We start from the raw sequence: 143,738 nt of genomic DNA on the forward strand, positions 1-143,738 counted from the left end.
TTTACTGCAGGCCAGGACCTCGGCTAAATGCCTTAGAAGCAGGTTCTCGTGTGACCCTCAGGGCAACCACGTGAGGCACGTACTGGTGTATTCCCATTTCCCTGATAGAGCAGATGCTGTCAGGGCTCCACCTGTATACCTTCATAGCCCTTCTCCATTTTTACCCATGCAATCTCACCATGTGCTTTCACTCCTGTCAGCCTGCATCTATTCTCTCTGACCAAGGACTGCCCGCAGATTTCCAGAACTCTCTCAGCTTGAGCACATGAAGCGCCTAAAGTTCTTGGGAGTTTATTACACGGCCTGTCCCCTCTCTTCCATGCCCCATCCCGAATCCAGCTCTTAACCAATAACTCATGATATTGGAGTATAAATACTCTGGCTCCTTCCCTGGTTGGGGATAACTCTGGGGTCACACAGTCCCACCTGCTATGGGTCATGTGCTAGGAAGGGTGCTGCAAAGGTGGGAAAGGACTTCCACATCCCCAGGAAGCTTTCCCTTCTCCTGCCCACCTCCCCCAGATCTCCAGGGTGACGGCAGTGGTCAGGAGGCCAATCCTAGATCCCGCAGACACCTGGGCAACGTGATGATTTATAGAGATGCCGACCCAACGAGAGCCAGGAAGAAAAGTTACAGGTCTGTAATGTTTAAAAAGACCCTGAGGTGCCTGGGTGGCTCAGACAGTGAAGCATCTGACTCTTGGTTTCTGCTCAGGTCATGATCTCACGGTTTCATGAGTTCAAGCCCCGCATCAGGCTCCGTGCTGACAGTGTGGAGCCTGCTTGGGATTCTCTGTCTCCTTCTCTCTCTGCCCCTCGTCTACTTGCTCTCTCTCTCTCTCTCTCTCTCTCTCAAGAATAAACTTTAAAAAAATTTTAATTAAAAAGACCCCAAACACATGTGCTTTACATCAAATTACAAACCTCTCCTTCTTCAGACCCCTTCCTTTCCTCCACCCAGTTCCCACCCTTAACCTCCTTTGGACAAGTTTTAATGTGCTCATGTTTTCTTTGCCCTGGGACTAAATGAGGGCCAAACTTCTGGTTCCTTTCATCATTGCATCCTCATGCTTCAGGGGTGGGATTCATTGTACTAAATTGGTTTGGGTCCTCCATGTCTTTTCTTGGTGAAAACCATCATTTCAATGTTAACTTTTTCTCTTAAGTTTGTGCAAATTATTTTATGTTTTATGCAGTAATGAAAACTATGAGAGACAGAAATTATGTTGAGTGAAAGAAACCAGACACTGTATGAATTCATTTACGTGAAGGATAAGAACAGGAAAAAGAATCAAAGTTAAAATAACAATTCCCTCTGGTAAGGTAGGGATGGGTATTAATGGGCAAGTGAGGCGAGGGAACCTTCTGGGATGCTGGGCATGTTCTGTATCTTGAGGGAACCTTCTGGGATGCTCAGTATGTTCTGTATCTTGAGCTGAGCAGCAGTTACAGAAGGGTATATATTTGCCAACATTCATTGAACTGTACACTTAAGATATGTGCTCTTTATACATTTATACCTTAATTTAAAAAAAATACATGATGGCTAGTCTCTAATGCAAGTTAGTATAAGACTTCTCATTTTCTCTGTCTTTTGTCCTATTGGCTTTGTTTTACTGGCAGAAAAGTGTTCTTTACTTCTGTCAACTAATTTTCACGGAACACTAAGTTACTTTTATGGTTTGCCCTCCCCCATCATGATATGACTTCCCATAAGAATTCAAGATCCTGATGGGAAGCTAACTCATAAGACTCATACTCAAGTAATAGTAATGGAGAATTTCAGTGGGAATTAGGGGGTGGGGGTGGTGAGAATTTGTAAGAATGAATGTAAGAGTGCAAATAATGTTCTTAGCACAATCAGTCCAATCTAGCTGCCACAGAAGAACAACAAACCGGGATTCCACAGGCTGAAGTCAGACATGGAGGCCTTGGATACTAAACTATAGCTTGTTTTACTAGACAATGAGGATCCGCTGGGGTTTTTGAGCAGAAGAGGACCATGATCAATACCATGCTTCCTGAAGAGAAATATGGCAGTGTGACCAAGATGAGGCAAAGCCTCAAGGCTGAGAAACCACTCAAGAGGATACTGCAATAGTCCAGGCTACAAGTAATAGGGCTTAAGATAGTAGAGAAATTAGGTGATAGGTGCCAAAAATAATATGATCAATGGGTGTAGAGGTCAAGGAGGAGAGAGGAGTTGATGAAAAGGAGGAAACAAAGGTATGGCAGCTGAGAACATGGGCTCTGGAGTGAGACTGCCTGGCCTTGAACCCAAACTCTCCCCACATACTAGCTGTTGATTTTAAGCAAATCTCTTAACTTCACAAAGCTTTCCATCTTCTTATCTTTGGATTGATGAGAATAAGAGTACCTATTGCATAAGATTAAATCAGATGAGGCCCAGCAGGCACTATCATAATGTCTGGGACTCATTAGGTCTTCAGTAAATGAGATTTAGTATAATTCTTTTCATTATCATTGTAATTACTCAGGATAATATTAACAATGGCTGAAAGACAGCCAATGGAGGGAAGGTGAAAGGTTGGGGAGATGATGAGTTCACATTTCTTTTCACCAGAAGCTTTGAGAGCAAACATGGTTCACCATGTTTTTTTCCTCTTCTGCCACAAGCCCAGTGATGTCTCAGATAGAGGCCACTCCATTGGCCTGGACCCCAACAAGAAGACATGGAACATGCCCGTGATCAACATATAGCATGAGTGAGAAATAAACCTGTGTTGTTGTAACCCATGAAGACTTAAGAGATGTTTGTTACTGCAGCATATCCAGTCTCCCCTGTTACAGAGGGCTGATGAATTGCCAATGACCCCGTGCTGTGATAGCCACAAAGTTACAACAGAAAACTCCCACAAGTTCCTCCAGAAAGGCTTACAAGTAAGAAATGGCTCCAATCTTTTCCATCACAACAGCTATCATAGCATCAGACTGTTAGCACACGCCAAGGGGGATAATTTGGGTGGAGTGGGAAGATGCTCTGTACCCAGTATTTTACTGTTAAGGGCAAATTTGCAGAGATTTGGAAAATTGGGTGGTGTGTGGAGTAAACATACTGAACAAGTTTTCAGCTACAACACAGCTGAGCTCAAGGGAATGGGGTTTGATAGTTAGTGTCAGCATAATGAATTAAAAAAAAAAAAACCCACTCCAGAATGTCTATGAAACACTGTCAAGTTAAAAATTGTGCCTGCAGGGTTTTTTTTTTTTTTTAAAGCAATTTCCCTAACCACTATGGCTAATAATATCTCATTTTGTTAACTCTGAAAGATCTTTCTAAAAACACTGTGACATATCATTTCCCAGCTTAAACTCAGTGACTTTCTATGGCCTTGAAGATCAAGTTGAAACTCTTCAGATGGCCTGCAAGGAATCTTCATGACTGGGCCCTGCTTTCCTATCCAGTTTCACACCTGGTGCTCTTCCCTCCCATGCTATGATCCCACCACTCAAGGACTGAAAAGTTCCTGTAAAAGCCATGCCCACTCTGCCTCTGAGCCTTTGAACTGACTCTTCCCTCTGGAATATTCTTCTGATCACTGTGAAAAGATTCAGTTCACGCATAGGGCACCAGCAAAGCAGATGCTCCAAGTGTTTGAAATAATTGAAATGTTTATCTTTTGCTGAAAAAGTATTGAACACAGAGGAAATCACATTTTTTAGAGTTCCCTTGTACTAATTTTGCTGTGTAGTATTATTTCTCTTTTGAGCCCTACATAGGGCTCCATCAGGTAAAGGTCTTGACCTGACCTGGTTTTTGGCTCTGTCTCTGGCTAGTTCTCTTTATTCTTCAGGTTTTAGAGTAAATGCAACCTTCCTGGGGAAACCTCCTGGGACTACGCCCTGCCCCCCATGAAGGTTAGTAACTTTCCTCTAGGTCATCAGAGCTCCTGATGCCTCCTCTAAGGCCAAAATGATCATGCAGTAATTTTTATCTAGCACATAAATTCCAGGAGGGCAGACATGGTGTGAGTGACCTCATTTCTACCAACTGGCTCAGTGCTTGGCACATCGTGGGTGTTCAATAAAGATTGCTTTGAATGGGGAGACTGCAACATGCAATTGTACCCCATTCCATCCCTGGCCAGGGTTCTAGGGCCTGATTTGGAAGTAAGTTAATGTGCTGATTGCGTTTGGTAATCAGGGCCGATTTGGTCACTGAACAGGATGTGAAATCCAAAGAGGATATGTGAGTTATTTGAAGCAGGCATTCAGGAATCAGAATTCACCCCTACTCCATTTTTTTTTTAATTTCATTGTGGTAAAATATATGTAACATGAAATCTGCCATTTTAGCCATTTTTAAGTGGATACACTTTAGTGGTATTAAGTACATTCACAATGTTATGAAACCGTCACCACTATCAATTTCCAAAACTTTTTCGTCACCTTAAATAAAAACCCTGTGCCCATTATGCAATAATTTCTCCCTTCCCCTCCCCCCAGCCCCTGATAGCCTCTAATTTACTGTCTCTATGGGTTTGCCTCTTCCGCACATTTCATGTAAGTGTAATCATACAGCATGTGGTTTTTTTTGTGTCTACTTTCACCCAGCATCATGTTTTCAAGGTTTATCCACATTGTTGCAAGTGTTAGTGCTTCCTTCCTCTTTATGACTGAAGATTATTCCATTGTCTAGATATGCCACGTTTTGTTTATCCATCCAACACTTTACGGACATTTGATTGTTTCTACCCTTTGGCTATAGAGAATAATGCTGCAGCGAACACTGGCATACAAGTATCTGCTTGAGTCTCTGTCTGCAGTTCTTTGGGGTATATATCTAAGAATTTCAGATCATCCAGGAATTTTAGGTTCCTATCTCCCTATTTTCAAGTGACAATAGCATTGTCTGTAGAGATCTGGCTCTGTGCTCGCACAAAGGGACCTTTACCTGCCATCAACTCATAGGAGCCTTTGGCAGCTTTCTGCTGTATATATACATATTATCCCCATTTTCCAGGTGGGGAAACTGAGGCCTAGCTAGGTTCTGCAACTTGCCCCGAATTTCACACCCAGTAAGTAGTAGAGCACGAGTTTAAACTCCAGAGTCTATGTTCTTAACCATGACACGCAGCCTTCCTCCCAAATCACATGGTGTGATGGGGGGAAGGGAGATGGGAGGCAAGTGGGGGAGACCCTCTTTCTGAGAGTGCTGTTCACCCAGTGATTGTTAGGAGCAAGTGAGAACCCTTGCTTGGTAGTCCCAGAACTTAAACTCATCTGAAGGTTTAATACTCTTTTAATAGAAACATCACCATTTGATGATTTTTTTTAATGCTTATTTATTTTTGAGAGAGAGAGAGAAAGTGAGTGAGGGGCAGAGAGAGGCAGAAAGAGGATCTGAAGCCGGCTATGTGCTGACAGAAAACCCAAAGTGGGTCTTGAACTCACGAACCGTGAGATCATGACTTGAGCTGAAGTCAGACACTTAACCGACTGAGCCACCCAGATGCCCCTTGACTATTTTATATAAGAGAGGAGAAGGCTGGTACTTTCTAACAGTGAGAGCAATATTCATTACCAAAAATCGAAATGAAAACGAAGCAAGCAAGCAAGAAAACATTAGAAACAACAAAAACCACAGTTGCACCTACTCAGAAGCTATTAGTATTCACACCTTGGTGCTAATGATTCTTCCAAATGCTCTTCAGTGCATATGCAAGCATATGGTGATTTTCTCTTTTAATGAGATCATACAGAGTATATCATTTCTTAACATTTTCTCATTTAATATTATCACGACTATATTCCACATTAACAGGTTCCTCTTTCCAGCAGAAATTTATGGTTACCTAATATTTCATTCATTCCCTCATAAAGTATTTACCACGTGCCTAAAACCGTGTCTCAGAAGGCATTTAGCTGAACCTCTATTATTGTAAACAGGTTCTTCCCGACTTCTTAGTAGGATAAAAAGCATTGCCCTAAATATCCTCATAGCTAAATCTTTGCACATATACCCTGGCCCCTTCTGGAAATAATTTCCTATGAAATTGCTTGGTCCAAATACAACACTTTTCAAGCTCCCTTAACCAGCCATATTTTGTTGTGAGGAACAGACACCTGCTTTAACTAGCTCAAGTTCAGCGTGGGTTATGAAAAGGACATGTGTCTCAGGCACAGGGGAGAGCAGAGCCTTTAGAGGCTTTCAGCACCCAAAGTGGCCATTCAGTCTAGTGCTCCCACTGACGTGGACCCCCCCCCACCGCCAACTCAGTCTTCATTTCAACTTTGTCCAAATTCTTTTTTTTTTTAAGTTTATTTATTTATTTATTTTGAGAGAGAGAGCACAAATGAAGGAGGGGCAGAGAGAGAGAGAGAGAGAGAGAGAGAGAGAGAGAGAGAATCCCAAGCAGGCTCCACACTGTCAGTGCAGCCCTGATCCGGGGCTCAAACTCATGAACTGTGAGATCATGACTTGAGCCAAAGTCAGATGCTTAACCAACTGAGCCACCCAGGTGCCCCAACTTTATCCAAATTCTTAAGAAAGGGGGAATCTGATTGGTGTAGCCTCAGCCTAAGGAACTGGCTCCCCTGAGTCGGGAGCTTCATGATTGAGCTAGAGCCTACCTGGAATCAGGTAGGTGCAGGGAGACCTATATGGAACCAATACCTTCCTAACACATGAAGTAGATCTTAATAATAGCTTGGGACTAGAAACGTGTCAGTAGAAGGGAAAAAACAAACCAAAACCAAAATCAAAAAACAGCCTCCTTTTCCTTTGTAGATAGATCTCCATTCTCAGAGCATAGATTAGCCAGAAGTCTTTTGGTTGTAATTCACAGAAACCCAATGTAAACAGGCCTAAGTATGAGGATTTGGAAGAGGGTTTGGAACAATCAGCAGCACCAAGGTGTTAATAATGATGGCTTCATGAGACTGGGAAGTTGAAGGCTAGCTCTGTCATCAAATACAGCTGGACCCAAGAGGTGACAGGTGTCACCAAGTCTCTTTCTGTCCCTGTCTTTCCCTGCTCTGCCTTCTTCTTGCAGTGGGGTCATCTTCAGACTGCCTTTATCCAGGATAAGGTATGATGGCCACCTGCAGTTCCTGCCTTATATCCCACCACCTTGGCAACCCCAACAGGAAGAGAGCACTTCTTCCCACGGGTTCCAGCCAAAGTCCCAAAGTTTACTTCTATCGGGGCAATGTGATTAAACTGGTCACCAAGGCCAAGGGAAAAGAATATTCCCATTGTTCAGGCTCACGTCCTGGGCCTTCCATATGGGTCAGCTCCACCTGTACCCAAGAGTGTATACAAGAGTGGGTGAATAGCAGAGAGGAGAGGGGTGTCTCCATCCCATCAAAAATGAGGTCGCTCTTGCCAGAAGAAGGGGAATAGTGCTAGACAGGAGGCACTGACAAGAGTCACTACAGAAATGTAGCAGGGTCTTGTCTTTTTCCAGTAGAGGAGATGGCTCATCTTGAGTCATCCTCATTCTCTTCTTATTGCTTCCAGATGACAAATAGGTTTTGTGAGCTCACTAAAAGAAGCAGTGCTGTCCAATAGAGCTTTCCGCAATGATGGGGATATTCTCTCTCTGTGCTTGTCTGGTACAGGAGCCACCAGCCACAATGCTGCTATTGAGCACTTGAAAGCAAAGTTTAAATTTTAATCAATTTTAATTTAAACAGCCACATGGGGCCAGTGGCTACCATAATTGGAGAACACAGAATAAAAAGCCTGCTCAGTTTTTCTGCTGGCATTATATAGAAATGTGAGGTCTTCAATGCTTCCTGACTTCAGGAAAAGAAACTCTTGCCCTTGTCTGCTGGCAGGGAAACTTTCTGAGTCTCAGGGAGTTTTTCCAGGAGAGCAATGGGAGGTCGGCACTGCGTCCATGGGGCCGGTAGTGAATGAGGCGTCTTGTAATGAAATAACTAAAACGTCATTGTGACTGTAGAATCAAGGGTCTTCCCTCCTTATCTCCAAAGTGCCCGTGTTTTACATGAAAAAGCGTTTCTAATTAATAGGCCAGCCCCTCTTGAGTTTGATAAAAACAGAGGAGAAAAGGATTTGATTAACCCACAATCTTTTCAATTTGGCGTGCTCCGCATGAGTGAAGTGTGTTTTCTGCAACGGAGCCAAGCCCGGCCCGTCCTGGTTTACCGTGATAACATTCTTCCCATTGTGTGGCCCTGCTTCACCCCCAGCCTGCCAGGAGACGTTGGTATGAAGAGATTCTCAGAGGTAATCGCCAGCACAGCCTGCAAGAGTAATCTGGATTCCCATACAGATGGTGGCCCACCCGAGGCAGGGAAACATGACAAAGGCTTCCATTGTTCCCCAGTAAGAGAGTTTGTTCTGTCTGGAGACCCAGGGCTAGGGCGGGAGGTTTGGGCGGAACGGTGACGGGAGGAACCATACGGAAGGGTGGGTGGTACACTCAAAGTCAAAAGGTCAGGGACTGAGATGGGGCAGAAGCGGGGAGGGTCGGGGGGAATCAGCTGTAGCCACGTCCAGTGCTGCGACCTGCTGTCTCCCGGCTCCTCCCTGCCCGAGTCAAAGCAAGTCACAGAGCAATGTGTTTACTGAGTAAGCACCCAGTTTCATTCTTCTCTTTGCAGAGATAAGAAACGTCTCCCTCCTCTTTTTCTCCTGAAAGAAACAGGCTAGGTGGCAGATAACTCTAGATTGGTGGTGGTTTTAAAATGTGACCTCGAGGGGCGCCTGGGTGGCTCAGTTGGTTGGGTGTCGACTTGGGCTCAGGTCATGATCTCACCGCTCGTGAGCCCAAGCCCTGTGTCGCCCTCTGTGCTGACAGCTCGGAGCCTAAGCCTGCGTCTGATTCCGTGTCTCCCTCTCTCTCTGCTCCTCTCACGCTCTTTCTCTCAAAAATAAATAGACATTAAAAATGTGGTTTTTTTTTTAACGTGACCTCAAATTCCTAGTTCTCCCATTAAGACGGGGTGTTCCTCTGTTCTCTCCACTTAAATCTGGATGGGCTTGTGATTGCTCTGCCCAAAGGAGTCTGGAGCAGTGACACTCTGACTACTGAGGCTGAGTCATTAAAAAATCACCTTATTCCCTGGAACCCTCGTGCTTGGAGGCCTGAGCCACCATGTAAGAACTGCCCCAGTTTGTAGTACTTTGTGACAGCAGCCCTAACAAATGCAGCACCCTTCATCAATCTTACTTCAGTGTTGGCAGAGGGTTTTTTCTGGTCTTTTCTTCCCGATATTTTATTATGAAAAATTCCAAACATACATAAAAGTAGGAGTTGTGAACACCCATGTATCCGCCTCCCACATTCTACAATTAACATTATGTTACATTTATTCCACTACATGGCTATCAACTTCTCTATCCTTCTATCCATCTAATCATTCATCCTTCTCTCTCCCTCTCTTCAAAATAAGTTGGAGGCATTGTACAGTTCATTCTTAAACACTCCAACTTGTGTGTCATTAACCAGAAATTGAATATTTGTTTTCCCTTTTTCAGGTGAACTTGAAGTATAGTGAAATGCACAAATATTTTGTATGTCATTTTGTGAGTTTTGGTAAATGTCTAAACCGTGTAAGCCTAAGGTACAGATCATCACCAAGCCCAGAAAGTTCCCTCCTGTTCTTCCCAGTCAATACCCACACCTGCTCGACCAAGAGGACACGGCTGTTCTGATTTTTTTCATTATGGGTTAGCCTAGCCTGTTCTAGAACTTCAGATATAATGGAATCATACCATATATTCTCTTTTGTATAAAGCTTCTTTCACCCAATATAATACTTTTGATTGATTTTTATTTTAAGAAAGTCATAAAACTTGATTCAAAGTGTTTTAGCACCTTGCTGAGAAAGATGAATAATAAATAACAAATACACGAAACAATGAATAGTAATATGTGTTCTACCTGCTGGATACCAGGCAATGTGCTAGGTGCTTGGGATACAATATTGAGTAAAACACAGCCCTGCCCTCAAGAAGTCCAGGGGTGCCTGGGTGGCTCAGTCGGTTGGGCATCCGACTTCGGCTCAGGTCATGATCTCACAGTCCATGAGTTCGAGCCCCGCGTCGGGCTCTGTGCTGACAGCTCAGAGCCTGGAGCCTGCTTCGGATTCTGTGTCTCCCTCTCTCTCTGACCCTCCCCTGTTCATGCTCTGTCTCTGTCTCAAAAATAAATAAAACATTAAAAAAAAAAAAAAAGAAGTCCACAGGTACCAGAGGCTGAAAGAAAAGAATCTAAACAAAGTATAACTCTGATAATAAAGGTAAGTACAGAGGAATGGAGCAAAGGGAGTGGGGGTATCTCAGACTTGGTTCCAGCAGTATTATTGTTCATTTGGTGTTTGTATTTAAACCTACTCCTTTTGTTTCACTAAGCTATATCTGAAGTTGCAGTCCCTGTACCAATTTTGTCAGGAAAGCAATATGCCCAGTTAAAAATGCCTTCTCAGACTCCCATGTAGCTAGGAGTGGCCAGAGAACTCAGTTCTAGCCAATGAAATGTAGGCAGACATCTGTTGGGTGGAGTTCCTAGAAAACTCTTTGTTTTCCTAATTAAAAAATTAATGATGACGATGATGGTGGTGGTGGTAGACAGACTCAGCTGGTACAGCCTTTTCCTTCCCCCTCTTTCTCTTCCTGCCTGGAATGAGGGTGCAATGCCTGGAGAAGAGCAACCATCTTGAGGCCATGAGGATAAAAGCCTCATGCCAAGAATGAAAGCAGGAAATTAGAAGGAGCCTGGATCATTCACAACATCCTTGGATAGCTACACTAGCCTTGGACTGCTGATGTCCAAAAATCCTAGTAACTGAAAAAAAATTACCCCCTTACTTGTTTAAGCTGCTGTTGGTTGAGTTTTCGCTTACTGAAAGCCAAATGCATCCACAATGAACACACTTGAGTTTGATGGGCTGCTCATGTTTTTTTTTTTTTTTCCAGTTTAATTCAAGTAAATATGAAATAATTCAAATAAAATTGCTTTTGCGTATTATCTGAAATGGACTGATATAAACCAGAGGCCAGTCACCCTTTTAGAAATCCTGACCTAGTAGGGTCATTACTTTGAGGATTTCAGAATTTACTACGATTCCTCCATGACCCTTTAATTTAATCTTCACTGCATCTCCATGAAGCAGATGAGACGGATATTACTACTGTCCACTTGCTACAAATGAGGGAATGGATGGGGCTGGGAGGTGTTAAGTGATCTGCTAAATATCTCATAGCTAGTGAGTGGGGAAACCAGAGGAATTTCACAGTGTTAATGTCACAAAGGTTTATTAAACACCTACTAGGTGCCAGGCACTGTGGAAGCAATGGAGAAGAAGACAGTCTCTGCTCCAAGGAGTAACAAAGGCAACAGACATTTAAACAAGTGTTGGGAACCAAATATGAACAGTAGTATGACAGAGGAAATCTAGAAGTCTGGAGAAGCATGAAAGAGGGTCTCTGTCTTAATTTCCGTTCCCCAAAAGCAGATCCTGAGGCAAGAATCTGAGAGCAAACAGACTTGAGGGAGGTGATTCCAGGAAGTGCAGGTAGAGAGGCTCACTTTCCCTCTCCACTGGGGGGGGGGGGGGGGGGGCTGGAGAACCGTGCAGAACACAGCTCAGAGTTGCCTTACTGGGGTGAGATGCTGAATATTTATTCACCACCTCTCCTCCCCTGTTGGTTGAGAGCAGCGTCTAGGGGCATTACCTCCCTGACACTCTGGCCTGTCCTACTCATGGGCTAAGCATCTGGCATTGAAAATAAAGTCCCCAGACAACAAACCCTTGTCCTGCACCAAATCCATGTGCAGATGACCCCAGCGTGGGCAGAGGAGTTATGCCTACCAGCAATGACTGCCCCAGGTACCCCATCTAGTGAAGAAGGGTTCAGGAGCCTTCCCAGGGAGGTAATGCAAAACGAGCACCTCATTTTGCTACATAATGCTGCAACCCGACAACGGGAGACAGTGTGCACTGCAAGGTTGACTTAATGTTACAAAACGCCTACCCAGCTTGACATTTGACCTGCTGGCTCATCCACAAGGCCAATCCAGGTTGAACCAAAAATCCCATAGTGAGGCCCAGGATTGAGACAAGATCAAAACATACCTCCTTCCAGAAAGCTCCTCAGGAGCCTGGCCTCCTGTGAAGGACCAGGGAACCAGCAGCCGGTTTCCAACTTTGCCTGGGCTTCCTGTGGTGCGTGCTTCTGTCCTCACTGACACGCCGAATGTTCTCCCCCAAATTATTTCTGAGTTCTCCTGGCAGCGGCTCTGCCTCCCCCGCCTCCCCTCCCCACTCCCTTTGGCAGATCTGTGTTATAAAATAAGAGGCTCGGGATTATGTCTGTCTGACAACTGAAGAATGAGCAACGGAGCAGATGCAGAGTCTTACAAATCCCGTGAATTATACATGGCCATCTGCAGCCTCGAGCCGTCCAGGATTTCCACCCCACACCACGGCGTTCCATATGGAGTCATATGTTTTTAGTATCGGAGCCATGCTGTCAACGTCCAGCAATCCGTCATGTGGCACATGTGTGATGCAAGCGCCCAAATAAATGTTATCTCAGGCCCGGGAGTGCTGAGCAGAGGAGCGCGGTGGCTCCCGCAGCCTTGTCTTCTCCGAAGGGCGGTTGCTTGTCGAGTTTTTTGAGATCTCGACAACGTTCTCAAATCTCTTTTCTCTCACTAGGAAGGCAAACCTCACACCCGCCACCTCACAAATGCCCTAAGAAAGGCTCGCTTTGAACATAAAATGGGAAAAGCCACTAAATTTGAGCTTCAGGCTGGAGGATTTTAATGGATTCTTTCTGGGATGGGTTTCCCGTTCCCACCACCTAGTTTAAGACACCTGGCCTCCCCTCTGGCAACTGGGCCTGAGATCACGTGACACTACCCTGGCTGGAGCTGATTGGCTCAGGCTGGCCTCCCTCACCGTGATTGGACCAATCAGATTCTCTTATCCAAACACCAGCATTCAGGGGCACTACTCTGGCTGTGCACGCAAGTTCTTAAAAAGAGGAAACTTAGGGCAGTGGGGAAACCTCGTTGGGCCATGTGCACGGGGAGAGAGAGAACCCAGGCTGCAGAGGATAGTGAGAGATTGAGAGGGAGAAAAGAAAGACGGAGGTAGATAGAAGAGGGGGAGGGGGAGGATCACCATCTCTTTGCCAATCCCTTGTTCTTAGCCTCTTTCCATCCTGAGCTACCCCTCTGACCTCCAAATGCTCCTTCTTGCCCCAAGGCTGTTTATTGGCGGAAGGTTTGTGGTGAGAGGGGAAAAACCTGTTCAAGATCTCTTGGTTAATCAGTTAAAGGGTGGTGTACTTACCTAGACAGAATCTCCTCGCCTCTCAGTTGGGAGAGGCAAAGGATAGAGAGGATGGAGGCCAATGCTTTCCAGGCACCAGGAAGAGGGGCTGAAGTCGCTGTTGCCAGGCCCTGTTTCCTTCAGAAACACTGTGGGAAGCCAACAAACTAGGGGTGATTCAGCTCTTTGTTGTTCCAGTAATAGGAATATCTGGGCCTTCCTGCTGTCTTGCAAATACCAACTTTATGTCCATAGAGGTTATCTGTTGTCTGCCCTCCTGGACATCTCCTTGCCCTCTTCTGGTAAAAAGCACCTTGATTCTCCTCTGGGAGACCACCCCCTCCCACTCTTAGTGCTTGTGGTTCAGTTGGATTGATGATCGTCTCATCTTAACCCAGGCCTAGCCAATTAGAGTTACAGTAATCCTTTCCAGGAGGGGCCTTTGAATGAACGGGCCACTGAGATTTGGCCTGGGACTTTTGCTAGAGCTATTAGGGGGGAAAAGTGCTCTTTCTAAAGGAGTCATTGAGCTGATAAATTGTAAGCATGGAGCTAATGATGGCCACTTTTGCCATAGCAAGAGGAGAATAAGCCAATACAGAAGAAAAGAGGGAGGAGAGCTGTGAAGCAGGTGGAGAGAGGAGTAAATGACAGCAGGAGAGAGACAGATTGAGTCCAGATGACAAAGTACAAAGCCTGGATCCAGCTATGCCTGAAGTCCTTCACACCAGGGCCTCTCAGTTACACGAGTCAATAAATCCTCTTATTTATGTAAGCCACTGAGTATTAGGGTTCTGTCACTTGCAATCAAAGGAGTCATGAGTGATGCCACATTCTATACATTCCAAATGAGTACCACCTCCTTGAAGGTACAGAAGAAGAGGAGGCTTTTGGAATAATCAGAGGATAGAGGGTTCCCTGGAGAGACTAGTGCAATTGGTGGCTAGGGGGAATGGGTGGAGAACCAGGCTGGGTCATGTAATGTGAGACTGAACCTTTAAGTCTCTCCCGTATTATCAGGAATCTGTCTCAGTGACCTCTGCCTCTTACATGTGTGGATAAATGCCAAAGGGTATAAAAGTAGGTTCCTTGGCTCTGAGGAAGTTCAGTTCCTATGACAGTGACAGCCAAGAAAACAGAAACAGACTCATGTAGGCATCTCAAGAAGCAGGACTGGGCCTCAGACCCCAACCCTTATGGTTGAGACAGACCTGGATTGGAATCTCAATCCCATGACTTCCCAGCCCTCTTTCCTAGATAAGTGCCTAACCCCTGTGAGCCTCAATTCTACCTCTGTAGAATGGGGGTGATGATGGAACCCACCCTATAGAGACATAGTGAGGTATAAAGGAGATAAAGTCCTACCCTGGCCATATACATGTTTGGCAGGTATTAGAAGCAATTGTAAGTTGGATAGACATTGGCAGTGTTTTTAAATTTTTTTTAATGTTTATTTATTTATTTATTTATTTATTTTTACGTTTATTTATTTTTGAGACAGAGAGAGACAGAGCATGAACGGGGGAGGGGCAGAGAGAGAGGGAGACACAGAATCGGAAGCAGGCTCCAGGCTCTGAGCCATCAGCCCAGAGCCCGACGCGGGACTCGAACTCACGGACCGCGAGATCGTGACCTGAGCTGAAGTCGGACGCTCAACCGACTGAGCCACCCAGGCGCCCCAAATGTTTATTTATTTTTGAGAGAGAGAGAGAGAGACAGAGCATGAGCCGAGGAAGGGCAGAGAGAGAAGATACAGAATCCAAAGCAGGCTCCAGGCTCCGGGTTGTCAGCACAAAGCCGGATGCGGGGCTCGAATGCACCAGCACCAGCCGTGAGATCATGACCTGAGCCGAAGTTGGACGCTTAACAGACTGAGAGACCCAGGCACCCCAGCAGTTTTTATTTTAAAAGTTGTTTTTATTTTTGAGGTTACTGTCTGCTTTTGGCAACTGATACTCGTTTTCCTTTGATGGCAGTGATCTAAAGTTCCTTTTCAAATAAAATTTATTGAAATAAAAAAGGGGTCCAATTTAAAGAAAATGCTAAGTCAAAACTAGGGAAGATGGAACTTTTAAAAACTATGAAGGGGAACTTCAATGACTGTAGTTGGAGAAACACCAGGATAATGCCTGATGGCTTGCACATAGTAGGTGCTCACGAAAAGTGGACAGATTGAGATGAGATGGCTTTTGGCCCTGGCTCCAGGCAGCAGGGCCTTAACTGGATGGAAACACATGACAGGGAAGGTGCCAGAGGTACAAGACTTTGTGGGGTAGGTGCTCTGATGCCTGACAAAGTGCATCACTAGGTACTCAGGAGGTGACCCAAGTGGTTCCTAAAGGGAAGCATGAGGCTCAAAGAAAATGATTACAAGAGAAATCAGCCCCAAAGCAAGCCCCAAAGCTTGCAGCGGCAAATTCTAATCCCCTCTTTGGGTCTGGAAAACTTCTCATCTCCAACGTCTGACCTCTCTTGACAAATGTCATCACACCCAGCATGCAGGAGGAAAAGGGAGCTGAGGGCAGTCCCACAAGATGTGTGTGTTAGCGGCTACAAGAGGCCATAGGGACTGGTTGAGGCCAGGTCTTCTCTCCCCTGGAACTTGGAGACAGAATCTAACCTAGAGTGGGGAGTCAAAGGGATTCCCAAACTTAGATGGCTTTTTTAGGGGGCCAGACAGGGAAGTAAATGAATAAAGTTGGCAAGCGTGAAACAAGAATCCTGGGAGTGGTGCCTCACTGGAGGGGACACGTGCCCCACCTAAGGTAACGAATTCACTGGCTTGCTTTGCAGACCACATGAGATCCTGTATGTAAATGCTTGGCACAGTGCCTGGGACCCAGACAGTTCTCAGCAAAGGGTAGGTATGATTATTGGTGTTGTTCATCCATCTAAAGGAGAGTTCTGGGGTGTCTGGCTGGCTCAGTCAGTAGAGCATGTGACTCTTGATATCAGGGTCAAGAGTTCAAGCCCCACGTTGGGCGTGGAGCCCACTTAAAAAGAATACACACAATAAATAAATAAATACATAAAGGGGAGTCCTGAACTGAAGACTGTCAAGTCCCAAGGAAGCCCAATGCCCTGTCGATTTCCTGACCTCAGCCACAAAGGAACCTTTGGAGAAGACACAGGTGTTGGAAAGAAAGGACTGTCTAGCGGTTAGAGATGAGTCCAGTTTCTTTTCCTTGTCTAATGAATTCTATGAGTCATGCTTCAGCAGCAAAATAGAGATTACAAAATAAAAAACCCTGCTACCTTCTGGCTGAGGGAGGATTAAAAGCACAATGGAGTAGTGCTCGGAGCTGAAAAATAACTGATGAGTTATTTGAAGTGCTTGATTGTATTCAGAGATTTATACCAACAGTAGAGTCTGTGGTAAGTTATTGATAAGAACACAAAAAGACAACCCTCCCACCAAGAAAAAAGATAAAAAGAAAAGAGAGGCAATTATTAAATCTAGGGAAAACAAAATGCCGAGTTTTAGTACATAAGGACTGGTTGTGAACAATATAAGCAATCATCATAATGTAAACATTGAATATTACTTTGATATTTTAATAAGACTTCTTTTTTAGAAAAGTCTTAGCTTTAAGGAAAATTGATAGCATAGATAGTTTAGAGAATTCCCTTATATCCCATAGTCACTTTCCCCTATGGCTAACATCTTATATAAGTCTGGCAAATTTGTTACAATTAATAGACTAATACTGATACATTATTATTAACTAAAGTCTATAGTTCATTCAGATTTCCTTAGTTTTACCTAATGTCTTTCTCTGTTCTAGGAAATCTACATGGCATTAGGTTGTTGTGTCTCCTCAGCCTCCTCCTGAAGGCGACAATTTCTCAGACTATCTTTGTTCTCGATGACTTGGACAGTTTCGAGCAGTACCGATCAAGTATCTACTAGAATGTCTCTCAGCTGGGGTTTGTCTGATATTTCCCTCATGATTAGACTGGGTTATAGTCTTTGGGAGGAATACCACAGGGGTAAAGTGCCATTTTCATTACATCATGTCAAGAGTACAAACTATCATCATGATCTTATCACAGACCCTGATCGTCTGACTAAATGTCTTGATGTTTGTCGATTCAGTATTTTGAAAATATGAAATATAAAATAAAAATAAAATAGCATTTCAAAAATACAGTAGTGTTGTAACTATACTCAGAATATGAAGTAGGGGGTGGGTGTGCCTGGGTGACTCAGTTGGTTAAGTGCCCGACTCCTGGTTCTGGCTCCAGTCATGATCTCATGGTTAGTGAGTTCAAGTCCTGCATATGGCTCTGCGCTGAAGGTGTGGAACCTGCTTGGGATCCTGTCTCCCTCTCTCTGCCCCTCCCCCACTTGCTCTCTCTCTCTCTCTCAAAAATATATAAATAAACGTTAAAAAAAACAGAATATGAAGTGGAGAAGTCTATATGTATCTGTGGCATGTGGAGTAGGTGGGGATAGGGCTGAAGAAAACCTTTACCTTCTATAGTTGAGAGACAATAGGTTTCTGGAAAAAAGCCAAGAAATAATAGAATAAATGTTGTATTTTGGAAAATGCAGGTAATACACCTGAAGAAGGAAGAAGAGACCATTAGAAGAGTTGAAAACAATTGCTTCAGGGAAACAAGAGTGCAGGGTGAGGAGTGGTACAGGGACTATGGCAGAAGACACTGAGGGTTGACCCGCTCAACACCCATCCCAACCTTCTTCTCCTTGCCTTTTTGTTCCATAGAAGCTAAAAAACTAAAGAAGGCACCTCCCAGACTCCTTTGCAGCTAGGAGTAATCAAAATACATGGTTTTGGCCAATGACATAATCAGAGACCTGCTGGGGATTTCCGGGAAAGACTTTGCTACCTTCCTTCTGCCTGGAATACAGAACAGACATGACTGATGACTTGAGGAGCTGCCACAGCCATTTTGTGGTCATGAGGGAAAGGCCAAGAAATGAAAGAAACATCTGACCTAATGCCGTGGAGCCACTTAACCAGCTGCTCACCTCTGGACCTCTATTTGTGAACAGCTTAGACATTTAAATCAACGCTTACAGTTTATATTCGCAGGATTTGGGTTTTCTGTTATTTGCAGTCACGTGCAATCCGTAGCAGATACAAGGGCTATTCATCAACGTATCTGCAATATCCTGATAAACATTAAATTTAAAAATAGGTACAGTGTTTGGAACTGGCTGCAGGGACTGCCTGGCACACACATGGTTCCTGTCATTTTTTGATCCTTTTCCAGTCCCCCCACAGCTCCCGGGCCAAGTCCTCCCAGAGTCTGTAGTCAAGCACGTCTCTGACGCTTAGTGGAGAATGCTGCAGATATAGAAGCCTCTTTGACAATCCCCATTACGTTCCTGCGTGGCACATCTTGACGGGTATAGATTTTACCTAATGCTGTAAATTAAGGTAATTGTGCTGAGGTCCAATTAACTCAGTTAACTTTCCAGGACGAACACCAGCCAAAGCTTGACAATGGAGCAGAATCCTGAGCTCCTTTCTGCTACTTGCTTCTTTTTTTCTGATAAAGCCACTGTGTAAACTTTGTCTCAAAAACACTTCTCTGAATTCCCCTCTGTCCTATCACTACTTCCTTAGAGGTGAAGCCAAATGGACAAGGATCAGAACCCTGCCCTGTCCTCTTTGACACCTCCCTCCTCCACTCTCTCAAGTCTCGTCTATTTCACTGCTCAGATCTCTCAAAGCCATCTCCTCTCCACCTTCTCAGCTACCTCCTTGGTTTAAGCTGCCATATCGATAAGTTGATGTCCTTCTGTATTCAAAAGCCTCCAGGACCTCCATGTCAACCAGCACAAAAGCCAGTAGCCTATGGACTCCTGGGATCTGGCCCCACATGACCTCTCCGGCCTCATTCACCTCCACTCTTTCCTTTACTCTCCACATTCCGGCCAGACGGGAGCCAGGTCACCTCCTACTGCCGGAGACCAGCTCCAGCAACCAGGGGTTCCCGGAGGATGAACGGCGTCGGCGAAAAAGTGAAAATAAAACAAAACAAAAATAAAAATGGACACAGACAACAGCCGTGTGTTGAACTGGCTGATTTATTGTAGCAAATGTGGCATTATATTTGCCAGTGATTTCCTTGTAGCAAACGTCATCTATGTTTTTCTAACATTACCTAATTTTGAAAGTGTTCCTATGTGTAATCAACCTTTAAGAAATAACGTGGCGCGTTTCTCGTAATGTTCCCTCATACCCTTTGATTATTGATTAATTTCTTACATTATTCCATTATGCACCTACGTTTATCTATAATCTATAAAGCATTTGCTTTGCTGTTCTCATGAGAGGCTCTCCATCTCTCAACACCTCAAGTGGAACAGTTGCAGGGACATGACCTCCTAATTGCTCCTCCCGAACCACTTGAAGCCAGAAGAACAATGTGTTTGCCTCGGTCCGAGGTGCCAGGAAGGGGCCAAAAGGGCCTTAGAAACCCATGCCTCATACCTTCTCAGACAATGCACCTAGGAACTAATGAACCATTCTGTACCTTAACCGACTAGGTTCAGTCATCGTCTGGAATGCCTCCTGGGGGCCAGGTGGGCCTACGGGTTGAAGTCACCTGGGCCCAGAAATACACTCCTTAGTTGCCGGAGTGGGGCTTTCAAACCCATATGTCTCTCCCTTGTTGGCCTCCTTTGCTGGCAAATGCATGAGGCTATCCTTCCTGTTAGAGGAGTCTCCATAGGGGATGGCAAGGGCGAAACGTAAGGCCGCACAATTTCTTGCGGAGCCTTATTTTCTTTCCTAATGATTTCTCCCAGGGGGCCTGTCGAGGGCAATTCCCCAACAGATAACACCCCAAGTACTTTTATTAAGGCCAAATTACCTACAAGCCGGAGGACAAGAAGCTTCACTGTCGGGGGCCGCCTTGCAGTCACCAATCCGTCCACAGCCTGGGCCTTGCCATCAGGCTGGGATAGCTCGGCTTCCAGCATCCTACCCTAGGACTCTTGCCTGGAATGTTCTTCCACCTTCCCAACTCCATATGCTCTCTTTGCCTTTCACCCTTTCAACTCCTTCTCATCCTTTGGAGCTAATTTGGCACCTCCTCCAGGAAGCCTTTCTGGAGTCCCACTGTTTTATAATGAGAGCTCCCTAAGGGCAGGATCCAATATTCCCTGTGGTAGCCTCAGCATTTGAACAGTTTCTGATACATAGCAGGTGCCCAGTAGATGTTTGTTGAGTGAATGAATGAATGTTGGTAGAAGAAAATTAACTGGTTTACTAATAGGTTTATTAGAAACTTCTATGTACAAATGGCAATGAGGACCTGTGAGCACAGCTGTATTGGGGGTGAAACTAGCCTCCAAGGTAGCCCATATATCCTGTTAGGAATGCTTTGGGTTCAAGGAACAATAAATTTAGCAAACATGGTCAAAAGTTGGGTTTGACAAACTATTCTCCACAGGTCAAATTTGTGGTCCCTGTGAAGTTTTGAAAATAAAGTTTTATTGGAACACAAACACATCCCTTTGTTAATGTATTGTCTATGGCTGATTTCATGATTCAACAGAGTTTGAGTCATCACAACAGAGATCATATGGGCCACAAACTTAAAATATCTACTATGTGGTCCTTTATAGAAAATATTTGCCATACCTTGGCCTAAATGAACAGGGGTTGATTTTTCTCATATAACAAGAAATCTGGAGGAGAAGCCTCGCAGGGTTGGTTTGGAGAATGGCAAATACTCAAGGCACTGGGCTAGGGTCTCTGTTATTCTCTCAGTGTTCCCCCTCATGGTTACAAAATGGCTGCCACAGCTCCAGGCATTACATTCTCGCACAACTGCATTCAGAGGAGAAAATAACCAAAGTATTAGAGCAGAGAGATTCTCCTATAGCATGCTTTCATCTTATTAGGGAAAATAAACTTTACATAATCCCCCAGAGGCTGCCTCTTGCAAGGAAGGAAAGAGGGGTGTGTGGTCAGTGGGCAACCACAGTGTCTTCCATAACTCTCCTTCCCACTACATTTCTCTTATTAGTAGCACCTGATACCACCACCACCACCACCCACTGGCATTTGGGTTAAATGTTCGAATCCGTGGTAAACTGAGGCACCTTTCTCCTCCTTCCCAGCACCAAGACCCCCATCCTTTATTAATACGTAATAACTCAGTTGTTGAATGTTTATTATGCATCTGGCATCATTTCAAACAGTTAGTCCTTATGGCAACCTATTAGGAAGGTACTATTATTACCATTTCATGGTGGGTGGGCAGTGCTATCGAAGGCACAGAGAGGTCAACTCACTCACTGGAGGTCACACAGCAGGTCCCAGCACACAGTCCAGATTGGAACCAGCAGTGTGGCTCTAGAGCAGCTCACCATGACCACTCCACATGGCCAAGGCCAGTCTCTGGAATCTGGGGGAGGGAGTTCTTTCGATGATAAGCCAGGAGGGGGCACATCCCATTTTGCCTTGGAGGCCACTTTTGCTTGTCAGGAGGCGATGGACCGAAGTACTATTCTCTTTGGGGCCACCTGAACTGCCACCAGAAAAGTGACCCATAAATTCAAGACAGAGCGCGGGCTTCCTCTGTGGATTCCATCCTACTTTACATCCCTCCCTTAATTAATTAATAAAGCCCGGCTCCACTCTCTGCCTCACTGCTGCCAGTCCTCCCCATCTCTGCTGAGATTTGTCTTTCTTCCCTGTGGTCCAGCCCTGCTGTTTTCTCTCTGCTTCTGTAGTTGCTCCTCGCATGAAGGCAGTTGGAGACAGGGACAGCGGACAGAAGGGCCTGGCTGGATTTGTGCAATCCCTTGAAAGGAGGGCTCCGTCTCACTGAATCTCAATTTTGTTAAGTCCTGTACCAACCAAGCCTGGTCTCCACTCCAGATTAACCCCCAACAGGCAGACATCCCAAAGAGAAACGCAGTCCCAGAATGGGGTCAAGTTTGAAATGTGGTTCTGAACGCTCTCTGAGGACCCCTTCCCTCCAGCTTCCTATTTGGGGGCATATCATTTTTTGAACAGCCTGAGTCCAGGCTAAGGAAGTGTGAGAAAAGGCCAGGCCCTAAATTTAGACAGACCCAGGGTTCCAGTCCCAGCCTACCAATTCCTGGTCAAGTGAGGCTGTGTCTCTGTTTCCTCCCTCATAAAATGGGGATAATAGCAGAAATTGGATGCCTGGGAATTATGTGACAAGACAGGGAAATCATTTAGCATACAGCCTGGTACAAAGTAAGTATTTGGTTTTGTAAAAGTCAACTGTTTGTTATTATCATTGGAATCATTACAGTTATTTTATGACTTCCCGGGATGCTTAGCGTCCTGCCCTTGGAGAAGCAGCAAAGAGCTGGAACTAAGAACACAGGCTCTGGATCCAGCCTCCATGGCTTTAAATCCTGGGTCTGTCATTTTTCAGCTGTGTGACCTTGGGCAACTCACTCTACCTCTCTCTGCCTTAGTTGTTTGATCTTGAAAATGGTAATAATAATCCTACCCATGGCACAGAGGTGTTGTGATCACTAACTTCTCCGTAAATGGAAGTTGCCCTTGCCATGTTAGGATTTTATCACCGGTGGATGGTGACAACCAGAAAAATGTGTGCATTCTAGAAAACTGTGTACACGCATGTATGTACATGTGTTTTTTAATCGTAAATTTTACTAATGTAACAGATGCATAGCACAAAAGTTACTGATAATATTTGTAATACATGCAAAAGTTCTTCACAAATGGTAACATTTCATTGATTTTTGCCAAACTCTGTATCCATTGTCCTGCTGAGACTGCATGCCCATCATGACCTGACAAATGGAGCCCTGAGTGTCGGTCTGAGATGAACATTCGTTGATTTTTCATTTATGTTAATGGTTAAGATGAAAGTGGAAGAGGGGTGCCTGCGTGGCTCAGTGGGTTAAGTGCCCGACTTCAGCTCAGGTCATGATCTCACTGTTTGTGTGTTCGAGCCCTGCATCGGGCTCTGTGCTGACAGCTCAGAGCCTGGAGCCTGCTTCGGATTCTGCGTCTCCCTCTCTCTCTGCTCCTCCCCTGTTCATACTCTGTCTCTCTCTCTGTCTCAAAAATAAATAAACGTTAAAAAAAAATTAAAAAAAATAAGTAAAATAAAAATAAATAAAAAAATAAAAAAAATAAAGTTTAATCTGCGTTATTAACATTTTCTGCATCTCTTTCTTAGAGCTGGGCAAGCAACCACACAAAGCCCTGATTTGCAGCAACTGCCAGTTTCCGTGGTGGAAATGCTCCCACTCTGGCCAAAAGCAAAGTACCAAGTGCAAAGTCACTGAACGTGGACTTGGGAAGGGCTGCACTGTGGCACACTATTGTATCGTGATAAAACAGACTACTTCACCTCAAGAGCACAGATGATAGCAAAACTTACAAAATAATTACAAAGTAATGAGTGTTGCATATTTTTTACCTGTTTTTAATTTAATCCATTCCAGTGTGAGATTATATAATGTAATTTAAAATTGCTGTGTTTAACAACCAGCATGCAGAATTCCTGAAAATTTTTAAATCAGCTCTCAGGAGCCAGTGTGACAGAGCTCCTTCCAACATCCCACTGATTTTGATACCTAAATCCCCAGAGGACGTCTCCAGAAAGACAAAATGAGGAAATGCATTAAATAATTATCAGACATGAGAGGTTTTTTTAAATTTTGGCATACAGGAATTTTCACAAGTGAGGGGTTTCCTTACTATGTTAGATTGTATCTTGCAAAGACAGCCACAAATATATCTCTTATTGCCAAATGCTCTTCTAGAAGTTTGCCACTGCCCCATCCAAAGGTGGAGTCAGGGGCACCTGGGTGGCTCAGTCGGTTAAGCATCCGCCTCTTGGTTTCAGCTTAGGTCATGGTCTCATGGTTTCGTGAGTTCAAGTCCGATTCTGTGCTGGCAGTGTGGAGCTTGCTTGGATTCTCTCTCTCTCTCCCCCCCTCTCTCTGCCCCTCCCCAACTCACGCTGTCTCTTTCTCTCTCAAAATAAATAAATTAAAGAAACAAAGGTGCAGTCAATGTCCTCTCCCCTTGAATTTGGGCAAACTTGTGATTGTTTGGGCCCATATAGCATGACAGAAGTGGCTTCCATCCATACATCATTTCTAAGGTCATAAAAGATGGTGCGGCTTCTTCCTTGTGAGCTGGAACACTCATGCTTGAGCCTTCAGCTTCCATGCAAGCAGTCTGGCTGCTCTGGGATGGCCATGCTGTGACGAAGCCTCTGTGGAGAGACCACGTGGAGAGGCCCTGGGACTCCATGATGGGAGAGAGATGTCCCCTGCATGTCTAACTCCAGGCCCATTTGACTTCAATGCACAAGACACCCTGAGCCCAAACACACATCTCAGATCTTCCCAGGGCTTGGAGATCCTAAAAGCCCACAGAGCTTTGAGGAGGATGTTAGTGAGACTTAAGGAAAATGTTTTTTGAAACTGAAAGAAAGGTATCCAAAGGATACCAAAAAGCTGGTTCAAAGGGGCACATGCACCCTGATGTTTAAAGCAGCATTATCAACCATAGGCAAATTATGGAAAGAGTCCAAATGTCCATCGACTGATGAATGGATAAAGAAGATGTGGTGTGTGTGTGTGTGTGTGTGTGTGTGTAGATATATGTGTACACACACACACACACACACACACACACACTACTGGAATATTACCCATCAAAAAGAATGAAATCTTGCCATTTGCAACAATGTGGAAGGAACTAAAGTGTATTATGCTAAGCAAAGTCAGTCGGTCAGAGAAAGACAAACTGTATGATTTCACTCATATATGGAATTTAAGAAACACAACAGATGAACATAGGGAAAAGGAAGGAAAAATAAGGTAATAAGAGAGAGGGAGGCAAACAATAAGAGACTCTTTTTTGTAATTAAAATTTTTTAATGTTTATTTATTTCTGAGAGAGAGACAGAGACAGAGTGTGAGCGGGGGAGGGGTAGAGAGAGAGGGAGACACAAAATCTGAAGCAGGCTCCAGGCTCTGAGCTGTCAGCACAGAGCCCGACGCAGGGCTCGAACCCACTAATGGTGACATCATGACCTGAGCAAAAGTCAGACACTCAACCGACTAAGTCACCCAGGCGCCCCCCATAAGAGACTCCTAAATACCAAGAACCAACTGGGGGTCACTGGAGGGGAGTTGGATGAGGGGATGGGTTAAATGGGTGACAGGCACTAAGGAGGGCACTTTTTGGGACAAGCACTGGGTGTTTGTAAGTGATGAATCACTGAGTCTACTCCTGAAACCAATACTACACTGTATATTAACTAACTTGGATTTAAATAAATAAATTAAAAAAAAAACTGAAAGAAAGGGAAACCTTGTGGTGGCAGAAAGGTGGTCACCAGCAGTAATGCAGGAAAGACAAAACATACATAATGAACTCCATGATATAGCAGAATATTGAAAATGTCATCTGGCTTTTTCTTGCTGCTTATGATAAATGCAAAAGGAGGAAGATGTCTAAAGAACAATCTATTAAATATGAAGGAGCCAGGGCCTGCTGGGCCCCCCCAACAAAAGTGTTTCTCATTCCCAGCTTCTCCAGATGGCAAAAAAATTCCCCCACTGAGAAAAGACCTCAGGCTTTTATTACCTGATTTCAAGACTTACTATAAAGCTACGGTAATCAAGACAGTGTGGTACTGGTGAAGGGACAGACGCATAGATCAATGGGGCAGAATAGAGCCCAGAAATAGACCCACTCATATGCGGTCAATTGATTTTCAACCAATGTGCAAAGGCAATTCAATAGAGAAAAGATAGTCTTTTCCATAAATAGTAGTAGAAGGACTGCACATTCATATGCAAAAAAGAAAAAAAAAAAAACAAAAAGCATGTCTCTATACAAAAATTAACTTGAAACGGATCATAGACCTAAATGTAAAACCTAAAGCTATAACTTCTAGGAGATGAAATCGGAGAAAATCTTTGTGACTTGAGTTGAGATTTCTTATACAGGACACAAAAACACAAATCATAAAGAAAAAACAGGTAAACTGGACTTCATCAAAATTTAAAACTTTCTGCTCTTTCAAAGGTACTGTTAGGAGAATGAAAAGCTAAGGAGCTGCACACGGAGAGAAAGTATTTGCAAAACACATATCTTATGAAGGATTGGTAGCCAGGATAAGTAGATTTAAAAAATTCTCAAAATTCAATTTAAAAAAGAAATTCAATTTTATTATAAAACAAACAACCCGATTTAGAATGGGCAAAAGACTATCTGTTCTCTACAGAATTGCTTTTGCACCTTTGTTAAAAGTCATTTGTGCATTTATATGTGGGTCTCTTTCTAGACTCTTTTCTGTTTCATTGACCTATTTGTCTATCTTTGCACCAATACCACACACTGCCTTCAATACTGTAGTTTTATAATAATTCTTGAAATTGGGTAATGTTAGTTCTTCAACTTTGTTACTATTTTTCAACCTTATTTTGACTATCCTAGGTCCTTTGCATTTCCATATGAATTTTAGAATCAGCTTGTCAGTTTCTACAAAAGCTTGCTAGGATTTTGATCAGGATTGCATTAAATTTATAGTTCAATTTGAAGAGAATTGACATCTCAACAATATTGTGTCTTCTGACCCTTGAACAAGCTATACCTCTGTTTATTTAGGTCTCTTAAAATTTCTCTCAGCAGTATTTTGCTGTTTTCAGTCTGCCTTGTGCATCTTTTGTCAGATTTATCCCTAAATGTTTCTTAGTTTTGATGTTATTGTACATGGCATTGTTTTTTAAAATTCCAATTTCCAACTGTTTATTGCCTGGATATATAAAAAAAGCAATTGATATTTGTATAATGATCCTGTATCCTGCAACCTTCCTAAACTTAGTGGTTCCAGTAGCTTTTTTGGTAGCTTCCATCAGGTTTTTCTATGTTGATGATCATGTCATCTGCAAATTTTACTTCTTCTTCTCCAATATAAGGTCTTTTACTTTTTTTCTTTGCCTTATCAAAGTATAACTTGCACAATGTTGAACAGAAATGGTGATAGAAGAATTCTACACTTCATGCATATATATATATATATATATATATATATATATATATATATGTGACACTAAGTCAAAATGGTTCATAGGCCTAAATATAAAACTATAAAACTTCCTGAAGACAGAAATTTTTGTGACCTTGTATTAAGCAAAGATTACTTATATATAATACCAAAAGCATGAACCATTAAAAAATTGGTAAATTAGACTTTGTAAAATTTTTAAATTTCTTCTCTCTGAACAACACCATTAAAAGAATAAAAAACACAAGCCACAGACTAGGAGAAAATATTTTCAAGTCACATATCTGGAAAAGAACTTGCATACTCCATACATAAAGGACTTTCAAAGTTAAATGATAGGAAAATAACGCAATTTTTTAAATGGGCAAAAGATCTGAACAGACATTTTACCAAAGAAATGTACAGGTGGCAAAGAATCACATGAACAGAGGCTTAACATCACTAGTTGTTAGAGAAATGCAGATTAAGAACACAGTGAAAACTGCTACACGTCTATTAGAATGGCTGTGTTCAAAAGACTGACCGCATTGGGTTTAGTAGTGGCCCTCAAAAATGCATGTCCACTGAAACCTAGAATGTGACCTTGTTTGGGAACAGGGTCTTTGCAGATGTAATTGGTTAAATCAAGGTCATAGTGGATTAGGGCCGGCCCTAAATCCAATGACCTTAAGAAGTCCATGTGCCTGGATGGGTCAGTTGGTGGAGTGTCCAGCTTTTTATTTCAGCTCAGGTCATGATCCCAGGGTTGTGGGGTCAAGCCCATGTCAGGCTTTGTGCTGAGCACAGAGCCTGCTTGAGATTCTCTCTCTCTGTCTCTCTCCCTCTGCTCTGTCCCTCTCCCCCACTCTTGCACTCTCTAAAATAGGTAGATAAATAAATAAATAAATAAATAAATAAAATGTCCCTTTCAAAAAAAGCTCATGTGAAGACACCTTGATTCCAGACTTCTAGCTTCTAGAACTGTGACAGAATTCATTTCCATTGTTTTAAGCTACCCAGTTTGTGGCAGTTTGGTACAGCAGCCCTTGGAATCTAATTTATTGGCCATTCCAAATGTCGGCAAGGATGGGAAGGGAACCAGAACCCTCATATAGTGCTGATGGCAATGCTGATGGGAATGTAAAATAGTACAACCACTTTGGAAAACAGTTGGACAGTTTCTTAAAAAGTTAAATATATGCCTGCCACGTGATCCAGCCATCGTACTCCTAGGTATTTGCCCAAGAGATAAGAAAGCTGTGGGAGTCAGAATAATGCCCCTCCCAAAGGCATCCATGCCCAAATCCCCAAGAACCTATAAACATGTTACATTACGTAACAGAAGGCACTTTGCAGGTGTGATTAAGTTAAGGATCTTGAGACAGGGATATGGGCCTAGATTATCCAGGTGGGCCCAATGCCATCACAAGGGTCATCATAAGTGAAAGAGCAAAGCCGAAGAGTGTCAGAGTCACATCATGTGAGAAGACTTGACTGGCCATTACTGCCTTAAAAGATGGATAAAGGGGCCAATGAGCTTTAAAAAAAAAAATTTTTTTTTAGGTGGCTTCTAGAAGCTGGAAAAAGGAAGGGCACAATTCTCTCCTAGAGCCTCCAGAAAGAATACAGACTTGCTGACATCTTGAGTTTAGGCTAGTGAAACCCATTTTGGACTTCTGATCCCCAGAATTATAAAATAATACATTTGTATTGTTTTAAGGCACAACATGTGTGGTACTTTGTTATAGCAACTACAGGAAACCAATATGAAAACACGTACCCATACAAAAACTTGCTACAATGCCATAGCAGCTTTATACGTAGTAGCCAAATATCTATCCACAGGTGAACCGATAAAGGAATCATGTAATATCCATGCAATGGAATCCTACTCACCTCCATACAATATGGTTCCCTTCATAGGGCATTCTGGAAAAGGCAGAATTAGAGGGACAGAAAATAAAAGAGGGATGGTGTGCCTGGCTGGCTCGGGGGGTGGAGCATACGACTCTTGATCTCAGGGTTGTGAGTTTGAGCCCCACGTTGGGTACAGAGATTACTTAGAAATAAAATCTTTAGGGGTGCCTGGGTGGCTCAGTAGGTTGATCGTCTGACTGCGACTCAGGTCATTACCTCGTGGTCTGTGAGTTTCGAGCCCCGTGTAGGGCTCTGTGCTGACAGTTCAGAGCCTGGAGCCTGCTCTCTCTCTGCCCCTCCCCTGCTCATGCTCTGTCTCTGTCTCTGTCTCTCTCTCTCTCAAAAATACACAAACATGAAAAAAAATTAAAAGCAGGGACTCGGACAGATATTTCTTTTTCTTTTTTTTTAAAGAGATGATTTTATTGCAGGCTATTGCATAGGGAGAATATTTGTTAAAAGGAATGTCTCAAAGGAAAGGAAAGGGGCCTGAGCTGTTACAGAGACAGGTTAATGAATCCATGAGTCTTACTAGACTTCTGGGGACAGGCATAGAGGGTCTTACCTCGCAGTAGGAGAGCAGAGTCGGACAGATATTTCTACAGCCGTGTTCATACTAGCACTATTTGCAACAGCCAAAAAGTGGAAACAATTCAAGTGTTTACTGACGCCTGAGTGGATGAACCAAATGTGGTCTATCCATACAGTGGAATATTATCCAGCCTTAAAAAGGAAGGCAGTCCTAACACATGCTACAGCATGGATGAAGCCTGAAGACATTATGCTAAGTGAAATGATCCAGGCACAAAAGGACAAATACGGGATGATTCCGCTAGTATGAGGGTTCGAGAGCAGTCAAAGTCAGAGAGGCAGAAAGAATAGAAGTTACCAAGGGCTGAGGGAAGGGAGGAATAGGGAGGTGGTGTCGAATGGGTACAAAGTTTCAGTTTGGGAGGATGAAAAAGTTCTGGAGATGGATGGTGGTGACTGCCCTGCCCTGTGAGTGCACTTAATGCCACAGAACTGTGCACTTAAAGTGGTTACAATGGTAAATTTTATACATGAAAATTTTACCACAGTAAAAATGAAGTAGGTTAGGGGTGCCTGGGTGGCTCAGTCGTTTAAGCGGCCGACTTCGGCTCGGGTCACGATCTTGCGGTCCGTGAGTTCGAGCCCCACGTCAGGCTCTGTGCTGACAGCTCAGAGCCTGGAGCCTGTTTCAGATTCTGTGTCTCCCTCTCTCTGACCCTCCCCCGTTCATGCTCTGTCTCTCTCTGTCTCAAAAATAAATAAACATTAAAAAAAATTAAAAAAAAAAGAAAGAAGGAAAAAAAAAGAAAAAAGATGAAGTAGGTTAAAGACACAGAAAACTGGAAACATATTTGCATTGTCTTTGCAAAAAAATAACTGTAATATATTGTCATCTTTTTACATGGGAAAATGACAGAAACCTGCGACACAATGTAAGAAGAACGAGGAGGAAGAGGAGGAGGAAAATCAAAATGGCTAAAAAGCACTTTGGAAATATATTCAATCTTTCAAGTAAGCGGTTTTAGTGAGGGTGTGGGATAAAGCACAGCTGGTGAGTGTGTAAATTAGCATCTTTCTGGAAGGGAGTTTGGTTCTATGCATCAAATCTCTTCAGAAAGTGCCATTACCCCACAATTGCACTACTAGGAATTAATTCTAAAGAAGTAGTCAGATAAGATACAAGGATGGCAACAGAGAATGGCTTATAATCAGGCAAAACTTCGAATCAGCCTAGAGGTCTGTGGAGAGGGGGTTTGGGAATAAATGCTGGTGTGCCCACAGACTACTGTGCAACCTTTAAAAAGGATACATTCTGCTATATTTATTGACATGCAGAGGTGTTCATGACATATTTTAAGTGTAAAAAAAATGCAGAATGAGAAGCAGTATGTACAGTACGGGGGCGGGGAGTGCATGTGTCTGAATACATTAGAAGAATCTAGAAGAAATGTTACCCATGCTCATTTCTGGGTGGGGGAACTCAAGACAATTTTTTTTTCTTCTTTATACTCATCTGCGTTTTCTTACCTTTGTTTGGCTGTGAGTATACATCCATCAGAAAATTTTAGGCAGACTTTCTTTTTCTTTTTTTTTTTACTTTTTTTTTTTTTTTTTTTTTTTTTACATCTATAGAAAAGCACAGATGTGGTTCTGGCTGGAAACTGAAGACACTCCTATGAATCTCACGGCTGCTCTCATCTGTGGATCTCAAAACACATCATGAAACATCTGCTGAGGTCTTGGCAGACCTTAAAGTTGTCTCGGGCACTGTCGCCTTGTCTGGGTGTGTCCTCGGAAGAGAGTCTTGGATCGCAGTTCTGTCTACGCAGCTCATTCACTGACCCTCCTCAAGTCTTCCAGCATCTGGGGCCGGTTGGGGTAAGATTCCTGAGGGTCCACGGTCTCATTCGCTGCCCCTTCCCTTCTCCGTCCGTGGCACTGAGCTCCTGCTGGAACATCCGCTTCACTGCTTTCTGTTGCTGCTTCGTGCCTCAAGCTGGTGGCACAAAACTGCTCCGAATAGAGATCATGCCCCCAGACGCCGACCTCCTCTGAGCAGTCTGATTCTTTGTTCTCTGGATACCGGATGCTGGCTCCCTACAAAAGCTGGGAGTTCCCATCCTGGACATCTGCGATGGCTCCTCAAGGCAAGGAAGGATGCCGTGGGAGAAGGTGGAGGAGTCAGGGAATGTGCTGCAGCCCTGAATGAGTCTTTGCCACGTGTGCATTATGGATTATGTGACCCAGCTGGTGGCCTTTTCCTTCAACTTCTTTACCTGCAAAATGGGTCCATTGGACTTCCCTCTAGCCGCCTCTCTAGAGGTAAAATAGCAACAATGCTAAAAATAACACCAACACAAATGATATTAACCACTACCCCCAAAAACCTGCTGCAGGGGTGCCTGGGTGGCTCAGCTCGTTAAGTGTCTGACTTCAGCCCAGGTCACGATCGCACGGTTCATGAGTTCGAGCCCCACGTTGTGCTGTCAGTGCAGAGCCTACTATGGATCCCCCCTTTCTCTCTGCTTCTCCCCCGCTCACCCACACTCTATCTCAAAAATAAATAAACATTTAAAAAAAACCCTACTGCGTGCCCAGCCTTGTACCATGCACTTGCAGAAACTGGTCACTTAATCTTCACCATGCCATGAGGTGGGGACTGTGATTGTACCTGTTTGACAGATGAAGAAACTGAGCCTCCGAGAGGCTAAGTGTGCTGTCCATAGTCTCACAGGTAGGAGGCAGTAGGGAATGGGCTTGAGCCCAGGCTGCCTGTCTCTCAAGCCCATGCTGGGACCACATTCTGCTCGGCTCTCCCTCTCCTCCCGTCTCCCTTCTCACACCTCCCTCTGGTTTCTGTTGTCCCCTCTTCCTGGACAAGCTCTAAAATGAAGCACGGTGCTAGGCACACAGAGCATGCAGACAGGGGGCGCTAATGAAGTCTGTTTACCCTCCCAGCCCCACTCAGTCTGACCCTGCCCTTGAGGAAACGCTCCGTGCATCATTGTTTGTGACGGCAAAACACCCGGCCGTCCAGCCACAAGGGATCAAATAAATAACTCAAGACTTCTGCACAGTGGAAATCACTGCAGCCATTACAAAGACCAAAGTAGCCCCTTGGAGAACAATATCTAAGATATATTCAGTGAAGAAAGCAAGAACAGAAGATATGTTTTAAATGAGCCCATGTGGGGTTTTTTTCAATGTATAACACGATCTTAATTTGATCGATTGATTATCGTTATGACAGTATTCTTTCGTTAGTGAGGTAAAATTCGCAAAACATAGAATTAACTGTTTTAAAGTGAGAAATGCAGCAGCATTTAGGACACGCACAACGTTGTACAACCCTCACCTCTAATTCCAAAACCATTCCATCACCCCCAAAGGAAACCCCATACCCATTAAACAGCCACTGCTCTCCCCCATCCCCCGGCAACGGCCGATCTGCTTTCTGTCTCTATGGCTCTTCCTATTCTGGATATTTCATCTAAGGGAATCGTACAATATGTGTTTGCGTCTGGCTTCTTTCACTCAGCATCATGATTTCAAGGTTCATCCATCTTGTCGGAGGTAGGAATGCTTCCTTCTTTTTTAGAGCTGAGTAATGTTCCTTTGGGCGGGTATAGCACATTTTGTTGGTCCGTGTATCAGTTGCTGGACATCTGGGCTGTTTCCGCCTTTTGGCCTTTGCGAAAGGCGCGGCCATGAATAAATGCGTATGAGAGTTTGTTGGAGTACCTGTTTTCAATTCTTTTGGGTCTACCTGTAGGCGTGTGATTGCTGATTCACATCGTAATTCTATTTAACATTTTGTGGAACCGCCAAACTGTTTGCCACAGCAATTGTACCATTTTACATCCCCACTGGCAATTTGTAAGAGTTTCGAGTTCTCCACATCCTCGCCAACACCTTTTGTTTTCTGGATTCTTTTCTTTAATAGCCATCCTAACGGGTGTAAAGTGGTATCTCATTTTGGTTTTTTGTTTGTTTGTTTTTAAATTTTTTTAACGTTTATTTATTTTTGAGACAGAGAGAGACAGAGCATGAAGGGGGGAGGGGCAGAGAGAGAGGGAGACACAGAATGGGAAGTAGGCTCCAGGCTCTGAGCCGTCAGCACAGAGCCCGACGCGGGGCTCGAACTCACGGACCGCGAGATCGTGACCTGAGCCGAAGTCGGACGCTCAACCGACCGAGCCACCCAGGCGCCCCTCATTTTGGTTTTGGTTGCATTTACCTAACGGCTAATGACGTTGGGTATCTTTTCATGGGCTCGTTGGCCACGTCTATTCAAGTCTTTGGCCCATTTTTGAACTGGGTTTTTATCATTTTTTGTTGCACTGTAAGAGTTCTCCATTTGGTTTTTAAGCATATGCATGTTTATGTATGTCCGCTCATGCAACATCATGCGTAAATGTTTAATGAGCACTTTACACGTGCCAGCCACTGGACAGTGGTAGACAAGACAGACAAAAATCCTTGCTTCTGAGGAACTTCTAGTCTAACGGGGGAGACCGAAAATAAGGGAGCAAATAGATAAAACTAGATCTGTTCAGATTACCATACGTGCTAAGAAGAAAGCAAGGCAATGTGACAGAGTCAGAAGAGGACTTCTTTACTCTGGGGTCAGGGAAGGCCTCTCTCAGGAGGGGTCTTTTGGGCTCAGACACAGAGACAACAAAGAGCCAACCTTGTGAAGATCTGAGAGAAGGGCTCCAGGCAGCAAGAACAGCTGGTGCAAAGGCCCTGAGGCCAAATGAGCTTGATGTGCTTGAGGAAGAGCAAGAAGGCCAGTGTGGCTGGAGCAGAGTGAGCCCAGGGAGAGAGATGTGTCAGTCAAATCAGAAATGTGGACAGGGGCTGGACCCTGTCTAAAAGCTGGACACACAAAATCAATTGTACCATCTTCTGGGGAGATATGACCCTCCCCTTTCTACTTTCCACACCTCTCTTGTGTTTGGTCTTTATAAGAAGCAAATATTGCTTTTGTGAGAAAAATTAATATAGAAAGCAATGCATGCCCAATATAGGAAAATTAATATAGAAATGTGTAAAGAAGAAAATTAAAATAAAAATTATCCATATGGCCAGCCCCTGGAGACAAACCCTCCCGTAGGATATTTATTTCTCTTCAGAAAAGGCAATTTCATACCAAGGAGCACGTCTGAAGCCCTCCCAAACGACTTTGTCACAAACACATGGGTCTCATGTACAATAGCTTTCAAAGTGTGCACAACCTTCAGGCCAACATTTCTGCTTGGAAAAGTGCATCCTAAGGAAATAATTGGATACTTGGACAATGTAAAAATGTTACAAGGATGGCTGCTGCATTGCCGTTTATAATTGAGAGAGATGGAAAACACCTAAATGCCCATTAAAGGGGGAAATGATTGATTAAAATATGGGGCATCCATACAATGGGACATTCTACAGCTGGTACAGTAATGATGTGAATCAATACTTATTGACATGGAATGATCTTCTGGTTATATGATTAAGCAAACAATTGGCTATGAAGCAAACTGCATGGAATGACCCCCATTTTGTTAAAAAAAAAAAAAAGAGCACGTATACATGTATTTGTATGTGCATGTGCATAAAAATAGACCACAAAAATATACACCAACAGGTTTTTTTCTGAGAAGAGGGATTACACGTAATCATCTTCTTTTTCAACGTCTAATTTTCCCACAATATCACTCTGCATTTTTTAAAACTATAAACTAAGGCCAACGAGGTCTTGGCCCTGGCAGTTCCCTCTGGCCAGAATATTTTCCCTCAGACAGGCTCCACTTTCTCCAAGTCTTTGCTCAAATGTCATTTTCTCCAGGACCCTTCCTGACTACTTTATTTAAAATTATGTACGCACACCTCTCTCTCACTTCCCTCTTATTATAGTGTATTTCCTTCTTTTATTCCACAGAACATAACAGTCTCTAATCTAATATGTGATTTGTTTATTTATGACATGCATCACCTATGATCTCCTCCCCCTCTTCTCCCCACCCTGGTCAGCTCCAGGAGGGCAGATATGTTCATCTATTCCCTGTTTTTTTCCGAGAGCCTAGAACAGAGCTTGGAGCATAGTAGGAGCTCAATAAATACTTGAGGAACGAATGAATGAAATACAAACAAGCAAATGGTTTTCCTTTTCGAAAATTTTCATCCTCGCCCTTCTGGTTTTCAGAAGTAGTGTGGATGAGTTGGATCTGGCAGGCCTGTGAGGGACAGGCGGGAGAAGAGATGTCCCTCTCCCTTTCCAGATTCCTGCTCCCTGAATTTGCCAGAGAGCAGACCCAGCTGGGCTGAGTCCTAAAGTAGCACCGCCCCCTTCTGGGAGATGTGAAGAACTGCAGTGCCCAGCTGATGGCCCAGATGCATTTCAAATAATTAAACCTGGGAATTTGGAAAGGAACCAGGTGGAAAGTCTACTGCTGCAGGGAGGCCCCTATGTTCTCCTGTGGGCAACCAGATAGGTGTATGGGGGCCTTTTCAGGCCGGAAGAGGTGCTGAGAAGGAATTGGGGCCCACTCCCTCAGCTCCAGAGTCCTAATTTAGGCAGAGTTCATCTCTCACAGGAGATAGATTTCTCCCGTTGAGAAATGTGGCCGGGCCTGACTTTGATGGAAATCAGCTGCGAGTCAAAGTCAACCCTCCAGGGATTGGACCCTCTGGTTTCCCTACAGTCAGTTCCTAAGCCCAGAGTTTTTCTCAGGTTTTGTGTTTAGCATGTATTCGTTTACCCACTCCACCCCACAAAACGAGAATATCAAACCCAGTTTTTACCCAGACTTTTATTTTTTTTATTTTTTTAAAAAAATTTTTTAACGTTTATTTATTTTTGAGACAGAGAGAGACAGAGCATGAGTGGGGGAGGGGCAGAGAGAGAGGGAGACACAGAATCTGAAACAGGCTCCAGGCTCTGAGCTGTCAGCACACAGCCCGACGCGGGGCTCGAACTCACGGACCGTGAGATCAGGACCCGAGCCGAAGTCGGACGCTTAACCGACCGAGCCACCCAGGCGCCCCTTACCCAGACTTTTAAATGAATGTACAAGTTCAGCTACAGAAAGAGGAAATGGGTTGGCCAAATGTGTTCCCTGACTCAGCATTTTTACTGAGCGATCACTGTTGACCAGACATGGTTCTAGGTGCTGGGAATAGAGCAGAGAAAAAGACAAAAATCTCAGCCACCATGGAGTTGATATTCTAGTGGGAAGACTATGCTTAGCCCATAAACAAATTCAAATATCTAATTTAACACTGTAGTAAGTGGTCTGAAAGGGAAGAACAGGATGTTGTGAAAAAAGAGTAGCAGAGGGGCGCCTGGGTGGCGCAGTCGGTTAAGCGGCCGACTTCAGCCAGGTCACGATCTCGCGGTCCGTGAGTTCGAGCCCCGCGTCAGGCTCTGGGCTGATGGCTCAGAGCCTGGAGCCTGTTTCCGATTCTGTGTCTCCCTCTCTCTGCCCCTCCCCCGTTCATGCTCTGTCTCTCTCTGTCCCAAAAATAAATAAAAAACGCTGAAAAAAAAAAATTAAAAAAAAAAAAAAAAAAAAAAGAGTAGCAGAGGTAAACTTTGGTTGGGAAAGGTCCACATGAGAACATGATATTTAAATCTGAATTCTTCTCCCAGTGGCCAGAGGCTATCTTGGTGGAGCAAATTTCCAGCTTTCAGCCTCAGCAAAGCATCTCGAGAGAGAGGAATAATTTGCCCATTTTAATTTTTTTAATGTTTATTTTTTGTGTGTGTGAGAGAGAGAGACACAAAGACAGAGCGCAAGTGAGGGGAGGGGCAGAGAGAGAGGGAGACAGAATCTAACGCAACTCCAGACTCTGAGCTGTCAGCACAGAGCCAGATGCGGGGCTCGAACTCACGGACCGGGAGTAGGCTATCGAAGTAGGATATTTAACCGACTGAGCCACCCAGGTGCCCCTAATTTGCCCATTTTAGTAAATGTTTGCTCTGTGGGATACAGAATAGCAGCACAGTGGTCTAGAATCAGAATCCTGGGTTCAAGTCCTGGCTCCACCCTCTTCTTTAGTTACCACATCCTTTGTCCCACAGATTTATTGTAAGGATTTAATGAGATAATAGAAATAAGGCAACTAATACAGTGTCTGACAAGTAGTTAGTACTCCATAAATACTAATTGTTAAAAGGCTCTGAGACCTTCTACGGTGGAGGAACCTATTTAACTAGACTCTTTGGTTAGAGAAGCTTCTGGTTACAGAACATCTTGTATCCCACTATATATTTCTGGGAAATCTATCCTCTGTGAGAGATGAAGTCTGCCTGAATTAGGACTCTGGAGCTGAGGGAGCGGGCCCCAATTCTTTCTTCAGCTATTTTGTAGGGGGTGGGGTGAGTAGGCACTATTCAGTGCCTGCCCCAAGTACATTTGCCACGTTTTTTCTCGCTAACAGAACTCTATGTTCAGGATTTGGCCAAAGAGCATTTGATCTCAAAGAAAGTAGGCCAGGCATGGTGTAGACATGGGCACCTCGCCTTGTTTTGGCAATGAAATGTATGGAAGGTCTCCCAGGGGCTTCTGGGAAAGATATTTCTCTCCTTGACAGGAAGCAGACAGGCTACTTGGACCCATGGCCACCATCTTGGTAACATTAAGGGAAAACCAATAGAATCACAGAAACAACACCAGGATCTCTGATGGTGTCCAGCTACCAAACAACCATGGAATTCCTTATTCCCAAATTCCTTGTTATAAGAGAAAAATAACTTCCTACTGGTTTAAGCTGCTGCTAATGGTTTTCAGTCATCTGCAGCCCAAAACATCCCCCACTGATCCGGGGGTCCCAGCTCTATGTTCAGGGTTCAGATCAGCTTGTTTTTCTCCATTTGTATTAGTACTCACTCAGTCACCCTGCGAACAATCTCTGGGCATTGTACTGGGCAGAACCCTTCCTTTTAATGGGGCCTGTTCCCTTTGTAACACCATGACTCACCTCAGAGGCCCTAGTTGGCCTCATACCTTCATTCCAGAGCAGATTCTGTGATCCGCCCCTCTTTGTCTTTCTCCTCTCTCCTGTCTATTTTTGTCCTTTGTAAAATGCCCTGGCCCCTCGCCGGGATACAGAAGTATTAGCATGTCCTCCCCCTTAATCCCTCAGGCTCCTGTTCCCCTGTCCAAAGTCACCTAGGAGAACAGGGCAAACCTAGCTCTTCTATCTGGCTTTTCCTGGAAAAGAAAAATAAAAATAGAAATAATAGAAAAATAGAAAAAGAAATGGAACTGCTCCATTATGTGTCCCAACTCCCAAACTCTCTCCTGTTCTCCTCACCACACGTAGCCCTAGAACTTTTTTTTTCTGTCTCAGGTCTCAGAGGATACTTACAAAGGAGGAATAGCAAATACATGGCACGTGGCATGCACCACTACTCCCTCATCCAGCACTCATGGCAGACAATGCTAATCAATCACAGCACTCTTTCTTATTGAGCCAGGATGGCCATGCTAAATTGGAGTTTGCAGGGGAGATAAGCTGACATCTTGGATGGTCTAGTTAAATTATTCATTCTTACCCAGTTTCCCAGATAAAGGTCTCCAGTACTAGGCTCCTCTCTCCTTCTCTTACTATAGCTGCATTTCACATTTATTTGTCTGATTATTTGATGAGCATTCTGACTCTGCTTGGGCTGTAGCTCCACAGGGCAGAGACTGTGCCTGTCTTGCTCACCATTTTCCCCCAGCACCCAGCACAGCACCTGGCACATAGTAGTCACTTAGTAAGTATTTGTCGAATAACTGAATAATGCTCAATTACAACATTCACTGCATTCTGCCTTATCATCTTGTTAGTCTGTCTCTTTCTCTAGAATCTTCCAGGACAGAGGCCAGGATTCATTCATCTTCCCAGGGCCCTTGGTCCTGGCACATAATAGGTGATCACTACAGATTTGTTCCATGGAACTGAATTCAAAAGGGACTGAGGGTCCCAGAGTCCAGAATATGCATGGGAAAGACCTGAGCACTCTTTTACCTGAGAGCAAGAAGAGAAGCCACGAGCAGACCGGTGGTTCTCGAATGGGGGCAATTTTGTCCCCAAGAGGACATGTAGCAATGTCTGGAGATACCTTTGACTGTCACAGCTGGATGTCATCTAGTCGGAAAAGGCCAGGGATGCTACTCAACGTCCTCCGACATACAGGTCAGCCCCCACAACAAAGAATTATCTGGCCCAAAATGTCAATAGTGCTGATGACATCGTTCTTTATCCCCCACCTCCAACCGTGTTGGAGAAGTCAAAGACGTCAGCCCATCTCCCCTGCCAACTCCAATTTTAGCATGGCCATCCTGGCTCAATAAGAGAGAGTGCTGTGATTGATTAGCAATGTCTGCCATGGTCACTAAAGGAGACAGTGGTGATACATTTGCTATTGCTCCGTTATAGGTGTCCTCAGAGACCTGAGACAGAAAGAATGTTCTAGGGCCATGCAAGGTGACAGTGAAAAACCCTAGTCTAGATAAAGAGGGGAAAAGAGGGGAAGAAAGAAAGGTCCAGGTGGATGGAAGAGTCTTTATCCTGGGAGAGTGGGCAGCCATTTGAAATTATGAGTGGTGGCAGCTGATTTTGAAAAGGTCCCTCGGGCTGGCATGTGGCAATAGTCTGCAGAGGGTCAAAGGCCAGCAACAGAGAGACACTTGGAGAGGTTTTTGGAGTCATCCAGGTGGGTGGTTACAGGGTTCTGATCGGGCTAGCTATGCATTCTCTGTAGGCCTGAGCTGAGGGAGGATAGGAGACAGGACATGAAATCAAGGGAGAAGTTTTGAGTTGGGCTCCCATTTGGGGCGGGACATTCTAAATACTGAAGTAAGACTGTGCTGGGGACTAAATGACCACAGGGCCATCCTTTACCTAAGAGTGAGTAGAAAAGCCTTGAGCAGAAACGTCTTTGACTTTTCATCTAAGGGCGGACTAGATAACCTCGGGAAATAGGATTTATGAAGACAGTGGAAAGCAAAAACAAAGTTGCATTTTGTTCAACATTATCTCAGTGCAGCCTCACAGCACGCCCATGAGGTCAGTATTCCTACCCAACCCATTTTACAGATGAGAAAAGGGAGGGTCTGTAAGTAAAGCCACTTGCCCTCCCTCATCCAGCTAACAAGTGGCAAAGGGAGCATTCTATCCCAGACATGACTCCACATTTCCCTTCTTCCCTAAGGCTAGGCCAGGAGACACCAGGAGGAAAGGCAAAGGGTGGTCAGTGGACTTCAGGACCCTTATGCCATCCTCAAACTCTTTACTGGCAGGGAACCCCTCACCCTCACCCTAGCGTTAATTCTCTAGGCCAGTGGTTCTCAGCCCGGAGAATTTCCCCTCTGTGGGGACAGTTGGCGATGTTTGGAGACATTTTTGGTTGTTGCAACTGGGAAGGAGGTTGATAGCGGCATCTACTGGGTAGAGGTCAGGGATGCTTCTCAATGCCCTACAGTGCCCAGGACAGCCTCCTTGCCCATAACAAAGAATGATCCGGCCCAAGATGTCAGTAGAGCTGAGGCTGAGAATCCTCCAGAATCAAAGTCCTGTGAACACCCACATCTGTGCTGGGAAGGGCCAGGGGCCCCGGCCCTACAAAGCTGTGTGCTAGCTGAAGGCATGCTGAAAGGTCCTTCACCTGAGAACCTCAGGTCGGATGACTAATGAGCCGGGAGCGCGACCTTTATATAGCTCCAGAGCAGGCAACAGTGACAGGTCTGGCTGTTACAGCGTCAGGGCCTCAGCAAAGGGGCTCTGACAGGCGGGAAGAGGAGGGTGAGGAAAAGCTGGTTGGGGGGAGGTTGGGGCAGCAGCTGCTGCTGGAATCTGGGCCTCGCCAAGAGGAACAATGCCCCTGGAACGCCAGGCACGCCACTAAGACAGCTGAGCCTGCGGGGCGGGTGAGTGTGGGCAGGCGGGCATCTGAAGGGCACCAGTAAAAATGGAATTGTCTGGGCGCTTCTGTCCCCCACACAGGCAAGGCAGATGACCAAGAGCTAAAAATACCAGGAGAGAAAAACCACCGAAGGGTTGTCTGGCTGCCTGGGGCTGGATCTGACCTCTGAGCTCCCTGCAAGCAGTGAGAGCTGGGGCCCAGATCCCTACCCCCTAAAACCTGAATATCAGGATGGGGAAAATTCCAGGGGTAGAGTCTGACATTCTGAGTTAAAAATCTGGCAGGCACTAGCAGTGGGACCCTGCAGAGTAACTGCTCTCCTCTGAGCCTCAGCTTCCACATCTGGAAAATGGGTCTAAATTAGTACCTGCCTCACAGTGTTGTCTGACTATGAAATAAGATGATGGGTAAAGCACTTAGCACAATGCCTGTCACACAAGGAGCCCGAGATAAGTGGGACGATGACGGTCCGGTTTCTTTGGAGACCTCAGTTTGGCAAGCTCACGGGGCAGTGGCTGGTGGCAGCCTGCTCTCCCCAGTCCTTACTGCCTACCCCCAAGGACCCACCACCAGACTCACTACCCTCTCCACATAGCCAACTCGCGTCTGCTGTACTCAGCCAGCTCATGCATATCTTTCTCCGCCATGTAACTGTCATTAAAGGCAGGAACAACTCAAAAAAACGAAGCATACCCACCCTGTACCACTGAGCATTCCCCCAAAAGAGCTCTGCATGAGGGGTCTAGCAGGTGAGGTGGGGGCTGGAGTAGGAAGTGAGCCTGCAAAGGTAAACCATGACGACCACACACACACGTGCACACATTCGTGGTGCGTGTACTCAGTGTCCAGCACTAGGCAAAGCCACTCACACACGCTGCATGAGTTACCATGAGGACAGCGCTTGGAATGGTGCACGGTACAGAGTAAGCACCTAATAAATGTTAGCTGCTATCGTTAGTATCAGAATTTTCTAGTTTTACTTTAAAAACAATCTTCTGAGGTCAACACCATCATTGCCTCTGTTTATCAATAAGGAATCTGGGGTTTAGAGTGGTTAGGTCACTTGTTCAAGGCTTCCACTTGTTAAGGAAGTAGAAGAGCTGACCTAGACCCCAGCTTTCAATCATTGCACCATCCTGGTAGGTATGGGTCAAGTGGCAAAAGATCTTAACTGTTGGGCCAAGGAGGGGAGATTTCCTTCTGAGGTAGTGGGGATTCATTGAGAGTTCTGGAACATGTGTGGGTCATCATCAGAGCTAGGCATGGAGGGAAGTATTTAGAGTGGGGGTATGTGAAAGGCAGGGGTAGAAAGGCAAGAGAGGACAGGGCCCAAACCAATTGAGATCTGCTACCACAGGACAGACCTGGGACAGGACTGGAAAGAAGTGGATTTGCAAGACATTCTAGAGGAAGAGTAGGCAGACTTTGTTACCAATAGAGCAGAATCAAGATGGCTGAGGATCTTTGTCTGGGTGCCTAAAAGCGAGGTAAAGTCATTAATGGAAAAAGGGTTTGGGAGAGGAAGAGGAGAAAAAATGAACTCATATTTGATCATGTTATTTCTTTTACTCCCACCGGGTGACAGCCAAGAAAAGGAGCTGACGGTTGCAGAACACTCGCTGTGTGCCCAGCAATGTCCTAGCACTTTCCAAGTGTTAGCTAACTCATTCAAACCTCCTAATAAGGCTTTGAGGTGAGGACCACTATTGTCCCCATTTCACAGATGAGGAAACCGAGGCAGGGAGAGCTGATGCTCCTTGCCCAAGTCGCACTCTGTACACAGTGAGTGTCTCATTAATGTGGCTGACCCATCTCCACTGGGCACAAGGCCTGGTCCACCCTTGTCTGACTTGCTGGAGAAGCCGCCTTCCCCACTCGGTGGCTCTCCCTGGCGCCTGGGGGCCCTGACACAGGGAGATAGGCACTATCACTTGATGACAGAGTCTATCAGCCACCAAGCTTTGGGCTGGCAGGGCCTGGTATGCCTTTGTTCTATCTGGAGATGGCTGACTTCACCACCTGCCTTAAAGGGGCATTACGCCCCGAGGCGAGTTGACCCGCTAAGCCAGTTACTTCCAGTAGTATCATGGCGAGCGCTAATCTGGCACTTTTCTGTGCCAGGCTCTGTCCCAAATATTAACGTGCTACTAGATTAACTCTTTAAGTTACTGATATTAATATATGAACTCATTTGCTTTGCTGAAGAACTTTATAAAACAACCATCTGGAGAAGGGTTTCCCTTTTACCTCACAGGGTGGGATATAAAGGCTTCGATCTGAAATCCAAGAGCTAAAGAGGAAAAGCATCTGCAAAGGAAATTAATTTAAAAATGCCCCCAGCTGGGGCTGAATTAAAACTTCCAAATTACCTAAAAATGGAAAAGACGCTCACTCTCACTGCCTCATATAAAATGAAAGATAAAAACAGTTTGTAATGGTCAAACTAGCATAAGACCATCCCACAATGTTCTGATTTTCCCCAAGACGACTATTTTCATCCTTTTTAAAAATACATCTAATCCTTTCCCAAAAAAAGTTTGTTGAGATTTTCTTTGTTTTGTTCTTGGCACCCCTGCTCAGCTGGTGCCCTAAGCATGTATTAAGTGTGCCCGCATGTGACCCGGCTCTGCCACCAGCCTCCCCATCGGCCACAGATGGGAGGACACGCATCCCATCCTCACAGTGAGGGGAGGGCCGGGAGTCCTCTAAAGGTCTCCAACGCTATATGGAGCGCAAAGGCCTACGTGGCGTGCGTGCATGTGTGTGTGCGTGTCACCATTTGTGTGAAAAAGTGTATTTGTATGTGCATGCATGTGTGTGGTATGATATCAATGTATATTGCATATAATGATTATATATATGCATATATAAATGTATATTTATATGTGCAAATGAGAGAGAGAGAAAGAGTCAGGAAATGCAATGTGGTATCCTGGATTAGATCCTGGAACAGAAACAAGGACAACACTGGAAAAATCAGAGAAATCTGGATAAACTCTGGAGTTTGGGGGCGCCTGGGTGGCTCAGTCAGTAAAGTGTCTGACTTCGGCTCAGGTCATGATCTCACGGTTTGTGACTTCCAGCCCCACATTGGGTCTGCTTTGGATTTGGACCCTCTGTCTCCCTCTCTCTGCTTCTCTAGCCCTCCCCCATTTGCTCTCTCTCTCTCTCTCTCTCTCTTTCTCTCTCTCTCTTTTTCTCTCTCAAAAATAAAATTTTCAAAGAAAGAAAACCAACTCCAGTTTGGTTAATAGTAATGTACCAGTGTCCCCTGGTAAAGTAAAATGTTAATGTTAGGGGAAACTGGGTGAGGTGTATGTGGAATTCTACAACTTTTCTGTGAAATCTAAAATTAAAAATTTATTTCAAACAAGTCCAGAAGGAATTTCATGAAGTTCTAGAATGGAAAAACTAATCTACCGTGCTAGAGGTTAAAAGAAAAAAGGTTACTTTGGGGGGATGTTGACAGGCACTAGGGAACGCTTTGGGAGTTGGAATGTTCTGTCTTGCCTTGGGTGGTGACACAGCATGAACATACACAAAAACTCATTGCCCTGGGTACTTAAGAGACCTGCACTTTACTACAGGTGCATCTCAAGTTTAAAGAGTAAACAATTAAAAATATAGTCTGGAAGACATAACAACAAGTGTTGGCGAGGATGTGGAGAAAAAGGAACCCTCACTCACTCTTGGTGGGAATGCAAACTGGTAAAACAGTATGAAGTTTCCTCAAAAAATTAAAAATAGAACTACCCTATGATCCAGTAATCAATCGCACTACTGAGTATTTACCTAAAGAATACAAAACACTAATCTGAAGGGTTGATAGCAGCATTATTTACAATAGCCAAATTATGGAAGCAGCCTAAGTGTCCATAGATAGAAGAACGGATAAAGAAGATGTGATATGTGTGTGTGTGTGTTTACACACACACACAGGAATATTATGCAGCCATAAAAAAGAATGAAATCTTGCCATTTGCAACAACAGATGGGTCTAAAGAGTATAATGCTAAGCAAAATAAGCCAGTCAGAGAAAGACAAACACCATATGATCTCACTCACATGTGGAATTTAAGAAACAAAACAAATGAACAAAGGGGGGAACAAAGGAGACAAACAGACTCTTAACTATAGAGAACAAACAGGTTACAGGGTGGTGGGGGCATGGGTGAAGCAGGTGAAGGGGATTAAGAGTACAATTATATTGATGCGCACTGAGTAATACACAGCATTGCCGAATCACTATATTGTACACCTGAAACTAATATAACACTGTATGTCAACTACACTGGAATTAAAATTTTGAAAAATTATTTAAAAAAACAGGAACAAAAAAAAATACAGCCTGAAAGACCTGACACCAAACACACAAACACATTCCCTTGAGAGAGGATTTGGCTGCAATGATAGAAAGGAAGGTTTTGTGTTTTTTTTAATGTTTATTTTTGAGAGAGAGAAACACACAGAGCACGAGTGGGGGAAGGGCAGAGAGGGAGGGAGACACAGAATCCCAAGCAGGCTCCAGGCTCTGAGCAGTCAGCACAGACCTGACACGGGGCTTGAACTCATGGACCTCGAGATCATGACCTGAGCTGAAGTCAGACATCTAACCCACTGAGCCACCCAGGCGCCCCCAAGAAATCATTTTAGAGTTTCACTTGAATTTCCCTAGGTGTTTTCTTTTGCATTAACTTTATGGAGTAAACCAAATACTTGGTTTAAAAAAAATAATCAAATGAATACACTGCTACATTTTCTAAATAGAAGATTATTGTGCCATATTACAGTGGAACATAAATACCCCCTTTTCTCAAATTTAAACTTACATGTGTGTCTCCCCTTATCTGAATGAAGCTTTGCCGATGGACCTCAGGCCCTGAGAACGGGGCCTGGCACATAGTAAGACTCCAGTAAATATTTAAGTAATCAGTATCCTTTGAATTGGGGATCAAAATCATTCTTGCTTAAAAACAGTGAACATCTATAAACACTACTTACATTTTTTCCCTCTCCTCACCTCTTCTTTTAAAATTATCCATGGCTCTGGGCTGATGGCTCAGAGCCTGGAGCCTGTTTCCGATTCTGTGTCTCCCTCTCTCTCTGTCCCTCCCCCATTCATGCTCTGTCTCTCTCTGTCCCAAAAATAAATAAACGTTGAAAAAAAAAATTAAAAAAAAAATTATCCATGGGTAATTTTTTTTTAATTACCATTCAATAAAATTGACCTTTTTCTAGTCTATAATTTCATGAATCTTGACTTGTTTTATTGTTGTAATTAATATCGCTCAGCTGTTGATCTGTTTTCTCCAGCTGTTCTGTTTCTCTAGGTGTGGTAGGTAGGCAGCATTAAAGATGCCCTCGTCCTGATCCTTAGAACCTATGAGTACTTTAGCTTACGTGGCAAAATGAACTCTGTAGGCATGATTATGGATGTGGCAATGGGGGATTTATCCCGGATTATCCGGGTGGGCCCAAGATAAGGACAGGGGATCCTTCGAAGATGGAAGAGAAGCGGGAGGGACAGAGAGTTTGGGGTCAGAGACTGGAGTGATGTGGCCACCAAATGAGCCGAGGAATGAGGGCAGGTTCTGGAAAAGGCAAGGAAAGGATTCTCCACTGGAGCTTCCAGAAGGGATGCAGCCATGCCAGCCCAGCTTCCGTTTCTGACCTCAAGAACTGTGAGACAGTAAACTGGTGCTGTTTTAAGCCACCAAATTTATGGTAATATTTTTATAGCAGCGATCGGAAACGAACACACTAGGTTTGTTTCCTGATTGTTTTAGAAGTTGCTGGTGTGGTTGTTCTGCCCAGCGTTCTTCTCTTTGGCTTCTGAGTACCTCAGGTAGGCAGTTATTTTTCTCTTTGGCTCCATGAGACTTGTCTGGTGGCTGGACACTTCTCAGCCGTAGGAATCCCACAGGTAGTAGCAAGGTGGGGGGCTCGGGCCCTGTGAGCCTCTGGCTCACGGTCTTAGTCACCCCATCCTTGAGGACAGAGAGGCCCCAGCCCACCCACTCAGCTTCTTCTCTCCATTGCACTCTTGAGGTTGATGCTGAAGCATACCTCTGAAAGTCTACATAGACCCAAACCCCAAGTCTTCCCAGATTCTCCACTCTCAGGACCTTGTCCCAGGGCTCTGGGGGCTCCTCAGTGGTGACCCAGCCCATTGGCAAGTGGAGTGCCTCTGGGCCTCCAGTTCTCTCGGCAGAACCCCAGGCCGGACACACATCCTGTGGGCCCTAAATCCTGGCAGCCATGGGGGGCCATGCTATTCAGGCCGCCATGTTCCCAGAATCCCCCTGACACACTTAATCTCACTCCTCTGAATAGTCTTATGGGGGTATGCACTATTATGGTCTCCATTTTCCGGATGAGGAAACCGAGGCCCCAGGGACTTAGTGCCCTGTTTGAGACCCAACACCTCTATCCACTGAGCCATAACCCTCTCCCAGTACTCCCTCTGAAAGGTCCGGTTGAATAAAATATGTCTTCAGGGCCACACTCATACACCCCTCCTGCCCCCGGAGCACCTGAGCCCATAATAACCCCTGAGCCTGGGGCTCCCCGCCCCTCACCATGCATTCTGCATATCCACTGTGGCTGCAACAAGCATTTTGCTTGGCCATTTATAGCTACTGACTGCTCACACAAGTGTTTTAACGAAAATCCATGGTGTGTCTATTAGGTAGGGAAACATTTATTCCGGTGTTGTCAGAGAATCTTGGACAGAAAAGCTCTTCTTGACTGATCTGTGTGCATGTGCCTGTGTGTGTGAGTGTGCGGGTGTGTGACCCGGCGTGTGCATGAATGCAGGGATATGTTTTGTCTGTGCATGTGTGCATGTGCGTGTGTCCACTCTGCTGCGTGTGTCCACACGCCTGCGCACACACAGAAAAAACACACCTTTTGTTATTAAAGATTCTGTTGGAAGATGCTTCTGGGTAATTCTAACCCATGTGTGACTGGAAAGAGGAAACAAATTTACTTTTTTTTTTTTTTTTTTTTTTGTCGTGGCAATAAATGGTTCTGGGTTTGTGCCCTCAAAATTGAATTTTGTTTTCCCTGAGAGGGGTGGTGAGTGATGCCTGCCTGGGCCTCATCTCCTTTCACCCTGCAGAAAGCCTCATAGGGTCTTTTTATCATTCCCGTTTTATGTGCTGAGAGAGGTGAAGTCACTTGCCCAAGGTCACACAGAGCTCAGGTTCAAATGCGATTTTATCGGACTTCCCAGCCTGAGGGCTAAATCACTCCACTCTCTGGCCTCAAACCTTATCAGGTCAAATGGAGACATTCTAACAATCCCCACCCGGGCCAGGAGGGCAAAGTCGGCCTTACTCCTTTATTAGTTTGTGCATACCCCAGGGGCCAAGGATGTTGCCAGTTTTCTCCAGCAAAATCCGTGGGAGGTTCCGGCACATCAGAGCAACTGCGAACATATTGTGGACTGATCTTCCTGATAGGATCTCCTTCCTGGGTGGTGCTTGCTGGCCTTGCTCCCAAATCAGGATGTCCCTGGGCACTGGCAGCTTCGGGGACTGGTTAGACAAAGGGTCTCCGCCCTGAACCCCCCACTGCTCTCCTTGCTTCTGCAATGAAATCCCCAGGTTGTGATCTGTTCCACCAGCCTCGCTGGCTTCACTTTGTGACCCTGACCCCCTCACTCACTCAGCTTCAGCCACACAGGTCCTTCCACCCCTCCCGTGAGGCTTTTCCTGTCCCTGTTACTAAGGGCACTCTCCCCCAGTCTCTGCTCAGAGTGGACCCCCGAGCTCACAGGCAGCTCTCCCCCCATCACTTTCAAACCTATGTAAGATTTGTTACTCCCTGAAATTATCCGGGTTATGCAATTCTTTACTTTTGTCCATCTACTCCTTACACAGTGCCATGTGTCATGTGTCACGAAGGCAAGGGAGTTTGTCACTTGGCATCGGTCTCCCCTTACACTAGCACAGTGCCTAGCATCCCCATAAAGGGGGATGAATGCTGGAGACACAGGGGATAAGGTGGTCCCTGCCCCACAGCGTGTCTGGAAAGTTAATATGAGCATGAGACATGTGTACTTGGGACTTGGCACATAGCAAGCGCTGGGTAAGTGAAGGTTGTTACTTCTTCAATCAACAAGTATTCATTGAGCAGCTGCTGTGTGCCAGTCACCAGCTAGGAGCCAGTGAGGAAAACCAAAAAGGACCCTGCTTTTCTGAGCTGACTGTTCACTGACACTGAACACAAAAAAATATGTGAATTACACAGTAAGTCAGGAAGTGATCAGTGTTATGCAGAAAAACAAAGCAGAGAAGGGGTTCTGTAGGCCAGAGGGTGAGTGGCTATTTGAAAAAGGATGGTGGTGAGGTCTCACAGAGAAGGTGATATCTGAGCAAAGATCTGAGGGAGGGGAGGGAGAGTGCCTCGCAGATGTCTGATGGAAAAACTCTCCAGGCGGAGGGACCCAACCTCTCTTTGCAGGTGCAAAGGCCCTGGGGCGGGACCCTGATCCTGTTAGAGAATCATAAGGGTCTCCTCTCTGTCTGCTGTTTTCTTTCTCAAAATTGACAAGCACAAGTGTCTCCCGCCCAAGTGCTGCCGAAAGTGTGCAGCATCTCTCCCTGTGACCCAGCCGCCTGTCTCTTTAACCTTGAATGCCTTTTTGGGTCTCATGTGTCACTGGGTGGCGAGTGAGCTCCCCTTACTTCAGAAGAACGGCATGGGATGGGGGGGCCTTAGGTGGTGTCCGCCTCACCTATTACTGCCAAAAGTGGTCATGGGGTTATTTTTAAACGTGGGGAGGAAGTATTTATTGTTCCCGGGCCGAGGAGAGCTGGGCAGCCTGTAGGATTCTTCTGGGGGAGCAGTGCTGTGTCCTTTCTACCATGGTGAGTAGCGAGGGCTCCTTGAGGTGTGATGCTGTGGAAGGGGGGAGGAAACACCACCTACAAGCAGAGGGCAGAGGGGAGGGGCAGAAAGCTGGCTTATGAGGGCCCCAGCCCCTGGTGGAAAAAGCAGCCCTTGCTGTGTGCACACAGAGGAACCCCAATCAATGCCCCGATAAGCCACAAATAACAGCAGCTCCCAGGGACTCGCAAAAACAAAATAAGAGAGTTGGCTTTTTTATGGCTTGTCTACTGACCTCTCGAGGAATCAATAACTCCCAGGGCTTGCAAAATGGGATTGAACGCTTTTAAGGATCAAATTGTAATTCTTTTCTCTTGTTCAGGCAGCTGGGGAAAAGAATCTTTTTGTTTTCACCTTTTGAACTTGCAAATTTAAAACCTTTCTCCCTGTGTTGTTGGGTTAGGCGTCCCCCTCCCAAAGCAGGAAGCCCCCAAATCAGGGCCAGTGTAGGAGAATGGTTAGGGGCGCAGACTCTGAAGTCAGACTGCCCAAGTGCAACTCTGGTCCTGCCTTTTTGTGCCTGTGTGACCTTGGGCAAGTGACCCAACCTCTCTGAGCCCCAGTTGACTCCCCAGTCAAATAGCTACAGTAATCATAGCCCCTACTTGACAAGAGGACTACATGAAATCATGTATGTATATGTATAGTGTTCGAGCGTTTGCTCTATTTAAAGTCAGAGAGAAGCGGGGTGGAGACAAATGTTAACTTGCTCTTCTCTTCACTGTTTGTGTGTGCAAGGACAGAACATTTAGAAAGGATATTTCACTGCCATTTGGATCAAAGGAGAACTGGGGAGGGGGAGCAGTGGGTTTTAACACCCTGAGAAAGTGTCATTTCATCTCGGCATTCCTCATGGTTTAGTGAGCCTGACGTTTTCCCTCTCCAATCAATTCTCCTTCTGCGCATTACTGAACTTTTTTTTGTGAAATGCATTGCAACAGAGGCAGCTGGATCCCGCTGGGGCTGATCTGAAAGTGTTACCTCCTTCCCCGGAGATGTACCCTCCCCTATGTCTCTGAGGATCCACCAGAATCAGGGTGGATTCTGGGTCCTCTTATCCCTCCAGTATCACCATTTTTGAGATGAGAGTGGGCGTCAAACCCCCCATTTCACAGATGAGCAGCTGAGGCTCACCCAGAGATGGGACCCGACTCCCAGCTTCTGACTCTTTTAATTAATGCTTCCCCCCCCCCACCCCCCGCAGGCACCTAAGAAAGCCAAGAAGAGAGCAGAAGGTGCCAATTCCAACGTGTTCTCTATGTTTGAACAGACCCAGATCCAGGAATTTAAGGAGGTGGGTGCAGCTGTTGAATCATACGCCCGGATGGAGATTCCCACCTGTCAAAGAGGACGTTCCCTCGTTCCACGTTCCCCGCAGGGACCTAGTGGTTAGAGGTTTTTATCATCCAAACAACCCCAAATTCAGTCTCAACATGTGCATGAACCGTTTAAAGAAATTATTTTTAATAATTTTTGCCAATCTAAAAGTAAAGCGTATTTCTTGTTGAAAATGTTGGGGGAAATTTTCAGAAAAACACAAAGAAGAACATAAAAATGATCTACAATTCTATGACCCAGAAATAATCAGTTAACGTTTTAATATTCGCCCTTTAAGTCACTTTTCGTATTACATGTATATACTTTTAAATTATTTTGCTATTTTTCTTTGAGCAATTCTGCATCAACATTTTCTATCAATTTACTGAAACCACTTCCCATGGTTGGATGTTACATGTGCTTAGAATGCTCTACCATTATAAATAACACATCTTTGCTGGTTTCCTTGGGGTAAATTCCTAAAAGCAGAACTGTTGGGTCAAAGAACTTTAAAAAAGGAACTAAAACCCACTAGAAGCAGTGGCCCTCCAGAAATGTGGTACAAATACCGACTCCCAGCAGCCCCAAAAGGAAAAAGTGCCTTTTCCCCCACATCTCCATCAACATTGGGTATTAAGAGCCTAACAATATTATTTCTGCCAAACTGAGAGATGAAAAAGAGCATCTCTTAGATTTTAAATTCTATAGCCGTCCATTGTCGAACACGAGCAAGGTTGAAACCCTGTCACATTCAATGGGAGTGCGCCTTATTAAATAAACCTAAGTACCAATTAGGCCGAATTAAGCCACTGCCCGCAGGCTTGGAAGGATAGACTCTCAATGAATTTTCCAGCAGTCCCCGTGGCTCACACTGAGTCATCCACACTCCCACCTGGGCCTTCAGAGAAAGGGATGTTGAAGAGGCCAGTGTGTCCTGTATCAAAGGCGAAACCATTCGGGACTTCCAAATGGTACACAAACCCTTAACACCTTTTGCCCTTAGATCACAGGAATGTCGTGTCCCCTACGCCCCCCGGGAAAGAAGAACTCCCATGATGAAATGTCATATCTGAACTCTGTCATATTTCTGTCATATTTGAAATCGTCACCTTCCCCTCCCTTCCCCCTCACCCTGCCCCAATCTCCAGAACGAGATCAGTTGCTGGGTGTGGGGTGTGGGGAGTGGGTGCAAATATTTTCAGGAACCAGCTACAAAGAACTCAAAAAACATGGAGATGATAAGTCATTTGTAAAATACCTGGGCATTTACAAAGCTCTTGGCGTCTCTGTGGGAGCCACCTGGGAAAGATAGCTGGCCCCATTTTATAGATAACTGGGCTTTGGTGAGGGGAGGGGGGGCCGCTGATGAGACCCCAGGTATTAACTTGATTTTTTATTTTATTTTTTTATTTTTATTTTTTAATCAAACATTTGTTTATTTTTGAGAGAGAGAGTGTGTGTGCATGGGGGAGGGGCAGAGAGCTAGGGAGGCAGAATCCCAAGCAGGCTCTGCACTGTTAGCACAGAGCTGGACGTGGGGCTTGAACTCAAGAACCGTGAGATCTTGACCTGAGTGGAAATCAAGAGTTGAATGCTTACCTGACTAAGCCACCCAGGCACCCCTAACTTGATTTTTTAAAGAACAACTTCATAGAGATATAACTCACACACCTTAAATTCACCTTTTTAGGGGCGCCTGGGTGGCTCAGTCGGTTAAGCGGCCGACTTCGGCTCAGGTCACGATCTCGCGGTCCGTGAGTTCGAGCCCCGCGTCGGGCTCTGGGCTGATGGCTCAGAGCCTGGAGCCTACTTCCGATTCTGTGTCTCCCTCTCTCTCTGCCCCTTCCCTGTTCATGCTCTGTCTCTGTCTCAAAAATAAATAAACGTTAAAAAAATTTTTTTTCTTTTAAATTCACCTTTTTAAAACTACGTGTACAATTCAGTGGTTATTTGCTATAGTCACAGAACTATGCAGCCATCATCACTAACTTCCCAACATTTCTATCACCCCATAAAGAAACCTCACACCAATCAGCAGTCACTACCTGTTCCCTTCTGCCACCGCCCCCCCCCCCCCCCCCTCTGGCCACCGCTGATCTCTTTTCAGCTCCTACAAATTTGCCTGTTCTGGGCATTTTGTAGAAGCACATCGTACAGTATGTGGCCTTTTGCCCCTTGTTTCATACAGCGTCATGTGTCAGGGCTCATCTGGGCTGTAGCTGGCGTCTGGGTCTCCTTCCTTTTTATTGCTGAGGAGTAATCCATCACACGGCTAGAACACATTCTGTGTAACCATGCATCCGTTGATGGACACATGGGCTGTTTCCAGGTTTGGGCCATTGTAAATAACGCTGCTGTGGACATTCAGGCACAGGTTTCCACGTGGACAGATTTTTCAGTTCTCTTGGGCAGACGCCCAGCGGTACAACTGCTGGATCATACGGTAACGCTACGCCTAACATTTTGAGGAACGGCCAGTTTCCAGTCTTTGACCCTTGATCTAATGTCCTTCGGTGCTCCTGAATCCCAGAACCCCATTTCCCCCAGTCCACAGCCTGATCTCTTGGTCTCGTCCACTCAACTTCTCCTGGGCTGACCGGCCAACTGCCCCCTTCCACAGGCCTTCACCATCATGGACCAGAACAGGGATGGCTTCATCGACAAGAATGATTTGAGGGACACGTTTGCTGCTCTTGGTATGTCCCCCCTCTAGGCCTGCAGGAGGATCTCCTTACCCCACCCTCCTGAGGAGTGGAAAGTGGGGCCACTGAAAAGGTCAAGAGCTTATCATTTTTCAAAGAAAGAGCTCAATCACGGTTGGCCTTTAAGACAAACTTCAGAGGAAAAGCAAAGAAGTGTTTAGGCTTTGAGTGTCTTCACATATCTTTCATTTCTCTTTTAAACTGACTTGTTTTTTCTGTGATTTTGAATGCAATGCCAGCTCACAATAGAAAATCTGAGAAACTCAGAAAAGTATAAAAGAGAAAACATTAGCCATTAGGTCACATTCCACTGTAACATTTCCGCCTCTCAGTCTTTTCTAGGTACATTTGGTTTTTTTTGTGGAATTTTTGTTGTTGTTGTTGTTGTTGTTGTTTTGAGGTTGGAATTATTCTATTTGGGAGCCAGCTTTTTAAATTTAACATCTCAGTAGTGTAAGCATGAGTGTATGGAGATTTTTCAAAATACACACGTCCACCCTGCCACCACTCACCCCCCTCCACTCCTACTCCCAGAACTCAGGGCCACCATGAACAGCTGAGCAGGTTGTGCACTGCATAGTTCGACAGATTACTATTCATGTTTGTGGCCACTGTAGATTTTTATATTTAAAATATAAATTATCTTAAGAAGGGGTGACTTTTAAAAATTTGCACAAAGGTGCTATGTGGTCTCGTGGCAGAGGCTAGCACAGGATCTATGAGAATCTCCAAGGGCGTGTGGGTTGCAGCCCTTCAAGGAAAAAGTTCCCTTCAAGCTGATTCTTGTTTTGTTTTGTTTTGTTTTGTTTATTTATTTTTGGGACAGAGAGAGACAGAGCATGAACGGGGGAGGGGCAGAGAGAGAGGGAGACACAGAATCGGAAACAGGCTCCAGGCTCCGAGCCATCAGCCCAGAGCCTGACGCGGGGCTCGAACTCACGGACCGCGAGATCGTGACCTGGCTGAAGTCGGACGCTTAACCGACTGCGCCACCCAGGCGCCCCTCCCTTCAAGCTGATTCTGATCTGTGTCCCACCTCCCACTGAGGAGGGATCATTTGTAATAGGAACATTTCCCATTTCAGTAAAAAGTTAAAATATCTGTTTAAAATGTTCGAGGTTCTGAAGGCACTATTATAAAAAATAGCTAACCCCTCCCCACGTTGGATGTTTGGGCTGTGTCCAGCTGTCTGGCTATTATAAATAACACTGTGGAGAACATCTTCTCATGGGACTCTTTGGCCCCGCCCACTCCATCTCTGCTTGTCCCTTAGACTAGATTCCATGAAGCGCCATTAGGCGGGCAAATGCCAGGGTCCTGACAGCTGTTTCTGCCCTAGCGCAGGGGGCTCTGAGTGTGTATCTATCTCCTGCCCTAGGGCGTGTGAATGTGAAGAATGAAGAAATTGATGAAATGCTCAAGGAAGCTCCAGGTCCAATTAACTTTACTGTGTTCCTAACGATGTTTGGGGAGAAACTTAAGGGTAAGCTCATGTGTGTGTCTGTGTGTAGGTGCATCTGCATTTGTGCACCTGTGTGTGTGTATCTTTACGTGTCTTCATCTTTGGGCATGAATTAAAGCACTAGGAGGGCACACGGGTGTTGGCAGAAGGTGAAGGCAGAGTAACATTGGGGGTGGGGAGGATAGAAGCAACAGCTACCATTGCTCTGAGGCTTAGCCTGAGCCAGACCCCATGCTACACACTTTGGATCCATGACCTCATTTGCCATCTAGGAGGTAGGTTCTGTTTTATCCCCTGTCTAAGGCTCAGAGATGGAAAGCCACTTGCTTGTGGCCACACAGCTAGCAAATGCTGGAGTCAGGATTCGAATCCCAGTCTTTCCGACTCTAGATCCACTTTTGACCCTGGGTTTGCTCAGAAATGACTGGATTCTCAGCCCACTCTTTCTAATTACCGAGGTTCAGTGCTCAGAGGAAGGCAGGGCCTTTCCTCCAAGCAAACCAGCCTTGCTCTGGCCCCTCCATCTTTGAAGGGGAGTTGGGCCCTGCCTCCTGGGGCACCGTGGGTTTTCCAGCCACCCATAGCATGATTCAACCCTGCTTTCTGTTTCAGGGGCAGACCCCGAGGAGACCATTCTCAACGCATTCAAAGTGTTTGACCCCGAAGGCAAAGGGGTGCTCAAGGCTGATTAGTGAGTGGGATCTGTGGGGGAGGACGTGGGGGTTCCCTGCCTCCCACACACACACCTGGTGCCCACACCCGCTGTTCTCTTTTTGCAGCGTTCGGGAGATGCTGACCACACAGGCAGAGAGATTTTCCAAAGAGGAGGTAACAGCCCCTCAGACACACACTGCACCCCAGCTCCCGTGTCACCCTCTTTTCTAAAACACCCCTGGCCCCACACTGAGAGAGAACCTGCTACTGAGCCCCTATCTCATTTCGTTCTCTCAATCACACTATGAGGTAGGGACTACCAGCATTATTGTCATTTTATAGATGGGGAAACTGAGGCCCAGGGAAGTTAGTCACGGGCCTAAAAGGACAACACTAATGGTAAATGCTGGGGCCTGGATTCCAACCCAGGTCTGTCTGACTCCAGGTCTAGAGAGGCCTGGTTAGAGACCTGGTGCTGGTTAGAGCACCAATTTCCTGATGGAGTGAGGGTGACCTGCAGGGTACCACGTACTGTCATGAAGGTTCTGCACTGCACAATTCTCCTGGATGCTGTACTCATAAAATATATTGTGAGGTATATATTTATTGCAACCGTCGTCCAGCAGATGGCAGTAAAGTGTCTTGATAGAATTCTTTTTTTAAGAAAACCGTATATATGACTTTTTTTGGCAGGGGGCAGTAATGTGCCTTGAAGAAGGGGCACTTTCGCTGCTAATTCATCAAAAGTCCTGTATCAATAAGCAATGGCCCTGTCGATATTATTAATGAACCTGAATCTATTTAAAATAGCCCCTTCTCAGGGTTGATTTCAACAGGTTTCACATTTCGCTAAAATTTTTATTTAGATTCTCCCCCCCCCCACTTCCCCCACCAAAACTCATGCAGTTAAAAGAGCCTGCCTTCACCTCCCACCAGCCTGGGGAGTTTGGACAAGCTCTTTGACCTCACTGGGCCTCACTCTCCTCATCTGTAAAGTGGGCAGTAATAAAACTTTCCTCGTAGCGTGCTGTGGGGATTAAACAAGTTGATAATGTGAAGTGCTAAAGCATGTGGAAAGCACAATATAAAGCGTTAGCTATTATTAGCCTAAATTAGTAGCTTTAGTACTAAAAATATTTGTAGTATTTTTAAAAATAACTAGCTGATACTTTCTAAATGTGGACATTGCACATTAAAAGCCTAGATTTCTAGTTTCCCTCAAAGACTAAGTTCCCTCAGTCTGCTCCCCCCCACCCCCACCACACCACCGGCCCCACAGCCGGCTCTGAGCCATGGGCACCTCTGGAGGTAGCTTGTGTGTCTGCATTTCCCCACAGTCCCCACCAGCCCCCTTGCTCCCCTGCAGAGCCTGCCTAGCTCCTTTGCAACCCTGTGATCCCTGCTTTACCTGCTGCAGGCTGGATTCCCAGGAACATCCCTATAGGATGGCCCTTGGGGTCAGCCTTGCAGAAGAAAGAGCAAGGAAGGGCAAGGAAGCAGGGAGGCAGGGAGGCATGGAGGGAGATGCCGAACTTCAATTCAGGCCCTGACAGTGTGTTGGCTCCCCACCCCCTGCCCTGCAGGGAGCCCTGGAGCCAGAATACCCTTCGAGGAGTTCCCACGTTAGGCCTCACATTGATCAGTTGGCCGTGGGCTGCCCCAGGTGGACCGTGACCTTGGGGCTGGCAGCTCTCCACGGCAGCTGAGCAACAAGGCCTTCCCGGAGGGGGACCCGAGTGTCGGGTCCCCATGTCCACCGCACCCCTACTGCCTCTGCTCTGGGACCCTCCTCTCTCACTTGCCCTCTTGTCCCCCTCAGCATGTGTTGCTGGTTCTTTGCAGATGGACCAGATGTTCGCTGCCTTCCCCCCTGATGTGACTGGCAATTTGGACTATAAGAACCTGGTGCACATCATCACCCACGGAGAAGAGAAGGACTGAGAGGGGCTCATCACCCAACCCCGGGCTTGTCTTTGGTGGGGAGGTGGTCCCTGCCCTCCTCTCACTTTGCCCAGTAATGCCGCCGTCCCTGCTCCTGGCCTGTTAGCTGTGTGGCTGCTTCATCATCCACCTCCATGGTCTTTGCAGCCCCAGTGGTTGCAAGATACTATGTAGCCACACGTCCTACAGATGGAAATCCACCCAGAAGCTGTGTTCAAATAAACAGGAGGTTGTGTGTGTGTTCGTGGTGTTTCTCTGACAGACGTGCCTTGAGTGAGGAAGGTCCTTTGCTAGTTCCCGTGAAGGCAGGGTATGAGCGAGTGATGTCCCTGCTGTCATTATTATTGAATCCTAGTGATTCTTTATTGGAAACAGACCTTCACAGCCACTTAGGAATACTTCTGTCAAGGGCCACAATTTATTGGAATGGTAACTAGAGGACCACGGCCCTTTCTCGCAGAGAGTTCAAGCATCGGTAGAGCCTAGCTCCCATGACATCCTTTCCTTTAGGAAACGTTACATCGGAATGTTTCTCCCATAGATGTGCTCAGCCAGGCCCCATGATAAATTAAGAGGAAGAGGCCTCACGTTCATGCTAAGAATACGGCTAATTTAGCAAAAACTCATATCTGTTAACTGTAAGAGGCTAATTTCTAATTTCAGATAAAGGAGCGCCATCTCAGGGGGAGCCCGGGAGCCCTGGTGACCTCATATAACTCTTGCCTCCTGTGTCCCCGTGCCTCCGTGTCCCACAGTGGCTCCCAGCACCCTAATTTAGTCTCTTAGTAATGAGTGTGGGGAGACACTGAGGTTAAAGAACAAAACATTTATTCTCTCTGGTACAAATGTAGCCCCCTCCGCCTCAGACCATAACTTCTTGGGCCTCAGATCATCCCCCCTTTCCAGGATGCTGTCTCAGTGTAAGTCCCTGTTTCGAAACTCTTTCGCAGTGTAGTTGCTGAGCACGAGCTGCCGAAGGCTGCTGTGGTCCAGGGGCTGGTCCACTGCATCAAAGACAGGACTGTGTGAGGAGTCCGGAAACCAAACCCAGCAAGGGGTGGGGGTGGGGAGCTTCCCTCCCAGGGACAGTGCCTCTCTGCCCCGTTCATGGATGCCCAAGGCCAGGTTGTCCAAGCCTGATTTGGGGTCCCTCCACAGTGCTGGGGGTGGAGTTGAATATTCTCGAAGTTCAGGGAGGAGGCGCATCGGCAGAGATGTACTGCACAGGGATGCCCAGATGATAACTGTTTTTTTCTCCCAGAGGAGTATGTGAAGTTGAGTCTAGTTTAATATCAAGGAGACAGGGCCACCATGTGCTGTTGTTCAGGATGTAGACTGAACAAAGATATCTAGTGGAGACAGGTGAATGGATGGGCTGAAATCCAGCCCTCGCCCGACTTGATTGCCAAATCATGTCCATACAGAAGGGGCACCTTAATTAACCTGTCCAGAGTGCCTCTTCTAATTCATACATATGAGCCACAGAGACTAATGAGCTAAGAGAACCCAGTGTTAATCAACATTCCCTTGAGCAGAAGTGAAGACATCATCTGCAAGTTCCTGACTGGGTGAGGGTAGCATTACCAGCATCTGTGCCCTGCCACCCTCCTCTTTTAGGAATCAAAGGGCAAAGGGAAGGTGTGCAAAGGTGACTAACACCAGACGCACTTTCACTCCTGCCAAGTTTCAGTTGCCTCGATTCAATCAAACTGGAGGTGTGTGTGTGTGTGTGTGTGTGTGTGTGTGTGTGTGTTGGTGATCCTTCCTCACTTCTCCCCCTCCATCTCTGACACACCTGCATGCTTGAAGCCCTGCTTAGAGAGATGTGGCAGCTTTTTTTTTTTTTTTTTAATCTGGTTTTCTCTAATTCCTAAAGTTGCTCAGGACCATTGGAAAAGAACAACTTAAACAATACAGAATTGTTTAACTTAGAAAGGCAAACGTCTGTAAATCACCACCTCGAGAGACACCCACCACAAGTCAGCCTCTAGATCCTTTGTTTTTGTATGCATAATCAAGACCCTGTCCTCCTTCCTTCCCTCTCAACCTCCCTCCCTCCCTCCTCCTCCTCCTCCTCTCTCATTATACACAGTTCTTTCCCTATTATACATCGGGGTTGTCAAGGGCTGTCTTGTGCTTTGTAGGATTTCTAGCAGCTTCCCTGGCCACTAGATGCCAGCAGTACCCCTTACCTCTCAGGTGTGACAACCAAAAATATCTCCAGACATGGCTCAAAGTCCCCTGGATACTATAGGATATAGGATTATATCCTATAATCCATATATAATTACACATATATAATTTATATATAAATTATAAGTTTGAGTGTGTGTGTGTGTGTGTGTGGAAGAGAGAGAGAGAGAAAGAGACAGAGAGAGAGAGAGAGAGAGAGAGAGAGAGAGAGTTAGTTTATAGTGACCCACTGCACTCTTGTCTGTGTCTGCACAGTAAGCCTGTTGCACAGATGGGTGATCCGTAATTCATGTAACAAGTCTCCAATGGGTGAGCGTTTCAGTAGTGTCCAGTTCGGGGCTGCAGTGAACATGGCCCTACTTTCACCCTTGAACCTTGAATAAATATTTCTTGGAGGACCAATCTGCACAGGCGAGACGATGGGCTTCACAGGTGTATCTGTGTCCCGGGCTTGCCACACATGTGGCCAAACTGCCCTCCAAAACCCAGGCGGGGCCAATTTTCTCCCCGCCCCCAGAGAGAAGGGCTGCTTCCCCGGGTGAGGGGAGTGTCAGGAGGGAAGATTGACAACCTGGCCACAGGGGCCACAGTTAGGCATCTGGCTTCCAGGGAACCAAGCCGCAGCTGCCTCAACCATGAGGTTGCAGGACACGGTTGGGGTGGGGCAAGAACGGCCATGGGTGGAGAAAGACTCAGGGGCATAAGGTTAGGGTGAGAGATGGGCCTAGGGAATCTTGTGTGTCTGCAACTTGCCAATTTGTAAACTTAAGCATTTTAAGGTTCATTTTAAATGGTCACAAAGTAGTGATTGAAAAAAATACCCAGGATCACTAAACTTCAGGATCTGTGGCTAGGTCATTGCACTGTAGAGGGAAGCATCACCAGGCAAAAGAAGTCAAGGGACCACAGTCATGATGGAACCCAATGGAACGGATGAGCCTACGAGACTCATAAAGGGAAACTGAGGCTCAGCACTGCAGACTCTCTCTGGCACAGGTCTCCTAGCAACCTGTGCAGATTGGGGGAGAAAGAGAACTCACCTTCATCCAACCTGTCGCTGAAGGGGTCAGCCCCAAGCACCGGGGGGATGACTTTGATGGGTTCTGTAGGCTTGAGGAGGGAAGAGCCGCCCCAGAAAGGGTTGATGAAGGGCGGTGGCATCTCGGTCTCTGCCCCTTCCATATCCAGGATCCGCTTGTAGGACTCCAGCAGCAAGAGGTCATTGGTCTTCTCCTCAATGATGGCTGGAAGAAAATCAATCAGAACCAAGATGGCAGCCAAGAGACCTGGTTCCCAGGAATTGGGGGTGGTGCCCCCACCCCCCTGTGGGCTGGAGAAGAAGGGAAAGAACAAAGAGTGGGGACATGTGCACCTCTAAGGACGAGGGCTTTCTCTTGGGTTACACCGTGCATTCTCCAGAGGGCACTATCCACAAGAGAGCAATACTTGGTTTTTGAGACGCAAAAAAAAAAAATCTGACTTATGTTTATAACATAAAACATATACATACAGAACATAAACAACTATAGCTTATATCTACAGTGTTAAAATTTCATGAGGAGGACAATTAGGAAAAGAATGTCTAAAAAGACTCCTTAGGAGGCAATAATGAAAAGACGGTTGAGAAACAGTGGGTTACACTAACAATTGGGAGCCACAGGCAGCCTCTTAAACTACTGATTTTTCCCCTGCACGCTCTGTCCCAGGCTTCCAGACCTGCGCTCATGCTGTTCCTTCTGCCTAGAATGCCTTTCCCTACACCCCTCCCTGAATAACCCCTACTGGCGTTTTGAGACTTGGGTCAGGCCTCTGCCACCTGCAGGAATGTTTTTCTGACCTGTCTAGTCCGGGGGAGCTCCCCTATCCTGCTGTGTGTCAGAGCCCTGTGCATTCACTGGGCTCTTGTGTGTTCAACCACCCACTCTACCAATGAGTATTGGATGCCTACCATGCCAGGCACACAGCTGGATGCTGCGATGCATGGAGGAGAAACAAAACAACAACAACAACAACAACAACAACAACAACAACAACAGTAAAAACAAAGATGCAATCTCGGCCCGAGGAAGCTCATAAGCTTCAGTGTATAGGAGGAAGACGGACAAAAGGACAAATTCGACAGGTAAACAGAAAAGCACACGCTTCCCTTGCTTTCCAGATGCTCGTTATCTAGACTCAGTAACTCCTGGATCTGGAGAATGTTTTAAATAAACCTCGTGCTACCTGTACTGTTGCCATTCTTTCTGAAAATCAGATACCAACAATATTTGCATCTGGCACTTGCTATCAGATCTCGAAAACTTCCTAGATTCACAGTGAGAGCTACTTGTACATGGAAACAAACTGGATGGATGTTACATAAAAGGACTGCCATGAATGGGAACAATAGTGTGTGTGGAGGGGACACCAGCCTCAGATGAGGCAGTGGAGGGAAGCCCGGCTAGGGAGAGGACATTTAAACGGAGATCTGAGAATGAGAAGGAACTCAGCCTGTGCAAAGGCCCTGAGGTGGGAATGTGTTGAGGGGAGGGTTGGAAGAATCCACAGAATAGTGTGACTTGTGAGAGAGCAGGACACGAGGACATGACAAATGTGAGCAGGGGCCAGGCTGTGTAGACGTGATAGGGTGTGGGCAGGAAAGAGTTAACACAGCAGTCCTGATTACTCTCCCCTGAAAGACCAGCTTGCCAGGTTGGCCTGAGGCTGGCATCAGGGAACTTGGATTTCAGGAAGGTTCCTATCCTCACTAAATGATAATAGAGGCTCAGTGCACCTCACCTGTATGTATAAAACATGTTTATGCTAAGTAACTGCTTTGTTTTTTTCAAAACCCTGGGCACAGCCTCTCTAATGAGCTCGCCTGGTTGGTAACACTTCACTTATGTCATCACAACTCAATGCTGGGGGAACTAAGTGCATCATCCTGTGTGACCCCTCTGGATGAGGAACCCTTGGAAGCTTGCTCCTGGCTTACTCCAGACTTCACCCCATGCCCGTTTCCCTCTTACTGATTTTGCTTTGATCCTTTTGCTACAACACATAAAGCCCAGAGTACCACTACAGGCTGAGTCTGTGAGCCCTCCTAGCAAATCACTGAACCTGGCACGAGGGGGTGATTGGGAAATCCCCAAACACGGAGCGTATTAAGAACCTTAGATATTATTCTAAAAGCAAGCCATTCGCTCCAAATTGTGATGATCTCTGGAGGCACATCCCTCCTTCTCTGTCCTGAGCTAAGGGCCTATGGCTAGAAATGTGTGTTCTAGTTGACAGGCATTTGCTACATGCCAAGCACTGCTCTGAGCTCTTTATTTCTTCCTTTCCTATCCGTATGCTTTTCAATTCTTTTTCTTGCCTTACTGCATTGTTTAGGACCACCACGATGATACTGAATAGGAACAACGCGAGCAGACACTCTTGCCTTGTTCCTGATCTTAGAGGAAAAACATTCAGTTTTTTACCCTTAAGCGTGAGGTTAGCTGTGTCTTGTAGATACCGTTCAAAGTTAAGAGAGTTTCCTTCCAGCTCCAGTTTGCTAAGAGTTCTTATCTGAATGGATGTTGAATTTGTCAAGTGCTTTTCCTGCATCTATTAATACGATCATATAGCTTTACTCTAAGAACTATTAATTTATTTAAACTTCCCAACAGCCTTATGAGGTAGATATTAGTTTACTCCTCATTTTTTTTTGGAGGGGGGAGGACACAGCTAATAAGAGTAGAACCAGGACTGGAGCCCAGGCAGGCTGGCGTTACAGCCCACGTTTCATCACCAGGCTCAATGCCACCCAAAGAACAAGTCCTCGTGACTGCTCACAGAAAGTTCCGGAAATAGTTCTTAAAGGCCCAACGAGCCCCCCACCCCCTTGACTCACCTAAGTACTGTGGAAGGTTGGTGTCATTGATTTTCCCTGTCTCCCCTAAGTGCCCCAGGATCTTGGTGGCATCACAATTTATCTTTTTAAACAGACTCTCCACCGAGTTCTTGAGATACTCCAAGGTCTTGCTGATTTCCTTGTAGCTGTTCTCATACATGTCTGCCTCCTCCGTGGTCTTCTTCAGTTTCTCCTGGTGACAGACCCCAATTCCCACCCAAGATCAGCCAGGCTGCACCCTGGGCTCTGCCCACCCATAAGGACTTTCAGTGGGGATGGGGGTTTGGGACCCTCTGGAACCAGAGCCTCTGAACTACAGATTTTCAGACTCTGAGGGGATACAAAATCAACGTACTAAGCCTTAATCAGCATTCTAAAGAAAGTAAATAGAACAGAAAAGAAAGGAAAAGAAAATACTAATAGACACTGCAGGTAATGAGGGTAAATATTGTTAAATCTAAGTTTTGTTTCACCTACATGTACGTACATGTGTCTACATGTGTACGGGATTACAATATTTTTTAAAAGCTGGTGATTCATTTTTTAAAACTGTGGCCCACAGAAAGGAGTACATTTTACAACGAAGCCTAATTCATAGTATACAATGTAAATATACATACGGGTATGGGTGTGTGTTTAAATAGATTATCTAACCAAATGACATAAATGCTTCACAGATCAATATTCTTATTGTGTGTTCTCATATTTTCTATTGTTCTGTTTCATTATTTTTGAAGGCTGGTTCAATCCAACAAACTGATTTTACCACTCACTGGGTAATACACATTGCTCTAGTCCAGTGGTTCTCAAAGTGGGGTCCCTGGGCGACCAGGAGCATCGGCTTCATCAGGGAGCTTGCTAGAAATGCAAATTCTTGGGCTCCAGTCCAGACCCTGAATCAGAGGCTCTGGGGGTGGGCCTGGCAATGTGTGTTTTAATGAACCTCCAGGTGATTCTGATGCATGGTAAAGTCTGAGAACCCCTGCGAGTCCATTGGGTCGCAATCTTGGCTTCACGTTACTTTCACTTGGGACCTTCAAAACATCTGCTGCCCTGACCCCAGCCTCAGAGGTTCAGCTGGTTTGGTCTGGCGTGCAGCCTGGGCATCCGAGGTGAATCTGACTTGCAGCCCTGGGCTGAGAATCCCTGCTCTTGGGTCGAGAGCTTCCAGTCACTTCCTGACTCTCCCTCTGAGCTCTCAGCTTGCTAAGGTGAACTGGGCCCAGTGAGGACTGCCCATTCCCTGTGGCTCCTGCATCGTCCCAAATAACAATCCCAAGGGGCCCGTCCTATCCATACCCCCATTTTCCAGGTGAGGAAACTGAGGCTCTGAAGCACACAACCAGGAGAGGGAAGCCAAGATCCGAACTGTCACTCGACCATCACACCGGGCAGCTTCCTCTGTCCTGGCTCCCAGGGCTGAGTTTCCCCATATGACTGCAAGAGCTGCCCTCTCATTCTAGAGGCACGTTAGGAGATCACGTGGTCAAACAAACAAAAAGCCTGATGTGGCTGCGACAACATGTGTCTAGCACCTTACACATCATCTCAACACAGCCTCACAACTGCTACAGATTTCAGGTGAGGAAAACAGAAGGTCAGAGGTCAGAGAAGAAAGGCGAACTTGTGTTTAGCTTCCTTGTATGGAGTGGTCTACGTACCTGACCTTGGGTTCATTTCTTGAGCGATTATTTAGTACCAAGGTGAGGGGATTGTGAGGTTTTACTGATTTACATCATGAACAACAATGATAGCTACACTCATAATTCTCCGCTCTGCCATTTGCTTAGTGTGCACATGCATGACTGACCTCAAACTTCACAGTCCACTGAAGTGAAGATGATTATTATCTCCATATTAAAGGTGAGAAAACAGAGGCTCAGAGAGGTTAAGTCAGTTTCTGAAAGTCACACAGCGAGGGAGTGACTTTTCTGAGAGTCATACCCAAGCGTTTGTTCCCAGGTCCTGGTTGCTTAACTCCCATGCAAAACCCTCCCGTTAAGGGGCAGGTGCTCCCACTTCTCTCAGAGGGGCAGGAGAGGATGAAAGGGAAGATGTGAGGAAAGTCTCCAGGAATAGAGCAGAGGGAAATGATCTTTAGCAGGGGGTAAGGGAAAAAAAGGCCCTTGTGATTCCATTGCTGTTACGACAAATTCTCCTGCTTGGAGTATTTGCTTTGAACTGAGGCCCCCAGAAGTCATGCTGCAGCCAAGGGAACAAAGACGGGATGAAAAGACTTCAGATGTGGGGGAGACGCTGGGGGCTGCCTGGTCGGCCTCCCCAAGGTGCCCCTCTTTAGGCCTTCAAAACCCAGAGGTGCAGAGCCTCACCAGTCCCAACCCCAAGGAAGCATCTGGACGACACTGGGTGGCCGTGAGCCACTGGGGACGTGGGGCCCCAATCATGTGCTCAGCTTGAGGAGGGTCTCCTTGGACTTGGACCCTGCCTGAAGCGTCATTCCCGTATCTGGGCTCCTGAGAGAGGCCTCTCTGAGCCAGAGCCGCAGAATGGTGCCTTGTGCTTTGCTGCCCCCCAGTGGCCCATTGGAGAATGGCACCGCCATCCCTGTCTAACCAGATGGATGCCAACAAAGAAAATACGCCACAAAGAAGGAAAGGAAAATGATCCAGGACTGCAGTTCCTGAGTCAGGGACTGTTGGATTACAACAGGGCTGTGCAAACTCTCTGGGTTCATATCTTTGTCAGGTGTTTGCTATCTATTCTCCCCTTACGCCTCAATAACAAACTCCTGATTGTATTTGGGGCGGCAATGTGCCCAGCTGAAAATTATATTTCCAAGCCTCCTTTGCAATAGGGATGGCCAGCAAGATGTAAGTGCAGAAGTCACTGGCTGAGTCTTCACAGAAATAACTTTTAAGGTAATGGGAACGATATTTTTGCCTCCCCCACTTTCTTCCTGAATGGAACATATAAGTGATGTCTGGATCATCAGCAGTCACAATGCAACCATGAGGCATCCCTGGGAAAATAAGCCACACGCTGAAGATGGCAAACAGGAGGAGCCTGGGTTACTGATGACCTCATGACCTGAAGTACCTATCTCCAAATGTATTTAACAAAATAAATACTTCTACCTTGCTTAGGCCATTGCTGCTTTGGTTCCTGGTGATTGGCAACTAAATACAATGCAAAGCTCAAATACAGCATCCCAGCTCCAAGGTATTAGTCAAATGACTTTACCTCTCTGAGCCTCAGTTTCTCATCTGTAAAATGTAGAGACCACAGCACCTAACCCACAGGGCTGTTGTGAGGATTAAATGAGATAATACACGCAAAGCACTTAGCCCAGTACCTGGTACGTAGTAAATGCTCAACAAATGTTCATAATAACTGTTATTGACAGCAGGCCACAGCCAGGACAAGGGGGAGAGAGAAAAAAGTTACTGAGGCAGAGCTCTGTCTGGAATTTGCCAGTCTGGGATGAAATTATAGGCACAAGTGCCTGGGCTATGCTCCCTGAAGTCCGGGAGTCTTTAAAGCAGGCAAAGGGCCTATAGGGACAAAATTCTACAGGCATATCTGTAGCAGAGGCTGCCCATGACGAAGGGTCAGGACATGTCAAGACATGAGCAAGGCCAGCTCAGTCTCACGGGGCAGATATCATACTCCTCCTGAGGGCCGCCTGGCAGGCTGCATGACAGACAGACAGACAACAGAGACTCCCACGTCCCTCCCTCCCCACCGTGGTCTTACCTCCATCTGTCTCAGGACAGAGCAGTTGTCATCATGGGATGATTTCTGCTGGGATTGCAAGAGGATGATCTCATTCTGCTCACGAGAGAACCAGACCATAAGGACAAGTGCGTGCTCCCCTCCCCGCCACACCTGAAACCATGCCTGTGCCTTGAGACGATGATGAGGATCTAAATTATCTGTTTCAAGGAGCCCCCAAACCCCTGGGCCCCACTTATGCCCATGGAGGTTCTTTCTGATGTTTCTTTGTAACGTTTTATTTATTTTTGAGACAGAGAGAGACAGAGCATGAGTGGAGGAGGGTCAGAGAAAGAGGGAGACACAGAATCTGAAGCAGGCTCCAGGCTCCGAGCTGTCAGCACAGAGCCCGACGCGGGGCTCGAACTCACAAACCGCGAGATCACGACCTGAGCCGAAGTCGGACGCTTAACTGACTGAGCCACCCAGGCGCCCCTGATGTTTCTTAATTAAAAGGATGAGGGCGTGGGAGGGCGGGTGGTTCATCCGTTCTGAAGAACTGTCTAGAACAGCAGTCAATAGAACCGTGATGGTGGCAATGTTCTCTCTGCAACACCCAGTCCTGCAGCCACTAGCCACTTGTGGGTATTGAGCACTTGAAGTGTGGTAGTGCCACCGAGGAACTAAACCTTAATTTTACTTAATTTAAACTTACATTGCCATGGGTGGCTTGTGGCTACTGTAATGGATGTAACGTAAAGGCAGCTCCAGAGCAGAGGTTATCAAACTCCAGCATGAATCAGAATCACCTGGAGGTTCGTGAAAACACAGATTGCTGGGCCCCTCTCCCAGAGGTTCTGGTTCGGTAGGTCTGGGCGGGGCCCAAGACTGTGCATTTCTCGAAAGTTCCCAGGAGCTGCTGCTACTGTTGATCCAGGGACCAGATTCAAGAACCCCTATGTTAGAAGAGTGTGTCTAAATATAAAAGGCTACCCTCTGAATAATTTCATCTCTAGGAATCTGTCCCATGGAAATAGTAGGACATGTGGGCAAAGTGGCTGTTCAAGGTTGTCTGTCAGGTTATTACTCAAGAATGGCCCCCAATTAGGGGCGCCTGAGTGGCTCAGTCGTTCAAGCTATTGACTTCGGCTCAGGTCATGATCTCACGGTTTGTGGGTTCAAGGCCCTACATCGGGCTCTGTGCTGACAGCTCAGAGCCTGGAGCCTGCTTCAGATTCTGTGTCTCCCTCTCTGTCTGCCCCTCCCCCACTCATGTTCTGTCTCTCTCAAAAATAAATAAACATTAAAAAGGAAAAGAAAAGAATGGCCTCCAGTTAGAGACAACTTAAATGTCTACTGATAGTGGATGAGTTAAATCAAAGATAGTATTCATATCATGGGGCAATGGGTCTCAAAAATGTTTTTAATATTTTTTTTTCTAAAAATATGGTTTAAAATGAAGATTCCTGGCCCATTCTCAGAGAATCTAGGTTTGTAAGTATAGGATAAAACTTGGGGATCACATTTTTAAGAAGTTTCTTATGATTCTACACAGAGATTCCAGGGTCCCCAGAAGCCATTAAAAAGAACATAGAAGATGTTGGAGGGTTCTATGATGAACTTGGGGGGAAAAGTTTTCAAAACAGTGTGAACTGTCTAGAATGATCCTGGTATTGTAAATGGGCATCTTTCCTACCTCAGGACCTTTGCACTTATTGTTTCCTCTGCCTGGAATATTCATCCCCCAGAGATCTACATAGCTTATTCCTGCAAGTCTGCTCAAACTTCACTTCTCAACTTTCCATGCCCTCACTTCGCTCCAGAACCCCCCCTTTACCTGCTGTGCTTCATCTTTTTATCCACACCACTTCTCATTTTCTAATATATCCTATAATTTTTAAAAGTTTATTTAGTTAAGAGAGACAGAGTGTGAGAGGGGAAGGGGCAGAGAGTGAGGGAGACAGGAAGAATGCCAAGCAGGCTCTGCATGGCAGGCCAGTGCACAGAGCCTGAATGGGGCTCGAACACACGAAACCATGGGATCATGACCTGAGCCAAAATCAAGAGTTGGACTCTTTGATCCACCCAGGCGCCCCTACCCTATAATTAATGTATTTAGTAGGCTTGTTGTTCATTGTCTGTTTCTCAGCCAGAATAGAAGCTCCATGAGGGCAGAGCCTTTTGTTGTTCTGTTCTCTGTCCCATAACCAGGGTCTAGAATAGTGTCTGGCACATAGTAAGTGCTCAATAAATACTTGCTGAATGAAAAAATAACCAAAAGAACACTTTTTTCAACCAGAATACATGAATCTATATATACTATATAATAATCACTATGTTAAGTTTAAAAGCATCACCCCCCAAAAAATAAATCAGAAGGAAATAGATCAAAATAGCAACAATGATTGTCTCTCAGGAATGGGATAATGGATGGTTTAAAAAATTGAATCCTTAGGTAGTTTCCAAATTTTCTATAATGAGCAAGCATATCCTTCTCTTATAAGATTTTTTAAATATTAAGCATTTTCTTTAGAAACAAAGTGTTTTCAGGACTTATTCAACAGGAATTTGCAGCTCTGCTAAGCCCCAAAAGGCACACTGTTCTGTAACTTCAAAGAAAAGCTCAGAAGCTACTGTCGTCGTTCACACACCATTCTACAAATGGGGAAACTGAAGCCCAGGCAGATCAGGGACTTGCTCATCCTTCATCAGTCATACTCGTGCCCAGGCCAGAGACAGGCTGTGTATCTTAGAGAGGGGGTACCGTCACGGTGAAGGGGAAAGATCGAGGTCAGTTTTGTTCAGTAACCATTTCCTCATCGGTTCAGTTTCCGACTAGCGTCCTCACATCCCTCTGCTATGGTCCGTCCCTGTCATCCTAGCGGGCTAGTAGGGTGCTGTCTCCTAGAAAAAAAGAATCAGCGTCCTGCCCACTCCCAGGTCGCAAACGGACCATCTTTCTTTCCATCCTTCAAACCTCTGCGTTCAAAGACCTTCCATGCAATACTGCAGATGGCCACCTGAGGGCAGCGGCGAAGCGCCTACCCCGGAGGCCGAAAGCTCCAAGGCCCGCAGGGCTGGGCGCAGGCGCAAATCGGACCCAGCGGGTCTCGGTGGATGCTGAGCCCGTGGACGTCAACCTCGCGCGGAAGTGCGGGCCGGAGTCGTCTGATCGGATTTCCCGAGAGGAACCGGAATCCCGATTCCCATGTGGAATATCCCGATTTTCAAATGTTAGCAACTAATAATTTTTAAACTGGGAGGGGGAGGTAGGGGAGACGACGCAAAAGAAGAAAGAAAGTGGGATTCAATCAGTTACGACCTCTGATCCCGGTGCTCGGGGAAGGGGCGAAGTCAGATGTTAGTGTCCTAATTGTTTTTCACTTACATATTTTTCCTACCTGAACCCTAGTTTGAGCAGAGGTGCCACAAGAAGGTGAAAAGGTCAAGGGTCCAGGCAACCCCTCCAACCACCCCTCCCAACCCCCACCCCCTTCATCTACAACTGCTCCATTTTACCTGTTTTTTTTTTTTTTTTTTAATATTTTTTTTTTTTTTTTTTGAGGGAGATACAGAGACACAGAGTGCAAGCAAGCAGGGGAGGGGCAGAGAGAGAGAGAGAGAGACAGAATCTGAAGCGGGCTCCAGGCTCCAAGCTGTCAGCACAGAACCCGAAGTGGGGCTTGAACTCACAAACTGTGAGATCCTGACCTGAGCCAAAGTCAGACACTCAACCAACTGAGCCACCCAGGCACCCCTTACCTGTTTGCTATACGGTGTTTCCTCAACCTGGGTTTAAACAAAAATGTTCTGTAGCTTTTTTAGTAAAAGTTTGGAAAGTACTGCTCTAGTCCCTTTATGTCATTCTACAGATGTGGAGACTGAGGCCCAGAAAGGGCAGGAGTTTGGTCATCTTTCATCAGACACACTCCTCCTAACAGAGACAGGCTGCCAGCTGAAGGAGAAATGGATGGTACCCTCATAAGTGAATAGGAAGGTCCAGGTCAATTACTGTTTGGGAACCATTTCCTGGTGTCTCCCACTGTGTGCAGGGCCATCCCGAGCACTAGGAAAGAAGAGGAAGTATACTCTTGTGCCTGTCCCCTGGAAGATCACCTTCCAGAAGGGAGACAGAGGGAGACAGGAGACAAGCTCATCTCTCCCACCCCTACCCCCACCACACACACACAGCTGGACATTCTCCGTTTTCCCCCAAATCCACCTACCTCCCTTCCTGCCCTGGGCTCCTTTGTCCCCTGGCTTGGGTTGGGCCCGGACAACAGGACTGGAAAGATGTTGGGGGTACCTGGCAGGTCACTAGCTCGGTTGCATCCCTCCAGGAGAGACACATGGACAGCCTTCTCCCCTGATTCCAGAAAACGGCTCCTTCCCCTTACCTGTTCTGGAGCCCTCTTCTGTTGCTCCTGAACTTACCCTTCGTAATTTCCTTAAGCCATTGTAAATAGCGCCTTAAAAAAAAACCCACCTCAATTTACCCATTTGGGGCGTGCCATATGTTTCCTGGGATAACCCTCACAGATAGCACCACCTTCAATTCCATCGTGTTCCTGTGCTACCTGTGGTATTGTCTATCACTATCTATTATTGTATATTAAGAGTTTTCTTTAAATCAGCCCAGTTGTGTTCATTTTATTATGTTTACCCTTATTTCCTTACTGTTACGAGTATTTCTTATCATCCTAAGTACCAATGTGCATTCAATCAAAAGTTCACAAGCTATATTTATCCTAATCCTCATAAAAATTAACTCATCACTAGTAAATTAAAATGTTTTCCCTTGGGGCGCCTGGGTGGCTCAGTTGGTTAAGCGGCTGACTTCGGCTCAGGTCACGATCTCGCGGTCCGTGAGTTCGAGCCCCGCATCCGGCTCTGTGCTGACAGCTCAGAGCCTGGAGCCTGTTTCAGATTCTGTGTCTCCCTGTCTCTGACCCTCCCCTGATCATGCTCTGTCTCTCTCTGTCTCAAAAATAAATAAAACGTTAAAAAAATTAAAAAAATAAAATAAACTGTTTTCCCTTAAATTCTGGCTACTGGCTACTTACACATAGCCAGTGCACCTGCTCCGTATTTAGGAAACAGTGACATTGCAAACGGAAGTGGCCCGCCTCGTCATACAAACAGCACGGGGACCCCAGAGGGAGGAGTAATGAACTGCCAGAGGTGATGACATTTGTGCAGGGTCAGGACTAATGAGCAGTATTTCATCAGAAGAAAAGCAGGGGGGGGGGGGGGGGGGGGGGGGGGGGGAGGAAATGGCACAGGGAGGCCTCAGAGGAGGGAAAGGTCTAGGATGGATGAGACTAGGAGCTGCCCAGGGCACCCTGGGGTCGTGAAGAGAGCTGTGCCTGCTGCAACAGGTTGAAGCCAAATTTTGAAGGGACTGGAGTGTCATATAAGTTTAGACTCTATCCTGTTCAGACAGTTCCAAAGGCTGTTTATGTGTGTTCTGGGGAGTAAGTAGCCCAAGAAGCCAATTAAGTTTGGGAAATGATGGGCTTAACCAAGGTAAAGAGGTTTCTTTACTGCAGGACTCGTCAGAGCCTTCATTATGCTCATGTATATCAAGTGTCTTCAAGATGGTTTGACCATCTCTACTCGGTTCTGTGAAGCTGCTGATTAACAGGAGTCAGCAAGCGTTTAAGGCAAAGGGCCAGATAGCAGATACTGTAGGCATTGCAGGCCACATACGATCTGTCTCGTACATACCCTCTTTTTTTTTTTCCTTATAACCTTTTAAAAAATGTAAAAACCATTCTTGTTAGCTCAGGTCTGCACGAAAACAGACCACAGGCTGTATCTGGCCATGGCTATAGTCTACTGAACCCAGGACTATAGAACATACCATGGGTTATGTCACTATGGTGGGGGGGGGTGGGGGGTGACAGGACCACACTAAGGACTTTGCATCAGCTGAAGGCAAATACCAACCTCAGAAAGGTTAACATGTAGGGGGGAGAGCCTGGGGGAATACGGTGTTTCCCAAAGCGATCAGACCCCGAGGCCCTCTTCTCTATAGAGCAGCTCAAGGTGTGTTTCAAGGAACCCCCTTTGAGAAAGGCCGTTAGGAGACCTAGGAAAGAAGAGCAGCCCCGACCTGGATCCTCTGGGTCTTCTTGTGCATCGTCTCCATGTCATTGTTGAGCTCCGTGACGTACATGAACCGAGCAAAGTTCTTCTCCTCCTTGGCCAGAAATCCCTCGATGAGCTCATTCAGGTCCCCGTTCTCTGTCAGCTTCAGCAGCCGCAGGTGCGCCACCTCGTAGCTCTCAAAACTCTCACCCTTGTTCTTCCTCTTGTACTTCTTTGCCTTGAGGGCTGGGAAGGAAAAGCCGGGAAGTGTGAGGCTGAGAGGAAGCCGCTGGGAGCGATGCCAGGCGGGGAGACGGCTCCGTAATGTTTATTGTGCCTGGGGAGGAGGCTAGGCTTTTCCAGGAGGGGGAGTGCAAGAGCTTCGTGCCCTAGTCGCTTCACAGATACGTGACTGAACATCTACTGTGTGCCAGACGCTGTGCTGGGCTCTGCAGACACACTCCCCTGCCCCGTGGAGCTTCCAGCGCAGGAATCAGACAAGCAGAGAAGGGAAAAGGAGATGTCCACGCAGACAGAAGAAATCTGTAGCCCAGGTGATGGAGGAGACGGGTCAGGTGCTATGATGGGGGAGCTGGGTGGCCAGGGAAGTCCTCTCGAGGGAGATGACATTTGAGCAGGATGAAGGTCAAGGGAGCCCTGTTGGCAGAGGGCCCCGGGCAGGCTCAGACCCCAGCAAATTCAAGGAATGAGAACCAAGAAGGTTCTCCAGGCTTCGTTCTCTCCAGCCTGATGCCTGCAAAAGCCCCACCTTTCCTGAACCCAGTCTTCTCTCTCTCTCTCTCTCTCTCTCTCTCTGTCTGTCTTTTTTTTAGGGAGACAGAGAGAGAGAGAGAGAGAGAGAGAGAGAGAGAGAGAGTGAGAGTCTTAAGTAGGCCCCACACTCAGCACGGAGCCCGCTGCGGGGCTCAATCCCACCTCCCTAGATCATGACCTGGGCCAAAATCAAGAGTCAGACACTTAACCAACTGAGCCACCCAGGCGCCCCAGTCTTGTCTCTTTGGTTTGGCCTCCACATGACAATCACAAGGATCTTTCTAGATCTTCCTAGGCACCTCTGGCCACGTGACTCCTTTACGTGTTATGTTAAAGAGTGAGAGATGGGGTTTCTCAGAAACACACTTTTCACAACACGGTCCCAAATGTAAAGACAGGAAGAGCCAGGAGATGCTGAAGGAACAAAGAACAAATGCAGCTTCCCGGGGGGCTCTCAGAAGAGCTCAGATTTTTTTCCGTCTGTTCAGGAGACAGTGAATACAACGGCCCTGAGACTGTCCTCCTTAGAAAGGGCTCTTCTTGCAAGGGTGTCCCGTGGCGGGCACCTGGGCACCTAAATGGTAACCAGTGCCCTACAGGGATATAAAACTTTGCCCGAATGCTCGGAGGGACTCACTGTGCCTAGGCTGGGCAGATGTTGTGTGCGGTTGACGCTAAACACGGACTTTCCTTCCAGGAGGCTGGCATTTTGGTGTGTGCAGGGGAGAGGACACTTACGTCACCAGCCCCCAGTAAGATCTTGGGCACCGAGGCCGTAATGAGCTCCCCTGGCAGACAGGTCTTCACACGTGTTGTCGCAGTGAGATGCTGGGGGAATTAAGTACGTCCTGTGCGACTCCCCTAGGAGAGGATCCCGGAAGCTCACACCCGGTTTCCTCCAGACTTTGCCCGGTGCCCCTTTCGCCTTCGCTGACCGTGCTTTGTGTCTCCACCTCCCAGCCATGCATGTGCCTACACACTCAATCTTTAGAGTCCTCCTAGCAAATCGCCAAACGTGGGGACGGTCCTGGGGACCTAATACCCGAGTCTCCCCCAGCAAAACAATGGAAGGAGAACCTCAGAGTAAGGACACGTCCTATGGGTTAGGGTTGGCCAATAAAATACAGGACCCCCGGTTACATTTGAACTTCAGACAAACAATACATTTTTAAAGTATAAATTGTGTCCCAATTGCAGATAACCTACAAGTAATTTTTATGTAAAAATTTATTCAGTTTATCTAAAGTGTCGATTTAACTAGGCATCTTGTAATTTTATTCGCTAAAGTTGGCATGCCTACTACAGAAGGACTTGGGCACCCTCAGCTAAGATGGGCAGGGAGGGGGGAGAGAGAGAGAGAAAATGCCTGGAGAACGTACCTTCTTCCTTTTTGCTCTGCTCCTCGAACTCTAGACGATCATTCAGCTTGATGAGCAAGAAGGACTTGAGCTTGGTCTCGTGGGCATAGACACGCTCCAGCTCTCGGATCTCCAGGTTGTACTGAGAAATGTCCTTCTGCTGGCGGTCCTTCATGGCGGCCATTCGAGCCATGGCTTCCAGCCTGAGTGAGGCAGGTACAGGGTCTGAGCGTCTGGAGATTCCTCCCTTCCCCTCCCCTCCCCTCCCCCTACCAGACCAGAGGGACTTTCTGCCAATGGCCATCACTTCTTTTAATCGTGGAGGTCGCTGGGAGTGGAAGAACAGCCCTCCTTACCTGAATGACAGGAGCTGCTGGCTCCAGACCATCCCCAGGAAGTGAGTTTTCTATCATCGTCATCACCACCACCACCATCACCATCATCATCATCATCACCACTTGTCAGTTACTGTGGCCCAGCGAGTCCTTATATACATATATTGTTTATTCCCCCCTACCACCCAAAGTGGTCTTACAATAATACAGTAATGATGGAGCCAGGATTCAAACCCAGATCTGACGCTAAAACCTGTTCTCCTCACAGCCCAGCTATATGCCTCTTGCCCTGGAGTGGGAGGCAAGGAGATAAGCCGGACTGAGAGGCCCCTAGGACCAGAGGCAGGGCTACCTGGAGGAGATGGTTCGGCAGAGAAGTCTGAATCTCAGTCCTACCACATCCGCCATTTACCTGGCTCTCAGGCAAATGGCATCTCTAAGCCTCTGTATCCTGGTCCATAAAATAGGGGTAATAACCCCCGGGGGCAGTTGTGAGGGTTGCAATGATACCCAGAGAACCTGGCATCGTGCTGGGCACACAGTCAGTGCTCAGAGTTATTATGATTCAAGATCCCTCAATGCATAAGCCCAGGGGCAGAGGTGCTCGGCAGGGGCTTAAGAGACATCCCTGCCCCTAGGTCTCCCCCCAGCCCACCTCTGCTCATAGGCCTGGGCAGCCTGCTCGATGGCCACATTCATGGTTTTCTTCTGCATCGATAAGCGCCGTAGCAGCTGCTGATACACATTGTGATACGCAACCTTCTCATACCGCAGGTCCTCGATCTCCTTCCGGAGCTTAGCATTGGTGGTCAGCATCTTGTCAAAGTGCACGGTGACCTGGGGGCGGGGCCGTGCTTCAATACTGAGCTCACTCCTGGGGCATGAGACAGCTTCCGAAGACAGCCAGAGGGTGGGAAGGTCTTCCCCCACCTCCAGCCCCAGGCCCACAGCACCGCATGGGAGTGCTGGGTGGGAGACTTGGGCTGGCCACCAGCGGGCTAAGTGGTCTTAGGTAAGTCCCCCCACCCCCCGGATTTTAAATTTCTCAACTACCTTTATCCCTAACTTCCAGTTTTTAGCAAGGGCAGGGGAGAGGGGAAAAGGTAAATAACGCCATGAGGAAACAAGCAGCCGAATCCAGAAGGTAGAACTTTCTAGAAGACGGCTGACCCAGACTCTTCAACAAGTTGGTGGCTGGAAAGAGTCGGGATGGGGCTTTTGTAGAGCAGGGTTTCTCAAACTTGGCACTGTTTGGGCCTGGATGATTCTCTGTGGTGGAGAGCTGTCCTGTGCTTTATGCTGTTAAAGAAACATCCCTGGTCTCTACCCACTAAATGCCAATAACACAGGAGTGTCTGGGTGGATCAATCAGTTGAACGTCCAACTTCAGCTCAGGTCATGATCTCAAAGTTTGTGAGTTCAAGTCCCACATCGGGTTCTGTGCTGACAGCTTGGAACCTGAAGCCTGCTTCGGATTCTGTGTCTCCCTCTCTCTCTGCCCCTCCTCTCTCTCTCTCTCTCAAAAATAAACATTAAAAAAAAATAATAATAAAAATAAATGCCAGTAGCACAGCCCCAACCCAGTTGTGACAATCAAAAATGTCTCTTTTTAGAGACAATGTCCCTTTGGGGGCAAAATCATTTCTGCTTGAGATCCACTGTTGTCAATTAAAGAAATTTAAGAGACCTATTGGGTGAAACTTGACAGTCTCAAACTTTAAAAGACATTTTGGAGCCAGCCAGAGAAGTTTTTAATGTGGGCAATATTAAGGAAATAGTATTAATTTTGTAAGGTGTGATAATGGTTTTGTGGCTATGAAAGAAAATGTTTGATTTTTAAAGATGATTGATTTCAGAGATGGAGGTATTTGGGGTGAAATGTCATCATGTCTGTAATTTACCTTAAAATACTTCAGGGAAAAGAAGGGTGAAACAGAATAGTAAAATGTTAACAGTTACTAAATCTAAGTGATAGGTATGTGGGTGTTCATTATTTGATTCCCTCAACTTTTCTGTACATCTTAATAAATTTATCTTAATAAAAAAATTTTTATGAGCAGTGCTCCCATAGACACTGAAAAGAAACAATTGCAGAAAATAGTCCTAATCACAAGAAAGTAGATTTGATCAGAGGTTTTCAAGGCATATTTGGAGAAACCTTAGGCTTCCACAGGGCTGAGATGGGGTACGACAAGTGAGGCCACCAGGATGCAAAATTTAAGGAGGTACTCATTTTCTGGTGTCAACCCTGCATTTCCATGAGTGCTTTCTTAAATTCTGCACTCTGGGCTCTTTACTTGCCTCACCCTAGTCCTGGCCCTGGGCTCCTCTGTAGGATATGTCAGTAGCCACCACACAAGGGAAGGGAATCCAGGAACAGAATCATCCTTATTCTCTCAATATCTTCCACTTACCCTTAAGAAGGTACCACTTATCAGTCATTTGCACTGTAGTGTGAATTCTACTCCAGGACTGTTGCCATGCTACCCATCCTCTGATTGTGGGATAAAAATGGGGAGGACTCTCACGCCCCATTGAGTAAATAGAGGAGTCTTTAAGGTCATGGAATATTTGGGGACCCTGAAATAACCTTTAGAGTTGGTTACCTAATCTACTAAAAGGCACACCCAGAACTGGTCAGGGAAGAAAGGAAAGGGGACCATTTTGAGATGCAAAAGAGCAAACCTCTCAGAAATAAAATAGGGGACATACGACAGACGTTACAGAAATAAAAAGAATTATAAGACAATATACTGGGAACAATTGTATACCAACACATTAAGATAACTTAGATGAAATGGACAAATTCCTAGAAAGAAACAAACTAATGAATTGATTCAGGAAGAAATAGAAAACCTGAATAGATCTATAAACAAAAAAGTAGACCTCTATCATGCATACCTTTATTCATTCATTTAATCAACAGATGTTTGCTAAGTACCTACTCTAAGCCTCACACTGTGCCAGGCAGTAATGATTCTTAACCAAGGGGATCATTAACCTTAACCTTGATTCTTAACCTTTGGTTTCACTGGGGTTTTCAGTAAGAGTTTCACTGGGAGTTATAATAACAGTGCAGATGCCTGGGTCTAAGCCTTAAAGGTTCTGACTCAGAACCAGTGAATCTGGAGGGGACCCAGGAATCTGCATGTTAACACAAATCCTAGGCATTCTGAGACACGGGTACAAATCACCGTGCATGGATATTAAAAAGACACTGCCCTGTCTTCAGTCCACTTTCAGGTTACCGGGGCAGACAGAGGTCATATCCAATTACCTTCAAACATGCCCGGCTAAAGCTTGATGGTCAGAGTTTGGGGGAAGCTAAGAGCTTTGCATAATGAGGCACTGACAGGCTTCCTTCCAAATCAATTCACTTTCCCTCTCTCCTGGCTCATTTTGTGAGAACTGTAATTTCACAAGTCAGACTGAAATGTGTTTGTACCTGCCCAGCATTGCTTCTTTCTTTCTTTTTGCTTTTCCAGGAGAGCCATTTCTCCCTGGCTCTCAGTCCACACTGTTGGATAGGGCCGCCATCCCTTGACTTCGGGTGGGGGCTGTGGGAGTGGGGGGAGTGATACAGGCGTAGTTATGTGACTCAAGTCCATGTATTTCGTTCTTTTGACCACCATGATTGGTTTAGGGATGGGCGCTTGACTCAGGATGGCCCAATGGGAGCCCTCCCTGCGACTTACGATTGAATTCTTAGGAAAGAGATTGTCTTTTTCTGTTGGTGTTTGTTCACATTGGGGGGCTGCCCAAGAATGTAGTCATCTCTACGCAAAGGAGAGATGGACAGAGAAAGTATCCTCAAGACATGTTTGGGGTATCTGGATTCAGCTGTTCCTGAAGGCCCCACTTTTGCCCCTGAAATTTTAGTTCCATGACCAATCCATTCTCTTTTTTTTTTTTTTTTGCTTAAGCCAGTTTGCAATTTAGAAAATCCTGCTTAACGCAAAACTCACTATAAACTGAAAGCGATCAGGAAATACCGCTTTTCTCTTTATCTGGTTATGCATGTCTGTGCTGAATATCTCCTAGAGACAACATCAACAACGACCAAAAAGTACCAGGTCTCACAGAGGTGTGAACAGATTGCGATGGGAGGGAAGGTCTAACTAATTCTGCTTGCTGAGGGCTAATATTTGAGCTGCTTCTTGAGAATGAGCAAGAGTTTTTAAGTGACTAAGAACAGGTATCCCGGGAGGGGTGGGAGATGGGGATGGTGGGGGGAGGCGGGCAGCAGCATGGTACATAAAACGCAGAGAGCAACAAAGAGAAAGGCACCTTGGGTAACAGTGGGTCAACTAGTGGATGGAACAGAGTGGATAGAGTAGGGTGGATGGTAAGTCTAAAAGGCTGCCTGGCTTGTATGAACCCTATTATTTAACCTTCTTCTGAGTCAACCAACAAGATGGATATGTTCTGCTAAAGGTACCATGGGGATCACTCCCTGCTCTGAGCAAAGGGAAGGCAGAGCGGTTTGCAAAGCTGCAGAGAACACGTACGTACGAGATTCAAACGGGTTTCCAAAATGTGGATCTGTTTTTGCAGTTTCCGGGGGTCATTGGCTTTCTGTATCTTGGCGAAGATCTGTTTTTGGTTTATAATTTTTTTTTCCATCTGAGCAATCTGGAAAAAAAAAGAGAGAGAGAGAAACCCCCCCCCAACTGTGTTAAATTAATATCTATATGGGTACAGATTCAACAGTTCATTAACTTAAGTGTGCTAAAATAAAAACTCTAATGTTCTTTCCTTTCCTACAAAAGGATTTTTTTATTTCTCTCTCGAATGCATGCTCAACGCAACTTAATCTTAGCCAGTTTGGGGTAAAATGAGGCGATTTAGAGTTTTTGCTTTTACCTGTGCATGTACATTTCACTCACCTTTTGGTGCAAGCTTCTTTTGGTTAGGTACCATGTCACCTGTGGCCAAAAGCATCGCTAACACACCGTGCGCTTTATGCACTGGGATCATTGATTCTGACTTCAGAGAAGGGACATACACCCTTGCCATGGCTGGCAGGAGAGAATTTTGGTGTTTCTCTCTACGCTTGCAGCTCCAGCCAAGTTCTCCAGACCCAAGCATACCCCCCACCTCCACCCCCGCCGTCACCTTCCCACAGAGCTCACCCTGTAGTTTCTCATACAAGCGACAGCGGGTCATATCATTTCCTCACAGCACTAGCAACGTGCGTAACCAACCTGACATACAGCTTTAACCCAACCCAGGCAGAGATCCAAACTGCCTCCCAAAAGTTAGCCCCATCTGGAAGCAGCTGGCTAGTGCTAAATCCTAGCAGGTTCTACAGAAGTTTATGCAACTATTATCTGAAGACAAGTGAGTGCCGGGTCCTAATGTGTCAGAGGTACTTTATCTTCTTAGGGTTTGGACTGAGACTAAGCTCTGAGACTTTTTTTTTTTTTGGAACCCTGCTGGGTGAAGGGTCAGGGCACTGCCATTTAAAGCAATTTTTTTATGTTCTTGTTTGTCTGGAGGTAGTAACTTGAATTCACTATCTGAAGCCCAGCTCCTGTCTGGAAATTGAGAAGTTCCAGACGAGAGACGTTAAGTGCTTGGTGTAATGAAATATAAAGTTTGTCAGCTACATGGAGGCTGGCTTCCAGCTGGGAGCAAGGCGCCCCTGTGCTGAGCTTGGGCTGATGAATTCTGGGAGCAGTCGCATCCGGGGTTCTATGTTAGTGTCCCTGAGATGGTGGTTTCCTTTGGTTATTGCCAAATCTTCGGGAGGTCTATACAGCGCAGTCTCAGTCATGACCATGGAACATTGAGAGAAAAATCTATACTAGAGGTTGCAAACTATGCCCAAGCAGGTGGCATAAAAGAGTAAAGTGGGCTCACTATAAGACCGTACAGGACGGTGGAGAATATAGAAAACTGGAACACATACTCCCTGCCTTAAGAGGCAGCCGCTCGTATCATGCAACTACAAATTATAGAAAATGCAACTAAACAATGGCTCAAACAAATTATGGTTTATCTTCCTCTCCATAAACGTGCCAGGTTAAGTTCAGTAACTCAAGGAACTAAACACAAGATCTCTGTAATTCACCTGGCCTTTCCCTGATGGTCAAAAAATGGCTGCCACTGCACCAGCTTTCACAGTCATATTCCAGGCAGGAAGGTAGAAGAAGCAACATGGATAAATGGCTAGGACCTACATCTAGGAAACAAAACTTGCTAGACACCCCCCAACAGACTTCCCCTCAAATTTCATTGCCCACCTTTAGCTGCAAGGGAAGATGAGAAACATAGCTCTTTAGGAATCTGTTAGAGAGGAAGAAATAGAGAGTTGGGTAAACAGCTGTGGTGTCACCACAACACTATTTAGTTGCAGCTGTCCCATGGAAATTCAGGGTCAATGTTACCCAATCTTTCCGTCTTTTTTCTTTTTTTGAAGAAAAGTCAGATACCCAAATTTTTTACATGAAATCTCTCAATTTTAACAAGTTAACTAATTAAAATAAATTTTAAACACTGACTGGGCCAAAGCCCTCATGTCATCAGACTTAATCTGTCCTGAAGACCACCAATTTGGTCTACACCCACATTTAATCTTGAAGGAACCACAGTATGCCCATGAAAGATGGTTTCAGGCAGTGAGAGATACCAAGCAAAGGACAGAAGAATGTTCCAGAGCCAGGCAGCTGGAAGAGGTATGAACAGCCAGAACTGTAATGGATGCGATGGGTTGTTGGCCCCCAAAACCCATCTCACCCCAGAAGGCTGATCCAAGCCAACCATGGTAATGCTGTCCCCTCTGCCTATGATTTATTCATTCAAGGTTGGACAGGACTAAACCAGTTAGGGCCTACGAATTAGGCAGGCTGATTGCTAGGGAAGCCTCTGGAGAAAGTTTCCTCATTTCCTAAAACAGTCATAGGAAGAGATAGTCTGTCTTCTTTGCAAAAATCATTCTTTTCTGGAGGGCCATAAACAGACCAGGTTGGGCTCTCACACCACAGTTTACTGCCCCCTGGTCTAGCCCCCAACCAATTATAGAAATTTCATTTCCCTTTGCCAGTGATTGGCCTAGAAGTAGGTATATGCCCTGGCCAATGAGGGAAAATCAGCTGGAGAGTTTCTGTGAAATATTCTCTCCCTCATAAGTGAGAATATCATGTAAGAACAAGTCCCCCTATCCTTTCTTCATATCTTTGAATGTGATTCTGTGAGAAGCTATACCACCTACGCTTTGGCAGCCATCTTGTGACCATGAGGCGAGGGCCAACCAAGAGGATCGGAGAGAAAAAGACCAACCCATCATTGTAGAGCTACTAACCCATCTCTGGGACAATCTTTTTCCAGACAGACATCGTATTATGTGAGAAAAACAAACTTCCATAGCCCAACACATTCCCACTGGTACATCAAGCAAGATGACAGCTCAGATGATGAGGCATCAAGGGAACCGCCAGGTTGCCCACAAACTCGTAAGGCACGTGAACACTGTTTATGATTCAATCACAGTAGCCAGGCTTTGGTTCAAGTCAGACCCCCGTCTACTTTCTTCTCTCTTATGCTGTGCACAGGCAGCTCCCTCAACACAGAGCCCCACTAACTCACCTACAAAGTGAAACAAACGACTCGTCGTAATATATGGGAGGGCAGCATCTCCGGAGCAAAGCGTGGCCTGCGCCCAAGGGATGCCCGCCCCTGCCTGAGTTCACCGGGGGACCTCAGGTTCTAGCTCCTTGCCAAAGGATGCTGTGGTGTCAGCACTCTGCCCAGTGACTCTTGTCATTAAACTCAGCCTCCTGTTCCCTTTGGCATCTCTTTGTCAGACGTTGCTTTTGTGACGCCGAGAGTAATTAGGCCTCTGCCCAACGAGAGACACATCCAAGGCTGCACCGCCAGAGGAATGCGTTGCCTACGCAAGGTGCTCTCTCCAGCACGAAGGCATAGGCTTATTTGCTTTTTGAGGCCAGGCAGGGCCTGGTGAGGTCCCTGCCTCCAGTGACCTCTTGCAAGGAGGAAGCTCTGGGCATAGCAGCAGGGGTTCTGGGACCCGCCCTCCCTGGGACGGAGCTGGGCAAAAAGGGCTTTTGTACAGCGTGGTGAGCCCCATGCTCTTTTGCGGATTCCAAAGCAGGCTGCCTTTTCCTACTATTTCTGAGGACCCATGTCCCCATCTTTTCTTCACTTTTCCTCTTTCTTCACTGCTATTGCCTCCTTTCTCATCCACAAATTCATTCATTCATTCCTCAATGATTCTTAGACACCCTCTCTGTGCCAGACAACAGGGGGATGCTGGTGACCAAGACGGTATCATGGCCCCTGGCCTCAACACAAACCTATAATCTAGGACTAGAAACAAGCTATGAAGCATAATTAGTCCTAGGAAAAGGGAGATGTAAGGCATTTTGGACATGTCCAGTGGGAGCATCTGGCAGGGAAATGAAGGGACAAGTATCCGGCAGAAGTAGCATGTGGGCTGAGTCCTAAAGGATGAATAGGAGCTCCCCAAGCACAGAAGATGGAAGGGCAATCCGGGCAGAGGGAAGGGCATGTGCAAAGGCCTGCACGGGAGAGACAGCACTGTAGGTTTATGGAGGTGGCCAGTGTGGATGGAACACGGAGGGGGGAGCAGGAGGGAAGGTGGAAGGGGCAGGAGGGACACAGGGCAGCCGAGCCAGCAGACCACACGGGGGAGTCTGGCCCTTATCTCAAGAACAACAGGAAATTACTGAAGGATTTGCAAGCAGAGGAAAGATGTAATGAGATTTCCAGATTCTTTCAGTCAGTAAATATTTATTGAGGGCCTACTATGTGCCAGGCACTGGCACACGCGTGGGATGTACCGAGGGGAACAAAACAGACATGGTCCTTGCCCTCCTGCAGGTGACACGTTATAGGGACAGATGACACCTGTGTTAAGCCATAATTACCACTATGAGAAGTGCTATCAAGGGGGGGCCATGGGATGTCGTGAAAGGGGCCGAGGGGGTGTTCTGGGATCTTCTGTTTGACTGCTGAGGTTCACTCTCCACTCTGTGCCACCCACCCTGCTCTGTGCCCCAGGAAGCTGACCTGGAAGGAGTCCACAATGGCCTCCTTGCACTGGGGGTCCATGGGTGAGAAGAGAGAGGTTGGGGTATTTGTTCCCCCTGGCATGCTCCCCGTGTTCAGGTTCCGGGGTGTGCCCCCTGCCCACTGTGGCTAACCCTACAGTGCTTCAATGTCCCTACTCTGTGCTCACGCCCTTGTAAACAGTGCCTCATAAAACTCTTCTCAAAGTACCTTACTGAGCATACTATTTGTTTTTGGCCAGGAACCTAATTAATGCAAGGGGGATATGCTTTAAATAGGAGAGAGGACATAGAAAAGGCCTCCCTTTAGGGCACCTTTTGGGATGAGCACTGGGTGTTGTATGGAAACCAATTTGACGATAAATTTCTTATATAGGCCTCCCTTTAAAAGTCACATTTGAGCTGAGACATAAAAGACAGACAGCGGGGATCAGGGGAACGCGTGCAAAGGCCCTGAGGTCAGACCAGTTTTCACATATTTGGAAGGGGGAAGTCTTCTGCAGCTGGGTGAGATGAGTGAAGGAAGGAATGACGTGGGATGAGAACAGAGGGGTAGGCAGGGCCTAGATCACAGGGCCTCTCCAGCCATAGGAAGAGATATGACCATTAACATTGTCCAACAAATGTCTCTAGCTCTTTGCCTTCTGGATACATACACTTCTTCGACCCTTTTGTGGATGGGTAGAGTTGACTGTTTGGGGATGGGCATTTGGGGTATATATGGATTTGACTATTTTGAGCCTATGGGTCATAAGCAGAAGCAATGTACTGCTTCCAGGCTGCAGCTTTCAATTGCCAGTGTGAGACTTTCCAGAACTTTTTTGGTCTGCCACAACACCTGGCAATATTCAAGACGGTGGATACCCCATCGGCCTGGTCCCAGGATGAGAAGATAGAAGAGCCCTGGCCAATCCATGATAGACACAGCAGGAACGAAGAAGAAACCTTTATTGCTGAAAACACGGAGTTGTGGGGGGAGGGGTGTTATTGCGGTGTAACCTAACCTCTCCTGACCAACACAGCGCGTGGTTGAGAACTGACTCTAAGGGTAGTGGGGAGGCGCTGGGGAGCACAGCGGAGGAATGGTCTGGTAGCACTGGGAGAGTAGGGGTCCCAAGGTGGTGGAGTGACCACAGTCACCTTTAGACTATGGGGGGGGGGGGGGTCAGATATGGCCTAAGGCATGGTGGGTATTCCCGCGCCCCCCACCCCCGCCCTTGCTCCTCGCTCTGGTTAACCCCCTACGAGAAAGACCACACCTTCTCATCCAGCTCTGCCAACAGCACCTTCTGTGATTTAATCAGGGCCTCGTAGTCCTCCTTGGTCTGCAGCAGGAAACACAGCTCCGTGTAGTTTCTCCCATTCAGTTCCAAGTTCTTCGAGGACTTGATGAGACCCAGAAGCAGAGTGATCTCCTCCTGCTCCCTCTGCAGGGTCTTGATCTCCCTGCTGTTGGGAAAGCAGCACGTGGTTGACTCTGAACCCCGCCCCGAGTTGACCTTGCCCGGGTGCCCCAGGCTCCTTAGCGCTGCAGGAGCCTCGGAGAGGTACTTCCCGCCCCTGCAAGTGGCAGGGGCTTGTCAGGGTCTGGGGTCCAGGGCTAGAACTCTGACCGCCCGCCGCCCAGTTCACCGCACCTTCCGTGGCTCCGCCCCTCTCTAGCGGGCCTGTGCTTGCTAGGGAACAATTCGCAGCTGTGCCTGTCAACACCTAAGTTCTAGGACCAGGTCCTCTTTTGCCAGCAGCTCATGGGCATCTGTCTGATCTTGCCGACTTTCTTTCCAGACTTTGCAGCCAATGATCTCTGGTCACGAGAGGCAAGCCCATCAGCCAGGCATTTTCAATTTCGCCTCAACACAGAGATGCTCAGTAACCTCCAACCTCCCCCACTGTCTCTACGCGGGATGCTAATGATTTATTAAATGACTGACGTGAGTCTCCTCTCTCTCTCTCTCTCTCTCTCTCTCTCTCACTCGCTCGCTTTCCCCTTCCCCTCTGGAGAAGAGAGGGGTAGGTGTGTGGGCAAACAGGGATTTTGAAAAGAAAAGGCTCGCGCGACTACTCAACAACCCAATGACTGGAAACGGCACAGAGGCTGTTTCTGGCAAAGTCGAGGCACCGACACCTGCTGCACAGTGCGGTCTGCAGACCTGCTGCCTGCATAGCCTTTGGAAGCTTGGAGAAATGCAGAGGCTCAGGCCCTAACTCAGGACCTATTGAATCAGAATCTGCTCTGTAACAAGATCCTCAAGTGACTCATGCACATTAAAGTTTTGGAAGCATTATTCTAGAACAGCAAAATGTTCTGGGGGGTGAGGGGGGGTGTCTGCAAACATTTTTCTTTAAAGGGCCAAAAAGTAAATATTTTAGGATCCGCAGGCCCAGATGGTCTCTATTGCAACGATTCAACAAAGTAACCATAGGAGACGCATAAACAAATAGGCGTGGCCATGCTCCAATAAAACCTTATTTACAAAAACAGGCAGCCGGCCAGACTTGGCCCAGGGGTCATGGCTCGCTGAGCCCTGTTTTAAAGCAACACTCCAATAGAATTTCTGTAATAATGGAACTGTTCTCTATCTGCACTGTCCCATAGAATCCACCAGCCACGTAGGCTGTGGAGGGCAAAGGAAGAACTGAACTTGAAATGGTATTCCGCCAATTATAAATGTAAATAGCCACCTGTGGGAATGCACCCCTAATTCTAGAGCAGCTTGTCTTCTAAACCTGGTAGCTGGGACCTTTCTCCCCATCTTAAGCCCCTCTTGGCAGGGGGTCTTTGTTAAGGTGGAGAGAAAAACTGAACAGAGTCCACCAGAGTTAGGAATTCAGAGGGCTCAGCAAAAGCAAAAGGAGGGTTTGTCTGTCTTATCAGCAGGACTGGGGCCGGGAGTGAGGCGTCCCTAAATTTAAGGAGGCTTTCACTCTTAAGGTGGTATAGGTGTAGGAGAAACACTGGAAAAAGCACTTCCTTAAATATTGCACCCTGGGCACCTCACTCAGCTCATCTCAGTTCTGGCCCCTATTTATAGGTGTTTCACTTGAAGAATCTAAGATCTCCACTTTTCCACTCCTGCCCCTTTAGGTCCGTCACAGTGAAAAGTGGGATGAAGGTGGTAGTGTGAAGGGTAAGATTCCAGAAAAACTGTCAGAGACCCACCAGGAAGGAGGCATTTCCTGATGCCCACCAGCGGTAAGCTGTGAATCAGGGCTGCCAAGCACAGATGTGCAGGTTGTGGACTGCACAGCCCAAGAGAGAACCATCTGCTTGAAAAACAATCATTGATTTCTTGACTTAGTACCCTTTCTTGGGAGATGCTTCATCTTGTTCTAACAACATCCCTATGTGATGACAGTGTTTCCAAGAGATGGCAGTAAAGTGTCTTGAGAAAGGGCGTCTTTTTCTAATTCACAGGAAGATCCCAAACGGACTAGCGGTAGCTCTGTGTGAGTTGAATCCATAGGAAATGGAAAGAGCTCCTTTTCCCCTACCCTCTGAACTTCACACGTCATCTAACAGTAAGATTTTCTTTCTAATAATGGGCAGTTTCTGCCTGTATAAATGTTAAGGATGTAGCTAAGGAATTACATTCCCTTGAAGGGAATCTAAGGATATTTGCTTATTCAACCCCAGGGAACACCTTTCTATTGTCTAAAGAAGCTATCAACATCATAATTTCTAGGACAATCCAATTTCAAATATTTGATCTTGCAGACTCCATTAAGGATGCACAAGCAGGAAATATATTTTGGGATAGACACAGCCTGATGATTTCCTCTCCTCGGGGAACTCCCCCACCTCCATTGCTAGAACCATGGGAGTGACAATAGCCATTTTGTGCCCTATGGTCCTGTCCCTCCCCCGGGCACAGCTGATTGGACCAGAAGTAGACACCTGACCCAAACTAAGCCAATCAGATTCCCTCTTTCCTGGGACTTTGGGATTCACTACAGTCTGTGTGGTCCTTGGTAGCTCAGGAGTTGGGGCAGCCACCTCCCACCGGCCAGGGCTGAGATCCAGATAGGGAAGAACGAAACCCACGTGCACAAAGAAACAGGAACCAGAAATAGTTTTTCATTTGGGTCCTTCCCTGAGGCATGGTTGTCCTGCCCCCCTTGGAGTCCCTGTGACACCCTAATTCTGAGAATAAATTCTCCCTCCTACTGAAGCTGTCCCACCTAAGTACCCAGATTGGGCTCAGAATCGGCTTCCTGCCCAGAGGCCACATGAGAAAGTAAATCCCATGAAACCAAATCCAAAATTTTCTCCAAGCTCGCTCAGTACAAAGCTCTGACCATCACTTACTGCTGGTTCGAGATCTTCTGCTGGGAGCAGAAGTTGAAGGACTTGCGACTTTCCACCATCTTCCTGAATTGCTGCTTCAGCTTCCGAAGCTCAGCCTCAGCCAGCTGTTCTTTGACCTTCTCTGAAGGTTCCTTGAGAACTTCGGAGCGTTTTCTCCTGTGCTTCTTTGACTGCGTGAGATGGGAAGAGGCATTGACCAACGGGTTGGGTGACCAGAGAAGCCTACATTTCAGCCCAAGGGCAGAGGGCAGAGGGTGTCTGGGGGCAGGGCTAGAGGTGGGAGACTGGCCTTGGGTGATGTCAACTGCTTATCTGTTACAGGGAAAACCCCCTCTGGGTTGCCAGGGTAGAGAGGAGGCTGGGCCTCATTATTGCATACTGAAGAGGCGGCCTTGCTGTGTGACCTTGGGTGAATCACTTAACGTCTCTGAGCCTCCAGTCTCTCATCTATAAAATGGGTGCATATAGATTTGTGGTTAGGATTAGATGAGCTAATATATGTATAGTGGCGAGCACAGGGCCTGACCCACAGCAAGCGCTCCATACACAGGAGCTAATACCTACCATCGGCATCTTGAAGGAATTGTGCGCTCCCTATGCTCAGATACCAGGAAGGTCAAAGCCAGCGAGCGCTCCTTTCTCTGTCTCTGCAGTGCCCTGTCCACAGTGGCAAGAGGAAGAGAATGTGTGAGCCTCCCTGCTGGCGATTAAGGACCCGGCGGGCACCTCCTCCCTTCCCCACCCGCTGCAGTCCCTTCCTCCTCCCACCACTTGGCACGTGTGGAGGACACGGCAGATGGCTGCCCGGGTGTGAGAAGAGCCTTCTTCTTCTTCTTCTTCTTCTTTTTTTTTTTTTTTTTAATACACAGTGTTTGCCTGAAACCTGTTCCTCTCACAATTTATTATTAGGAGCCAGGCAGACGGTTCTGGCGAGCCGGTTACCCTCCTGCTCCCTGTGTTCCCAAAGAAGAGGGGGCAAATGGCATCAGGGCAATGTGTCCTCTGATGGGGTTAAAATGCAATTAGCCCAACTTCAGCTTTAGTTAAGGACAGAACACACACACACACACACACACACACCTGCCTTTTAAAGCAGGAGCCATTGGGGTGTGCCTAGGTGGCTTAGTTAAGCATCTAACTCTAGATTTGACTCTTTTTTTTTTTTAATGTTTGTTTACTTTTGAGAGAGAGAGGCACAGAGGGCGAGCAGGGGAGGGGCAGAGAGAGAGGGAGACAGAATCTGAAGTAGGCTCCAGGCTCTGAGCTGTCAGCACAGAGCCCAGTGTGGGGCTTGAACCCACAAACTGTGGGATCATGACCTGAGTTGAAGTCAGCCGCTTATGACTGAGGCACCCAGGCACGCCTTGATTTGACTCTTGATTTTGGCTCAGGTCTTGATCTCATGGTTCATGAGATTTAGCCCCACATCAGGCTCTGTGCTGACAGTGCAGAGTCTGCTTGGGATTCTCTCCCTCTCTCTCTGCTCCTCCCCCACTGGTTCTCTCTCTCTCTCTCTCTCTCAAAATAAATAAATAAACATTTTTTAAAAATTATTTAAAAAATTTTTAAAAAGCAGCAGCCAGTAGTACAAGAGGCATTTTTATCAAGTCATAACTTCAACCTCATCTGGCCCATGTATTCAGAGGCGGGGACGACAATGTTAACCCCACAAGCCCTGGAGGACTGTGAGATCATCTGCACCCCAACTCCCAGACTTCAAGGGCTGGATTCCTAAAGCAGAAACTTCTGGCTTTGCCACCCATTGAGGGGTCCTCCAGTCCAGTGGTTTAAAGTCCAGTGATAGGTTGTCCCAATCATCAAATCTCAACAAAAATTCCTCCTCATCCACTTATTAGCCTTGGGTTGGTAAGCAGTAAGGCACCTAGCAGTGAGCCTGGCACATAATAAGTGCTCAGTAAACGGGCTGGTATGATATGATATGCTATGGATTGTTTCATACGTGAAGGTCCAGTGTAATAACTGTTTATGAGGGCTTGAGGAGTGTGTGGCATTCCTCTGTCTCCTGGTAACAATACCGTGGTTTGCTTGGGGAAGCTGCCCATTCCTTCACTCCTGGTCAGTTTTTGCTCCCTGGGGCTGACCCCACCCCACCCCATCAGATTGGGCCATATGACTCTGCAAGGGCCAATCAGAGTGCCGGATCCCTGGTCAATCTGCATAATCCCACCCTTCCTGGCCTGAGTGATCATTTCAGGGATGGGAACGACCTTGGCTGGTCCCAGCAGAGTGAATAGTGGGGTTTAAGATGGAACATTCAGAAAGAGAGCAACTTGGTTTCCTGCTGCTTTGGATCCTATGTAAATGAGGTAGGAGGGGCTGGCAGCCTTCTTGCCCCTGCAGGGAGCCTGAGAATAAAGCTAACGTGGAGAAGACAAAATGGTGAGAGATTGAAACTTGGAGACATCATCCAAACCCCAGGAATTAGGCAAGCCTGAAGATACCTCTGGGTCAGGTCCAATTACATGAACTAACATATTCTCCCCCCGGGGGCCGAGATCATCTTTACCAACTAATATGTAATTCGCTGGGGTAAGGGAGGCGGGCTCCTCCTTTGCTGTTGAATTTTAACAACCTGCTATTAAAGGAAAAGCCAGACCGTGACTACATGGGTTATAAAACATCGGGTCTGAGACAGAAGCTGGGCCCCAGTCTGTGAAAACTGAGTGAAGGCTGCCTAACTCGGTAGTAAGTTAAACATATGCTTGCCAAGCAGGGGTGCAGAAACACACAAAAAAATTTTTTTAATTGAGATCTTTATAGGGGGAAATGGAAGTTTGTTGGATTTCTTGACGTTATTTTACACATTGTAATTTATTTGTATTTAATTGACATTTTCCAGATTAGGGCAGGTGGTAGGAAAGGGCGGGGGCAGCCACCACGTCTTTGCTTTTGCCCAGCAGGGGGAGCTGTGGAGCAGCAAGCGTGGCCAGAGCGGTGAAACTTACCAGGGGCCGATGGCCCCAGCTGCGTGTCCCGCCGCTGGAGCCGCTGCGGGGTCCAAAGGCACCGAGAGTGTGTGCGGTCCCGCTGCACCCACCCCCCAGACCCGCGTCTGGGAGTTCTCGGACTCCTAGAACCCGCGCCTTTGTGACCCGCACAGACGGGCGTTCTCCCCTGGAAGGCGCTGGGAAAGCACAGGGCCCTCGGGAGAGGACCAAAGGGAATGGAGGGAAGGTGGGGGTTGGGGACGTGACACACCTCTCAGCGACCCCTTCCCAGACTAGCCGCACCCCCACCATACTGAGTAACCGGCGCTCACACCGGCCTAAGGCCCTCCGCCCTCGTGGCTGGCAACTCCGGTTCCTGCTCGTCTCCCTCTCCCGCACACTTACAGCAGCCTCGCGGGGTACAGTCTCCACACGCACTAAGAGGGATCCACTCCCTCCTGCTCTGCAAAACAAGAAAGCCAGGATTTAAGAGGAAGAAAAGAACGTCACCAGTGCGGGGGGGGGGGAGGGGATTTGCCCATCATTTTTCTTCGGGCGCACCCACATCCACCTTCTATGAGCTTGACACAGGGAACCCCCAGTCTGACCCAGGTCATCTGGTGTGAGCATTTTTCACTGGCCGAATGGAGTTTGGCAGCTTAAACATTTTTCATACAAATGGCCCTTAACACAAGCCGGCCACTTGTCCTGGGGCTCCAGGTTGCTCAAAGCAAATGATTGCAAGCACGATTTCACCAGGGTAATTTTGATTCCATGGGATTTCCACCTTACCTACTAGGCCCTGGAATTATTGTAGCTCAGCCATACTAAGAGCTCCATTTTTCTTATCCCTAAACCCTGGGGGCAGAATGTGTTTTAGAACTTAACTACATTTTTGGTTTCAGAAAGGCAGTATGGTGCAGGAGGGAGCACGTGGTCCCTGTTCACTGGCAGCCATGTTGTAACCATGAGGAAAGTTAGGGTATGGCATATTATGTATGGGGTTTGGGCAACATGTCATGAGCAAACACATTAACATTTCTGCAAGGAAACATATGAATACTCATACCAAGTAGAATAAGGATTTTGAGCAGCCTCATGTCAGGCCTTGATTATTCACGTGAAGTGTTTTGGTACAAGTGTTAGCCTCCTCATTTTACAGATGAGGAAACTGAGGCTTGAAGAAACACAGTGACTGTTGCAGTAGGTGGGGAAGCCAGGATTCGAATCCAAGGCTGTTTCTAGGGCCCCATGTCTTACCGTAACCCTGAGCAAAACCACCGCCCCAGGCCCTAGCAGCAATTCTGGAAGCTGGTATTCAGCATGTCTCTGATATTTAAAGGGCCGCCGTAGCCCTCTGCTCCATGCATAGCCTAGTGACTCACACATTTCAAGTGTCAACGACTGAAAAATGATTAAGTTCAATTAGGTTCAGGACTTGTTAAAAATAGGCTCTCCCTCAGAAGAATTTACTCTCCCTGCCTTTATGGGCACAGATCTCAGCAGCCCCCATGCAGAGAAGTGCAACGCTTTTTAAATTAGAACATGCCAGAATTGATTCTGCTAAAGAGATCTTCAGCTCCATCAGCAGGGCTTGGAGCAGACTGAGATGCCAGCTTGCCAAAGCAAGGAGCCAGTGGTGAGAAATGTTGGCGATAACGGAGTCTACAGAATGGAGGAGGAAATTAGAATCAAGCTGCAGAGGGGCTGGGCTAAGGCATTTGGCTACAGACCAGGAAGCTGGTTGTCCAAATGATTCTTTGGCTACAAGGATCAGAAATCCACTTGAAATGATTCAAAATGATTTTTCTCTTTTTTTCCTTCTCCAGCATCTGTTCTCCCTTCTTCCTTCCTAGATGATTCTGATTTGTTCAGGTAACCAGCCCTCTCCCATGCAGCCCAGGTGACCAGAAGTTGGTTTTCACTGGTATCTCCAGGGTAGATTTTGATTATCCTTATCCAATCACAACCTTTCCATCCTCCGCACCAATGATTGGATCAGGAACATAAGTGCAAGCCAATCAGTGCATAGCATTCTCCTGGAGACTGCAACTCTTTACAGAATAGGTACATAACTTACAGTGGCTTAAACAGACAGAAAGGAAGTATTTATAGTCCAAGGTTGGAGGGGAAATGCTTTTTCTAGCTCCATGGATGGGAACAAGGAAGCATGTGGCCCCTGTTGTTGATAGCAGCCCTCTTGTAACCATGAGAGAAGCCAATGAGAAAACAAAGCCAACACATGATGGAGGGAAGAGCCAAGAAAGAGTTGCAGAGCAATATACCTGGAACTTTGATCATGCCATGCCTGAAACCCACTTTGCACTTCCGATTATAAGAATTAATAAATTTTCTTATTGCAGCCAAAAGCAGGTTAACTTATATGACTACTAGGGTTATCATGGGTGAACTGGAGGCACAGCCCTGTGAGGAATAAGAACTAAGAACTTGGAAAGTTATCGGGGACCAAGTCAGCTCTTCTCTCCAGCTCTGTCTCTCAAACTACCTGGTCTCTCAACCTAACCTCTTGTTTTTGTTTTTATTTTTATTTTTTAAAGTGAACCCTACCCTCAACGTGGCACTTGAACTCACAACCCTGAGATCAAGAGTTCTGTGCTCTACTAACTGAGCCAGCCAGGCCCCCCTGATCCCTTATTTTTAAAGACTTTTTTTTTTCTTTCCCTTCCTTCCCAGCTTGCTTCTTTTGAGTTTCCTCACTTTGGAGCCCAGTTTAAAAAAAAAAAAAAAAATCAATGTTCTAATCTCAATTTCTTAGGAAAGAGAATCCAATTGGCCTGGTCTAAATTTGATATTCACTGTCGGCCCAATCATATGGTATCAGGGGACCATGATCAGGGGATACAATAGCCCCTTTGTAGGAACTGTGAAAGTAACTCTCAGAAAAGGGGGCACAGGCAGGGAGGGCACAGCGTTATAGAGGAGAGAACACTGGACAAATTGTTAAGATACTCAGGTTTTACTCCTGGCTCTGCCACTGATTTGCCGTGTGCCCTTAGAAAAGTCAGTTGACCTCTCTGAGCCTTAAATTCTTGAAACTGCTAGGGCCAGATTGAGAACTTTAAAGCCTAAAAAAAGATTGTGAAATATTTCGCTCTGTGTATGGATTCAAAATAAAAATAGTAGCAATCCACAAGAGAAGGGTCAGTCTGATGAGATTCTGACTTTTGCCATAATAGTTTTTTTTTAATGTTTATTTATTCTTGAAAGAGAAAGAGCATTCCCGAAGCAGGGAAGGAACAGAGAGAAGGGGGGACAGAGGATCCGAAGTGGGTCCTAAGCTGACAGCAGCAAGCCCAGTAAGGGGCTTGAACTCACCAACCGTGAGATCGTGACCTGAGCCAAAGTCAGCCGCTCATCCAACTGACCTACCCAGGCGCCCCAATAGCTTTTTGTTTAATGAAATAACAAATAATTTTGGAAAAAATACATATAGTTTGAGTGTCCCTCGTTCACATTGCCGGTTTCAGATTCCTCCCCGGCAGGATCCAAAACTGATTCCCTCTTGGCTTTCCTTCCACAAAAGCCCAAATCAGCAATTATAATCTCAATGGCAGACTTCTAACATAAGGAATGATGAGGGTTCCACATTCTTCAGAAAGTAATGTGGCCTCACACATCAAGATCTCTAGAAGTGTTTACACCCTTCAACCCAGGAAACCTAAGTCTGGGATTCTTCCTAAAAAAATAAGTCCAAAGGCGAAAGAAAGAAAGAAAGAGGGAAAGAAAGAAAGAAAGAAAGAAAGAAGAAAGAGAAAGAAAGAAAGAAAGAAAGAAAGAAAGAAAGAATCCATAGACACAAAGATGCCCTTGTAACAACTCTACAGGGGCAAGTGGAAATAAGCAAACAGCAACAAAATAGCCATGTGGAGGCAAAGAAGCCAGACCCCTAGGAGCTCATACTGAAGGGTGTCCTTTATGTAAAGTACAAAACTGGGGATAAGGCCCAGTGCAATGAGAGGTCAGAATACAGGGTATCTGGTGGAAGGGAGCTGGAGCAGACATAGCTGGTGGGGAGTCAGGGGGCTTCCAGAGTGCTGGGAATGTTCTGTGTCTTGCTCTGGTTACGTGGATAAGCTCACTTGTGAAAACTCGTCAGACGGCTCACTTCTGATGTATATATGTTATATACACATACTGTACTTCAATAAAAAAGTTTTCTACAAAGATGAACAAGAGGGTTTTTATTTTTTTTTTAATGTTTATTATTTATTTTTGAGAGAGAGAGACAGACACAGCATGAGCAGGGGAGGGGCAGAGAGAGAGGGAGACACAGAACCCGAAGCAGGTTCCAGGCTCCGAGCTGTCAGCACCGAGCAGGACGCAGGGCTTGAACCCGTGAACTGTGAGGTCACGACCCGAGCTGAAGTCGGACGCTTAAACGACTGAGCCACCCCGGCACCCCAAGAGGGTTTTTATTTTATTTTATTTTATTTTATTTGTTTAATTGTGGCATATCTATTAATGGGACATTCTAGAATATTGAAAAATAATTAGAAAAATAACCACATGTCTTGGGCATATGCATAACACAACACCCCTGTATCACTTTGCCCACCCTACACCAGTTCGTTCTGTACCCTTCTCTGCCAACCTGGTGTCCACATCACCCTTGGGCTCCCTTGCCTACTGGTTTCCAGCTGGGCGTGTAGCCAATGGGAGGGACCAGCAGGAGATCAGAAGGCGGGGGGGGGGGGAGCATTTCCTTCAGAGTCCTTCTTGGACTGAGCATGGTGTCTCTGGCAGTAAGCCACCGCGTACCTCCAGCTCCAGCTTCTGTCTAGAGGGCTACCTCCCCAGCCCCAGCCCTCCATGCACTTCAGTCCCTCTGATTCCTTCCCGTCTTCCTGTCAACTGCAGAGTTGACAAACTAAAGCTAGGAGTTTCCACCTCAAGACTCCATGTTATGTCAGACTGAATTAAGCATCTTACTTCTTAGCCTTTATTAAAGGTAGTAACGGCTTCCCTCTGCTGCTCATCTCTCTGTGCATCAACCTCCCTTCTCTGACCCCCTAACCCAGTCCACACTCTGAGAAAAGCCCCTTCTTTAAAGTCTTTTGACCCACTTGAGTCGGATTCAGTTTTCTTCTGGGGCCCTGACAGTCACAGCCCCCGTCCCCCACCTTCCCCTGCGACAAGCAAGTGACCTTCTTGGATTTGGTGCTGCCCTCTGGAGAGGACGGAACCAGCCCGGGAGTGAAGCCAGCATTAATTTCAATTTGGCACCAGGAGCAGTGCCAAACGCTTCCATCTTTTTGAAATAACTGGGCCCTCCCCCCTCCCCACATGTGTTAGCATCCCGCCCCCAAGGCGAGGCTGTGAACAGGCAGAGCACAGCGAGCGAGGGAGAGAGAGAGGGAAAGAGAAGACTGTGGATGCTCTATGTTAGCCCGGTGCTCCGAGAAGTATGAACATCCGCTGTGCTGATGGGGTTTGGGGGTGATGGTGGGGTTCGGAGTCGATGGCCAAGAAAGAATTCCTGAAGACGTCTTTGGTGCAAAAAGGTGATTTTCTTAAAGCACGGGGACAGGACCCGTGGGCAGGAAGAGCCACACTGGGGTTGTGAAGGGCGACTGATTATATACCTTCAGGTTGGGAGGGGGTTAGGGACAGCCCAAGTCCCTAAGGAATTTTGGAAGCACGGTTTCCAGGACCTTGAGGGGCTAGCTGTTGTTAGCAAAACGCCATTTAGTGCTGTTTAGCAAAACCCCTGACATGAGACCCTTCTGATGCGTATCAGGGGTCATACGCTTGGGGTATAGTTGCCAACACACGCTTGGGGGTTAAAGATAAAAGAGGCTTGCAAAGGGATTTTTATGTGTTTAAGGAGACTCACAGGATCCTGGGGGGTCAGGGTAATGTTAAGCCAAGATTTCCTTTTGCCCCTAGCCAAGTGTCATCACGGAGTCAGCTGGGCTCCTAGAGGAAGGTCACTCTGCCTGTTTCAAGGACTCGTCACTGGGCTGTAGGCAGTCAGGGCATTTAATTTTTCATTTGCCTTTGTTTCTGACATCACGATGGCAAGCACTTAAACCTCCTTCCCTCCTGATGAGGGGTGATATTAGGGCTCCAGGAAACGGAGTCTATAGGTTTCTGGAGATCAGGCTATGGATAAGATTGCCTTTTTTCTTGCAGTTTACGAAGTTGTCCGTACACTGAAGGAGACTCCTGTCAATTTAACCATTTGTTTTCTTTCCTTTCCTTTGTTCTTAGGCAGCCAGGAGAGCCTGAGGAATATCACATATGTCCCACCCTTGAGTGGGGGGGGGGGGGTGCCCTCGCTTGTACTTTGCCCTCAGCTTGCCTTATGCTCCCTCATCAGTGCCACTCAGCTGCTCTAAGGAAAGATCGCCTCTGTCTGGCCTCTTCAGGGGACGTTGAAGCTTCTACCATATGTCTTACCAAATCCACTCTCTCCTTCCTTCCTTTCCTTTTCTTCCTTTTATTAAGGATGGCAGGTGCCCCACTTTTAAAACTCCCCTTGAACTGGAGCTGGCCTTGGGCCTTGCTTTGACCAATGGAATACAGCAGAAGGGAAGCCAGCCACTGACTGGGAGAGACGTCTGAGTACTGAGACCACCAGGCTGTGAGGAAGCGCAAGCTGGCCACGGGATGAGACCACCCAGAGGAGCACCAAAGCCGAAGTCACATGAACGAAGCCTTCTGGAACCTTCCAGCTTAGCCCAGCTGCCAGCTGAATGCAGTTCAGCGAATGGCCCCAGCCAACACCGTGTGGGACAGAAACACCCCCCAGCTGTACTCTTGTCAGCCCGCAGAGTATAAGAAATAATCGCATTGTTTTACACGACTAAATTCTGGCATGGTTACAGAGCAACAGTAACTGAAACCGCTTTCCTGCTTGGGACCATAGGGAGAGACATCACCAGCATGCTGGGCAGGAAAAAAAAAAAAAAAAAAAAGGCAAAGGAGAGAAACGGGCTGGTCCCAGAGGAGACTATTGAGTTGACAAGCTAAAGCTGGAAGTTTCCACCTCAAGACCTCTTGTAGTGTCAGATTGAATTAAGCATCTTCTTTCTTAAGCCTCTATTAATCAGTTCTTCTGGTACAAGCTGCCAAGGTCACTCCAACTGATACCGCAGATTGGTTACAGATACCGAGCGCTGATGCTTGTAAGGCGCTGCGGTGAGCATATCTATTCCGATGCTCCAAGGACCTGGGGCCTTGCTGATACTGTCCAGGACTGCCTCTGGCAAGGTCAGCTCCTTCCCGGAGAGCCAACAACCCAGCCGGGAGCGCGCCTTCCACATGCAGACCAACCAGTTCTGGCTGCCTACTTCGTCGAGCTCTCGGCTCCCAGCTACTCTCCCCCTGCCCTAATCACCCCAGTGCCAGGTACTACCAAAGGGGGACACAATCTGCACCTGGGAGCCTGCCGTGCTATTCAAATGAGTCCGTCTTAAACCTTCTCCGCTTGCCCGTTCCTTCCTGCAAAAATCACAGTAAAGGCTCTGGCCCACGTTTTTCCCTCACTCCCTCTACCTCCTGCCTGACCCTGGTGCTTCTCCACGTGGCCCCTCTGTGAAATAATAGAAAGTATACATACAGCGGACCCTTGAACAACACGAGTTTGAACTGCGTGGGTGGGTACACATATACGTGGATTTTTTTTTTTTTTGATAACAGTTCAGTGCCCTAAGTGTATTTTCTATTCCTTATGATTTGCTTAACATTTTCTTTTCTCTAGCCTACTTTATTATAAGAATACAGTATATAATATATATAACATACAAAAGTGTATTAATCAACTGTTGATATTATCGGTAAGGCTTCTGGTCAACAATTGGCTATTAGCAGTTAAGTTTTGGGGAAGTCAAAAGTTACATGGGGATTTTTGACTGGGGGCAGGGGAGTCAGTGCCCCTGACCCCGATGTTGTCCAGTGGTCACCTGTATTGGCCCCAGCCCCCAGTTTCTGGCACGGAACTCCTAACACTCTTGGAATTTCCTCACTGATAAGAGCACTAGAAGCATATTTTGTTCTACCATTAAGTCATTGACCCCGGTTCCTGACACAGTTCCTAAATCCTTTTGAATTTATATATTTACATTTATATAGTGTTTCCTACTACATGCCAGGCCCTGTTCTAGGCATTTGCAAACATTCATTCACTCACAACATTTCTGTGAGGTGGGTACTATTATTGTCCAATTTTACAGATGAGGAAACTGGACACAGGGGAGGGGAAGTGACTTGCCGAAGGTCACGCGATGAGGAAGAAAGCAGAGCCAGAATCCACATGCACCCTGTCTGGCTCTGTTCCGTGACCATCCGCTAGCTCTGGTCATTACTGACCCCTTGAGAAAGGCATCGACTCCCATCAAAGCTCACGCCAACCCCTCCCCAATTTTCTACTTCCATTCCTCCCAGACCCCTTTGAGCTCTGTGCCCCCGGGATCCTGGGGTGTCTCAACCGCAATGGCAGCTTTTCTAAATGATCCCAGTAAACAAACCTCAGGCCACCACGTCCAGCTTTCATTTTGTGGGTCCCAGGCTTTCTCGAAAATTGTCCTCTCCTCTGAGAGATTTAGATTAATCCCCTTATTCGGTGGCTCAGGATCAGAGAGATAGTTGGGTCACCTGCTTCAGCCTAGCCAGACTGGATTATCTGCCGTGACCCCAAAATTCACTCAGGCACACCTGCTCCCGAGACGTTTGCTGATTAATAACAGCAGGGAGTTTGGGGAAGTTGTGTTTTTCACCTTCTGGGAACGTCTATGGCTTGAACGCAGAGGCCACCTGATGTAGGGCAGTAAACATACTTCTCCTCACCCCTCATCCCCAACCCCTCAGCTACCACCCTGAATTGGCATCATTTGAAAACCCCACCATATTCCACATCATTTAAAGACCCAGAAAGTAAAAGCTGATTGAGTCAATGGTCATCAAATTAAAAAACTTGAGAGTGACCAGAATGTTCTCAAATCATCCATGTAATGACCACCTTTGACTTTTCCTGACTTCCTCTGGTAAGGACGTCTCAATTTCCCTTTTCCCACTCTAAATCCATGAGGTTGGGGGCGGGGGCACCGCATGCTGTCTGGATGCAGGTGGCCTGGTTCATGGGGGCTGTGTTCTTCCCCAGCCCAGCTCCTGTTCCCTGTGGGACCCTAACTGGAGCTGGTGTGCCAGCCACCCCCTCTAGTCCCCAAATTTGTTTTTTCAGTCTGCTTTATCTCTTTGCCTCCAGCCCAAGGACTCACCTGCTTCCCTCATCTTGAAAATGCTGCTGCCACACTCTTCCTTTTAGGTTATCCTCAGACACTCAGCTGCAGGACGGGGTCCCATTTTGCAGCAAGCCTCTTGTTCACCTCCCTGAGTTACTTTTCACTGCACACCAGACACTCACGAATTTTGCAGTCATCAGCTTATTTGCTATGTATCTCTGTGAAGAAATCCACGTGAGAAAATCCTGTGGCGGTTCACACGATCTCCCAAAGTTCAAACAGTCACGGACACCGAACCGTTTTCCAGATTTGACAAATCACTGGTGGGCAGGAGGGCACGGTAGTTCAGGCTTGGGCTGTGGAGTCAGACAGACCTGAGCTCAAATCCCACCTCTGCCGCGTGCTAGTGACTTAACCTCTCTGGACCTTTGTTTCCTCATCCAGGCTGCTGTGTCACACAACTCCAGGAGGCATCATTCACGATGGTGCACCAGGGGGCACCATTTGCACAGACGACAGAGCCCGAGTCCCCTCCTGAGTGTTGTGGGGAGTGGCGCTGACACTACCTCCCTGGATCATGGCGGTCAGGGTCCACCAGAGCGAGAACCAGCACGCAGCAATCATCCCAATAACCTAGCCCCCATTTTACAGAACAAGAAACTGAGGTTCAGAGAGCTGAAATGATATGTTGCAGGTCAAACATTAAACAAGTGACAAATCCTGAGCCAGGATTTGAATTCAGAGTTTCTTTGCATCCAGAGCCTGTGAGCTCTCTAGGCTGCTGTTCCGCCTCCCCAAAGACCTCCAGTTTGGAAAGCTGTTACACCACACGTCTTCACAGCCACGCCCACATCTTTCCCTTCACCTATCATCATCTCCAGAGATTGCCCTGAAGTGCAAACTCCCTCCTTCCCTCACCCCTGCAGAGCTCCATACAGACCCTCACTTTGTTTGTAGCAGTCCCTTTGAGAAGGCCATGTCAAACTCTACCTGTGGGGTCTCCAATTCCAAAGGAAGCAAATACCTACTTCCTCACTGCTGGGCCCATGGCAGACATTACTAATCAATCCTGGAGCTCTTTCCCAATGGATCCAACAGGCAGCAGTCCAGGCAGGCAGGCACGACTGATTCAGGCAATCTTCCAAGAAAAAAACCACACTTGCTGTTCCTTCTCGAGACTGTCATCTCATTGAGAGCAGAAGTGGAGTCTTAATCAGCTCTGCCTACTCTCTGCCCCAAAATAGTAGTACGTTTTCCTATATCAGCAATTTTTGGTGGATGGAAAAATCTGGCTCTCCTTCTTACTAGCATGTGACTTTGAATGAGTCCCTTTATTTTGCCAATGTCAAACAGAAATGGAAGCTCAGGAAAATGAAGGGACTTGTCCAAGGTCACACAGCTGGTAAGAAAGGGAACAAAATTATGTGAAACAGAAACAATAAGTTCTCCTTCACTATATGCTATTGGAGGCGGGGATCCATGCGAAATTCTTAGCCCACTGCTTGGCACATGGTTCAAACTCAATCGCGTCAGACTTCTTTTGTATAAACAGAGACTGGATGTGTTCCCTGGCCCCAGCCTTGTGTGAAACTGTTCTCTGTCTCTCTGGCCAGAATCCTTCCTTAATATGAGAACATAGAAGGCCCCAGAAAGCCCAGGTTACTGGCTCATAGATGTTGAGAATGCACCCTCTGGAATACTGGGGAAAAGTAACTGAGTACTTTCTAGAACCCTGAGCTGGATTCAGGAGCTGTGAGATTGTACTCTTGAGACCCCAGTTTGCCCAGCTAAGAAGCAGACGTTGGAATGCAGATCCCAAAAGACTCCTCTGACATTCAAATCTGCCTTCTCCTGCTCCCTCCCTGTGGCCCAAAGCAAGCTGGTGGGTGGTACATTATATAAGGAGCTTCCCAGGCTGTTGTGCAACCCTGGGCTGCCACACAGCTGCAGGGAAAGCTGGGACCCAGGAGGCTGGGCCTGGCTCTGAAGCAGACAGCTTCCTGCGGAATTTGCCTGGCCACGGAAGGCAGGACCACTGATGAGGTCTTTCTTCCTTCCAGTCTTCCTGCCCTTTCCCTTTCTTCCTTCCCTCTTTCCTCCTTGCCTCCCCATCTTTCTTCCTTTCTCTTTCTTTCTTTCTTTCTTTCTTTCTTTCTTTCTTTCTCCTTTCTTTCTTTCTTCCCTCCCTTCTTTTCTTTGTTTTTTTCTTCCTTCCTTCCTTTCTTTCTTTCTTTCTTTCTTCCCTCCCTTCTTTTTCTTCCTTCCTTCCTTCCTCCCTTCTTTCTTTCTTTTTTTTCCTCCCTCCTTCCTTTCTTTTCTTTCTTTCTTTCTTTCTTTCTTCCTCTTTCTTTCCTTTCTCAAAACCTACTGATAGAAACCATAGATAGACCCTAGAGCCATGGGTTCAAATCCCAGCTCCACCAGTTACCAACTGTGGGACTTTGGGCACATCGCTTAAACTCTCTGTGCCTCATCTATAAAATGGGGGTGATAATAATACTGATCCTCACAATGCAACCTCAAAATCCCTGGCCTCACAGAACCTACAGTCTAGGAAGGGAGACCAGCAATAAATAAATAATTCTACAATTAACTGATAATTAATGATTATTGTCAAAGGTCTGGGGAGTCAGGGAATGTCTCTCATGCAATTGTGACTTGTCCATTTATTGTCTCTTCTATGAGCTTATAAGCTCCAAGAGGGCTGGGATCATGTCTGTTTTGTTTACTAATGTTTACCTGGCATCAGGAGGCACTCAATAGCTGTGTTTGGATCAATGGATGAATGAAGTGATGTTCCACTGGAGACCAGATGGGTGAGTAGAGTAAACCAAGTGAAGAGAGTAGAGGAAGAGCATCCCAGGCAGAAGGAACAGCAAGTGCAAAGACCCTGTGGCTGGAAGGAGGTTGGAGTGTTTGAGGAAATGAGGCAAAGATGATGTGTCTGGAAGAAGCAGAGTGACAGGGAGCACGGAGCAGTCCACACAGGGCCTTGGGAGCCACGTGGTGGATTTTCTCCACCAACTTCCCAGCCAGGGCTGTACTGGGGCTGAGCTGGGTGTCAGAGGTTCCCCACTTTCTGGCTGCATGACAAGTCAGTTAACCCCCGTGGGCCCAGATCCTCATTTGCAAAGAGGACGTAATAACAGTAACCTATTCCATGGTGTTTGGGGAGGATTGTGGAACGTAAAGCAATTACCACAGTGCCTTGCACGCAGGTAGTGCTCAAGAAATGTAGGTGTGGTTAAAATAATGTTGTTATGATTGACTCAAGTCTCCTGGCTCTCTTTCACTGCCCCCTAAAGCTGGGTCTTCCCTTAAGGAGTGTCCCCATCTCTAGGCCCTCCCAGGGACATAGCTGTCCTTGCCCTCCCCACTCAGTCCTAGCTCCCTCAGGCCCTCCTGGGGCTGTTCTCCCTGAAGTTCCCATAGCCCAGACTGAGGAGACGGCTCCCTTGGCTCAGGGCAAAATCCGCAACTGCGTTGCTAAGCAACCAACCCTCATCCAGATGCCAGCTGCAGCCTGGGCAGAGGGACCAGAAGAGAGAAACGTCAGCACTCCAGGGAGGGCCTCCTGGGATGCCCCCAAGACCACAGGCTCCAACCAGGGCTGCAGCAGGAGAGAGGCAAAGCAGATGGCCCACATGCCACCCCCTGGGTCACAGCCCTCACTGAAAGTCAGCACACAGCCTTTGGGGTCAAGGGCAAATCCAAATGCGTTCAGACCCCAGCTCTACAATTTACCAGCTGTGCACTCTCAGTCAAGTCAGCGAACCTCTCTGAGTCTAGCTTACTCATCTCTACAATGGGAGGTAGATCTAACTACAAATTCATCATGAGGTTTGCACGGGGTGATGTACATGAAAATGCCCAGCACAGAGTAGGTGCTCAAAGAGTCTTGACATATGGGTTATATTCAGGGATGGGTCCACTAATCTTGTCACCCATTGGTGATAATAAAGTTCAGACTTCTGAACCTGCCCTTCATGGTCCCCTCATTTGATCCCCAACTTTCTTCTGTCAATCTAATTACCTACTATTTTTAGGGTCTGTCGATCTTGGCACTACTGACTCAAAAAAAAAAAACAGCTCTTTTGATATATAATTCTCATATCTTACAATTCACCCATTTAAGCCTACAATTCAATGCTTTTTAGTACATTCAGGGTTGCATAACTCTGAACACAATTTTACAACATTTTCATCACCCAAAAAGAAACCCCACACCCTTTAGTGGTCACTTCCTATCCCCCCCTCCCTCAGCTGCTGGCAACCACTATCTACTTTCTGTCCCTGTGAGTTTGCCTATTCTGGACTCTTCACATCAATGGAATCATATAGTATGTGGTTTTTGTATCTGGCTTCTTTCACTTAGCATAATGTTTTCAAGGTTCATTCATTTTGTAGCATGGATCAATACCTCATTCTTTTTAATGGCTGAACCACATTCCATTGTTGAGATAGACCACGTTTTGTTTGTCCATTCATCAGTTGATGGACATTTGGGTAGTTTCTACTTTTGAATAATGAATAATGCTGCTGTGAACATTCACACATTTTGTGTGGACTATTGACATTTTGAACCAGATAATTCTTTGTTTGACAGAGGAAGAAGACAGGGGAGGGGGGGGGCTGGCGGTGTCTGTGCTGTGCATTGTAGGATGTTCAGCATCATCTCTGGCCTCCCCCACCTCAACTCCTCCTGCAGTAAAGGCAATCCAGAATGTCTCCAGACATTGCCCAATGTCCCATGGGGGACACCTTTACCCTGGTCGAGAACCGCCGTACTCGCTGTCCCTTAGCAGTTCCCAAAGCTTCCAGTTCCCTGGCCGAAAGTGCCAGAAGATGCTCTGAGGAAAATAACCTTCTGTGGACAACCCAGTTTGGGAAAGACGTACAGTCGGTCTCCTCCGTTCCTGTCCCTGGAGATTCCTGGTAACTATTAGTCTTTTTCAAGGCTCCCAGAAGGCCTGTAACAGTGACAGGAACACAAACTGTGGAATGTTGTGCAACTCAGCCTTTCTTGAACTCACCTGGCCAAAGAACCCTGTTTTAATCATCATGGAACACCCATGACAGTCGCTCTGGGAACCACTTCTCAGGTGCCTCCTCCCCTCTGACCACACTGGTCTGCTTGTCACTTTCTTGGATACACGTTGCACATTTCAGCCACAGAAACCTTGCTCATATCATGTCCCCAGTGTGGCAGGAACTGTCCCCCAAAACAGCCACTCTCTCCAACTTGCTTCCTAGAGGAAACTTGATTTTGTTTAGGCAGCAATATATCCAGCCTCAAGGGACAAATCATGGTTACTCAAAGCCAAACAGCCAATCCTGTTTCTCTCTGCCCATGATTGGTGTAGGTGCGACACATGGCCCAGTCTTAGCCAATGGAACTGAAGGTGGAAACTTCGGGGAAATATTTTTATACCTGATAAAGAGCTGCACCAAAAAAAAGGCTCTTACCCGCTGAGTCACGACTTCACGTTTGGGATGCTGTCTTCCCAGGACATGAGGTCTGGGGTACATGGCAGCTATCTTGACAACATGAGGGGACAAGGTTAGGAAATGAGGCAACGCACTGAAGGTGACGGGCCAGATAGAGAAAATCGAGGTCCTTTCTCGCATCACTGAGCTGCCATATCGGCACTGCCCAACCCACCTCCAACTTCTTGATCTGTGAAATGATGAATCCTATTGTAACTTGTAGCCAGAGCGTGCACACCGATAGCCCTCGAGCAAGCTGGCTTTTGCTGAATAACAAAACACCCCAAAACTTAGTGGCTTAAAACAACAAACATTTATTATTTCTCGCTACTCTGGGTAGCTCTGGCCTGGAGTGGCTTAAATGGGACTGGGAGATCTAGGAGATCCTCACTCACGTGTTCGGCAGTGGGCTCGACGACCGCGCACCCCTCCTCACCCAGCAGGCCAGCCCCAGCCGGGCTCATTCGCACAGCGGTGATTGCAGGATTCCCGGCAGCAACGAACGATCCCCAGTGCACAAGCCGCTGCTTTTGCATCATGTTTGCTAATGCCTACCAGGCCAAAGCAAGCCACACGGCCAAGTCCAGACTGGAGGGCTGGAGAAATGGACTCTGCTTCTTGACCGGAGGGACAGCAGTGCCAGGCGTGTAGGGATGGGAAGGACTGGGGCCCACATGGCACACCCCCAAGCCCCTTACCTGGAAGGCTCCAGCATTTAACACAGGGCTGGCCCGTGGTGTGCTCTCATTAACTTCTGTGGAATAAAGGAGTGGATTCCCTCAGCCCCCATTGCCTGTGGCCCCAGATCCTCACCCAGATTCCATTTCAAATGGGCTGGGTAGAGATGGCCCCTTGGCTTCCGATTTTCCCACGCTAGGTGGCACCTGTTAAAGAAGAACAGAGCTTATTTCTCCCTGATGGAAAAGTCCAGGCCAGGCCCGGTTAGAGTGTCGAGCAGCATCACGGACACAGGATCCTCCCAGCCAGACGCACTTCCGTCCAGGGTCCCACCTCGTGGTCCAAGAGGGCGGCATTTGCGTTCCAGACTGCAAGTAAACGAAGGGACAAAGAAGCACCAGCAAAGGGAGCATATCCACCTTGGCTCAGGGTTCTCCAGAACCCTTCCTTCTGTTAGCCATAATTCAGTCACATGTCACCACCTACCCACAAAGGAGGCTGGGAAATTCCAAGTGGCCATGTTCCCTGCTAAAAAATTGGATTTCTTTTGCTTTGAAATGGACGTGGGGAGATACATAGCAGTGCTTGCCACAGCTCTCCTGGCCTCAATTTGCTCTCCTGTGAAATGGGGGTAATGACAGTTCTGCCCTAGAAGGTCCTTGGGAGAAATTACATTAATGGGTATAAAGAGCTTGGTAAATTGGCAATAAATGTTAGCAATGATTGTGATAATGAGCAAAACATCCTGGTAGCAAATAAGAGGGAAGAAAAAGAAGTCAGTGTTTTCTGTGCCAGGTAGGGGTGTGCCCGGATTCGGTCAGGTTCGCTGATTAGGTAAATGACAGGTGCTTGCCCCGAGAGAACACTGGGACCTGTTTTAACGCCCAAAGAGCAGTCAGAGGTAAATTAGTGTCTCCTTTTGTCTCCAGGAAGTGAGCCAAACTCCTCAGGAACAATTTGTGCTCCTAAGAGGCCAAAGGTGGCCCTTGAATTAACTTGCACAACTTATTACTTCTCCAACCTGTTGTCAGGAGCCTGGGTGAGGCGGGACTTGGCTTCCTGTGAATCTGGGAAGAGCCTGAAGGTGGTAAGGGTGGGGGTGAGTGGGCACAGCCAACTGAGGAGACCCGAGGCAGGACTGGATTCCTGGGCCTTTTCACAGGGAGTTCAGCACTTGGACTCTGAATGTGGGTAGGAAACCCCTTCTTGGGAGCACGGCAAGTTTTTCTTGGAGGGGACAATTTCTATTCTTCTCTGATTTCAAAATGAGCCAATTGTCTTAGATCCCAACAAACTAGCAAGTATCCAACAGGACCCAGGAGCAACCCAGAACTCTCCTGGAGGGCTCTCTTAATTTAGTACGCTCTAGGACTTGTGAAAAATGCAGGTGGCAGAACCCAGACCCAAGAATTCTGAATGGGTAGTTGAGAGTAGAAACTTCTTTAAGTGCCCACGTGTTTCGATACATTCAGAGGGAAAACGCTTCTGCAAGATTCATTATGTGCTGGGCTTACTGCAAGGGCTTAATAAACAGTAGCTGACAGAATCTCTTCCTTGAGAATCATTATTACTCCCACTTTACAGATGAGGAAACCAAGGCACAGAGAGGTGAAGTAATTTGCACCCCGCCTGGCAGCTGAGATTTGAACCCAGGCAGCCAGGCTCGGAAACCAGGCTCCACCTCCTACCTCCTCTGCTTCTTATTGTTCTAGAAGTAACATCTGTTGGCATTTCAGCTTAGCTCTCTTCAGATCTCTGGAAACTACCTAGCTTTCGCATTTGCCTTATCTGCCTAAGGATATTGAGGAGGTTCACAACAGGTTACCTGGGATGGGGAGTGGGTAACTGCGAGACAGAGAATAGAGGGAAACTTCCCAGAACACCTTTTCATACAGTTTTATTGTTTCCGAATCATGTGAGTGTATTTTCTACTCAAAAAATAAATACGCTGATTTTTGTTTTACTGGGATAATAGCACTTAAAGAATATGTTTTTAACCCTACGTGGGGTCAAACATATGCTTATATGTTTCACACATATCTAGGCAATATGGATAGATGTATCTGGAATCAAATACATCTGGGTTCAAATCCCAGTTTTGCCCCTAACCAGCTACGGACCATGGGCTAGGGACATCACCGCTCTGTGCCTCAATTTCTCATCTGTAAAATGGGGATAATAATAGCTCCTACTTCCTAGGCGAGATATTGCATAGAACGCCTAGCAAAGGGCTGGTCTGGGTAAGGCTCAATCAAAATTTGCCACGAACACACATATAAACAGACTGACACTTGATTTTCCACTTGATGGTATGTCTTGAGCCACTTCCCATGTCAATACCAGCAGTAGCTCAGGATTGGGCTGCTGTCTCTCCACGTCACATCCTCTAGAATGCTCTTCTAAAATGCAGGCTCTGGGGCACCTGGGTGGTGCGGTTGGTTGAGTGTCCGACTCTTGATTTCAGCTCAGGTCATGATCCCAGAGTCGTGGGATCCAGTCCTGTGTCGGGCTCTGTGCTGGGTGGGGAGCCTGCTTAAGATTCTCTCTCTTCCTCTGTCCCTCTCCTCCGCTCGTGCTCTCTCTCTCTCTCTCTCTCAAAAATAAAATAAATAGGGGCGCCCAGATGGCTCAGCTGGTTAAGCGTCCAACTCTCGGTTTTGGCTCGGGTCATGATATCACAGTTTGTGAGTTCAAGCCCCGCATGGGGCTCTGGGCTGACAGTGTGGAGCCTGCTTGGGATTCTCTCTCCCTCTCTCTCTGCCCCACCCCCGCTCACTCTCTCTATCTTTCTCTCTCAAAAATAAATAAACTTAAAAAAATTTTTTTAAATAATAAAATAAAAAGCAGCTTCCTAGGCCCCACTGAATCAGAACTGGGAGGGCAGAAGCAGTCTGCATTTTCTAAGTACCTGCTTTTATACACTGAAATTTGAGACCTACAGGAACACATCTGCTTCAGTCTCTTTGGTGGCAGATACACCCTTATTAACCAGGTCCTACTGATGGACAATTGTTTCCACTTGTTTATACACAATGCTGCACTGAACATCTTTTTTAAAGATTTTTTAAAGTTTATTTATTTATTTTGAGAGAGTGAGAGAGAGAGAGAGAGAGAGAGAGAGAGAGAGCATGCACACAGGGGTGAAGGGCAGAGAGAAGGAGAGACAGAGTCCCAAGCAGGCTCCACGCCACCAGCGCAGAGAACATCTCTATACACTCGTGCGAGTGTTTCTGGAGGAGGTGGTAGAGAGTACAATTTTCCCTCAAGAGAAGCCCTTATTAACGTTTCCATTTCATTTCTGGTTGAGGTCCTACTATCTTTGATCAGGGCTCTGAGGGAACTTCCAATAAAAAGATGCAGGAAAGATGAGCGGGCACGAGAAGGATGGGCAGACATCTCCAGGCAGCCAAGGCAAAAAGGGAAACAGGATGAATCACATGATTCCTATCAAATGTCCAATGCTTTTCCCTGCCACGCAGTGTTGCTCGTTACCTCTTCTGGATCTCTACTCAGTGTCTGACATACTGTATCTTTATAATCATGTTTATTAGATTTTACAAGAATCTGTTTGCTGGTGATTGATGGTTCCTTAATTCCTCTTTGTAGCTCCAGCCATTCATTCAAAAACATTTATAAGGCTACTACTAAATGTCAGGTACTGTTCTAGGTGCTGGGGATACAGCTGTGAACAAGACGGACCAGCTCCCTGCCTTCAGAGGGTTTATATTCTGATGGGAAGTCAGACATTCATTAAATGGCATACAGATGTATAATAACCAACTGTGGTGAGTTCTATGTAGGAGAGTCCCAGGAGGTGGTGGCAATTTATAACTGGAGGGTCTGATGTAGTTATGGAAGACTTCCTGGAGGAAGAGACATTGAGATAGAGGAGTGGGTCTTCCTGACGCAAACAGCAGGCAGGGTATTCCGGCAGATAGGAGTGAGGCAGCCTAAATGGCTGGGCCCTGCCATGGGAGGCGGCATGACCAAAGTTGAGGCTGGAGGTAGAAAAGACTAGACTAGGCAGGTCTGACGGGCTGCAGTGGGGACTTGAGGCCTCCTAGCCACGGTGAGAAGCACGTGGGTGACATGCTCAAATTTGGAAAGACCACGTCGGCCACAGTATGGAGAATGGATTGGAGCAGGGGAGAGACACTGACAGAAGACCCCTCAGGAATGAAGGCAGTGTCAGCAACAAATTGCCAGGGGAACTCTACTGGGGCATCCCAGGTATCCCAGAATATCCCAGGGCATCCTGGGAAGAGGCACCTCCTTGAGTCTAAAATACTCATACACCACCCCTCCCACCTCCTCTCAGTCAATCTCTGTTGCCTTTCGCTGCTTTGCTTTTGTTTCTATTTTCATTGCCATTATCTGTTTTTCTCTGCTACTACATATTTGTTTGCTGTTTACTTTCTTGCTGTCTGTCACCCCCTCTAGCGTGTTAGCTTCATAAAAGCGGGAACATCTCCATCTCCTATTTTCCTTGCTGCGGTCCTGCCCCTGCACCATTCACCGTGGCAGGCATACAGTAGGTGCTCAATAAAGGCATTGAATGAGCGTGGGAGTGAATGAGACGTTGGGACGTTAGGACAGCTTGTGGCGGTGAGCTGGATCCAGCCTGCCCTCCTGAAGGTGATGGCGACTCATAAGAGCTCTCACTTCAATCCTGAAGTGTAAAGCCTCAGAATTCTCAAGGCCAGACAGGGTTATCCTCCTTCTGAGAGGGTCTGAAGGCCAGAGAGTCGGGGGGAAAGGTATCCATTTGGCAGAGGAGGACAAAGAGCTAAAATGACCTGCCAGAGACCAGGTCAGACCCAGGCAGCGGGGGAGGAGTGAATTCACCAAAGGAGCTCAATTCTTTCAGCTCCACACACCCACGGGTCTTCAATAGATAATGAGATGGTGACAATAATGATGATGATGGTGACAGCAAACATAATGTAACTCACAGGAGTCGCCAGATGCTGTTCTGGGGGCTTTTACGACATCGACTTATTTAATCTTTACCATAATCCTATGAGATAGGTGATGGGGTTATCCCCATTCTACAGAAGGGAAAGTCAAGGCACAGAGAGGTTAGGCAACCTGCCAAGGTGGCAAGGCTTGGAAGCGGTTGAGCAGGGATTGGAGCGTGTGATGCTGGGCATTGTCCTGCCACCCGGCCAAACGAAGCGCCCCTGAGGCTTCTGGTCCCAAGATAAGGAGTGAGCGGACCCACTCCTGCCCTCCTGTTCCATGAATTCCCATTCAGACTACAAATTTGTCTTCATGCCCCAGAGAAAGAATGGTGGCTACAGCCTGGGCCCCAGAGTCTCACTGTCTCCCCAACTATGTAAACAAGTTGCTTGAGCTCTCTGCACCTCAATTTCCTCGTCTGTAAGATGGAGGTGATTGTACCAACCTCATAAGATTATCGTGAGTTGATGCCTGCGAAGGGCTTAGCACAAACCTTAGCTAATCGTAAACCCTCAATGAAAGTAGCTTTTGGTAGGACGGTGGCTTTGCACATGCTGTTCCCTCTCCCTAGAATGCCTTTCCCCCCTCTTTGCTGTCTTAAGCCTGCTCATCTTTCCAGGATCTGGTCAGAAGCGCCTCCTCTGCGAAGTCTTTTCCTGCCTCCCTCCTCTTCCTTCTAGAGAAATTAGTTAAATGGAAGAGTTTAATCAGGGGGTCCATCGGCACAGGTGTGGGCAGGGTACAGGACACCTGTAAGGACCAGTGCGATAACCTGGGGATAGCAACAGCAAGGAGCCCCTTCCGCCCTGGCTCTGAGCAAGAGGAAAGGGGAGGCTACCAGAACCCAGACACGCAGCCACCCTGGCCATGAGAGAGGCCTGGCTGAAACTGTGGCCTTCGGTAGAAGAACGCAGGGCGTCCCCACCAGCAGGAGATGGGAAGATAAATACCATGACCTCCCTCCCCTCCCAACCTCCACCCCCTCCAGGCTCCCATTGGCCAAACCCAACCAGAAGGAGAGGGCAAGAAAGTGTCCTGCCTCCTGGGTACAGAAAGCAGGTGAGGGGAAGGAGGCCTGGGTCTAGAGAGGCAACCAAGAAACAACCATCACCGCCCAAGGGCGCACCGCTACTAAGGGCAGAGTCAGAACTGGCACTGAGGCTGTCTGGCTCCAGCACCCATCCAGACAGTTGCTGGTGGCGAGGTCTAGAGACCAGCTGCCAGACAGGGACAGACGCCCAGCACGGACAGCGCATAGCCTCAGTTATGCCAGTGGCTGGGTCAAATCGCATGCTCCCCGGAGCCAGACTTGGGGTTTCTTCTGGAGCTTTCCTATGACCTTGTTTGTATTATTCCCTGGAGAGAAGGGGAACTTGATGGCTAAGTACGCACAGGCTTACTTACTGGAGTCCGACAGACTTAGGTTCAAACCCCAGCTCAGGTGCTCCCTAAGTAAGCCCTGAAGGATAAGTGGCACTTTTCGGAGCCTCAGCCCCTCGTCTGCAAACGCAGTGAAGTCTCACCTGGGGCGGGGCGGGAGGACCGTGAGGAAAGCCAGCCAAGCACCCGCAGGTCCCCGCACATCCTGTGTGTGGAGGAAGAGGTGCCCTCTCGCTGCTTCCCACCAGCCCCCCTCTCCCACCCGGACCCAGTAGCCTGCTCGCTGACCTTGCCAGAATCCTCCCGCCTTGCAGCGGATCAAAGTCGCAGAAATTAAAAGCCCAGCGGGATCCCTTCGGACTGCACCAGCTTAGTAATGCAGACAGTTAAAGAGATCTCCTGGATTTGAGTTCTGAGCAAATCGGATCTTAAAAAAAAAAAAGGCCCCAAACTCAAAACCTCACTGAGGAGCTAAATCTGGTGCCCCACAAAGCTACTGTTTCCAAATCCTCTGGACATCGGCATTACTGAGAGGTAAGAGTCTGGAGCATCTGTGTCTTAGCCTGGGCTGCCCAATCTTTCCAAAGAGCTCAAGGTCAATGGAGATGTTAACAATACAGGTTCCCCAGACAAATGCCAGTCAAACAACTGGTCTAGATGCTTCAAAAATGTCAAGGTCATGAATGACTAAAATAAAATAAAATAAAATAAAATAAAAACCAACCCACCTAAAAACAAAAAAAGAAAGGCTGCGGAAATGTCAGATTAAAAGAGACAAAAAGAAATGGCAACCAAAAGCACTCTGTGATTCTGGATTATTAGAGTCGGGGACAGGGGTGCCTGGGTAGCTCAGTCAGTTAAGCGTTGGACTCTTGATTTCCGCTGAGGTCATGATCTTGCAGTTCGTAGGTTTGAGCCCAGTGTCAGGCTCCCTGCTGACAGCGAGGAGCCTGCTTGGGATTCTCTCTCTCTCTCTCTCTCTCTCTCTCTCTCTCAAAATAAATATATACACTTTAAAAAAAAAACTTATCTTAAAAAGGGGGGACAATTAAAGACATTTGCTATGTACTGTAGATTAGATAATATAGTATTGTATTGATGGGTTTTTGGGGTGATGGTGGGGATCAGAGCCAACGACCAAGGAAGAATTCTTGAAGACATCTTTGGTGCAAAAAGGTGATTGTCTTAAAGCACAGGGACAGGACCCGTGGGCAGGAAGAGCCGCACTGGGGTTGTGAAGGGCAACTGATTATATACCTTCAGGTTGGGAGGGGGTTAGGGACAGCCCAAGTCCCTAAGGAATTTTGGAAGCACAGTTTCCAGGACCTTGAGGGGCTAGCTGTTGTTAGCAAAACGCCATTTAGTGCTGTTTAGCAAAACCCCTGACATGAGACCCTTCTGATGCGTATCAGGGGTCATACGCTTGGGGTATAGTTGCCAACACACGCTTGGGGGTTAAAGATAAAAGAGGCTTGCAAAGGGATTTTTATGTGTTTAAGGAGACTCACAGGATCCTGGGGGGTCAGGGTAATGTTAAGCCAAGATTTCCTTTGCCCCTAGCCAAGTGTCATCACGGAGTCAGCTGGGCTCCTAGAGGAAGGTCACTCTGCCTGTTTCAAGGACTCGTCACTGGGCTGTAGGCAGTCAGGGCATTTAATTTTTCATTTGCCTTTGTTTCTGACATCACGATGGCAAGCACTTAAACCCCCTTCCCTCCTGATGAGGGGTGATATTAGGGCTCCAGGAAACGGAGTCTATAGGTTTCTGGAGATCAGGCTATGGATAAGATTGACCTTTTCTTGCAGTTTACGAAGTTGTCCGTACACTGAAGGAGACTCCTGTCCTGCAGGACTGTAATCTGTATCTGTCAACCACCTGCTTTCTTCCCTTTCCCTTGTTCTCAGGCAGCCAGGAGTGTCCAAGGAGGCTCACATGTGTCTCACCTGGGGGGGGGGGGTGCTGTTAGCCTGTACTTGGCCCTCAGCTTGCCCCCCCCTTCCTCAGCATCAATACTAAATATCCTGAATTTTATAATTATGCTGTAGTCATGTAAGAAAATGTCATTGTTCTTAGGAGGAAAGCAAAGGTAAAGAGGCATCACGTTGGCCACTTCTCACACAGTGCGGAAGGCAATAAGGTGCATATTTATATACAGAAAGAGAAGAGATAGAAGAAAATGATGAAAATCGGGGTAAAAGGGATAAATGAACCCTTTGCACTAGTTTTGTAACTTTTCTGTAAGAGTGGAATTCAGGGTGAGAAGTTTTTAAAATGCAGATTTCTGAGTCACATCCTCCTGGACAGCCCAACTCATTGGATCTTTGGGAAGGGCCCAGGAATCTGCATTTTTAGCAGCCTCCACACCCCCGTACCCCTCACCCCAAGGGATTCTGGCACACAGGAAACCTGACTGTGAATCCGGCTCCTCCGCAGAAAGCTGGGGCCTCCTTTCCCAGTCAGAGGGCAGAGGCACAGCCCCCGTGATTTTTACCCTCCTTCCCGCCCGCCCCCATTCAGGCAACAATCAGAGCCACTAATGGAGGGTTTCGCAAACCAACAGCAAGAGAGGTTCCTCCAGATTTTTGCCAAGAGCAGAGCTTGCTCCGAGCTTTAACCCACTTATAATTACATGACTTAAAATACAATTTGCTAAAGACAAGCTGCTGGGGAAGGAAGACAGAAATGAACTGAGGGTAGAAAAGGAGGCTGCCAAGACAGGATCAAGGGAGGAGCGGAGGACTCCTGCGTGTGTGCTTCATCAGGGATAATGACATTGCTTGGCTTTAATCTTCCTTAGTCGTTTTTCATTTGGGGACATTGGCAGCAGCTGCCATTTCTTAATGCATGGGAGGCACCAGCAGCTGGGCTTTGCACTGGTGTTCACATATGCCAGGGGGCTGTCTCACCAAGACAGCGCTGACTCTCGCAAATGGAGCCTTGGGAAAAGTGACTACACCCCAAAAGATAATTAGAAGGAAAACAACTCAGGTCAAAGTGCAACACAGCCCAGCTGGAGGCCTGCAGACTACTCTGACCGGGACACACAGTCAGCAATCCATTTGCATTACAACCTGGTTCACTCTTACACACGCACACACACACACACACACACACACACAGATGGACGGGAAGCGCTCCATCCTCCTCCAAGGAGGACTTTGTTAACTTTTGGGAGTGCTGTCTGCAGAAAGCCTCTAGCTGTCAAGCCCTTGGGCTGAGTGCCTGCCTCACCTGAAGGGAGCCACCTTGGCCAAGGTCATACCCTTTTCCAGGGGTCGCTCAGGTCCGGTGATTGATAGGGCGGGTGGGGAGATACAGGCCTGGCTATCTTGGCCCAACTCAGGACAATTCTGAAGAGCCATTGTAACTGCTACGTTGTTCCCTGTGGGGTTAGTCAAGGTCATCGCAGGACCTCCGTCCCAGCTTGACCTCTCCCCACTGCACACTCCTGCTTCCTTCCTCTCCCTTCCACAGGCGTTGATCTCAACAACAGTACCTAATAAACCTCCCAAACACTAAATTCTGTCTCAGGATCTACTTCCTTGGAGAACCTAACCTGGAACACACATAATTAAAAGAAGGGTTCCGCAAAAACAATATTTATCCTTTCTGTGTGCCGTGCATTCTCGTGTTATATATTGTGTCTCATTTTTTAAATGTTGGTCATGACCCACTAAATTGATTTCATGACTCAGCCATGAAAATGCTAGCCTGGACTACACCCAGTTTGCAAAGGCTAGCCCAAACCACACCCATGAAGCATGGAGATGGTCAATGTGTCCTTTGAGTTTTCTTTGGCTACAAGTAAAAGAATGCTTGTGTAAACATGGATTAAATAATAGAGGTTTACTTTTTACATAACAACAGATTTGGCAATAGGTTCCAGAGTTTGTTCATAACTCAACAACATCAAAAACCCAGATTCTTTCTTTTTTTTTGTCCCACCATCCAATGTGTTGGCCATATCTCCCCATGGTCACAAAATGGCTGCCACTGCTCTAGGCATCATGTCCTCATGCAATCACCCCCAAAGGAAGTTAGGGTGGGAAGCATCTCTTCAAACATTTCTTTTAATTCAGGAAGAAAAATATTCTAAAGAAGCCCAATGAGGAGCCATCCCCTTGTTTCTTACTGGCCAGAACTAGGTCATTGTTTATGTCTTTTTTTTTTTCATGTTTATTTGTTTCGGGGAGAGAGAGAGAGTGGGGGAGGGGCAGGGAGAGAGGGAGACACAGAATCCAAAGCAGGCTCCAGGCTCTGAGCTGTCAGCACAGAGCCCAATGCAGGGCTCGAACCCATGAACCGTGAAATCATGACCTGAGCCAAAGTCAGATGCTTAACTGACTGAGCCACCCGGGCGCCCCTGCTTATGTCTTAATTAGTCTCGTCCATCTAATACCTAAGGTTCTGTTAGGAAAGACAAAAAGGTGAATGAAGGTTGGTAAGCAACCAGAAAGTCTACCACAAGTCATGCCAGGTATTCCTTAGCCCTTATTTCTTTCTAGGATCCAATGTCAAAGACCCTGAAATGAGGACACAGTCATTGATCTCAGGCAGATTCACAGCAGTCATAACACCATGCCGCATCCCAGGCCCTTGAGAGACAACAACAGTCAATGACAGCAATCTTTGCCACTAAGTAGGAATGTAATTTCACAATGTGTCCCAACAAAGTACTCCATGTACCCATTGCCAACTTATTAGAATTAAAACATGAGATAAGTAAGATCTGGTTCCTACTCTGGACTCTAGACCAGAGGATAACAGTGGGAAATGATATGAGGGGGAATTAACCGCTTTTTCACTTGTTCCACGTTTTCAGAACACTGACTCCTACTAACCACCCTTCCCTCCTCATTTGGAGTATTTCCAACTTCTGTTGGCCTGTCTAAATCCCACTTGTCCTTCAGAGGGGTCCGACTCAAGCCTGACTCCTCCAGGAGGTCTCCCTGGATATTCCAACCTTGTCTGAAATTATTGATTGAAACCACTGATAGATCTTAACATTATTCAAAGTGGGATAACCGGACATTGTGTACCTACTGGGTAGCGCAGAGGATGTATCTCTAGAAAGCATTCTTGCCAAAAACCAATCTTAACTGAATCCATGCCCAAGATTAACCACCAGTTGTACAAGAAATAAGAGGACTAATATTAAATGATACATAGAATGCAATTAGAAGTCTTAGAATGTCAAGAACTAAAGAACCAATGACCTACTGTCTTAAGTTAATGATATTTGTATAAATTTGTTTACTTTTGTAGATTTGTATCAGTTCGTTCTTTGCCACAATAAGTTAAAATATCACACTAGAATGTAGTGATTTAAAATAACAATTTATTATTTCTCATGAGTCTGTGGTCAGGTGGGCAGTTCTTTCGGTCTGGGCCAAGTTGAGCTGATCTAGGCTGGGTTTGTTCATGAATCTACGGTCAGCAGGCAGGTCAGGTGGGGACCAGCTCATCTGGAATGTCCTCGCCGGGAAAGTCCTCCTCCACAAATTCTCTTACCCACAGCAAGCTGTCTGAGCTCGTTCTCTGGCCGAGGTAGGGGCCCAAGAGAATACGTGGGATCATCTCACCGCCCGGACCCAGAAATCATGTGGCATCACTTCTGCATCCTGTTGGCCAAAGCAAGTCCCATGATCAAGCCCAGATTCCAAGGTGGGGAAATAGATCCCCATCTCTCAGTAGGAGAGGCTGCAAAGTCACATTGCTGGGTGTGGAGAGAGGCCAGTTACTACAATCAATCAAACAGGGGGTTCGAAGAGACTATGTGCCTACCAACCAAATGCAATGTGTGCTGTGTCCAGATTTAAACAAATCGGGTATAAAATCTCATTTGCGCGGTAATTAGGGAAAATTGAACACAGACTGAGTATTAAGTACAATATGGCATTGCTTTTTAATTGTCCTTATTTATTTTTTAAATGTCCTTATTAGTAGAACTATGTACTGAAGTATTTGTAGGTGAAATTATATGATGTTTGGGTTTTATTTTAAAATAATTCAGGAAAGGGGCACCTGGGTGGTTCAGTCGGTTAAGCGTCCGACTTCGGCTCAGGTCACGATCTCGTGGTTCATGAGGTTGAGCCCCACATCGGGCTGTGTGCTGACAGCTCGGAGCCTGGAGCCTGCTTCAGATTCTGTGTCCCCTTCTCGCTCTGCCCCTCCCCTTCTCATGCTCTGTCTCTCTCAGAAATAAACATTTAAAAAAATTAGAAAAAAATCCAGCAAAGAAAAAGAAGTGAGGGGTGGGTGGGGCTGTATGAATAGCAGATGTATAAGAACGGCAAAAAGTTGATAGCTGTTGAAACTGGGTAATGTACACATGGGCATCATACATGTGTATGACATACATTTACGTATATGCCTTTGCAATCTTCTGCAATAAAACATGTTTTAAAATTGTTCAGCTGTCTTTTGCTCAGATAGTTTCATAGAGTGTGGTGTGATCATCACTGGTGGTTGAGGAACATTTAAAGAGAAAGTCTCAGTTTGGTACTAGCCTGTCCTTAACACTTATCAAACGCACATTAATCTCCCTTCATGACAAAGTGTGAGCAGGTCTCAGGTTCCAGAGCCCTTGTTGGGTCCAGGATACAGCAAGAATTTCACATCATTGTTTGATTTTTCAGTGTTTTTTTTAAAAAAATTTTTTAACGTTTATTTATTTTTGAGACAGAGAGAGACAGAGCACGAACGGGGGAGGGGCAGACAGAGAGGGAGACACAGAATCGGAAGCAGGCTCCAGGCTCCGAGCCATCAGCCCAGAGCCCGACGCGGGGCTCGAATTCACGGACCACGAAATCGTGAACTGAGCTGAAGTCGGACGCTCAACCGACTGAGCCACCCAGGCGCCCCTCAGTGTTTATTTTTTACTGTTACCGTCTCTCTACTATGAGTGATGCTGCTTTTCTGTTCATGGATAATAACATGAAGTGCTCTTTCTTTGTTATTTATTTATTTTATTTTTTTAAAGTAGGCTTCACGCTCAGGGCACAGCCCAACGCGGGGCTTGAACTCACAACCCTGAGATCAAGACCTAGACTGAGATCAAGAGTCAGATGCGTAACCAACTGAGGCATGCGGGCGCCCCACAAGTTTCTCTTTTTAAATACATTTAAGGTTATATAGAGAGTGCATTGGGTTTCTTTTAAGTGATTAAAGCAACAAAGGTACGGTGGTAAAAGTTACGGAGAGGACTGTGAAGGTGGTTGCTTTCAGTAAGTTGGGGTACCCACTGTAGCAATTGCACATCTTACTGGCTTTACCCAGTAAAATTCTAGTTCTCAAGTCACAGCCGAGGCAGGGCAGTGGGGACTCTCTGCTCTGTGGAAGCATTCAAGGACCCAGGTTCTTTGCGGCTAATGGCCCTGTAACCCTCCAGGCCTTGGGGTCCACTTGGACTTCGTCATTCAGCCAGCCGACTGGGGAAGTGAGGTCAAGTCCACAGTGTCACGTGGAAGGATCTGGGTGCCAGGCCCCGACGTGCACCCTTCACTTCAGCCCACATTCTATCAGCTAGAACTTCATCTAGACGCAAAGGAGGCTGGAGATGTAACCACATGCTCAGGAAGAAGGGCTTTGGTGGACAGTTAGCGTTACCTCTGTCACAGCGGCCCTCAGATGAAAGTCGAGGGGAAAAAAATGCTAAAAGATGACCCCAAACTCCTCGGTGTGGCACACAGTAGTCTCTGTGATCCTGGCATTTTTAGTCAGGGTGCCCCCAGAGAATCACTATGAGCAGCATAGAAGACAGGATTATGGGGGCGCCTGGGTGGCTCTGTCGGTTGGGTGTCCGACTCTTGATTTCAGCTCATGTCAGAATCTCACGATTAGTGGGTTCGAGCCCCACGCCGGGCTCTGTGCTGACAGTGTGCAGCCTGTTTGGGATTCTCTGTCTCCCTCTCTCTCTCCACCTCCCCTGCACACACACTCTCTCTCTTTCGAAATAAATAAGTAAACTTAAAAAAAGAAGAAGACAGAATTACAGGGATTAGCTGGTACACAGTTGTGGAAGCCGGTAGAGGAGCCTAGGCAATGATCTTGTCTCTGCATCCTGTGGATCAGCTGTCGAGGGGGAGGGCTGGGCATGAACTGGAGCAAGGCCAAACTGGAACCTGGAAGGATGAACTTGGAGCCACAAGGACAACGGAGAGGAACAACTGGAACCTGTGTTCACAGTGCCTGGGACCTTGCCTCGACCTTCAGAGCATTAAAAAAAATGGCTTTGGGGGCGCCTGGGTGGCTCAGTCCGTTAAGTGTTCGACTTCGGCTCAGGTCGTGATCTCACAATTCATGAGTTCGAGCCCTGCATCGGGCTCTCTGCTGACCGTTCAGAGCCTGCTTTGGATCCTCTGTCCCCCTCTCTCTGCCCCTCCTCCACTCACGCACGCTCTTTCCCTCTTTCAAAACTTAAAAAAATAAAATTAAAACACACACACACACACACACACACGGCTTCAGTTTCACTTCCACCTTCCATATTCTCACACAGATCTTTCAGATCTTTCTCGTGGCCAGGGCCAACCCAGAACCATACAGGGAAGGCAATCCTGGAAAAAGATTTCTAGCCTAGTTGAACACAGTGCAAGCAGTACTGGTCGTGGACCTGCGGAACGCTCTGGCCTCATCCTGCACGACTCCCTCCGCTCTCGAGCGTAACTTCCACCGTTGCCATGCCAGCTATTTACATCTTCTCAACCCTTCCAGATGTTTCCTCACTTTATCTCTGCTGTTCTCACTCTCCGGAATGTTCTTTCCCGTCCTCGTCTCGGCCCAACTCCTCAGCCTTCAAGATCTGGTCAAATGTCACCTCCTCTAGGAAGTCTTCCCTGCGGTCTCCGGGCAGAGACGGGAGAATGGTAGAGCCGTACACACAGCGGAAGGTTGTGCAATGTGCCGTGCAAGTCTTCTCCGTGAGCCTTGAAATCTTCAGCTAAGTTCCTAAATGCACTAAGTGCTGAGCGAGACTGCATTTCTTCTCAACATTAGTGACGACGCTGGCCTTCTCACCTCGGTCTGGCTCAGGGGGGAGGCGAGGTAGCTCACTCAGGCACAGGAGCTCTGAGACCGGTTGACGCTTGGGGAAGAGGGAAGCAAGAAGAAACAAAATACAGGAACAGGCAGAAATTGTGGGGAGACCTTAGGCTGCCCGACCCGGAAGCTGGGTGGTCCGGTCTGTTTTAACCAAATCTCTAAAGGAGCAAGATCAACATGCTACACACACGAGGCACATTGGGTTTCCACTCTCGATTCTTTATTCTCTTCCCCCGTATGGCCTTGAAGTACGAGACAGAGAGAGACAGAGAGAGAGAGACAGAGAGAGGCAAATATATTTCCCTGTCCTGTTGATGTTGGACTTGGCCATGTGACTTTTTTTCCAGCCGATGCAACGTGGGCAGGAGTGACTAGTTCTAGTGCTAGTTCTGAGCCAAGGTGTTAGGAAACTTTACTTGTGTCTACTCGCTCCCTTGCACTTCTGCTATTCACCACGAAAGGAACACGCCTGAGCAGTTGTTCATCCAAACAGGATGACACGTAGATAAAACATGTGGAACATACACCTGAACTCAACTGCAGCCAGGAGCCAAGCCCAGCTGGTTTCAGAAGAGCTGTCCTGCACCTGTAGACCAATGAGCAAGAAAATCAATGTTTGGGGTGCCTGGGTCACTCAGTCGGTTAAGCGTCCGACTTTGGCTCAGGTCATGATCTCGTGGTTGGTGAGTTCGAGCCCCGAGTTGGGCTCTGTGCTGACAGCTCAGAGCCTGGAGCCTGCTTCGGATTCTGTGTCTCCCTCTCTCTCTGTCCCTCCCCCACTCACATTCTGTCTTTCCCAAAAATAAACATTAAAAAAAAGAAAAAAGATGAGTTGGCCATACGTTTGTGGGTCTAGTTCTGGGGTTTCTATTCTATTCCATTGGTCTATGTGTCTGTTTTTGTGCCAATACCATGCTGTCTTGATGATTACAGCTTTGTAGTAGAGGCTAAAGTCTGGGATTGTGATGCCTCCTTCTTTGGTCTTCTTCTTCAAAATTACTTTGGCTATTCGGGGCCTTTTGTGGTTCCATATGAATTTTAGGATTGCTTGTTCTAGTTTCGAGAAGAATGCTGGTGCAATTTTGATTGGGATTGCATTGAATGTGTAGATAGCTTTGGGTAGTATTGACATTTTGACAATATTTATTCTTCCAATCCATGAGCAGGGAATGTCTTTCCATTTCTTTATATCTTCTTCAATTACCTTCATAAGCTTTCTATAGTTTTCAGCATACAGATCTTTTACATCTTTGGTTAGATTTATTCCTAGGTATTTTATGCTTCTTGGTGCAGTTGTGAATGGGATCAGTTTCTTACAAACGTATGGCCAGCTCATCTTTGACAAAGCAGGAAAGAACATCCAATGGAAAAAAGACAGTCTCTTTAACAAATGGTGCTGGGAGAACTGGACAGCAACATGCAGAAGGTTGAAACTAGACCACTTTCTCACACCATTCACAAAAATAAACTCAAAATGGATAAAGGACCTGAATGTGAGACAGGAAACCATCAAAACCCTAGAGGAGAAAGCAGGAAAAGACCTCTCTGACCTCAGCCGTAGCAATCTCTTACTCGACACATCCCCAAAGGCAAGGGAATTAAAAGCAAAAGTGAATTACTGGGACCTTATGATGATAAAAAGCTTCTGCACAGCAAAGGAAACAACCAACAAAACTAAAAGGCAACCAACGGAATGGGAAAAGATATTTGCAAATGACATATCGGACAAAGGGCTAGTATCCAAAATCTATAAAGAGCTCACCAAACTCCACACCCGAAAAACAAATAACCCAGTGAAGAAATGGGCAGAAAACATGAATAGACACTTCTCGAAAGAAGACATCCGGATGGCCAACAGGCACATGAAAAGATATTCAACGTCGCTCCTTATCAGGGAAATACAAATGAAAACCACACTCAGATATCACCTCACGCCAGTCAAAGTGGCCAAAATGAACAAATCAGGAGACTATAGATGCTGGAGAGGATGTGGAGAAACAGGAACCCTCTTGCACTGTTGGTGGGAATGCAATTGGTGCAGCCGCTCTGGAAAGCAGTGTGGAGGTTCCTCAGAAAATTAAAAATAGACCTACCCTATGACCCAGCAATAGCACTGCTAGGAATTTATCCAAGGGATACAGGAGTACTGATGCATAGGGGCACTTGTACCCCAATGTTTATAGCAGCACTCTCAACAATAGCCAAATTGTGGAAAGAGCCTAAATGTCCATCAACTGATGAATGGATAAAGAAATTGTGGTTTATATACACAATGGAATACTACGTGGCAATGAGAAAGAATGAAATATGGCCTTTTGTAGCAACGTGGATGGAACTGGAGAGTGTGATGCTAAGTGAAATAAGCCATGCAGAGAAAGACAGATACCATATGGTTTCACTCTTATGTGGATCCTGAGAAACTTAACAGAAACCCATGGGGGAGGGGAAGGGAAAAAAAAAAAAAAGAGGTTAGGGTGGAAGAGAGCCAAAGCATAAGAGACTGTTAAAAACTGAGAACAAACTGAGGGTTGATGGGGGGTGGGAGGGAGGGGAGGGTGGGTGATGGGTATTGAGGAGAGCACCTTTTGGGATGAGCACTGGGTGTTGTATGGAAACCAATTTGACAATAAATTTCATATATTAAAAAAAAAGAAAAGAAAAAAGAAAATTAACGTTTGCGGTGGTTGTTTAACCACCTAATTAAGACATAATCCACATACGATAAAATTCACCCTTTTAAATAGTACAATTCAATGTTCTCTTTAGCAAGTTCACAGTTGTGCAACCATCAGTACAATCAGTTTTAGAACATTTTCATTCTCCTAAAAGGAAAACTCATACCCGTCGCATTTAGCAGTGTTCCCCCATTTCCCTGTTTGTGGTTGTGCACAGTGTTACTGGGGCAATAGCTGACACACAGGTATCAGAAATGGATCTAGTGTAAACAAGTCCACAATTTTTTTAATTAAAAAAAAATTTGTGGGGGGGTGCCTGGGTGGCTCAGTCTATTAAGCATCTGACTTCGGCTCAGGTCATGATCTCCCGGTTCGTGAGTTGGAGCCCCGCGTCCAGCTCTGTGCTGACAGCTCAGAGCCTGGATCCCGCTTCGGATTCTGTGTCTCCCTCTCTCTCTGCCCCTCCTCCACTCACACTCCGTCTCTCTCTTTCTCAAAAATAAATAAACATTAAAACATATTTTAAAAAATATTTTTTAAGTAATCCCTCTGCCCAAAATGGGGCTTGAACACATGACCCAGAGATCAAGACTCACATGCTCTACTGACTGAGTCAGCCAGGCACCCCAAGAGGTTGACAGTTTTACATTCTCCTTGGAGAAGTTCAGAGTAAGAAAACTTTACACGCACACATCCACCCAGATCTCCCTACACACATTGACACGACAGTACACATAAGCTCAGACACACTTTCACTTTACACAAATACGCCAACACTCAAAGACACGCTCATCTTCACTGATGCAAAGATTCACATACAAGACTCATGTGCACACACTGACAATTATGTGCTTGTACACTCACACACAGACAGCAACTTCCCAAGCTCCAGTTATTCAAATGAGTCGTCATAATTTTTCCATATCTGCATGTAACATATGCTTTTATTTCCTTAATTTTTTTCTTTAAATGACTTGACATTTTTATTTAAATAAATTTGTTTTTAAAGGAAAGTGCTACAAATAGATGGTCCTCATTTCCCATTTGCTCTTGCCTCTTCTTCTGGCCACACCCAATCCTACCCATTCCACGTGAGGGTGGAGTATCCAGTCGCCAGCTCCAGGAAGCTCCCGGACCGATGGCACACAACCCATGCAGTTGCACGGGACCCTGCACTCACAAGGACCTCTTGCTTACATTAGCGATCTACTGTAAGCATTTGGAAACTCTCAGTAATTTGTTAATTAGAACTACAACGTATTTTCATTTTGCACCAGGCCCTGTGAATTCTGTAGTCACCCTTGCCCAGGACCACTGAATGTCCCAGCTTCTGTGGGCTTCCCAAGGTGACAGCTCTTCCACCGGGAGCTGAATCAGAGAAGGTCACATCTTACACAGCTTGGACCTGGGAGTCCAAGCAGATGGGAGTTTGCATCTTGGCTCCGTTTACCAGCTGAGTAACCTCGGGCTGACCTGCCCCGACATCCACAGGGCCCAGGACGAGCGTACAAACGGAGGCCTGCAGGCCGTGTGGCTAAAAGTCTTCCTGGTATAAACAAGTTTACAAATTGTCAAATAAAATATGTTTTAACCTCCTATTTTAACAAACGAAGTTTGTTCATTATAACAAAGTGAAGAAATATGCGTAAAGCTATGGTTTTTACATGTCCTAAAATTGGCAAAATATCAATGATGAGTGAATTAAATGATGATTGTACGTGCCTGGATATCGTATTGATGTGTCAGTGTTGCGAGAGAGTGCGTGCACATGCGCCTACATACACATGCGCACGTAAGTGGGGGAGGGGCACAACATCTCACAACAGGGTGACCATGACCAGAGCCAAAATCAGGTAGATGCTTGACCAACTGAGACACCCAGGAACTCCTCGAAATGAATAATTTAAAAATACATAATTAATAAAGGATTATGTATTTACTCCATAAAATTCTTCTTGCCTTTGTTTTATTTTTTTAAGTTTACTTATTTTGAGAGAGAGAACGTGCAGGGTAGAGGCAGAGAGAGAGGGGAGAGAATCGCAAGCAGGCTCCACACTGTCAGTGCAGAACCCAATAACTGAGAGCTCATGACCTGAACTGAAGCCAGAATCGGTCACTTTACTGACTGAGCCACCCAGGCACCGCTTCTTGCCTTCATTTTAGCAAAATTGCTCATTATGTTGTTATAGTAAAAGTTTTTACATAATGTTTGTGCTATTGACAGTGATGATCTAAGGGAATAAAAAATAAAATGAAATTCTATGGAAGTATAAAAGCTTGAATATATTTTCATCAGAAATGTGAATTTTTTTTAACGTTTATTTATTTTTGAGACAGAGAGAGACAGAGCATGAATGGGGGAGGGGCAGAGAGAGAGGGAGACACAGAATCTGAAACAGGCTCCAGGCTCTGAGCTGTCAGCACAGAGCCCGACGCGGGGCTTGAACTCACAGACCGCGAGATCATGACCTGAGCTGAAGTCGGCCGCTCAACCGACTGAGCCACCCAGATGCCCCCAGAAATGTGAATTATTAAAGTAAATGTAAAAAATTAACAAACTAAAATATTTTACTTTTATTTATTTTTAATTTTTATTTATTTTTGAGAGACAGCCAGTGGAAGAAGGGCAGAGGGAGGAAGACAGGATCCGAAGCAGGCTCTGCAGACAGCAGACAGCCTGATGCAGGGCTCGAACTCATGAACCATGAGATCATGACCTGAGCCAAAGTCAGATTCTTAACCGACTGAGTCACCCAGGCGCCCCAAATATTTTATGTTTTTAAAAGTTATTTTTGGGGCGCCTGGGTGGCTCAGTCGGTTAAGCGTCCCACTTCAGCTCAGGTCACGATCTCACTGTCCGTGAGTTTGAGCCCCGTGTCGGGCTCTCAGCTGACGGCACAGAGCCTGGAGCCCGCTTCAGATTCTGTGTCTCCCTCTCTCTCTGCCCCTCCCCCGTTCATGCTCTGTCTCTCTCTGTCTCAAAAATAGATAAACGTTAAAAAAATTTTTTTAAGTTATTTTTCTCCTAGAATATTTTATTAACTTCTTCTGTGAAAATTAAATTCTCTATTAAATTAAAATTACCTTTTAAAATCAAAAGGCAAGGGGAGGGTGGCTCAGTCAGTTAACCATCCGATTTCAGCTCGGGTCATGATCTCACAGTTCAGCTGTCAGCACAGATCTCTGCTGTCAGTACAGAGCCTGCTACAGACCCTCTGTTCCCTCTCTCTCTCTTCTGCTTACGCTCTCTCTGTCTCTCTCACAAATAAATAAACATTAAAAAAAAAAAAAAAAAAAAGGATGTGGGCCAAGCCTGGGATCCCATCGGAGATTCAGCTGGGGAAGGACCTGCTTCCAGGTAGTGGTCCAGGATTCAATTCTTTATGGGCTGGCAGACTCAGTCTCAGCTCCTCTCCGGCTATTGGCTGGAGGTTGCCCGCCAGTCTTTTTGTTTTGTTTTGTTTTGTTTTGTTTTCTTTTGTTTTGTACCGTGGGGGCCTCTCCATATTGTGGCTTACTTCCACAAAGCTAACAAAGGAGAGCATCAATAGGGAGAATCCGCAAGCAAGCAGTAGTTACATCCTATGCAAGGTCATTACAGATGTGAAGTCCTATCCCTGTTGCTGTATTCTATTCGTTAAAATCGAGTCACGGGTCCCATCCACACTTAAAGGGAGATTACACAGGAGTATGAATGCCAGAAGGTGAGAATCATTGTGGGACATTTTAGAATCTATTCCCTACAACTGCCATGTGTAGTTGTTACAAAAATTGCATTAATGCGTGAGCACCTCCAGAAGGACAAAATGGAACATAAAAAGCAGCCTGAATTCCTTATGCATTTACGCTATCAGAGAGGAAGGAATCTGCAAGTTAATCCATTTCTCTTTGCTCTTATCTAAGTGCTTGCAACTCTCAATTATCCCTCCACTAGAACCAGAACTGGAGTGGCCATCTCCAATTAGGCAGCAGTACGACCCATGACACTACATTTGGACACGACTGTTATTTTGAGGTCATGACCTAAGAGATATGGAGAAGCTTCTCCCTGGGGCCTGAGTGATGTGAATCAGGAGAGAGAAGTTTAGGATTACGAGTTGTTCTGTGACAGCCTTGGGTGCCAGAGTCTGAGTGACAGAAGCCCCATGTGTTTTTAATAAATTCATCCTTTATGTGTGTATGTTTGTAATATTCGGGGCTGCTTGAGCATCCTCACAACATGGCAGCTATATTCCAACCCCATCCCTCCCCCCACAATGAGGAATCGAAGAGAGAGAGAAAAGTGGAAGCCACCATGTGTGTCTTTTATGACCTGGATGTGGAGTTCACACACCATTATTTCTGAGATATCATTCTAGTTATTACACAGGTCACCCTTTTCAGTGTGGGAGCATCTTACACAAAGGTACTATAGTAGCAGAGTTCTAACACAGACCCCAAGCGGGGCGTCTGGGTGGCTCAGTCAGTTGAGTGTCTAACTTTGGTCCAGGTCATGATCTCGTGGTTTGTGAGTTCGAGCTGCACGTCAGGCTCTGTGCTGTCAGCTCAGAGCCTGGAGCCTGCTTTAGATTCTATGTCTCCCTCTATCTCTGGTCCTCCCCCACATGCACTCTGTCTCTCTCTCAAAAAGAAATAAACATTAAATAAATAAGTAAACAAACAAACATAACAAAAACGAAAACAGCCCCAAGCTTCCTCCCCACTGGTGTGCATGTGCCATAGAATCTCCTCTCCTTGAATGTGGGTAGGACTTGTGAATACAGTGGATGTCACTCATGATTATGTTAGGTCATAGGGCAGAGGAGATTTTGCAGATGTAATTAAGGTCCCTAATCAGTTGATTTTGACTTAATCAAAGGGGGAATGCCCTGGGAGGGGCTGAACTAATCAGGTGAGGCCTTCAAAGAGATCCGAGAGATTCTTGAAGAAGCCAATAGCTATGTATGAACTGCCTGTCAAGGAGGCTGTGTAGCCAGGACGTGAGAACAGCCTCTAGGAGCTGAGAGTGCTGCCCTGCCGATAACTAGGGAGAGAACCGGGGCCTCCACACATACAGCCAGAAGGGAAGGGGTGCTCCCAACAGCCCCCATGCTTTGAAGAGATCTCTGACCCTCAGGGGAATCATAATCCCCGCTGACACCTTGATTTCAGCCTTGGGAGACCCTGAACAAAGAACTTCTTGCCTACAAAACCTAAGAATAAACCAGTGTTGTTTCGAGCTGCTCGATTCATGGCAATTTGTCACACAGCCGTAGGAAACTCATACCACTGTGAATATCAGGAGGCAAGAACTATCGGGGGCCATCCTGGGGACTCACTACCAAAACTCGATATTGTCAGACCTTTTACCTCTTGCCTGTCTTGTCGGTGACCGCCCACTTTTCTTCTCTCTCTTTCCTATGCACAACCTTCTTTACACTTCACTCATTCACTCACCTACTCCTTTGTTGATTCATTCATTCTGCAAACAATTCCTGATCCCCTGCTGTGTTCACACACAGTCCTGGTTGATGGGGACCCTGCTGTGTTCACACCCAGTACTGATTGAGGGGGATGCAGAAGTGAGTCTTGTGTGTTCCCTGCCTTGCAGGAGCTCCAGTCTGGAGCAGGAACCATTCCATTGTATTCCTCAGCCCCCTTAAGATTACTCCCAATATGACTCTTATGTGGTTCAGACCCCAGGACTTTCCAGAAAACCATTTAAGCACATTGTTCCACCCCCAAACGGCAAATTCAACCCCAAGGCATTATGTACAAGAGATTTTGCTGAAGTTCCAAGTAGAGACCAAGGACAGTGTTATATTACATATTACAGGCCAAACATTACCAAACTTCTCTACTACACTTCTCTCTCCTCATGCTCTATTATTCGGGAAGTCTTCTCCCACTCCACCACTGCTAAACATCTTAATTATTCTGGGAAGTTCTATTTTATTTTCATGTCCCTCTTGGCAAAACAGAAGCCTCATGAGAAACCAAACCAATATGGATGTGGGTGGATAAGGGGTTTGCCTCATGGTTCTGCAGACAGCTCCACCCTTGAGACCTTGAATGAGGTCCTTGCTGTCCCAGTTTCCTGGCCTGCATTCTACCAAAGGCCCTAAGGGAAGAACGGCGTCTCCCCGGGGACTCCAGCTTTTGAAGCCCTTGGAAGAAGCGTTAGGTAAACAGCAAATCTGGGTAATGCTGTCTGAGGGTCTTCAGAATGAGGGCGTTGGGACACAGGGCCAAAAACCCTGTGGATGGCAGCTACGATCTACCTCCAGAACACCCCAGCCAGAGCCCCTCAGGGCCCCCCTGGGTCTGAGGCTGAGCTGCTTGCTGGGCGTTCCATCACCATTCCAGAAGCTAGTCCCCCACCCTGGGTAATGTGCATCCTCATCACCCTCCTGTCTCTTGAGGAGGGATCTGTCTTCACTCACTCCCACACAATCTCATCCAGTCTTGTGGCTTTTCATACCATCAATGTGATGACTCATCAGCCTCCCGCCCTGCCTCCTCCCCTGAGTCCCAGACTCATTACCCGCAGCTGCTAACCGATACGTCCACTGGGATGTCTAATGGGCAGGGCGCACTTCCCGGGTCTGAAGTGGAGTTCCATTTCCTCCTCCCCTCTCCCCAACTGCCCCCACCGCAACCTACTTATCCCCGTCCTCCCATCTCAATAAACGGCTCCATCACCATCCACCCGGCTGCTGGAGCCAGAAACCAAGGAGTTATCCTTGGTTCTTCTTTTTCTCCCATCACCCAACTATAATTCATCAGCAGACTTTGTCAGCTCTCCTTTCAAAATGCATCCCCATTCTGTTGGTTTCCATGGCTCCCGCATTGGTCCAGGTCACCACCCTCCCAGGCCAGGGGACGGCAGCAACCTCCTCAATATGCTCCCTGCTTCCTCTCTTGCCACCCCGCAGCCTATTCACCACACAGCAACCTGAGGACATATCATTCCCCTACTAAAGCCATCCAAGACTTTATGTGGCTGACAAGCCCCTGCATGATCTGGCCCCTGTCTGCATCTTGAACTTCAACTCAGACCACTGTCCCTTATATTCTGCTCTGGCCACACTGGTATTCTTTCTGTTCCCTAAACACACCAAGCTTGAGCCAACCTCAGGCCCTTTGCACGTGTTGTTCCCTCTGCCTGGAATCCTCTCCTCTCCACCACATATTTGTGTACCTCACTCCTTCTCGCCACTCAGATTAAGTCCAAAGTTCACTTCCTTACAGACTGTGTCCCTATCTAAAGATGACCCACCTGCCTTCACTCCCCCAGCCACTGCCTAGTATCTCATACTATATTTCCTCCACAATTCTTATTGCTATCTAATTATCTTATTTTCATTTGCTTGTTTAAATTGTCTTCCCCACTAGAATTTCAGCTCCGAGAAAGCTGTCTACCTCACTGCTCAGTCCCTGGCGCTTAGACCAATGTTTGACACAAAGGACCTGCTCAGGAAACATTTGTCAAATTCACTCGTTCAGTCAGCACATACATATTGAGTACTTACCGCTTGATGGATAACCAAGGATAACCAACATGTCTGGCATCAGTGAGTTCGAATTCAGGCTTCACCATTACCCAGCTCTGGCTTCCCCTGTCCATACGGAAGAGGACTCTCTTTCCTCATCCATAAAATGGGAACAACAGTACCTATCAGGCATGACTGTTACGAGAATTAACTTGTAAAAGGCTACCAGGCAGCCTGGCACATACGCACTCATTAAATAAGTATTTCATCCACGACCAAGGGTGATCTTATCTGGCAGAATATGTGGGCACAGGCCTGGGGGCTCTAAGACGGCCACGGAACAGCTGCTCACGTGGGAGGGACGTCAGCGTGGGCAAGATAACACGAAGGTCAACTGGTGATGCACCTGGACCCAGGAATGAGGGGCAAAGACTATACACGAGCCAGGGCGGCTTCTCAACGTAACAGAGAGAGTGGGACACTGAATGTCTCCCGGGGGCCTCCTGGCAGTAGCACCCCTTACTCCCCAGTCAGGCCAAGGAATATTCCCAGTTCTCAGAGCCCAGCCCACCTAGGTGTCCACCAGCTGGGGGCACAGAGAAGTCTGGCAGGGAGTAAAAGATACCAGGCTTCTGGGCAAGGTTTGACAATAGGAGTTGTCCTTCCACTGAGTAGAAAACAACTATGCAGCCACCAAAAGCATGAGGATGCTTTTAAAAAAAAAAAAAAAGCTTTATTTTTTTTTTAAAGTAATCTCTACGCCCAATATGGGGCTCAAACTCATGACCCTGAGCTTAAGAGTCAGATGCTCTACCAACTGAGCCGGCTTGGCACCCTGGGGGATGCTCTGATAGGAGCGATCTCGAGAGCTGTTGTCGAGTAGGAAGAGGCAAATTTTAAAAAGACTAAAAGAAAACAATAACATATGCCATGTTTGCTCATGTGCACCTTTACTACCTCTGGAAAAATGCATAAGAAAGTTAGTGACGGCAGCTGTCTCTGGGCACCGAAATGAGTGGTTGGGGGATGGGATAGAGGGAAGACTGCACTAAATGCCCCTTCGCCTCTTTTGAATGTTGAAGCCCTTGAATGTAGTACTTATTCAAAACTACTTAAAATATGAAAAGAAAAATGCAGCTGCCACTCACGGTGGGGAATTGCTTTACCCCTCCTCTTTCACCCAAGGGACTGAGGGAGCGCATACTTCCAGAATGATCTATCTACAAAGTAAAGCTGATTCTATTGTTCCTCTTTATGTTACTCCTCTGTTTAAAGCCCTTCAGCGACAGACTGAACATACTGTACAACCTCAAAAAAAGTATTTGTTGAGTGAACGGGTAAATAAATGAACCAATCGCCTTTTGTCTCTTAATTCTTACATATTGATGGGGAAGTCCATATTAAGTGAAAAAAGAATACTGCAGAATATTAAGTTAAGGACGATCCCATTCTTGAAAAATAAGATAATTGCATATTCATAAAATTATATTGCGTATTAGTATACTCAGTATAAATTCATACCTATTAGTGTATTCATGTACATGTACATGATTATTGGTTCATAAAAAGAAAAAAAATCTGGAAAGACCCCAAACTTGCTGGTTTGTTATCTTGATCTTAGTATAATTATGTGAATAAAAATGTGGGTAAAAATTCACCCATCTGTATTTAACAGTTGGACACTTTCCTATATATAGCTATAGCTCAATTTTTAAGAGGAAAAAATCGTGGCGCCTGGGTGGCTCAGTCGGTTGAGCGTCCGACTTCCGCTCAGGTTATGATCTCACGGTTTGTGAATTCGAGCCCCACATAGGGCTCCACGCTGATGACTCAGAGCCTGGAGCCTGCTTCTGATTCTGTGTTTCCCTCTCTCTCTGCCCCTTCCCCACTCACACTCTGACACTCTCAAATCTCTCTCTAAGAAAGAAACATTAAAATAAAGAAATAAAGAAATAAAGAAATAAAGAAATAAAATAAAGAAACATTAAAAAAATAAAAGGAAAAAAAAGATGTACCCCCAAACATTATTAGATACCATCTCCTAGGACAGTTGGGATGGTCAGGGGGCTTTTGATTTTCAATGTAGAGCTGAACATTTTACCTCAAGCACATAATTATGAATCCTTTGAAATATATACCTTTTTATTCATATTTCATTTCAGATTCCTTAACTTGGACTGCAAAGCCTCCCACTTCTTCTGCTGCCTTCGTCTTCATTCTGACCACATTAAACTATTCACCTTCTCAATATGTCATGCTGTTTCTTACTCCAAGCCTTTACCTTTGCTGCTCTCTCATCCTGAGACACCCTCTCCCACTTCCTTGACTCCTCCCACCTACCTAACTTCTTCTAGTTGTTTAAGTCTCAGCTGAAATGTCACCTCCTCCAGGAAGCCTCCCTTGACCTCCCCCTGCTAGGTCAAATGCTCTAGAAACACCTAAGAGTTGCCTCTGTCACAACATTTGACTAACGTCCATCTCACCATCCAACCGTGAACTCCTGGAGGCAGAGATTGGAGTGATGGGGTCACAAGCCACGGAACATCTGGAGCCACCAAGAGCTGGAGGAGGCAAGGAAGGATCCTGCCCTAGAGACTCCAGAGGGAGTAGGGTCCCTCTCATGCTTCGATTTCAGCCTGATAATACAGATTTCAGACTTCTGGCTTCCAGAAGTAAGAGAATACATTTCTGTTGTTTTAAGCCACCAAAGTTGTGGAAATTTGTTACAACAGCTTTAGGAAACTAACATAATTGATAACCTCCTTTCTAGAAAACAGTTTGGCAAAAACAAATTATAAAGTTGGTTATGTACATAATAATGAGCCAGCAACTTCCCTTGGGGTAAGCCCTGAAGAAACCCTTGCTGGTGTCCACCAAAAGACACATGCAAGAACATTCCTCACAGCGTTGTTTATGATGACAAAGCCTGGAAACAGGTTACATGCTCTTCCACAGGAAAAAGGATAAACTGTGGCATATTCACGTAATGGAATATTATGCAGCAGGAAAATAAACAAACGACAGCAATTTGCAACAACAAGCATAAATCTCACATGCCTAACGCTAAGTGGAAGAAGCAAGTCACACACGAAAAATGAACAGTATGATTCTGTTTATATAAAGCTCAAAAACAGGTAAAACTAAACAGTGCATTGTTTTGGTGTTTATTTTTTTTTTTAATGTGTATTTATTTTTGAGAGACAGAGAGAGCACGAGTGGGGGTGGGGGACAGAGAGACAGACAGACACACACACAGAATCTGAAGCAGGCTCCAGGCTCTGAGCTGACATTACAAAGCCCAACACGGGTCTTGAACTTACCAGCCATGAGATCATGACCTGAGCCGAATTCAGACGTTTAACCGACTGAGCCACCCAGGCGCTCTTGCTTTGGTGCTTAACCTGTAAAGAAAAGGGGAGAATAATTAAAGCAAACCTCCAGACGGTGGTTATTTGAGGGAAGGAAGAGTCTAGGATGGGGACTATCCTGGAGACACACAGGAGGCATCTGGGTAAGGTGACCACGTATTCTGTTGCCTAACTGGCATACTTTGGGGGATGAAAGGGAGGATGCTAGTTATAATTATGGCATATAACAGGTACAAACCAAAACTGTCCCAAACAAACCGGAACATAAGATCACCCTATTTCTGGGGCGCCTGGGTGTCTCAGTTGGTTAAGCATTGGACTCTTGATTTCAGCTCAGGTCATGATCTGAGATGGGTTGGTGGCATCCAGCCCCACCTTGGATCCTGTGTCGACAGCCCCAAGCCTACTTAGGATTCTCTCTCTCCCTCTCTTTCTGCCCCTTCCCCACTTGCGCACACATGCACACACGCGCTCAAGTGCGTTCTCTCTCAAAATAAATAAATACACTCAAAAAACAAAGATCACCCTCCTTCTGAGACACATAAGCTATTCTTTCATGGCCGGTGGGTGCAGACATGGGAATTTGTTTCATTAGTGCCTTTAGACTGGACAAATATATTATATTATATTATATTTTATATATATATATATATATATATATATGTCAGAATCATTTTTTTTCAACTAACAAATGAATAAAGTGGGTTCCAGAATCAGTTCAGTTTTTAGTAGCAACTCCAGATACAGAAGCAGACTCTTGACTAAATTCAGCAGAAAGGGAATTTATGACAGGGAGAGCGCTGAGCTCACACAATTGCCAGGAAGGCTGGAGAACGAGGTCAGAAAACAGGCACAAACAGAAGGCAGGCACACAGCAGGGCCCACGGCCAGAAGCTTGCCCGGACCAGGCCGCTGAGGACACACAGCTCCTCCCACTGCGGCTGGTGCTGCCCACCCGGCCAGGCCGGCCAAGGGACCGACGCTCCTGCCAACCTCGCTGCTGGCCCCGGAACATAGACGGTGTTGCCGCTTCGACACCACCCACACAGCCCCCCTCGATTTCTCCCTGTCCCTGCTGCTTTGCCGACTCCACGGTCAAAACCCTCAGTGCGTGCATCTGACGGGTCGAGCCAGCTGCAGGCGAGGCTCAGATAGTCCTCGCCAACCTCTGCTTCCTTGGGAGTGGGCGCCGCCTGCCCCCGTGAGAGCCATTATCCGGGCAAGTCCCAAATTCAGGAAGGCTCAGCAGCTGAAAAATAGAAATTACCACAATGTGTGCCAGGCGTGTCAGAGACGAGGGATAGACGCCAAAATGGACCCTAAAGGATCGAAAGAGTCTTAAAGGTGACCAAGTTCTGGAATCTTATAATTCCCCACACCAGCAGGGCTCAGGCTGCGACTTAGAGTAAGGTTTCTGCAGTTAACGCGCTAGTTGGCGTCAGGGATACGGTTAAGGGAAGTGATTTACCCACCTGCCCGCCCACACTCCCCTCCTCGGGACGCGGGCCCTAGACCAGCTGGACACCTGATTGGATCAGTCATGGTCACCTGATCCAAAGCTAGACAACCCATTGGCTGCCCAGTAACCGATTAGAGACTCTGTCGCGAGCAGGCGCTCCCAAACTTCCCCTGCGAGCATCTATTTTCTCCATCATTTTTTCGGGGAAGCGCTAGGTGGAAAGAAATGGGTAACAGTTCCATGTATTAAGTAGCTAGATCCAAACAATTTCATAAGAATTTACGGCCTAAGAACTTAGACTCTGAAAAGATAAATTGAAAGAAAAATTTTTTATTTCATTCTTAATCACAATTGCTGTCAATGGGATGTTGGGGCACTGCGTGAATTCTCAAACCTTGGCAGCAGATTGGGCAACACCTTCTTTCCCGTTCCAGGTTGACTTTCAAGTAACAATTGCTTTTTATCACAACAACCACGGAAAACCCACCTTGCAAAGATATGGCGGCATGGAAAGAAATGTCGTGCAAGCTAATGCTGAAACTACATTGAGCTACCTTGAGCTAGTAGTTCAAGAGGCATCGGGGAGAGATGTCAACTATCACTGCATTTGCCTGGAAAATGTAAAATATTACATGGTGCCCCTATGAGTTTGCTGCAGAACCCCCAGGTGCCTTGGCACACAATTTGAAAATTGCTGCTCTAAACCATACACTAAGAGAGGCAGTAGCCATTCAGATCAGGGTAGAGTCAGATGTTTTCATGCTGAGGGATGTTGAAAAAATAATCAGAGAAAACTTGTTTGCAAAGAGAAGAGGAAGAATCAAAATATAGACATGCCAAGAGGCCATAGAAGGAGCAAAAAAGAAAGGGCAATCGCCTGATGCAGCCAGTACGGCCTTCAGTTGAATTCCATGATCTCACCCCAGAATCCATGTCTGACCTTGAGCTCCTGATCTGTTGCCTTAAACTCGCCCCTCAGACTCAGGGAGTGGTAGCAGCTCCATCCTTTCAATTGCTCGGGCCAAAACTTGGGATCATCCTGACTCTCTTGTCCTCTTGGATCACCCTTGACTCTCTTATTCTCTCACATCCCACACCTAATCCAATCCGTTAGCAAATTCTGCCATCTCTTGCCTCCAACACATATCCAGAATCGGACCACTTCTCCCTATCTCTATACTGTTGACCCAGCCACCATCACCTCTCATCTGGAAACGCTGTGACCTCCTCACTGCTTCTACCTGATCTGTTCTTAGCCCAGCAGCCAGAGGGATCCTCTTAAAACGTAAGTCAATTCTAGGCTCTAAATCCTTTGATGGCCCATATCTTGCTCAGGGTCAAAGCCAAAGCCTGTAATATGACCGTGCAGCCCTATAGGAATTAGTCTCAGGCACCTCTCACCACAACATCCACTGCTCTGGCTCTCACTCCCTTCATTCCAGCCATCCCAGCCTCTTCACTGTTCTTCAAACATGTCAAGCACAGTCCTGCCTCAGGGCCTTTGAACTGGCTGTTTCCACTGCCTGGAACATCGCCCCCCAGATATCCTCATGGTTTGCTCCCTCACTTGCCTCAGTCTGGGCTCAAATGTCACTCTGCCAGTGAGTTCTTTGCTGACCACGTGTATGGAACAGAAACAGCACCGCCTTCCTCACAGCACTCCCTGGCCACTCACTTCTGGGAGGGATCACTGAGCTGTAGGACCTGACAGACTCAAATGAACGCACATCCAAAGAAGTATAAATTAAAGAATTCGTTAAAAAAAAAAAAACAGTTACTGAGAAAACTATGCATTAGACATGAAGGCAGCATTGAGGATAAAGTGGCTGCTTCAGTTTAAAGCTGGCCATCTCAATTCACCCAGTCAATATCTTGGACCATGTTCCCGAGATATGGCCACCCTGAGCGTGACAGACACCAGTTGTGGATCACAGCAATCCTTCTTCCTGAGACGCGGCCTCAGAACTCCTTTTCACAGATAGCACTCTAAGAAGCCACTACTCATCACCCATCAGCCTGAGAAGTGCAAGAGGATTTCTTTCCCTGTTCTAGCACTTTCTACATGGCAGTCTACTCTGTGCCCCCACAGCATTCATCAAGAGGCCTCATTCTTGTCCAGAAACTTTTTCCTCCTGTTAAAAAGAAACCGCTGACGCGAGATGTTTGTGGAAAGTAGATAAACACTCAAATGCTGTCTTTGGTTGCTCCTCAGAAGGTCCTGGTGTTCTAAGAAGAAAAGGAAAAAATGAATAAAATAACTTCCTGTTTGGGGAGCAATTCCTTGCATCAAAACCATATTTTAAAGCCCACTCTTTCCTCTGAAGAGATTAATGTTTTGCATTAAGGCCCTCACACAACACATTCTGACTCCCAAGATTTTTTGGCAGAACAGAAAATCCTGACGGCTCTTTTTGTTCGAATGGTTTATTTTCTTCTCTTTGCGGATCTCTGTTTCTTTGCCTTTTTCTCAGTGTTTCTCTTATTCTCCGTCTCTTTCTATTCTCTGCTCCATTTGTGTGTTTGTCTCTCGCCATCGCAATCTCTTTGTCCCTCTCCAGCTCTGTCCCTACTTCCTCCTTGGACAGGCAGCCCATGTCTTCATGCGAATCTGTCATTTGGAGGATGTCTGAGTGTCTGTGTCCGTGTGGCTTCCATCTCTGTGCGTGGGTCTCTCTGCTCCCAATCTTTGTCTCTTTCTCTCTCTTACTCTGTACGTCCGGGTCTGACTTTCTCTGAGTGAGTCTCTCTATCTCATCTATCTTTCTATCTCTTCCTGTGTTTGTGTCTCTGCCTCTGTGTGAATTTCTCTGTCTCTGTGTTTATCTCTCTCCGTCTCTCTGCTTGGGTCTCCTCTCCCTCACTCTCTTTCCCCCCACTTCCCCCTGTCTGCTTCTCTCCTGTTGTCTTTCTGTCTGTCTCTGTATGTTTGTGTCTAAGTCTATCTCTCAGTCTGTCTGTCTGTCTGTCTGTCTCTCTCTCTCTGCTTCCCCCCTCCCTTGCCTCCAATCTACCCATGTTTCTCTTTTTATCTTTCCTATTTCCTCCTCTAGAGCCCTAAGGTTGAGTCCAAACAGCAAGACGGTGACTGTAAAGTGAAAAGTCACCCAGAGGTTTCCAGGCCGCCAGATGTACAACATATTTAGACAGAACAGCTGGATAATTTAACAACTTCCTTGTTCCCCATCCCCCAAATGTCAGCTTCCAGGGTGTCTCAGACGTGTGCCTACGTGAGGACATATGCGTGTGTGCGCCCGTGCGTTCCCTCCTGAGATTCTGTGCAAAAGTCACTGTTCTCTCAAAACCCCACATGTATCCTTTAATGTAATCAGGTTCGGATTTCTCTCCCTACAACTTCCTCCTTCCCCCTCCTCTTGGGTAGTCTGGCTTAGAAGCCTGGTGCTATTTAAGCATCTCAAAGACCTTCCACCTACATCCTGTGATCTGCATCGTGACCTCATGAGTGAGGTGTTTGGGAAGATGGTAGCAAAGGTCTAAAGGAAGCTGGCAAGAAAACCTTCAAATGCAGGGTGCTGCATTTTCTTGGCCCCAGTTTACAGATGACAAAACTGACAGGCCCACTCTGGGGTCCAGAAACTCAACAGAACTAGCACTTGAAACCAGAACTCTTAGCTCCCAGCATGCAACTCACCTCCCAGCATCACAGACCAGCAAAACTGGGAAAGACCTTACAGATGGGGCAGGGTGGTGCAGTGGGCATCGCCTCAGGCTCTTCCATCTGGCAGACAGCCCTGGATTCAAATCCCTCCTCTGGGCCTTAGTAGCCATGTGGCCTCGGGGAAGCTGCTTCACACCTCTTAGCCTCTGTTTCCTCATTTGGAGAAGGGAAATAATAATAGTATCTGCCTCAGAGAGATGTTGTGAATAGCCAACGAAATAAAACACGTGAGGTTCCTGGGTGATAGTAAGTAGGCAAACACGTACGTTGCTGTTGTTAATATTAGAATTAGTATTAGCATAAAACTGAGACCCAAGTTCACACAAACTAGGTAATGGCAGATCCAGACTCCTCATCCGGATCCCCCTTCAGTGTGTCTTCACTGAGAGAGTTTCCTGCTACCTTCTCCCACCCAAAAACCACAAAAACATTTTTTGAGTACTTTCTCTGTCAGGCTTGATCACAACACCCTACCACGTTCACGCATTTAATCCTCAAAACGACCCAGGGGCATATGTCCCCTGATTTTCCCCATTTTATTAAGAAACTGAGGCCCAGAGAGCATAAGAAACGTGCCCCAGGGGTGCCTGGGTGGCTCAGTCAGTTGGGCCTCCAACTTCGGCTCAGGTCACGATCTCACAGCTTGTGAGTTCGAGCCCCATGTGGGGCTCTGTGCTGACAGCTCAGAGCCTGGAGCCTGCTTCGGATTCTGGGTCTCCCTCTCTCTCTGCCCCTCCCCCCCCCAAATAAATATTAAAAGAAAGAAAAAAAGAAAGAAAGAAAAGAAAGAAAGAAAGAAAGAAAGAAGAAAGAAAGAAAGAACGAAAGAAAGAAAAGAAAAGAAAAGAAAAGAAAAGAAAAGAAAGAAACTTGCCCCAGGTCACCCAGCAGGTAGATGGCAGGGCTGGCTGCAAATGCAGGCAGCTGGTACCAACGTCCATCTTGCAGTCTCCACACTTGCCCTGTTTTCTGTTCAAATTCTTGGAGACTTACTCCAAATCATGGTTACGCTCCTTTACCTTTCTTTCTCTCTCATTTTTTGCTTAAATAAGTAACACATGAATGCATTCTCAATGGAAAAATTCAGGGGCATTACTACAAAGTCTTCTTTGACGTTCCTCTCAACAATTTGGTAAGAAGCTTACAGACGT

At 46.6% G+C, this 143,738-nt stretch overlaps 2 protein-coding genes and 1 long non-coding RNA gene across 5 annotated transcripts; 1 reads left to right on the forward strand and 2 right to left on the reverse strand.

Moving 5' to 3' along the window:
- The first annotated feature begins 50,397 nt into the window (after positions 1 to 50,397).
- MYL2 (myosin light chain 2) lies at positions 50,398 to 58,827 on the forward strand. Its single transcript, XM_049619337.1, has 7 exons — positions 50,398 to 50,493; positions 51,717 to 51,806; positions 54,450 to 54,525; positions 55,910 to 56,014; positions 56,606 to 56,684; positions 56,773 to 56,821; positions 58,490 to 58,827. The coding sequence occupies exons 1-7, from the start codon at positions 50,491 to 50,493 to the stop codon at positions 58,586 to 58,588; spliced, it is 501 nt and encodes a 166-aa protein (XP_049475294.1). The 5' UTR covers positions 50,398 to 50,490; the 3' UTR covers positions 58,589 to 58,827.
- A 572-nt stretch (positions 58,828 to 59,399) lies between these two features.
- CCDC63 (coiled-coil domain containing 63) lies at positions 59,400 to 90,933 on the reverse strand. 3 transcript variants are annotated; one of them, XM_049619328.1, is made up of 11 exons: positions 90,805 to 90,933; positions 90,241 to 90,410; positions 87,194 to 87,383; positions 81,397 to 81,516; positions 77,540 to 77,721; positions 76,571 to 76,752; positions 74,443 to 74,663; positions 68,370 to 68,414; positions 64,656 to 64,848; positions 61,822 to 62,025; positions 59,400 to 59,592 (listed from the first exon to the last, which is right to left on the reverse strand). In XM_049619328.1, exons 1-11 carry the CDS (start codon positions 90,811 to 90,813, stop codon positions 59,504 to 59,506), a joined length of 1,605 nt encoding a protein of 534 aa, XP_049475285.1. In that variant the 5' UTR covers positions 90,814 to 90,933; the 3' UTR covers positions 59,400 to 59,503. The 3 variants fall into 3 exon arrangements, with proteins under 3 accessions (XP_049475285.1, XP_049475284.1, XP_049475286.1); XM_049619327.1 differs by having other exon boundaries at positions 68,370 to 68,444; positions 90,805 to 90,930; XM_049619329.1 differs by lacking the exon at positions 68,370 to 68,414.
- Positions 90,934 to 120,224: 29,291 nt separating this feature from the next.
- Positions 120,225 to 138,914, reverse strand: LOC125914181 (uncharacterized). The gene is made up of 3 exons (XR_007455237.1): positions 138,720 to 138,914; positions 137,405 to 137,485; positions 120,225 to 120,516 (listed from the first exon to the last, which is right to left on the reverse strand). It is a non-coding gene; the product is annotated as an uncharacterized LOC125914181 (long non-coding RNA).
- Positions 138,915 to 143,738: the final 4,824 nt, after the last annotated feature.

Source organism: Panthera uncia (assembly GCF_023721935.1).
Source record: "Panthera uncia isolate 11264 chromosome D3 unlocalized genomic scaffold, Puncia_PCG_1.0 HiC_scaffold_8, whole genome shotgun sequence".
In the NCBI taxonomy this organism is placed as follows: Eukaryota; Metazoa; Chordata; class Mammalia; order Carnivora; family Felidae; genus Panthera; species Panthera uncia.

Coding starts and splice junctions, on each gene's coding strand:
- MYL2 (XM_049619337.1), top strand. Junction 51,807..54,449: donor AGATCCAGGAATTTAAGGAG/GTGGGTGCAGCT, acceptor CCCCTTCCACAG/GCCTTCACCATCATGGACCA. Junction 56,685..56,772: donor GGGGTGCTCAAGGCTGATTA/GTGAGTGGGATC, acceptor CTCTTTTTGCAG/CGTTCGGGAGATGCTGACCA.
- CCDC63 (XM_049619327.1), bottom strand. Junction 81,517..87,193: donor TGGCAGAGCTGGATGAGAAG/GTGTGGTCTTTC, acceptor TTTTTTTTCCAG/ATTGCTCAGATGGAAAAAAA. Junction 77,722..81,396: donor TGGAAACCCGTTTGAATCTC/GTACGTACGTGT, acceptor CCCCGCCCCCAG/GTCACCGTGCACTTTGACAA.